Genomic DNA, 144,179 nt, shown 5'->3' with positions numbered 1-144,179 from the left:
AAAACTTCAATATTAAAAAGGGCACAAGGCAGGGGATGCCCACTATCTCCATTACTCTTTATACTAACACTGGAAGTACTAAACAGAAACATCAGACAAGATGTAGAAATTAAAGGACTGGAGATAAAAGATGAAAAACATAAATTACAAGCATTTGCAGATGACTTGGTTTTTATACTGGAGGATCCCCTGGAAGCAAGCACTAAACTTTTGGAGAAAATAGAAAAATTTGGAGAAGGAGCAGGTTAACAATAAACAGAGAAAAGACTAAAGGGCTAACAAAGAATTTAACAGAAAAACAAAAAAATCAACTAACAAAAAAACAAATCTTCAAATAGTTAAAAAAAGTCAAGTACTTGGGAATTTATCTAACAGTAAGATGTGTAACAGTAAAAGAAGATAACTATGTAAGACTGCTAAAACAAATAAAATTGGATTTGGAAAAGTGAAAAAACTTCCAACTTTCAATGTTGGGGAGAATAGCAACAGTGAAAATGAATATCTTACCAAAAATACTCTTTTTATTTCAAACAATTCCTGTAAGGCTTCATTTTTGATGAACTGAATACCATAATATTGAAATTTATCTGGCAAGGGAAAAAAGCTAGAATTAAAGTGAAAATGTTACAAGAAGCAAAAGACAGTGGAGGATTTGGATTCCCGGACTGGAGTTATACTACCAAGCAACCATCCTAACATGGCTTAAGGAATGGATAATGCTTAGAGATAAAAGACTACTGTACCTAGAGGGGATGACCTACAAATCGGCTCGCATGCCTTTCTGTGGAATGGAAAGAATAAAATACATAGATACTTTCAAAATCATTTTATAAGGAATGCACTCTTTTCAGAATAGGAAAAAAATAAAAGAAAAAATTTATATCAAGATACCTGAATGGCTTTCAACAATGGAAGCTTTTGCTTATCCAAATTTAATTAATTACAATAAAGTGAGTTATAAAGACATTTTAGACAATGAAGGAAAATTGAAGGACATACAAGAATTACAAGAAGAAAGTATTGATCTAGCATGGTGGCCATCTCTGCAAATTCAAACGAGATATGAAAAAGATGTTAAAACAATGGGATTTTATAAAGAACAGATAGAATTTGATCAGATACTGTTAAAAACAGATGAAAAGTTGATTAAGAAACTCTATAGATTTCTGTTAAAGATAGAGGAAGAACAAGTAAAAGAAACAATGATAACATGGGCAAAGAATTTTGGATATAATATAGAACTAGAAGATTGGCAAAAGTTATGGGAAAGAAATATTAAATTAACTAAAGCAGTGTCGTATAAAGAAAATTTATATAAAATGTTTTACAGATGGCATATGAGACCAGTGAGAATAGCAAAAATGTTTAAAAATATTTCAAACAACTGTTGGAAATGTAAACAAAGACCAGGTACTTATTATCATATCTGGTGGACATGCCCCAAAACAAAAAGATTTTTGGGTTAAAATACATTTATGGTTGGAGAAAATGACTAAAAAACAAATAGACTTTAAATCAGAATTATCTTTGTTAGGAATAATAGAAGTCAATTATGAGAAAGATTGTAGATATCTAATACTACATATATTAATGACAGCAAAAATGGTATTTGCCCAACATTGGAAAAATGAAAACTTACCAGCTGAAGAAGTATTAATTAAGAAAATTTTAGAGCATGCAGAAATGGATAGATTGACTTTAAAGATTAAAGAGAAAGAAGACTCAGTGTATTTCAGAACATGGGATAATTTCTATCAATGGCTAGAAAAACGAGTCAGAGAGAAAGGAACGTGATATGTAATTTTGAATATATATTAGCATTAATTAACATATTGTTTATGATAATTAACTATATTTATTATCACTAGTTAAATATATGTACCCAGACATTATGCCATTTGCTAAATACTGAAAATGTTATTTGGAAAAACCCCATGCCCATCCCCAACCCCAACCCTAACCCTAACCCAAATCCCAACCCCAATCCCGACCCCACCTTATTCCCATCCCTATAAAAACTAATAAAATCTTTACAAAAAAAGAGACATTTCTCTTCAGCAGCATTTATGTCCATGTGGAATCCCTGAGACATATGTTATAAGGGGTCATATTTGTTGGATAGCTGAAGCAGTATTACTTACTGAAGAGGCTTGCATGCTTGTGATAAATGATAAAATAGCAAAAAATTATCATCAGAAGGAATCAATCTAAAAATAAATGATGAATTAAAATTAACGGTTTTTAAGAGGAGCTAATTATAAGGATTGTAGCCAGGTCTCCATCTTGAATCAAACTTCTTTCTCTATATGGAATCTCAGTAGACATATATCTATCCCATTTTAAAGAACTACCTTGGTAAATAACACAATGTCTGTCTTTCATTGTTTCTGGCTGACCGGGACCCTGACATATCTTTTCAGGTTGGCCAATTTTGTGGTACCATTTGTTGTCTAATTCCTATTTTCAGTGCTTTTTTTGTAAAAGAAAAAGGTGCCGGAACTCACACATGTCATACAACCCACCTTGCCTACCCTACAAAGTTCCATCCAAAAAAGGTGCTGGAACTCTGTTCTGAGCGTTCTATGACAAAAAAAGCCCTGCCTATTTTTGGTTGAAGTTTAGCACAAATTTTTGTGACTGCCACTGCTGCCTGTAATTGTCAGGCGTGAAAGACCAGGTCCACATGTGAAGGTCAAATTAAACAGATTTATTGTTAAAAATCCTATACACAGGAATCTTCTCAACTAATGATTAGCACCTACTTGGAGTTAGATAAGGGCCAAGAGAATTCCAGGGAGGTGATGGCTACATAGGGATTCTAGGCTGAATCCTCTTTTAACTCTGCCATTCTTTCTCCTATAGTAATGAAGTTATCATAGTAATGTATTTTATATCATTGTAAGTCTTTTAAAAGTTTTATTAATAATAATTACAAGTTTAAGCAGCACTTGGGGCTCTCTGAGCTTGGTTATTTTCTTGTAGACATTTCATTACCCGAGCTAGGTAATATTATCAATGTTAATCTTTACAGCTTTATATATTTTATTGTGGTGCTGTCTGTGCTACAGGCTATAATAAAGATTTAACTATGCTTTCTAAAAATTTAAAAAACCCTCAATCTTTATTTTTTATTTTGCTTTGAAAACCAAGATTCTAAAATCAAAGCAACCAACTGCTGAGAACAAGCATTCCCTAAATTTAAGATCTGTTTAGATAAGGTAAAAAAATCTTGGCAACAATATAAGGAGCAAAAAGCCAACCTCTGACCCTCAAAAACTAAAACAACATGTATGCAGAGCTTGCAGAGAAACAGAATATTCTCCCCATGATAGCAATAGAAATAGTATCTTTTGCTTTCATGCTTTATAAGAGCTCAACTATATTTACTCTAAATATAGACATTTTTATTCTTATTTCTGCATTGTATTCTACAACTAAATAGTTCAGGAAAACTATCCTCACCACAGACCTCACCACCCACATATGGGGCAAGAAATCCCATAGTTCTGGTGGAGAAAGAAAATGGATAAGAATAAACCCAAACATACATATGAAACTAACAGTTGAAAATAGTGCTGTGTATTATTATACAAAAGTCATGCAAAGTGTATTTACAAGACATCATGTGTATAAGTGTTTCTATATAAATAGTATATCTACTTATAGTGACTAAGCATAAATATGTACTCTTACACCTAGTTTAAATTAATACTACTACTTTACTTATAATATGCAAATGTTCTGCTTCTAGTTCCCTCCTCCTCCCATACTATCTGCAAGTTTAGGAATGCTAACAACTTTTCTGCTTAAACATTCTTTCCCAGTTGCCCAGGTCCTAACCAAGTGGAGTTAAGCTTGATTTAGACTTGTACACAACTGTGTGTAAGCATTGATTGCTACCTACATTATGAAGGGGTAGTTGGGTAAATGTAGGCTGCAGATGCTTGCAGACAGGCTGATGTGCAAACCTCCCAAATCTCTACATTGTACAGAGATGCATGTCCTGCATGCTTATTGGTTGATCTGATTTCCTGCTTGCACTTTGTTGTTTGAGTGCCTCCTAGTCAGAACATTAACATTCACAGAAATATAAATGCAAAAACTATGCAACTGTCTCTGAATGACAGACACATATGTTTCCTGATGTGCAATGACCCAGAGGTCTAACTTAGCCTTTACTATGCCACCGTCTGCAGTCCAGGGCTATGTCTTCTTTCTGCTACCTCTTTTCTGCAGGTTATTTCTTGGCTGCAGGTGCCACAAGTTCTTTCCCACTTTATTTATTTATTAAATTACTGTGCTGCCCATCTTCCCTACAAGGTGACCCTGGACAATTCTTCTTCCTGACTGTGGATCCTTTGGCTTCTGCCTCTCTCAGCTGTTGCCTCCTCTGCATCATGCTTTATCCATTTGCCTTTCATTCCAACAGCGTCTCCTGCCAAGTAGAAGAAAACCCTCATCCTCCTGTCTATCTATCTACTTTATATTATAGATCTTTCTTTTGAAACCCATAGCTCAGCTTGCAGATCACTCTAAAGAGTTTTAAACTTTCCTTCTTGTTTCTCTGCAAGTGCCTAAGTGCCTGAGTCAGACAGTTGACAATCAGACAACCGCAGACAAAAAGCTATGACCTTGACACTCTTACGTAACATTTTTCTGTTTCAGACAGTTCATCCTTCCATAAATTCCAATCCATCATGGCTGAAGCACAATTCTTGAGTGATGCAGATTGGAGATACACTGAAATTTGCTTATACTTCCAAACCTGGAATTATCTGTTGTGTTAACTCTAAAGTAATGTTGTTGCAATGTACTATTGGAAGCTGGATGATCATTTCAAGGTATTTCTCACTTTATAGCCATTCCTCACCATTATATATTGACGTTTGAGAAACATTTATTAGGTTGCTCTTTCATTAACGGTCTGTTTTCTGAGTTTCCCCAAGGTAATCACAAACTGATATTTTCCAAATTCATTTTTTCTTTTAGAAGGACTAAAGACAGTTTTATTGGGTCTATATATCCAATAAAGATATACTTTGTGAAATTTCCTGCTGTATATCTCAATGGTGGCATTAAGCTCATGAACATCATGCTATATAGCACTTGAGGAGCCCTTGGTGTTCTCTGAGTTTGGTTGTTTTCTTGCAGACACTTCATTACCCAAACAAGCTAACATCATCAGTGTATTTATTGGCATAGTACTTGAGCCTAGTGCTAAGTCAGTCCAAAGAAGAGCCAACAGAACAACAAAGGGTATTGAACAAACATTTTTTCCACCAGCAGCACCTATTTGACTTTGTAAAAATAGAGGAGATTTTAAAAGGGGGAAAATCACAAAGAAATAAGCTGGGTGAAAATGAGCAAGTTTCACAACTATGAGCTAACTATTCTAACTATCCTTGTGAATATAGTTTCCACATACATCTGTTGCAAAAATAATAATTAGTAATATCATTTATAATATTAATATATATCATCAAAAAACCCTAATATTTCAGATGGTAAACAGAAGTAGGATATATAATCTAAAACAGGCATGCCAAACTTGTGACATCGTGTGACATATCACGATTTTTTTCCCATTGCCAGCAATGGGGCAGGCATGGTTTTGTCGTAACATATCCGCCAGTGGGCCAGCAGTTTGACATGCCTTATCTAAAAAATGGTGCAGTTCAGAAAAAGATAAAAGAAGTAATAATTTCAAGGCCTGCATTCTCATAAAGCTGAATCAGTTTAAAATAAATAGGAGGGAGCAACAGGACAAAAATGAATTCTGTCCTTCTAAAGCAGGGGTGTCAAACTCAATTTCATTGAGGGCCGCATCAGCATTGCGGTTGCCCTCAGGGGGCTGGGTGGGTGTGGCCAAGGTGGGTGTGGCCTATTGGGTGGGCGTGGCTAGAGTGCGTATGGCCTACTGGGTGGGCGTGGCCAGCTCGACATTGTTTGCATCAAGGGTGCCTATGGGGGCCTGGGCAGGAGTGGGACAGATCTGAGGGTCTCTGGGCCAGGGCCAAGGCAGTGGGGGCCGTTCCCTCACTGTTTCCAGGATGGTTTCGCGGGCCACATGAAACCACTTCGTGGGCCGGATCCGGCCCCCGGGCCTTGTGTTTGACATGTCTGTTCTAAAGCTTTATTTTCCTTAACAAACAGATCTATTTAAATGTTTTGGCTTTCCAACCATCACCCTTGGACACCTGCCAAGTTCCAGATGAGAGCAAGCCATGACTGACATTCCAATTCTTCTGGCTTTGCTGCGCTTGTTCTTTCTCAGTGCTGCTTACTTGCCATCTGTCTCCGATTATGCAGAAAGTAGCAAGATTAAATCATAGCAGTTGGCAGCACCATCCTAGTAATAATAATTGCTCTGAAGAAATAATTGGTGTGGCAAAAATTGATAAGTTGGTTTTCTGCTTCATTTTGATTTCTTAATCCATATAATCCAATTATATTTTTCTCCTTAACATTTGCAAATTTATTATTCCTATCTCCAGTCACAAGCAGCACATCTTACTTGCATGTTCTTGTCAATTTCAAATTGAACTTGATTATAAATTTCATCTACTTTCTCTTCTTCTATATCTGTGGCTAGAGCACAAATTTTAATGGTTGTTATATAAAAGGATTGTCCATGACGTTTAACTGTATAACCATACTGGAGCCTGCTCATTACGTTCATATGTTGTAACAGTTGTAAAACAGATTGGTCATGTGAGTGATCCAATTTTACAACCTTTCTGCAGTGGTTGTTAAGGAAACACAGTGTTGTTAAACAAATGTGGCAGTCATTAAGCAAATGTGGTAGTCATAAAGTAAGTACGGCAGTTATTAAGCAAATCAATGTTTTGCTATGGGCATGTTTTTGCTGAAAACTGTGAATGTCAGTTTTGGGCAAAAACTGTCTTAAAACATAGATAAATCACGTGACTGCCAGATGCTGCAGGTGTTAGTAAATGTGGCCCTGTTGTCAAATGCCTGAAATTTGATCATATGAGTGTGGAGGAGACCCAAACCATCAGAACTTCGAATTCAGGTTCTAAATCCTCTTTTCCAAGTCAGTCATAAGTCAAGGACTATCTGTAGATATTATTTGGTCACTTATTATTTTGCAGCCAAGATATTTTGAAAAGTGTTTCTTTCCATCATAGACATATATACAGTATATACAGTATATACAGTATATACAGTATATATAGAGAGAGCTTGTGAGCTCTGGTATTTGTACACTTGGAGGGGCTCTGGAGGTTACAGCTACCATATGCATCTAAATATGTACAACAGATGCCCATTAAGGAGGTAGAGCTGCCTAGTGCTCTGGCTCATAAATCATGCTCAGCCACAAGAATTGGATTTCTCTAGTGCTAAAGTATCTAAACCCAGATTACATTATGGCTTTGTTCAGTGTGAGAATCTGGCTGGCTATTGTAGGCCCGACTTCCTTAAGTAGCATGTTGGATCTGGGCAAATACAGACCTTCTTATGACAGCCTCCATTCCATGGAAAGCTCTCATCCCCTGAGTTAAAGATACTCCTATGCACAGAGTGTTTTGTAAACTAGCCAAAGTGGTTTTGTTTCAGCAGGCCCTTAGGATACCTTGGGGTATCTCGGAGGGTTTTTTTTTTAAAAAAAATTCCTTTTTTGTTTATAGACATTGTTGTGCCTTTCCCAGTCTCTCTCTTAATTGGAGCAAGCTTTAAATGTTATAAATAAATAAGCAAGTTAATAAATAAATACTTAATGTCTTATATGCTTCATCTCCAAAAATGGCTTACCAATATTTTGAATTCAGATATAAAGATTAAATTGGAGCAGACCACTTACAAATACAGCACAGTGAATTACTTTCCAGGACTTAATGCACATATGTATTAAAGCAAACCCATAATAATAATAAAGAAGCAATGTTGTTATATTTGAAAGTTATTACTAAGATACTCTGACATTTTAGTAATAGTAATAATAATAAGTTGGAAGGGACCTTGGAGGTCATCTAGTCCAACCCCCTGCTCAGGCAGGAAACCTTATACCATTTCAGGCAAATGGCTGTCCAATCTCTTCTTAAAAACCTCCAGTGTTGGAGCATTCACCACCTCTGGAGGCAGGTTGTTCCACTGGTTAATTGTTCTGTCAGGAAGTTTCTCCTTAGTTCTAGGTTGCGTCTCTCCTTGACTAGTTTCCATCTGTTGCTTCTTGTCCTGCTTTCAGGTGCTTTGGAGAATAGCTTCACTCCCTCTTCTTTGTGGCAACCCCTGAGATATTGGAACACTGCTATCATGTCACCCCTCACTCTTCTCTTCGTTAAACTACACATACCCAATTCCAGCAACCGTTCCCTATATGTTTTGGCCTCCAGCCCCCTAATCATCTTTGTTGCTCTTCTCTGTACCCTTTCAAGAGTCTCGACATCTTTTTTACATCATGGTGACCAAAACTGGATGCAGTATTCCAAGTGTGGCCTTACCAAAGCATTGTAAAGTGGTATTACTACTTCACTTGATCATGATTCTATCTCTCTGTTAATGCAGCCTAGCACTGTGTTGGCTTTTTTGGCAGCTGCAGCACACTGCTGGCTCATATTTAAGTGATTGTCTACTACAGACATGTCAAACACAAGGCCCGGGGGCCGGATCCGGCCCATGAAGTGGTTTCATGTGGCCCGCGAAACCATCCTGGAAACAGTGAGGGAACGGCCCCCACTGCCTTGGCCCTGGCCCAGAGACCCTCAGATCTGTCCCACTCCTGCCCAGGCCCCCATAGGCACCCTTGATGCAAACAATGTCGAGCTGGCCACGCCCACCCAGTAGGCCATACGCACTCTAGCCACGCCCACCCAATAGGCCACACCCACCTTGGCCACACCCACCCAGCCCCCTGAGGGCAACCGCAATGCTGATGCGGCCCTCAATGAAATTGAGTTTGACACCCCTGGTCTACTAGGACTCCGAGATCCCTCTCACAGTTACTACTATTGAGCAAGGTACCACCTATACTATACCTGTGCATTTGTGTGTGTGTAGAACCTTACTTTTTTCACCATTGAATTTCATTTTGTTAGATAGTGCCCAGTGTTCGAGTCTGTCCAGATCCTTCTGTATCTTAAGCCTATCTTCTGGAGTATTGGCTATTCCTGCCAGCTTGGTATCGTCTGCAAATTTGATGAGTTCCCCATCTATCCCCTCATCCAAATCTTTAATGAAGATATTGAAGAGCACTAGACCCAGAACAGAGCCCTGGGGCACCCCACTACACACTTCCTTCCATGTAGATGCGGTTCCATTGAGGACCACACGCTGAGTACGGCCTGTCAGCCAGCTACGAATCCATCTGGTGGTGATGCTGTCTAACCCACATTTTTCTATCTTATCAAGTAGTAGGTTGTGATCTACTTTATCAAATGCCTTACTGAAGTCCAAGTAAATTATATCTACAGCATTCCTCTGGTCCACTAATTTTGTCACTTGGTCAAAGAATGTAATCAGATTTGTCTGGCATGATCTGTTTTTGACAAACCCATGTTGACTTTTAGTGATGACTTTGTTTGCATCAAGGTGTTCGCTGATTTGTTGTTTGATTATCTTTTCCAGAATCTTCCCAGGTATTGAGGTCAGGTTGATAGGTCTGTAGTTTCCTGGATCTATTTTTCCCCCTTTTTTGAACATTTAAAAATTAATATCATCCTTCCTTCCTTCCTTCCTTCCTTCCTTCCTTCCTTCCTTCCTTCCTTCCTTCCTTCCTTCCTTCCTTCCTTCCTTCCTGTGTGCATGATACTCCTGTTTTACCCACAACAATTCTGAGATTCCACGAAGAGAAAGCAACTGTCCCAAAGTCATCTAGCCAGCTTTTACACTTTAGAGAAGACTAGAACTCAGAATTTTCTATTTTTTGATTTAGCACTGAATCTCATAATTTTTATTCCACCATATTTATTTGTAATACAGCAAAAATATATTAGTTATTTTAAAAATTCTCTGATATTTAATAAATAAAATGTGCAATTTTAGAAAGATAATGGAAATCCAGGTTAATACATTTACCTCCACATTTCAAAATCACACCAGTTCCTACAAGTTGAATTTACTAAACAGGGTTATTGGATAACATAATGGAAGCATTAAGTAATTTTAAATATACCATTATCCCATCAATCTTTATTTTTAGAGAGAATACACTTTTTATTATTTATGTTAACATAATGGAAGCATTAAGTAATTTTAAATATACCATTACCCCATCAATCTTTATTTTTAGAGAGAATACACTTTTTATTATTTATGTTAACTACATTTTTTTATTATTCATTTGTTACAAACACACTTATTTTGTTTAAACTGGTGTCTGATCATGACATGGAAGCAACAAAAGTCTACTCCACAGCTTTCATCTGGTGGGTGTTACTTTATTTACCCAGAATGCCCCTGGCATTGTAATTATTGGAAAAATAAAATGTAAAATTCATATCTGGTATGTATTGTGGAATTTTTTTCACCTGCTCTGGCTGAGTACTCTATGTAGGGACAAACATAAAGGATGAGATTACTACAATCTTTTCTGATGCTTCCTAAGACAGGTGCTTTTTAGAGCCTGTCCTCTGATCTGAAAAGTTGGCATATTGGCCATCCCATCATTTAACAGACTTCCAGATTGAGTTGATGTGAGTTGAGCTGAGGCAGATACTGCATGTTGGAGATATGAACTGCAAGAGCAGTTCATGTCCTGCATAAATTCCATCCAGATCTTAAACATTATCTATAAAAGAATTCATATTTCAGGAAGAGTTTTTGTTCTGAAGGAGATTCTTATATAGGTACCATGGACAGATCATTGCCTAGTAAAGGTTGGATTCCTTCAGCAGATGCTGTTCTCTTCTATTGCTATTCTCGTGTCTTCCACAATTTCACACTCCTTCATTAATGAGACGTGTAACTTCATGTTATTAAGTGTTGATTTATTCCAAACCTCCAAATACTTTCTCTTAGCTGATTCCTTCAGAATATACTCAAATTTATCTAAACAAAGCAATAGTAAAGTAACAATTTGTAATAATGAGTACATTAATCAATGATATAAATTACTATGTCAAGATTCTTAACATTGACATCTAAATACTTCTCCAAAGCTACATATATTTTGGACTATCTCTGCTTATGCAAAAATAATCCTTCTGTTAAAGTCCAAACCATAGATTCTTAAAGAAACAATGATTAATTGTACTGCCAACCTTTTAAATAGAGTAACGCTTCAGAGTTAGTTAGGGGAAGCTACAATACCATAATGTTAGTATAACATTAGTAAAGTCAGGGAATGCAACCTCTATAGTTGTAGAATAGAAAACTATACTTTATACAAACGTACATACCTCTGCCTCCTATTGGACCACACACACACACACACACACACACACACACACACACACACAATAAAGTTCATTTTAAAGATCTTACAAATATTTTGTTTCACTTTTATTCAGTTCAGGAATACTTCAGTACAAAAAAAAATTAACCAAAGATTAATTTCAAGAAAATTAACCCTTGAATCAAACTTGACTTATATTGACTTCATAAACATGTCCATGCAATTTTCTTGGCATGCCATTGCTTTTTGTGGGGGATGTTTTCAAACATCTGATCTAATCTAAATCCTACAATTTAGGCTCTCTGGAAATGCAGGGGGGAAAGTGACTTTGTTAAACATGCCAAACATACATCATCTGTAAAAAATATGTTGTTCCTAAGGACATATAATTTGAATATAGCTTACTTCATGAGTATGACATAGAGTTAAAAATAGCACACCAGCAAGCTTATGGTGGACAAAATTTATTTATGTCTATTTTAATCTCCAGAGGCGTTTAAGAACAGCCATATTGTAATTACTGTATGTAACTTTTTACAACAGCCATATTGTAACTATGTAAATTTTTTTGAAAAGAAAATTAAACCAGAAATCAATCTGCTTCTTGGACCTGGGCAAATGGGTGAGGAGCTCATTCTACACAATTAGATTCAAATGTTCTGTGGAGTCCCTTTTCCCCTTATTTTTAAATTTATTTTTATCCCATCTTTATTATTTAAAAAAAAAACAACTCAAGGTGACAAATATCTTCATTTGTCCTCCTATTTTCCCCACAAGCACACTTCTGTAAGGTAGGTTGGCTGGGAGGGAGTGACTGGTCCAAGGCCACTCAGTTGATGTTCATGCTTTAGGCATGACAAGAATGAATAGTCTCCTTGTTTGCAGCCTGGTGCCTTAACCACTATACAAACTGACTCTTATGAGCAAAGTAAATAGGCCAACCAGAGTTACCTTGTAGGAAATGATTCCATTGGTATTCATAAATCTCTACACCCTTTAAAACTTTGTATATTCAAGTCAGAATCTTTCATTGTACTTGGAAATATAGTGTGTCAGTGCAGCAGCCACCCGTCAGCATGTTGGCAGTTGCATTCAGCAGTAATTGCAGTTTCCAGTGGTCTTCAAGGGTAGCTCCAAATACAGCCCATTGAAGTAGTCTAATAGGGAAACAATGAGGGCATGAAGAATTTGTCCCCAACAAATTCTGAAAATTCAAGTCATGGTTTCAACAATACTGAAGGATATCACATTGGGATAGACTACAACAGTGGTCTGGAACCTTGACAACTTTAAGACTTATGGACCTTAGTTCCCATAATTCCTCAGCCAGCTATGCTGGCTGAGGAATTCTGGAAACTAAAGTCCACAAGTCTTAAAGTTGTCAAGGTTGCAGACCCCTGGACTGCAATGTAGTCAAGATGCATTTTAAAGGCAGGTGCATAAGTACCAAATTAACTAACTATAATATTAACATGATTTCTTCAACCTGTCCTGACTTAGTATATCTGTACAGAGATGTAATTTGAAAGCCTGTAGTTAATATCCATGAGACTTCTAAGTCAAATGCAGCCATTGGAGAATAAACAGTAAGTCATAATGGAGTCTGAGCTGCACAGTGCCAAATAACTGCTTATATTTAGAATATTTAGAAATGTTAAACTTAATGATGTACCCAGAGATCAAACTACTATCCTTACTATCATTAACAGGAACCTTACATTTAAAAAAAATATTATTGCTTTGCAAGGTAACTTCACACTGGAAATTAAGAAAACACTATGAGTACACTCTTATGAAAAAAAATGAGAGGTCTTATTGTATTATGCAATTCAAAAAATGAAATAATCCTCTTTCAGGCCTCTGGTTTAAAGAATTCAAATTGTTTGAAACTGAAAATTAATCCATTAAGGGTGAGTTGTGAATGTACTGTAGCTTGTCTGTATTGCAACACAACTAACTTGAGAAGAAAATATATTAGAAATGAGTCATGAGTTTGGGGAAGTACATAAATTATTTTAATAAATAATGCAGGTTGTATTTCCATTTACTTTCTGTGTAGTAAAACTTACTTTAAAAGCTCAGGAACACTCATGCATATATTCCTTGTGTGAATCAAATGGAGGTTGAAACAATAGTTGATAGAAAATATTTTCATTTTATATTTGTATTTACAGCTTCTAAAGTTAGAAATTTTCCAGGTGGACTCACAATGCCACTGAAAGCCCTGTGTCTATTGCAGTCTTTGGCCAACTGGTGAAGGAATCTATTCTCAGATCTTTGAACAAAAAGAAGCTTTAAGGAGATTTCAAACAGGAACATGTTAAGATCTGTCAATAAATTCACTATTCTTTCATAATTAGGAATGAAACATATTTCTTTTTTTAAAAAAGAAAATATTTAGTGGACTTTTAGACATATTGAAATCAGTCAACCAGTTCTTTGTTGCAGCCAATGACCAGAATTCAAATGGAAGTCAAATATGTACTCAAATACATAAGTACTGAAGGCAAATATATATATCCCAGGATAATGTTGCAAGATCCAATATGGGCCAGTCACCAGGACTAGAGGTTTAGTCTTCTGGGCTTCAGATTTGTGCTGAGAACAATCTTCCCATCTTCTGGGAATTTCTCTCTACCTGAACATGTGCTTTGGGCAGTTCTATGCTTCGTATTTATGTGGCACTTTGTGTTGGTTGATTCAAAGTAGACCCCCACTTAACTCTCTGGGTATAAGAGGGAGGGAGGGAGAAGACACAGACATGCAAGATTCTGCTAATGTAGCCTGTTTCAATATTGTGTAGCTCTAGTCTTGTAGAGTCTGTTTCTTGATCCAGTTGTCATGAAGAGTTGACAGAAACAAACTGGCTCTACTTTGTCAAAGTAGTGAAAGAAGGCTACATGCTTTATTTATTATTTATTCAACCTATATGCAGAATATACATTGAAAGAAGATGGGCTGGAATAAATGAAACTGATATTCATATACTATATATTTTAGTAGCATGTAATTAAAGAATTTCAAAATAAGTTAGTAAGAAATACCTTACAGTATCTTAGTTTAGTCTCTGGAGTAGAAATGTTCCTATCTTCTTTCAGTCTGAAGGTGTTTTGATTATAAGTTAATGGTTTAAGTACAACATAATTAACAAGACTGTTACTCTTTTATTAAAATCTGCCTATTGCATACTTTATTTTAAAACTCAAATTAAAAGTTAATTAAGTCAAGTAACTGTTTATAAGTGATTAAAGAGTTGATATTGCTTTGGATACGGGCACATTTTGCAGCATTACTGAATATTACTTTTATTAAAATACTGTAGATACAAAAGAAATTGCATAGATATGTAATAGCAATGCTGTAAAAGAATAACTTTACAATGCTGCCATACTGTACAAGTGACTTATAAATTATCTCTGTCAAATTCAAGGCAATATATTCCTCAGTAAATAACCAAAAAGAATTGCACATGATTACATTGTAAAATGCTTAGTTATGACAAGTAAGCAAAAAAAAAGAAACTAATGAAGTGAAAAATAATATTTAAAAGACCTAATGATAAGCTCATTAACAGATGGCTAAGAATAAAAATATAATTTTTTGTTCATGGTACAGTTGAGTCAATAATTACTTTAAGTGCAGGTATTAATTCTTAACTTTCATGTTACCATATTTAGAAAAGGCAATCAGTTTTAAAAAAGATTATAAATTTATTTTTTCAATATATGTTTGTGTGTGTGTGCACAGACAGAAAACATAAATAAAAATATTTTGGTTTCTATTTGTATTGGAAATATTATAGTGTCTTAAGAAGAAATTTTTCTGAAAGTTGTCTGGCAACAGAGGGAAATATATTTTGGAGCTGAAGATGGATGGAAACCTTGATTTAATCCACTGAAATAATTCTTACTTCTTCCAAGAAGGGCTGTAGAATTAATACTATGCACATCAATAAAGGGGATTGGGTTATTATTTCAGATGCAGCCATAAAGATATGCAAGCGTTTTGCATTTGAGATCTCTGCCTTATTGTTATAAATACAGTACCTGAGAGAGAATTTGCCCTGATATGATTCACATTCACAAATGGTGCACATATTATTTTGTTAGTCTGCACAGTTGAAGAAATAATTTGTTTCTTATTTTCAGAAACAATAATCCTTTATTTAATATTTAGATAGTGCTCATATATATTTTTCAATAATTCTCACAACATTCTAAAGCTTGCTAGAATTATTCTCTCTAGAGATAGAATATCGTATTAAGGCTTCCCTAAAATCAGCCATTGTGCTCATAAACAATCATTTCACTGTTTGCTCCCCGAATTGTTTCTGTTCTCTTTCACTACTGGATACCTCAATACTAGGCTTTAACAAAATCAGTAGTTCAGTCTTCAGAAAAAGCCGCCAGTGATGTTATTCCTTGGGTTGTAAATGGACTAGTGTCAGGCTCACTACCTCAAGATAGCTATCTTTTTAAGTAACATCCCCCAAAGGCTGTTAAGAAGTGATATGACTCACTTTTTCAAGAAAGCAATGTTTTAAAAATCCAGACCAAATGAAGAAGTTATGATTTCTTCAGATGAAAGAAATCTCCTCCTCCCAAGCTACAAGTAAGCTGGAAGGCAGGCAGCAAAGTGGTGACGTGTGCCATATGTGCTGAGGCAAGATAGTTCTCTCTGCCCCAGGCTAAGGAGGACTATCATGACGGCTCAAGAAGTAAGTCAAGGAATGGATCATCTGCTAACCAACTATGATAATAACATGGAATATGAAATAATACAAATGGGGTGGCTGTCACCATCACACACAGAAGCAAAAAGAGCATTTCATGTATCCAAAATAGTTCAACGTTAAACCAACATTTCCCCTCCCCCAAAGGAGCTATTTAAGAAAGGACTTTTATACACAGAGACACAAATAGTGTGACTCCCATTCATCTCATGAATCACTAAGTTAACTAGAATTAAAGAAAATAAATCTTACTATTACAATGGCCAAGGACTTAAATTCATGGGTGGCCAAACTTGAATAGGATCTTTTACTTAGCTCTCCCCTGTCCAAGTCCAAAACGTTAGACTACAGTGGTTCTCTTAAAACAGCAAGATCAGAAGGATACGCAGCCTCGTTTTTCATGTATTGCAGCTTTGTAGGTTACAAATTATATCCTCTTTCCTTATTTAAATATTTTGGAAAATATAAATTAAATCAGTATCCATAATTAAGTGTTATGCTTCATCTACTGCTGTCTTCTCAAATTCCTTGTTTACTTGCATCCATATGTGGCTTAACATTTTATAGTACATGACATCCATAATTACTTTGTACAAATTAGAGCAACAATGTAATTAAATGGATTGGCCTTGTTTTGTTGTCAAGTCATTACTATGAATCCTTTAATTCAAAAAAACAAATCATTTCACAGAAAAACTACAATAAATTTCACCCAAGATTACTTCATATTTGGTAGATTTAAGGTATTATGAAAGATTTGATCATCATTAAATAACCATTTGCAATTTATAGAGGAGTGTAGACCTTTTTTAAGGTAGTTTTCAGTTTTATTTGGAAAAAACATTGATAAGAGGGCCAAAATAAAATTAATTGATGGAGTTAGTTAGCATTAGTGTAAAAGGCTATAAGAACCTAAAACACAAAATGTAATTTTATATTTAAAATAATTAAGAACAGATATTGCTTCTCTACTGAATTAGACTCATTTAAAGGAACAGGATAAATCTCTATTAATGAAGAACTGGGTGGGAGAAATTTACCTCACAGACATTTTATAACAACTGAGGATGTGTCTATTTTAGTTAAAAAAGAATTCTGAAGTGATATTGCTGATGTAAATAGGCACTATTGTAAATAGGCACATATTGCTGATGTAAATAGGCACTATTTAATTCTATGTGCATTGACATTCTTTACATTTGTTAAGAAATCAGGATCTGATGATCTCCAATAGTGAAGTAACCATAAGATATGTCAAGATATGGTTACCTCAATTTTCATTATTTCATAGTTCTGATTTCCTTCCCCAAAGTGTCCATAGCAATAATTACAATATCAAAATGGTGGTTGTAACCAAGTAATTGAAGGCCCAATTACTAGGCTTAGCAAGCATCACATACAAAAAGGATGTGTCCTCTTGTACCCACCACCATTTTATATTATTGACCTTTGTTGTGTTGGTGACTCCTCAAGACTGCCAGTATTGGCTTAAGTATTTGTTGTATATCTTTAATAGCAAAGAACAATGCAAAGAATCCAGCTATTCTGCAGTTTTCATATCATTTTTGAACATTCCTTTCACTCCTTTGTTGTCTTGTTGCCCATCTACTTACCTGGCTGGTTTTCTGCTTTGAATATAGGTTAGGTTCTTGTTGTTCCCTTTCATGTTTTTGTAATCAGAATCCTAGAACAGCATACTTGGCAGTGGATGGCAGATCTTCTAAACCCATAACTTGATTAGTTCTGTCAGAAGTCTCATAGATTGGCTCAACTAGAGAATATTTATTTCACATAATAAAATCAAACATAGAAGCTAATTCTCCAGTGTCCATGAAACTGTCAGTGACTTCTATACCCATGGTTTGATCTTTTCTTTAGACCTTCCCATGAATTCCTGGATTCTTGTTATGGAGCTTGATGGCCTTGAAAATGAGCAGCTGTTGTATGTTTCAGCACTGCCAACTCTGAGAAACTCCAGCTGCCACCTCAGTTCTCACATTTGCCATTTGCACTACATTCCTTAAAGCTTGTGTCTTTTCTCCTGCTTGTTAAGAGAGGCATTCCATTTCCTTCTTAACTTTTGCGGCTTCCTAGACACTGATAGAAAGCCATGCTCACTATTTTCAAATTGGTTTGACCATTTCTCACATTGTGGAATATATTCCAGATGAATCTGAATTATTGTTTTCAGTAACCTCCAGGCACTACAAAGAGTAGCTTTCTTGAATTCTTTTAAATCTCTTTTTGAAGTCTCAATTTTTATAGGCTTCCTCTTTTGTAGTAAAATACCATAGACATAGTAAGAATTGTCCCTCCAATGCACCCTCCATTGCCCTTCCTATAATAATCAGGAATGACTTATAATTCTTATAATAACTAATTATTTCCTCTCTCTAGATTTCTGTCCTTTACAGGAATGCTATTTTACTGTTTTAGGGCATAATAACAGAATCTTGAAAGCCTGCCAGAATTTCCTTCTGCCCTTTCTTATACCAAACAGATTCAATTCAGGGTAATTTTGAATTTCTTTCTCATACCTTCTTTCCTAGGACAGAGTTATCTCTTATTTTGCCTAAACCTTGCCTGCATTCCTTCTACAATGTTAGAAACATACAAAGAGATCCAAGGTCAACCTTCATCTTTGGGAAGAAAGGGAATTGTTTTCAAGAACAAAAATTAGGATCTTTTCTGTATATTGTACATTTTCCATAGAACTTTGGTCTCTAGGTATGTTATATTATTCTCCCATTAACAAATGTTAACTCCCAAACTGAAAATGACAATGCAAGTTGTTTTAGTATGTAAAAAAAAATATTCATTGAGATAAGTGGTGAAGGAGATATGGTGGCAATCAGCTCCTACTGTTAAAAAATTAAAACAATTCTTAAATTTTAGTACATCAAACTTTTCAAAAATTATCAAATGTATCTGTATTTAAAATCTTTGCTTTCCATTCTTTTGGGGAGACAAAGCTATATGGACAACCAATTCTGTTCCAGTCTTATCATTATATGTGCTATTGATAATTTGCCAATTTTGTACAGTGCAGCACCATGGACAGCATAATGTTATATTAAAATACGAATTTATTTAGCCATCCAGGAAATGATATAATATGTTACTCTATTAAAACAGAATGAATGTAAAACAAAATAATATTGTAATTACTGTGCAGAAAAAAATTACTAAAATAGTGCTTTCTGTTTGGAAATTGTTATGATCAGACAAAACATTTAAACCTTACTTTTTGAAATAGGTGGTTTAAAAACAAATGTTTCAGGATTGCAGTAACAACTGTCCAAACTGAAAATACCTTCCAAAGATAAAATGATAACTTAATAGGAGAGTTTTTGTTTTTAATTACAATGTGGAATAAGAAAGTTCTACGTACTGTCTGAATCAAGTACATAATGAATACTGACAGCTGTTGTAGTCTAGTAATTAAACTATAATGTTACCATTAAATAATCATTTAACTATGTAGCTTACTTGAGCCTATCATTATTTTCCATTTTCTCCTACCTTACACCTTAATTGATAAAATAAAATATTTATTTCTTTAATTAAAAAAAGTGTGAACTAAAATTAGTAGCAACTGTAACAATAGTAGTGGAATGGTACAGAGATGAGAAGAGGTATATTTTTGATTGAAAATATTTTTGTTGTATTTATATACATAAAGTTCCCATTGAAAACCTTTGTGTAAATAGATTGTCAGGCCTGAGGAAATGGATTCCCTTAGTCATTTTCAGTCTTTGATTCTACTCTATTTTTCTTCTCTGAACTCTTTTATTGGAGAAAACAGGAGAATGCTTCACAAGCACCAAGATTTATTTAAAGAATCAAACATGAAACTATGGATGACAATTTTAGACCATGCTTTGAGCTGTACAATATTAATGACTGAGATGCATAGTAAAACTCTCCATTTCAGTTGGCTGCATGGTTCAGTTAATCAAATTATCCAAGGGTGATAGCATTCAGCCCAGCATAGTTTAGTCATGGGGATGGATAAAGAAGGCTTGTACTGTAAAAGTCTGCAGCAATTCTTCATCCCCAGATTCAGATTTATTCATTGGATCTGGTGTTAATAAGTTATCAACTTGGATTAAATTGGAGCAAATATAGATCATCATATAAAATCTGAGATTGCTTGATCACAACCGGCTGTCTGAATAAATTTACAAACACATTTAGCATATGGTGCCTACTTAAAAATTCCTCCTTTAGTTGTTTTAATCACATGCAGAAGTAGATGTTTATAGAGTTGGCAGCTACTGCATCATGACCAAAATCAACTGATTTTGATGACTAACATATCACTTTAGAAGAAGCATACTGACACTGTTTAGCATTCACAGTAAAAGTAAATTGCCTGGGGTTTACGAACAATGTTTAAGCTGTGAACATTATAAAATGGTATTTAAAATAGTACTGCTATTTATATTTATCTTAATTAATAGTATTTATAAACTTCACTTTAAGGCTATGAAGGTAATTTTCAATAGTATGACTATAAATAAGCTTATAACCATACCATACAAAAATTAATATAAATATACAATAAACACAGGTGCAGTAATAAGAGCCTTGGTGGAGCAGTGGGCTAATGCCTCCTTAAGTAACACCAGCTGCCTGCAATTAGTGCAGGTTCGCATCCCACCAGGCTCAAGGTTGACTCAGCCTTCCATCCTTCCGAGGTAGGTAAAATGAGGACCCAGATTGTTGGGGGCAATAAGCTGAGTCCTTCGGGAAAGGGCGGTATATAAATCTAAATAAATAAATAATGCCGCTTGGGGGGCCCCGAAAGCCCTAATAAGCAGGCATATACATAGAATGAAGGCTATTGCTAAGCACATTGTGCTTTAGATTGTAAGCCGCCCTGAGTCTTCGGAGAAGGGCGGGATATAAGTGGGATTAAAAAAAATAAGCAAAATAAACTCTGGTAATATTTGGTAATGCTGTAGATCTCAAAGAAATTCCAGATAGAAATTAGTTTTCCTGCAGCTGTCCTCTTCACAGAAAGAAGTATAAGATAATAAGGACAAGAACATTTGAAAACACTGTATTGATTAAAACAGTGCTTAAAAACTCAATGTTCTTTTTTAAACAGATTTGTTGATCATCATCTTCATACTATTGTAACAGCAAAATGCTTGGTCATCTTGACTAGCTGGGTCAAAGTGACAGGTAAATTTGCCACAGATAAATATCTCTCCCCCCCCTCCCCCATGATGCTTGGCTGCAAATTATATATTCCAACTTTAGTCTTGACCCATCCAGTTCTTCTTTTGCCAAGTTCAATTTCAACCAGAAATGTATTCAGGTGATAATGGAATTCTGGAAGTCTATGCCAAGAATTTAATAACAGGTAATAGAAAAATACCAAAAAAGGCACAGTGCATTGAACCGTCCTTTATATTCTTTTTTAACAGAAGATGTTCTAAAAGCTCTCGGCATTTCATTTTTAAGAGATAAGTGAATCTGAATCTAGCAGAGCTAAATTTCTTATTCAAAAGGCTGATATTTTTGCATTAATTGTTCTCTTCAAAATAGACAAAAATATATTGCAAAATGTAATATATTATGTTGGTCCTAGAGAACATCTTACAGTGAACAGGAAGTTTATATTGTATTTAAGGAGGGTCAGTTATTTAAATGATGTTTTCTCTACATTTACAATGCAGACTCTTAACAAGTAAAAGGTTTGTTCAGAAGGCTGAAAAATATGTGATTATTTTTATGTAATCATCATTTGGGTCATCTGCACAACTGGAACTGGAGGATGTCAGGGTGGGTGGCTCTTTACCTAAGGAAAAAATACTTTTAACTATGCTTAGCACATCCCCCATATTCTGATTGTATTTGTGCCTACTTTAAGAATACTTGTATCATGTCAGAAGGACATGATAAAGTCTGGCTATTGCATCTACCAACCCAGAAAATATGTTTTTGCTGTGGTGGCTGCTATTGATGGTCTTCAGCAGCTCACGATGAGGGTTTATTATTTCTGACACCTTCAACGACCTTTTACTGGTAATTGTGGGTGCTGGAAATAAGCAACAGACAATGATTAATATCAGAGATACTGTGTGGTGCAGGTGTAAAAGAGAGATTCAGTGAATAAGCATTCTTTTCTCTTTTATTTGCGCCCTCTTGAACATACCTGCTAGAGGCTGTAATGTGCTGACTGAAGTGAGAATGTTCCCTCATACCTGAATTCAGAAATGTTTTGATCTCCATACCAAATGTTCAGTGTGAAGCTTTAGGCGTTATAGTCTGAGAAATGATGTCATATAAAAAGTAAAACATGGAAAGAGGAACTCTCCTTCCAGCAGGCTGGCCAGGATACAGCTGGTAGGGACTAAGAAGGACCTTCTCCAAGACAGCTTCCTAATGTGACTTGCCCTTATGGGCATATGGTGATACCTACAGTGTCAATGTTTGTCGCCTGTTAAAATATCTTTCATGCTGAGATTCCCAGACACTGGTTTGTCTATTAAATGTTTAACATTTTGTACCTGTCGTTTTTTATAATGTCCAAGCCTGTTCCAGATGATAGGCTTAAAACAAGTTCAGGGGAATCCTTGGTGTAGCTGCTGCCTTTCAGACGTGAAAGAAAAACTTGGGTCTCTGAGGACTTGCGTGAGCAAGCTGCCTTTGCGTGACAGTGCCGGGCCACAGGTACCGTGACGATCTCGCGTTCCCATGACAGCGACCCTCTTTTGCACGGTTGACCCTGGCCCCTGGAGACCTCGCCGCCCGGGGCATCTCCAACCTAAACGCGCACGGCGGAAAACCGGGGCTGTTTTTTTTTTGCGCGCGGGGAGGATGCCGGAAGCGCGGAAGCTTTCTCGCCGAGACGGGGGTCGGCGGCTGACCGCGGGCTTCTCAGAGGACCCCCTCCCCCGTCGATTTCGGGGCGGGCGATAAGGGCGCGGTTCGGCACCGCTTCCCTCCGCCCGTGCGCCTTCAGAGCAGAGCGAGGCAAGGAAGGCGAGGCGAGGCAAGGCGGCAACGGCTTGGGCGGCTGCCACCTAGAGACGGGAGGGCGGGACAAGCGGGGAAGCGCCGGCATTAGCAGCAGCCGCGGCGGCTCCCGCACGTAGCAGCGGCAGCGCTCCCGCTCCTTCCTTCTCCGGCACCCAGCAAGGCGGCGGGCAAAGCGGGAAAGCCGCCAGCCAGCCCTCCTTTCGGCTCCTTTCACCTCTCGTCGGCGGCCAGTTCTCTCTCCGCTCGGCGGCCAAATGATGAACTTTCTGCGGCGCAGGCTCTCGGACAGCAGCTTCATCGCCAACCTGCCCAATGGCTACATGACCGACCTGCAGCGGCCGGAGCCCCAACAGCCTCCCCCTCCGGCGGTTCCGCCTGCCCCTTCGGCCACCTCTGCGTCCTCTTCCCCGGCCTCGGAGCGCAGGCAGCCTCAGCCAGCGGCGCCTCCGTCTCAGCCGCCGCCGCCGCCACAACAGCAGCAGCAGCAGCAGCAGCAGTCGGTGGGCAGCAGCTTCTTCAGCTCCCTTTCCAACGCCGTGAAGCAGACGGCAGCCTCGGCGGGCTTGGTGGATGCCTCCTCGTCTTCCTCAGCGGCGGCCAGAAAGTTCAAGCTGCTCCTGATCATCGACGAGCCTCAAACGGATTGGTAAGGCGCCCCGGTCTCTCTTTCTGCTGGGACCGATACAGAGGCGGGGAACGTCTGTCCTGACCGTCCAGGAGGGATCTAGCAGTGCCAAGAGACGGGGATTATGCCTACCCAGGGGCGAGAAAGGGCTCCTGCCTGTGGCATTACGCCCATTGGGTTTCAAATTGTGAGGCTGGCTTGCCAAGGTGGAAGGGCAGCGGTGATGTAGTGTAAGGGGGGGGCTTCTGGCCTCTGGGGCTTGGGGCCACTTGCAACTTATCTCCTTCCTGCAAAGGACTGCCACAGGAGGGGGGGCAGAAAGAGGAGTCCAACCTGCCTCAGGATGGTCACATGGCCTTGTGGCACATGTGCGTGTCTGGCAAAGGAGTGTGTGCAGTAGGAAGTTGTTGTTGTTTCCAGGTTTGGTACACTTGAGGAATGTTTCATGGCAACAAAGACCTTGAGTTGCAGATGTCACGCTTTTCTTAACCAGGAAAAGGAATATTCAGTAAATGCTGGAAATTAGGCAAAAATTTTGATCTCCATCAAAGGTGAAAACTATGAGACAAAGCATGTGAAGTCACATTTTAGGTTTCATGAACTTTGCCCACATATCTTGCATATTTAACACGATTATTCTTATTTGCTTAACAGAAAGCTTTTAATATTTTTTTTTTGGGGGGTGTTAATCTGTCATATTAAGAACCAGACAGTTTTACATATTTGATCTAGGAAGTAAATTATGAATTATGTTGGAATTATTTTAAGAATATGTTCAATATATACAAAAATAAAATTTGTAAAATAAATTCATAAGCACTAAATATGAAAACTAAGCCTTCTTGGGCTAGATTGTGTTTTTCTGGACCTCTTGAAAATACACAATGAAGTAGTCTCAGCATTATTGGTTAAGTTCCTCTATGCAAGTCAAAATATATTTGTATGTATTTTAAGAAGATGCTATATTGTACAGAATTATTTATGAACTATTATTATTGAAAGGGCATATTTTGCACAACACTATAAATCTATGGTTTTACTGTTTATCAGTCATGTTTATATGTTCCTTTTAGGGCCATTAAGCTTGTTTTACAATGATTTTATTGATAAAGGTGTCACAATAGGATTCTAACAAGGCAGCCCAGTACATAATCCTCAGACATAAAGCCTGCTGTGTTTGCTGTATGCTTACATGGAAGTATTTGTTGGGAGTAAATACGGTACATTTAATCTCATGCAGTATGTTATTAGACAATAACAAAATGGCCATACTGTGTTTGCTGCAACAAGTTAGCAGAGCTGTCCATCTAGATGTTTTTGTGTCAGAGCATAAAAATTAATTAGGTTTTAACAGATATTATACTAGTATTACGTATTATCATTTTCCATTTTCCATTTTTATTTATGCATACATATAGGTGTGTGTGCATGTGTCTATACACACATATTGAATTTTAATGAAAAATTCTTAATGATTTGATTACCCTGAGTTTTGTGGTATTATGTGGTAAAGATAGCAAATAGTAGTAGTACAGTAGTACAAATGTATTTTAACTGTTTAATATCTAACTCAAAATAGCAATAAAAAGGTAAAAGAACCATAGGTTGTAATATTTGATAACTTATGATGAATTCAAGCAGAGATTACTTTGTGGTAGTTTTTCAAACCTAGAGTCTTTCAGATATAATGTGACCCCATAGCTGGGAATTCGTATGTTGTACTCATGACATATGTATAAGACTTGGGAAGGTAAGTTTATGAATTAGTTATGAATGCCTCCATGTTCAAAGGATTTGAATGTTGGATATCATACTCCAGGGACAAATAATTTGAGACAATGAACATGTTCATAATTTGCTTAAGAATTTTCAAAGATATTTGGTACCTGATGTGAAAACAGAATAACTTAGAAGAGCTTGCTCTGATCCAGTAACATAGTACAGTCTAAACCAAAATGGCAACTGTCTAATATTTCCTCAAATTCCATATTTATTTGGCTTCTTGGAGCTACATAATATAAATGTTTTTTTTCCTATTGGTTCAATGATACCTATGACCCTTGGGAATTTTCCTTTATTTTTTACAACAGATTATCCATTTATGGAGCAAACAAATTAATGCATCATTCTTTACATCATTGCAACAGATGATCCATTTATAGAGCAAACAAATTAATGCATCATTCTTTGGTTTTCCAAAGAATTTGGTTTCAAAAATTCCAGTCAACATGAAATTTGTGAATGTCTCTGTTTATTAACTGATAAAATAACAAAGTTAATATGGAAAACAGCTGTTATTTTTTCTCTGCAGACTCTCTTGTATAAAACCAGAAGAGAAAATAAGTCTGCAGAAGATTTGCTATCATTAACAGAGAACTGAAATTATCTATTATGGGATATATTTACTTCTACAGGAAATACACATTTATATTTAGCATAATAATTATATCTATTTGTATGACCATAGGAATTAATTTAGTAGATGTGTACAACTATGGTAAACTGATTACAGTAGCTTGCAGATTATTTAGCAGATTCTGTGGTATGGCATTAACAACAAATAATGTATTTTTGCAAAGTATTCTTTTAATTTGAATTCCAACATAGAATTACAATTTTTTAAATGTGTCTTAATATTGTAGTTATAACTTTCTTTGTTTAGCCAAATTTCCAACTATTTTCCAGTAAACAAGCTGTATGCATTTTATATATATCTGTGAACTGACACTTTCTTGTTTATAAATCAACATACAAACCATAGCTTGCAACAAATTTGGCCAGTCTGCTAGACTTTGATAGAGGGGGATAGATTGCTCCATTCATGGTCTGCAGCAAGAATGTAAGAAAATGTTTCCCTTCTTTAGTATCTGGATTTCATCCCAGTTGCCAACCTCTTACTTACCTAAATCAAATTCCATGTTCTTGTCTGTCTTTAATTTCTTGCTATTTTTGGTTACTGCATTGTGTTTTCCTTAAATACTATACAACACTTGTAGTTCAAGAAAATGAAAGGATAAAATCAAATATCAGTGGCAATTATAAGGCATTAAAAATAATCAATGGAATGCAATACTACACTCAGTTTCCAAGTAAGAGTTCAAAAATAAATGAAGCTTGAAATAATTCTCAAATATTTTAGTCTTCTAAATAATAGGATATGTTAAGAATTTTGGAAAATGCTGTCCTCTCTTTTTATAAATCATATATGTCTTTGCAACTTCTTTGAAAGAACTTTCATACAAGGGAGGGAGGAATCAAACATGCACTTCTAGATACAGTATTATTTCTTGAGAAGGAAGAATATTTTATATAGCAATGGGCCAGTGCCAATTTTGGTTTAAGGCCAGGGACAGCACAATCCAATGCACATAGTTTTTCATTTAGAGTTTAGTTTCATTCAGTTTAGAGATCTTCCATGGATAATAGCATTAATGCTTTCTGATTCTGTGTATCTTTAAAGTGTGTACTCAGGTAAAAAGCTGTAAGTACTGTTATAAAGCCAAAATAATGCTATAACAAATTCAACATAAACTGAATGTGTTGCTTTAAGAATTACATATTTACATATTTAGTGTTTTGATGTCTATGGATCTGGTAATCTTTTTCTACGGCTATGTGCTGTATTGTTTCTGTTTTCGCAACCATTTTATAGAAACAGAAACTCTTTTGCAATTGCTGCAGCATTTCTATAGGGATGGCATCAATACTATACCTTGCATTATGGAAAGCAAGCCACCATGTATCCACCGGTATATGATGATCCCTGGATATGTGCAAGTAGGGCTCTTCCTGAAAATGTTTTATTTGTCTGAAGAGGAAAAATAAAGTCAGGGACCCTAACAACAGCAAAGATCAATTCTTCAAAGAGAACACCTCCATTCCCAAATCTATTGCCCAGTGAACTACAAAAGCAATAATAAAATTCAATGGTCATTCATGTTAAGTGTATTTATGAAAGCATCACTTAAAAACATATAATACATTCTATGTCTGTTCCCATGGCTACTTGCATTATAACCAACACATGACATTTGACAAATGTATGTGCTTATTATTTTAAGTCTGGAAATAGTACTTTGGGAATAGGGGTCCTTTTACCTTCTTTGAATTTTGTATTTTATAATGTATAAGGCAATTGCTCAATTTCATATAATCTGTTGGGAATGACTGCTATAAAAGTATCTGCTTAACTGACAGACTGAATAGATGCAGAAAAAAAACCAAGGATATGCTTTTCTATATGCTATAAAATTGCTACTCCACTACTACCATGGAATGCTATCTATAGAGAATTATTTCTTTTTGGTACATCATAAGTAATTCTGAATATTTCAATGGGTGCTTTTGATCCCAGCCCATTTATTGAACAAATATTTATAACAGGATCCTTGGACTCAAACCTATTCTCTCACTGGCAGTGCTAAATAAGGTAAATGAGTGTCAATAAGGTACATGAAATATGTTTTGGAAATTTGCCACAAATTTATTGGCTCCAGCTAACACCTTTTGGTGTAGCACTGAGCTTAGATTCAGATTCTGTGCTTTGCCTGCTACGCTTTTGCCTGCAAGGCCCAATCCCAGCTGGCAGCTGGGAGCCACTATAAATAGCAAGTGGGCATGGTTCTACATAGACAAATTATAGGTTTACCTACCTACCTACCATACATCATCTGATAGCACCCTGACAATTAATCAAACTAGATTGGTCCATGAGGTCATCTCTGACCTTGGCTCCTTACCAGGGACCTCTCTTCCAATATCATATTATTTTCTTCCAATCTTCTCTTACTGTGGATCTAGTCCACGTCAAAACACCAATTCTGATCTTCAAGCTGTGATGAAAATTATTTATAAATTTCATATGTTAATTAAAAATAAATAAAAGAGAATGAACCATGCTGAATCAGTGAAATAGGCCAACTAGGTTAACTATCCTTTAATTAAATTGAACGTGGACAAAGTACATCAGATTTGGTATTGTCCAGGCGCTGCCTCACTCCTGGCCTTATTTGCAGCATGAAAAACTAGAGTTTATTGCCATCATCTGTGGTCACTGTGACTACACTGGGCAAACTTTGAACATCTTGTAAGTCAGATATGGGTGATTGTTCATCATTATTACTGACTATATGCAGGTCTTAAAAGCATTTTTGAAATAGAAAAATGTCAGATTCCTATCTGAGTGATCAAGTGATCTGAGTTGGAAGGAGTACTGCATATAAAGCTGTTAAGATTAGATATCAAATTACATGTGTTAGTGATGCTAAAGATCTGTCAAGATCTATGGCATTTGACTGCACACCTTTCATGACAGCACCTTTTTTAAAAGATTGATTAGCCTAGGTCTGAAACCAATACATGAAATATAACTTGTTTTTTTATAAAATTTTATTAAATGTACATTTAAAAACAAAAGTGGACATGATTCAACTTCCCTAGCTACAACACTACTATTAGTATTACCTTATGTTACAGAAAGAAATAATAAAAACTTAAAATACATTCTATGACAGGACAGAGTATAACAAACTGTACATATAACATCTGTAAATTTTTTTAATAAACTTTCAGTCATCAGTGTTATATTTACATATCTTTCAGTTGTGTCCTGATATAGGTGCTAATAAGAAATCCTTACATTATCAACTAATCAAACAATAGTCATCTCAGCGATCCTCCTTATCTCTAACCAATTGTACAATTTTTGCCAAATTTCATAATACTCTGTTTCAGTCTTATTTTTGATCTCTAGGGTTAAAATGTTATCTATTATTTCTTCTTCAGTAGGTGTTTCCTTTCTTTTCCATTTTTGGGCATATGCCAATCTTGCTACGGTTAAAATATGCACTAATAAGTAGAAAGATGCTTTGCTGAGTTTATCATTAATAATCCCTAATAAGAAGGTTTCTGGTTTTAAATCAGTTTTTTGTAGTAATATTTCTTCCAACCAATTTTTTATCCGCTGCCAAAAATTTTGCGCTTTTGAACATTCCCACCACATATAACTTGTTAACCAGTTCTACAGAAGAGATTCATTGACATATCTCAGATATGGGAATCTAGTTCAGGAGCCAAGGCCATTCAGCTATGAGATCTTGACAAGACTTTGCCCTTCAAGTGTCCTGTTTTATAACAGGACAGTGATTGTGAACCTTTTAAAGACCAAGTGCCTGAAAACCGGCCCTGCCTGCCCCGCCCCACCCCACCCCCTGCTTGCCCCCGCTCCACCCCTGCCCTGCCCGCCCGCAGGGCCACCCACCCCCTCCATGGCCCACTTCAGATTGCCCAGGCGGCCCATCATTGTCATGGCAGCCAAGCCCTCTGCCCATGCCCTGCAGCATCAACCACATGATGGGGTGAGAGGGCGGAGTCTTGTCCCCGCTACCCAGCTTCCATGTCCTTGGCTGCACTGCTCCACATGGGCTGTACTTGGGGGCGACTCTCCTCCGGGTGGCTACTGGTGAGGAGGGGCCACGGGGGGAAGCAGGGCTAGGGCCACGGCATGTCTGCCCACAGAGTAGGCTCTGAGTGCTGCCTCTGGCAGGCATACCATAGGTTTGCCACCACTGATTTGGCTATCTGAGATAAAGGGATTAACTTGCCCTATCCATGGTGGCTGAAGTGGCATGATATGAACTCTCATCAGCCAGGGAATTTCAGATGGTGGGGTCTAGAAAAAGGGCCTTTTATGCCATAGCCCCCACCTTCTGGAACATCTTCCCCCTGACGTAAGATCTGCCCCACCCCCTTTGGCTTTCCAAAAGGCCTTGACAAGCTGTACCAACTAGCTTGATAATCCAATGGGGATAATTAAATGTCTGTAAGCCTTATAGATGGCCACCATACAGGTTAAATGAACAAATAAATAATAAAATCCTATCATGGCCATACAGTAATAAACACTTGGTAAAACTAATCCTGTAGGTGCAGGACTTAGATCTTGACAGAATATCATCCACTGTTTCCAATGTCTGAACTCAGATTCTGTTACATATCCCATCAAGTCCGTGAGAACATCTGAGAAGTGCCAGACTCCTGAAAAAATAATGCTTGGGACATCCTATAAATTAGGGAACCGGTTGTTCCATCCAGGCAACTCAGCAGCTCCAGTTCAAACTGAGTAGTGCTAGTTGTGCTAGAAAATTGAGCTGCAAAGGATGAAAGCTTTTGCTGTGGCTCGTTCAAAGACTGAAACAGCATCTGTTACATCCTGGCTCAGACAGCTTTATTCCATGAAAACAACCTTTGCATGATGACTTGGATAACCTCTATCAGAATTTTGACAAATATTCATGTCTAATTCTTTGAGTATTTCCTCAAATACTGAACACTTTGCTGAACTGGACTGTTCACTTTTCATAACGGTTTAGTGCTGGATTTTGATAAGGAGTTGTCAGACCATGCCTTTTGTATTGTTGTGTGAGACTTCTTACTCCACACAGGTGTCAGCAGAAGTGGTGGTAAGGGATGATGATGTATCCATCATGTCCTGGCATAATTTGCATATTTGCATCAGACATTAGGACAAGCACTAAGAGATACCCTTTGTGCATTTAGTTTCCTCTTCAGTGGATTTCTTTATGAAGCCAATTGAAACAAAGGCTTAGAGTAGTTTTGTTTGCAGTGATAAGCATTGGAATATTAGTAGGCATTAGAAGGACCACATTCATAATAATATGTAAGGTTAGGAAACAGCAGTAGCAAGAAACTGTAGTAATATTTAGTTAGTTATAGTTATCTAGGACTTTATCATCCATGGGTAAGAGCCAATTGATTTGATTTTGGCATTCAGGCTGCAGGAGTCTAATATTTTTTTAAACAAATTAGTCAAAATATTACCCATAAAACTTAAACCACTAAAGCAATTTCTCTGAAAAACAATAACAACAAAAGCCAGGGAAGTAATTTGTAACATTTTTACTTTTTACTGTTTTTAAAAAAATATTTTATACTTAGTGTTCTGTAGTTGTGTGTATGTGTAAAATTTGATAGATAGATAGATAGATAGATGATAGATAGATAGATAGATAGATAGATAGATAGATAGATGATAGATAGATAGATAGATAGATAGATAGATAGATGATAGATGGATAGATAGATAGATAGATAGATAGATAGATAGATAGATGATAGATAGATAGATGATAGATGGATACATAGACGGATGCATGGATGCATGGATGAATAGCTAGATAGACAGACAGACAGACAGACAGACAGACATGCACACATATATACATACATACACATTCTGACTTGGTCCATAAAACCACAGGATGTAGCTCATTTGTCTTGTTGCCACCTCCTCTGATGAATTCAGCTTCCTCCTGAGTCAAGCATAAGTTTGAGAGTTTAACAAAGAGGGATTTCAGGGTGAAATAAGATGAGACAATTATTTTAAGTATATACAGAAGCATCATATGGAGGATTACTTCAGAGATTAAAATAAAGTTGCCTGTTAATGACAATATTCAAGACAAATAGAAGAGATTTTTTTAACATGGACTACCAAGTACAATAACATTTGGTCGTGTATAATTATACTATTCTTCAATAATTCACAACTACTTTTGTTACACTCTTTTAAAAAATAAGATCTATCACCAAGGTTATCCATTTTCTTGTTTTCAATATTAATAGAATAGAATAGAATAGAATAGAATAGAATAGAATAGAATAGAATAGAATAGAATAGAATAGAGTAGAGTAGAATAGAATAGAATAGAATAGAATAGAATAGAATAGAATAGAATAGAATAGAATAGAATAGAATAGAATAGAATAGAATCGATCTGGAAGGGACCTTGGAGGTCTTCTAGTCCAGCCCCCTGCTCAAGCAGGAGAACCTATACCATTTCAGGCAAGTGACTGGAATGGTATTCCTGACCAGCTGAAACACTCATTCTGAGGCTGTTTTAAGCAGGATCAACTTGGTATTTCATTCCTTCAGCGATACTACTGCTCCAACTGCTATAAGACAAATACAAAGAGGGGAACACTCTTGGCACTTTTCCTCTCAGTTGAAGAAAGAGGGGACTTGGTTATGCAGGGAGGTTAGAAGTAACCTATCAGAACAGTCACAAGAAAAATATATTTTGGAATGGAAAAGATGGATTGATTATATTCAGAACAAATATGGGACTAAAAAGTTTCAAATAGCATATGAACAATTCTTAACAATTATAGAAGTGTTATTATAACTACTTTAGTTTTGTTATAAGGGAGCTAAAGGGTGGAAGGTTTGTTAACGTTGTAATAGATATTTAGCATATGTTAGCATAAGATTGCTATATGTAATACCCTGTATTCTGCTTTGGGAAGTCCCGGGGGGGGAGGGAAGGGGGGAGGGTTGATGGGGAGGGGGGGTTTATTATTAAAATTTTGTAAAACTTTTCAATTAAAAAAAAAGAAGTAACCTATCAGGATCATGCAACCATTTATTGAAATTTTGCTCTTAGAGTACCATGGGAGGAAGCCTAGAAACCTCTGTTAATGTGTAGTAATTGAATACATTTTTATCAAGGAATTTTAGTATTGATACAGATGATTCTAGTAGCTATATTTTGAAGGCAGATTATACAAAGTATACTAAAAATATTCGTTAACAATTTTAGAGGGGCTTTTTTGTAAAGTTATAATTCATTTTTAGGTACATACTGCATCTATAACTGAAAATAAAGGTATATTATTTAGAATGTAGATTAAGTAGAAAAGCTTTTAGTTATTGAGAGTTTGTTTTGCCTTACACATTTTGGGATTCCAAAGTCTCTTAACAGTTGAACTGTAATCCCGTGGTCCCTTGAAAGCTAACATGATTCCTTGATAGATATTTCTGTTTGAGAGAGGAATTCATCCAAGGAGGATGAACTTAAGCATTATATTCACTTCCTGCCTTCTTGCCAGTACCTTTCCAGCACCAAAATAAAATGCAATATTGTAAAGCCCTCCCAGAGGAGATATGATAGGCTTTGGGCAGAGGGGATGATGGAAATCAGTTTTTATTTAAAGCCTTCTGTTATATGTACAAATTGCAGGTGGTTGAATGTGTTGGTAATTCAGGTTTTTACTAGTCATTTTGCATGACTAAATTTAGTCTCGCTCATTCCTTGCAATGGAAGTGAAATGTACACACATGCACACAGAGTGTCCAGGAAGGATAGAATAGAATAGAGTAGAGCTGGAAGGGATCATGGAGGTCTTCTAGTCCAGACCCCTGCTCAAGCTGGAGAACCTATACCATTTCAGACAAGTAACTGTCCAGTCTTTTCTTAAAAACTTCCAGTGATGGAGCACCCACAATTTCTGAAGGCAAGCTGTTCCACTGGTTGATTGTCCTCACTGTTAGGAAGTTTCTCCTTAATTCCAGGTTGCTTCTCTCTTTGGTCATTTTCCAACTATTGTTTCTTGTCCTGCCTTCTGGTGCTTTGGAGAATAATTTTACCCTCTCTTCTTTGTGACAGCCCCTCAAATACTGGAATACTGCTATCATGTCACCTCTATTTCTTCTTTTCTTTAGAATAGCCAAATCCAATTCCTGCAGCCATTCTTCATATGTTTTACTCTCCAGGCCTTTGATCATCTTAGTTGCTCTTCTCTGAATTTTTTTCCTAAGTCTCAACATCTTTTTTGTAGTATGGTGACCAAAATTGGTTGTAGTATTCCAGATGTGGTCTTATAGAGTTTTATAAAGTGATACTAATAAGGAACAAGATAAGTAGATGGAAAAGGTGATGCTCTATCCTTCTGCTCAGAGGTATACTTTTGGAAAACAATTTCCAAGAGATACCTGTGCTTTCAGACATCTTCAGACATCTTGATAAGAGGACAGCCAAAAGTGAATTCAACCATAAGTAAAAGTTATGGTTTAGCAGCCAATTACTTTGCTAGAACCTGTATTCAGTCAGTTAAAGAAGGAATCTCCCATTTGGTCCCAAAACTTTCACAGGATAGACTTGCTAGAGTTTAGAAGAGAGAACCTAAAGTTTTCCAGACACAAAATTAAGGTTGGAAGAACATTACAAGGTAAAAATATTTATGCTTACGTGATAAAGCATCAGGCTTCTCATTGTGCAAGGTAGACATGTAAGGAGAAAATCATGACCTTGTGACACATCGCTGAATAACATTGTGAAATATTTATAAATGTTCTAAATTCTTGTGGCCTGTTTGAATATCTATAAGGTATTCACTATTTCAAGAAAACAGCCAATGCTGCAAAGTTTTCTCAGTTTTATTAAAAACATTATAGTTTCTTTTGAAAAGTAGAACTTGCCAGCAAAGAAATGCAAACATAATTAAGTTACTGTTAGACTTTGAAGCAGATTGTAGACACACAATTTCCAAGACCAAATCAGAATTGTCAGTCTGTAGGAAAATAAAAGGTAGATAAGATCTGGATGATAGAAAATGGGCTGAGAAGTAAGTGCCAGACTGAGTTGCCTTCTGTATTTCACTTAAACCCTCTTCTGACTAAGATGAGAACAGCATAAGGAGGAATAAACTTATAAAAACTGGCAAAGCTTCCCAAATGCTGAATATATCTGATATATGTAGGAGAAGGTCCTGTGACAAAACAAATTCTGTCCTGGCTGAATACTTTTGATGGGAATGTGGTAGGCCGAATAGTTTGACGCAGGAGAATTTAAAGATGTATTTCTCTAATTTATTGTAAAGACTGAAGCCATAAAGTTAATAAAGTACTGTATGAACTTGAACATAAAGTAAGGTGGATAGGTTCCTCAGGATAAATCAGCAAATCATTTAAATGAACAATTAAGGACTCGAGCAGAAAATCATGAAAATCATAAGGCTCTGAAAGATTAATTTGAGGGCATTACTATGTATTCAAACTTTTCACAGCAAGAATCTAAGATAGTGATCTCTAAGTACTAGACCACAGGTCTGCAACCCGCGGCTCCGGAGCCACATGCGGCTCTTTCAGCCATCTCCTGCGGCTCCCAGTCCTCTGCCATGTGCAGTCCAAAAAAAAGTGGGACTAAAAAAGTTCAACCAATCAATTCAAATATGCAGGGTAGGTGCATATCTCGCCTTGGCTCCACTCTTCAGTCAAATCCTGTTCTGCGCATGCGCGCATGTATGCGCATGTGCATACATTTTTTTGCGGCTCCCAGTTTTTCCTTTTGTGAGGGAACCGGTTCTGAGTGGCTCTTTCACTGTTTCAGGTTGCTGACCCCTGTACTAGACACTTAAGGAGTAAGTAATCATGAACTGCACATAGACAGAACCATCCTTTTTGACAAAGATGGGAATATTGTCCAGGTGATAAGGAAGAACAAAAGAACATATGAAGTTTGTCTTTAAAACCTTAGGAAGAAATTTTCAAAAAATTCCTTTAGGCAAGCTAGTTCTGTATTTTACATTGGATAGTGATGGGATAAGATTGAATGTGCAGTCATGGAAGCCACAGAATCTCACAGTCTGCATTTCCTCCATCCATTGTCTATCTTGTCCTGAAGTTCTCTCTTTTCCAATCTGTTATGAACCACTCTGAGAACCTGCCAGACTGTCACCTGCAGGTCAAGAGACAACAAACTGTCATAAGTTATGAGTAATGCATCTGACTCAGTGCAGCTGTTCACTAATTCTGGTAAGGAGCTGGAGCCTGTCCTTGGGAGAATATTTAATTCTAAATCATGCTGCAACTAAAGAAAGCTGATCAGCAGAGGTTGAAAGGAAGGACCAATCACTCCTTAAATTAAATATAGACAGAAACTCTGCCAATATCACTCCAGCCCTACTCTCCTTATTGGAAACAATTCTCTTGGCTTTGATAGATTTTTTTGTTGTTCAAAGCCTGTCTTGAATTATTTTTTCATCAATCCTTATTTGAAATCTTCAAGCATTTTGCTGCACTACCATAATTTATGAGACAAACTCACTAAATTTTCCACATCTTTCTCTAAATTCCTGGCTCTTAGTTTGTCTTGCCTTCTGTCTTACATGATGCAAAATAAATTGAAATTGTCTTATTTTCTTAAGTTTGCATATGTCATAAGCCGTAGTTGGCATTGTTTTTCAAGTCCACGCTGTCTTGAATAAGGGGGGGAGGCCAATTTTATTGTTACCTCAGTTAATAAGCTAGTTATAAATTTTACATGAGTTTTATCAGTGAGAAAAACATCAAGCCCCAGGAAGATACTATGCAAGTGCATATTGAGCAAGTAAGACAGCAAATTTGCTTTGATTCACATTCTACTCTTTGGTTAAGGAGGTGAATACTCACCTCTGTAGCTGCTCCAGTAAAGCCAGGAATAGTATGGGAATCATTGGTTGAGATAGATTCTGTCTTTCTTTCAGGTTATGGAGATTCTGTCTTTCTTTCAGGTTATGGAGCAAGGCATTCAGTTGGTAGATAGTCAGAAGAGTACAGACAAAACTATGGTCTATAGCCATAGTTTGACCTTTGGGCTCTAAATGTAGATTTTCTAATGGGAGTTGGAGACAAATCTAACTATTAGCCTTCTTATTCTGCTTTAATAAATTATTTGTAAGTTATTTCTCAGTTAAAACAGATTTATATCTAATAAGAGGGATATACTCTAACTTCTGCTGTATATTAAATATACAATTCCCTTTTGATAAATATGTCCAGAACTCAATATAATACTATGGGTGCAATCTGGCCAATGCAACATGGAAAGATGCTAGGATTTCTTTTGATCTTCACATGATTGTCAGTTGCATTTGTTTTGGGTTTTTTTTTGAGGGAAATTGATCTTACTCTGGATACAGTTGGATACAGTTGTTCAGTTAGCTCTCTCTTGATCGAATGATAGCATAGTCCAGCCCATATTTTGCCATTTTCTCTACTAGAGCCTCCTGGGAGAGGTTTTTGAATTGTTTTCCTGAAATGAAGAGTCTTTATATCAATCAAAGTAAACCAATCACTTTATCAGAAAAAAAGATTGGATTGGTTCAGTATATTGTATCAGTCCATAATTGTATTTTTTCTAAAAGCTGACAAACTAATTGCTTAATTGAGTCTATCCTTAATTTGACTAATTCTGAAAAACCTATGTTCACCATCATTCTGGAACATGCACTATTTTATCTTCTTCAGGCTTCTTCTTACCAGCACCAACAAGATTCTAGAATGTTCCTCTCTACCTGTATTTAGGTTTCGACTAAGGAGCATGGGTCAAACTCAATTTGGTCATGAAATTTAAAAAGTTATGTTGGGCCAGACACATACTGCTGTATAGCAAAATGATTTGGAGTGGTCTAATTTTTTTAATGACTTAGTGTGATAGCTGAACCCAATCAATATAGGATGAGAACCATGTTTGATGCTTTCAGAAGCCTTAGAGCAGGGGTAGGCAACCTCGGCTCTTTTATGACTCATGAACTTCAACTCCCAGAGTTCCTGGCTGGCTCAGGAATTCTGGGAGTTCAAGTCCATGAGTCATAAAAGAGCCGAGGTTGCCTACCGCTGCCTTAGAGAGACATTTCATCCAAGAAGCTTCTTCAGCTCTGAAGATGAGAAGTAAAATGTCTTCAAAGAAAAACAATAAAGTCCAGTTGCCTCATTAAAAAGCATCTTTGGGATAACTATGACCTGGATGACTTAGAATCTCTGTAGACAAACAAATGATGAGTACTGGGACAAAGTTTTCACATCAAAGTGCATTGAGTAACAAATTTGATGACTTTCAAAGCAGTTGAGTACCAAGGTACCACTGTATAGTAGTAATAGAGATTTGGATGGCATTGCTACATCCAAATCTCTATTACTCTATCATTTTGCTTAGATGTACTATTTAAATGTTATTTATATTAGAAATATCATTTAAGTACATTATATAAATCTTGAGTATCTTTAAAAAATACTTTACATCTTAAGAAAACTAACCACTGTCTGTTTAGTTTTACTATTTGCTGACTTGTGTCAGACCATTTCAGTTAGATTATTATAAATCCTTGGGCTGCACAGACAGAGAACATTTGGATTTGCATTTAGGAGATATTTTTAAAAGGAAATACTATTTTGCTCATGCTTAGAATTTTAAATACTTACAAATGTACGAATTGTGCATACCTAAACACAAAAGGAACCATTTTGCTACAATCCAATGTCAAAAAGGTGTCTGTAATTTTCTGTGTGAGAAACTATAAAGCAAAAGTGGGTCTAAGAAATATAATTGGAGGCATTGATCAGAAAGGAGGGCCAGAGATATTGCTGAATTGTAGCCACCCAAGACATTTTTTTGGCTTGAGTAGTAATTTATTCTGCTACATTCATCCGAAAAGATCGCTCCTTGGAAATATATACAGTATGTATTATTTGTCATTCTGATGCCTGGTGGCACAGTGGTTACAGGCAAACTCTGCTCACAGCCTGGAGTTTGATCCTGACGGATCACTTCTGAGGTCAGTAAAATGAGGACCCAGATTGTTGGGGACCATATGCTCAGAGAGTGCTGTAAAGCACTGTGGAGTGGTATATAGGTCTATTGCTATAATAGAGTTGTATTGCTATAACAGGCTATTGCTATTGCTATAATGTTTTCCCAATATTTAGCTTTAAAATGCTGTGTAGGTGCAATATTTGTGTTTCTGTTCTTTTATACTTCTTTTATACCTAAATTAGTTACGCTTGATGATGACCAATATTATGTAAAATAATAATATGCTATCAGTGGTTATTCACTTTTTATATTTGTCAAAGCTGTTCACTTTATGGTTGCTTAAATGGGGTATTTATCTGCATAATAACAACACATTTCTGTTCCATTAATTTGCATAATAGCTTTTCATTGCTGAATGCATATGATACTATTGTCAGTCCAGGTCCACGCATACAAAGGATCAATTAAACTGATTTATTATACAGCCTATACACAAGAATATTCTCAGCTAATGGTCAGCACCTACTTAGAGTTAGAGTTATGCACTCAAGGAGAGTTGGACTTAGTTAATCTATGACTATGTAAGGGAGTTAAGGCTGATCCCTATTTTCATCCTGCCTCAGGTTCTGCCACTCTTCTCCCACACATAGATCCATTTTCCAATTGTTCTCTATGCTATACAAAGGATATATTGGTTCAAAAAAGCCTATTTGCAGGATAGCTAGTCCACTAACTTTATGCCTTCCTAAAAATGTGATTACTTTCCACACTGAAACCCTTTGGCTCTGCTTGTAGAATTCACTGATTTAATGAGGGTGCACATGAGATCATTATTACCCTCCTGCATATTCTTTGTTAAGCAAGAGTTTGGGCTCATTGTGTCATTCAGATTCAGAACAGACGCCTGTGCTATTGGAAGCAATAATATGCATGCAGATCAACGGAACATAAGGCAACTATTTTTAATTTGAATGTCATCATCAACTCAAATCATTGGATCAAACATAGTGTAGTGGTGTATTTTATAAAAAGATACAATATATATTCTTGTTACCAAAAGTTTCTCTTGAAATTGACTAATATTGTATTTGTTAATCAACTTAATTGAATACCAAGCTTTAAGGAGGTTACTGGAAACCTAGTCTGATAACTGACTAACCTCTGAGAGATTATTTTCATGCCTTTTCCTTTGTTGGAACTGTGTATATTTAACAACAGAATAACACAATCTCCAGATATAGAAAGAATGGTATCTCCAGTATTAGGCAATGTCACCAACTAGAGCTCCTATTCCCATTAACATCTCAGGATATGGAATTCTACTTATTTCTGTATGTTTATTAAAATAACTTTTTAAAACCAAGATAGGCATTTGATAGGCATTCAGCTTTATATTCTATCAAAATGATTCCCTATTTGTTCAAGCACATTGTAGCTTATCACCTTCTTCTGCTTTCCTCAACCTCCTGAAAGGACCATGATTAGAATAATCTGTCTCTCAGCCTATTCATTTATGTATCTGAAAGAACTGCAGCTTGCTTTTGGAAAGCGACAGTCATTTCTTACTTGAGTTCAATTCAGCTTTCTTATTTTCATGTATCTTTTCACTTATTTCTGTTAATATTTCTTGAATCTTTTATTATCTCACAGCATAATTCTCCAGTGTTTATTTTTCTATCTCTTCTCTTTCTCTCTTCCTTTTTCTGAGTCCCCCATTTTGATTCTTCTATCTTTTTCCTCCAAGTGCTTAAGTCCCTGGCTGGTTCTCCCAATAGAAATACACGGGTCATTCTTGTCCAATCCTTGGCTTTCAACTTTGTCCTAACAGCCTCTATATGCTCCCTGCTGTGTGGATCCAGGCCTCAGGGATTTCACACAGTTGCTTTCTGGCACTTTCTTTTCTAGTTACAGGAGCCATTACTTAATCGACTCTGTGTCACAAAGGAGAAAGAAGGAGAAACAACAGGACTGCCGCCTCAGTCTTTCTTTCTCAGGTCAGATTTTGCTCAGAACCCCCGAAGCTTTCATTCTGTTGGAATTACACACACAAACACACACACACACAATTTTATATATTTATTATAATGGTTGTGTTTTATACATCTTTTTAAAACATAACTTTGTTACAATTTTAAAATGAAAAATCTAACAAAAAACTAATATTTAGAATGAAAAAAGGTAAGAAAAATAAGAAAAATAACAGATAAAAGTGCAGAAATCAAAAAGAATATAAAGAATTTTCTTGTAATTTCCTTTTACAACAATTGTAAGTATAAAAATATATGAATTCTTAGGCTATGGTTACACATCGTTTGCATTTTTTATAATCTTTTTTTTTCCTAATCACAACCATGCATCATAAATTCACTTTTTTTCCCATTTCATCCAAAAAGTCAAGAAGAGATTTCAATCAGCATTAAATTTAAACAATGTTCTAAATCTAATTAAAATTGTCAAGTTGAACAGGTCAGCAAGTTCCATCATTTTCACCATCCATTCCTCCATTGTGAGTAAAGTTGAATATCTTTCTGTAATTATCATGTACAAAAATGAAGCCCCCCCAAATTCTTATCCATCAGTCCTAAAAGGAAAGTCTCTAGTGTCAATTGTATATTAATCTTTAAAATTTTCTGGATTATTATATGTAATTGACTCCAAACGTTTCTTGTTTTTTATAATTTTTATAATTTTTCAGGTCATCAGGATGGGGACCTGTGATAGCAGCTTGAATGAAATGAACTGAAACATATTAATCTCCCAGTAGAATGAGTTGCCGTAGGGAATTATGATATGGAGGCAACTTCAAACAGAATGAAAAGAATTGCATTGCAAAGTGACACAGATGAATATAGGGTTAAGCTAATAGGAATCATGAAAAAAGATGCTTGGTAGAATGAAACTGGCTGTGGGTGTTCATATAAGATAATGTTTAGAACAAAAAGAAAAACAATGAATGCAAGACATTTTAAATTAAATTATAGTGAAAATATTTGAAAAGAATATGGTCAAGCAAAAGGTAAGATTAGAAGAGGTAGAGAAAATTCACATCTATTTTCATGGAAATAAAGAAGTGCTTTGGAAAATGGAAAGTCAAGTCAAGAAATCTTCAGTGGAGAAAAAGAGATTCAAAGTTATAAATGCTGTGGAGAATGCCGAAAAATGATAAAGGTATAATTGGAGAAGTATTACAATATAAGGAGTCTTTCCTTAAGAGTGTGACCTGGTTATTATTTGTGTGCAGATTGCATCTCTGCCTGACGCTCGAAGAGTGTTCCTGTTGTCCTACTTTATAACAGGAAGGATAACAAGAGTTATCATACACAGGAGGATTTTTGCATGTAGTAGAATTTTGATTGAAAAGATTCAAAAGGTGACATTTATAAAAATTTGGGAATTGGGGTGCATTTTTATGATGAGTAGGGGGGCGTACAGACCAAGGGTGCAGATCCCTTGAAAATGAATGAATGATTCTACAGTAGAGGTAGTCCTCAACTTATCTCCACAATTGATCCCAAAATTTCCGTACTAAATGAGACAGTTGTTAGGTGAATTTTGCCCCATTTTACAATATTTCCTGCCACAGTTGTTAAGTGAATCACTGCAGTTGCTAAGTTAGTAACACAGTTGTTAAATGAATCTGACTTCCCCATTGACTTTGCTTATCAGAAAGTCCCAAAAGGGATCACATGAGCCCAGGACACTGTCATAAATACAGATCAGATGCCAAGCGTCTGAATTTTGATCACGGGGATGCTGCAACAGTTGTAAGTGTGAAAAATGATATAAGTCACTTTTTTCAGTGCCATTTAATTTCAAACAGTCGCTAATTGACATGTCAGTCGAGAAACACCTGTATATGCTTATTGATGTAGAGAAAGTGCATGATAAAATGAATAGATTTCAACTATGGAACTGTGTGTGACAATGGAGTTAAAAGTGAATTGGAAAATACATTAAGAGTGATATATATGACAAATGTAAAAGATTCATATACTTTTTTAGAGTTAATGGTGTAAGGCGGCCCTTGCTAAGGTTTCCTAGCATAGCTATGAATTCTGTAATAAGAGAATAAGGACTTTACATCGGAAGATACAAATACATTGGCAGTTCTTAAAATGGAAAAATATAATGGGAACAATGATTTGAATTTAAACAAATAGTGGGGGGGATCTATGCAGCTGATAATAAATTACTTAAAATGGTGAGAGTTGAGAGCAGTCTATAAAGATTTCCAGATATAACTTCAAACCACATGATTAATGGATAACAAGGTAGTAAATTATATTCAGTGTAATAAGTGTAAAGTGAAACCAACTTAAACAAAAGAAATCCAAGCTGAAAATATACAGTGATGATAAATGAATTGGTTGTGATAAATTAGAAAAAGGTTATGAGTGTAGCCACTTGAAAATATTAATTATATGTTGACTGATGTGTTGGGTGGGGGGACAATTCCATGTCAGGATGTGCTAGGGAGTCAATTTTTATACCAGGATATGTGAGAGAGGCAAAAGAACTAGGAAAGAAAAATTCTAGAACATTAATACTCTGATAGCTTTTTCAAAGTATAAGTATACTTAGACATGCTATTTCAGTGAATATGGAAGTGTGGGGGGAAGAGTAACTTTAATGCCTGAGCATTTGCAGAAGGAAGTGATAAACAGATCTATACAACTATGAATGCTGCAGAGAGGGATTATTGAGAATTCTCCAAACTAGGCCATTGAGTCTGTTGATATAAAAATAGGTAACAGAATAACAGTTGGAAGGGACCTTGGAGGTCATTAGTCCAACCCCCTGCTCAGGCAGGAAACCCGATACCATTTCAAACAAACAGTTGTCCAATTTCTTCTTTAAAACTTCCAGTGTTGGAGCATTCACTACTTCTGGAGGCAGGTTGTTCCACTGGTTAATTGTTCTAACTGTCAGGAAATTTCTCCTTAGTTCTAGGTTGCTTCTCTCTTTGCTTAGTTTCCATCCATTGCTTCTTGTTCTGCCTCCAGGTCCTTTGGAGAATAGCTTCACTCCCTCTTCTTTGTGGCAACCCCTGAGATATTGGAACACTGCTATCTTGTCATCCCTTAATGATAATCCTTTTCATTAAACTAGACATACCCAATTCCAGCAACCTTTCTCTATATGTTTTAGCCTCCAGTCCCCTGATCATCTTTGTTGCTCTTCTCTGCACTTTTTCTAGAGTCTCAACTTCTTTTTTACATTGTGGTGACCAAAACTGGATGCAGTATTCCAAGTGTGGCCTTACCAAGGCATTGTAAAGTGGTATTAATACTTCACGTGATCTTGATTCTATCTCTCTGTTAATGCAGCCTAGTACTGTGTTGGCTTCTTTTGGCAGCTGCAGCACACCGCTGGCTCATAGTTAAGTGATTGTCCACTAGGACTCTGAGATCCCTCCCACAGTTGCTACTCTTGAGCAAGGTACCACCTATACCAAGGGTAGGCAACCTCGGCTCTTTTATGACTCATGGACATCAACTCCCAGACGTCAACTCCCAGAGTCAGCTATGCTGACTCAGGAATTCTGGGAGTTGACGTCCATGAGTCATAAAAGAGCCGAGGTTGCCTACCCCTGACCTATACTATACCTGTACATTTGGTTTTTCTTGCCTAAATGTAGAATCTTACTTTTTTCACCGTTGAATTTCATTTTGTTTTATAGCGCTCAGTGCTCAAGTCTGCTAAGATCCTTCTGTATTTTAATATGTAATAATAAAATAATGATACGCTTAAGATGCACCAGACTACTATATTTGGCAGTCATAAATTATTCTTAGAAGAAAGTTAATACCAATTGGTCTTTCAGGTTTACACATAGTAAGTTGTATTTTGAAGTCCTGAAATACACAGTGAAGCCCTAAAAACCAGCCTTTGGATTAGTGCTATTTTAACTGGGAAAGTGAGAAGGGCACTTTGGTTTTTAGCAGCAGAAATGGCTAATAGGGAATAGTTTAGTTTCAGTATACCCTTTGAAATTCTCAAGTGTTATTTTTATTTTTACTTTTTATTGCTATTGAGAATAAAAGGAATGCAGGAAAACATTTGTGTGTGGCAAAAATAGGTGAACCTTTGTTTTCAGCAACAGGATGGGAAGGGAGGGTGATGTTCTATAGAGCAAGTGCTGTGGCAGATAAGGCTCTCTTCCTAGGCCCCATCAGATGCCACTTGCTAGCAGATTAGACCTCTTCTATAGGCATTAAAGCAAGAAGAATCTAATTGTTTCATCTTTTCAGGATTACTGTTTCTCAGATTTTAAAAATAGTACCTTTGTATTGTAAATGATAACTCTCAAACCACCTGTTAATTCTGAAATTAATTTACCTATGATTTAGAAAGTTTTGCTATGTATGACAAGGTATTTGTGGAAATCAACAACAACAACAATATAACAATAACAACAACAACAACAACAACAACAACAACAACAACAACAATAATAATAATAATAATAATAATAATAATAATAATAAAGTTGAAAGGGACCTTGGAGGTCATCTAGTCCAACCCCCTGCTCAGGCAAGAGAACCTATACCATTTCAGACAAATGGTTGTCCAGTCTCTTCTTAAAAACTTCCAGTGTTGGAGCATTCACAACTTCTGGAGGCAGGATGTTCGATTGGTTAATTGTTCTAACTGCCAGGAAGTTTCTCCTTAGTTCTAGGTTGCTTTTCTCCTTGGTTAGTTTTCATCCATTGCTTCTTGTCCTGCCTTCAGGCGCTTTGGAGAATAGCTTGACTCCCTCCTGTTTGCAACAACCTTTGAGATATCATGTCACCCCTAGTCCTTATTTGCATTAAACTAGACATACCCAATTCCAGCAACCTATCTTTATATGTTTTAGCCTCCAGTCCTCTGATCATTTTTGTTGCTGTTCTCTGTACTCTTTCTAGAGTCTCAACATCTTTTTTAAAATTGTGGTGACCAAAACTGGATGCAGCATTCCAATTTGTGCCTTTGTTGTTGTTAGCTGCGAAGTCGTGTCCGACCCATCGTGACCCTATGGACAACGTTCCTCCAGGCCTTCCTGTCCTCTACCATCTGCTGGAGTCCATTTAAGCTCACGCCTACTGCTTCAGTGACTCCATCCAGCCACCTCATTCTCTGTCGTCCCCTTCTTCTATTGCCCTCGATCTTTCCCAGCATTAGGCTCTTCTCCAGTGAGTCCTTCCTTCTCATTAGGTGGCCAATTTGTGCCTTACCAAGGTATTATAAAGTGGTATTAACATTTCACGTGATCTTAATTCTATCCCTCTGTTAATCCATCTTAACTTGAATGAATGAACCTTTATTGTCAAAGTACAACCATGTATACATTGAGATTAGCTGAGCCTCCCTTCGTGTTCCCACCCTCCAACTCACAGTGACAACAAACCTCCATCTTATTACACCATGTGAACTGATTGCACCACACACCGGCCTCGCAAGTCAATTCTGCATAAAGTTTAAATGTTGCTATAGGAACTTATCTGACCAAACTAATTTATAGCATATTCTATTCTAGTTCTAAATAAATATTCAGTCATCAGTCACTAGGATGGTGACATTTAACAAATTTCCAGTACAATTTTTTAAAACTGCATACTGTGATATACTATACTGTGATATGGGATTGGGTCTAAATATAGTTTATGAGTCAGCTTAATACATGTCTTTAGTAAGATGCTGCTAACAAAGATAAGCTATGCGAAAAAGCATGCTATCCAGATGCTGTAAATGAATGTTAGCAAGCTATGGAATTAATACAAAATATATCAGTTATATGGTTTTCTTATCACCAAAGAGATATTGTGGCAGCCATAGCACTTTTTAATCTATGGAGTAGCAGAACTGCAATGTTTACATTGGAAGAGCATAGGAGTGCAGGAATATTGTCTCTTAATAACTAGGCAATGTTGCCCAAAACAATTTATTATTTTTATTCTCTAAATGAATAATAATTCAAATATGTCCAAATAAATACTACTTCAGTCCAGCTGAAGCTGCTATTTCTTAGGATAGTGATAAAGGAGTAGTAAGGGATGTCAAAGAATCAAATCATCTAATTACATGTCAATTTTGTACATAGGTAGTCCTTGAGCTCAAAATTTCTGTTATTAAGCAAGAGATTTGTTAAATGAGAATCACTGCAGTTCTTAAATTAGTAATATGATTGTTAAGTGAATTTGGCTCCACATTGAGTTTGCTTGTCAGAAGATTGCAAAATGTAATCACATGATCCTGTCATAAATATGAGTCAATAGCCAAGTGTCTTAATTTGATCATATGGCCATGGGGATGCTGCAATGATCATAAGTGTGAAAAACTGTCATAAGTTACTTTTTTCATTGCTGTTGTAACTTTGGTCACTAAGTGAACTATTGTAAGTCAAGGACTACCTCTATAGATAGTTAATGGCATATATCCATCCATTCAGCAACTGTTTAATTTAGGACAACACTGAAAAAATGCACTTAAAAGGCTCCTCAAAGTTCCAGCCCTTGCAGCACCCTGTAGTCACATGATCAAAACTTGGGCACTTAGTAACTGACCCACATTTATGAGTGCTGCAGCATCCTGTGATCACATTCTCCTACTCCACAGAAAGGATCTTCTTCTCAACTCTCCCATTCTCTTATCCTCCCCTCCCCCACACCTTTGACCCTTTTGGCTTACCTGCACAGCAGGGTCAAAATGAAGACACTGGTGAATTCTGCCTGTTGTCTTCAGTAGTGTCAGCCTGACATCAGCCAGGTGACATGCCTGCCTCTCAGGAAGGCCTTTGTGCCCACCCACCCTGATTCTAACCTGGATCTACTCAGTGTCTGGGTGCAAAAGTTCTGACTTGCTGCCCACACCAGCTTCTGCTTCTCCTCTGGTTTGGCTTCTCCCTGCAAAAGAGTCCTTCTGTTGGGGCTCACTGCTGCTTTCAAGGTGGCTCTATTTAGTGCAGTGGGGACTTGAGAAAAGTAGATTAGTGAAATCTAACTTTTTTGTTTGTCTGAGTGTAGATGTACATCAAGTATTTACCAAAAGTATTCTTGAAATGACATACCATCTGGGCATATATCAAGGCAACCTTAAAAGAATGCTTTCTCTAAGTTAAAACATGATGTAATGGTTATTTTAACCATGGCTTGAATGGTTACAGAGTTGTTCAATCAGACCAGTCCTTCAGAAATTGTTACTCATTATAAAGAGAAATCAAACAGAATAAACTTAAATGTAATTATACACACACATATATATACATACATACACACATATATACATACATACACACACACACACACAAGAATTTACTTTTTGTGAATGAAAGGTAAAAACATGGAAAGAATATGTAATTAACTCTAGCCCTAACTGTAAATGTCACAGCAACTTTCTCCATTTCCTTTTTCAAATTTCAATGTTAATGTTTCCACTTCCTTCTTCTAGATGCAAATGAAATACAGAATGCCCGTTTAGACTATGATGTGCATTGCATCATCAGATGATGTGAATCAATGCCCTCACATTATGTATAATCTTTAATTTTATTTTGATTATATTAAGTTTAAGAGCTGCTTGTTTCTATAAGGAAGAGACTTATGAACAGCAAACAGAGGAGTCATTTTCTATGAGGGGTTGTTGTGGTTGTTGTTGTTTTTTGTACGATGAAGGCATGGTCAAATGTAGGCACACAACAAGTAGGCCTGCACAACATAATGCTCATACATTGCATGGGGCCCAGCAAGCAACCTTGTGATTTGGAAAATCATCAATCCACTCCTTCCAAATGGTGCCATTTTAGGAAGGATTCAGCTCTAGCATCTGCCTAGGATTTGCTGCCACTTCCACCCTGAGGCAGATGCTGCCGAGAGCCTCCATTGCCCCCATACCTCCCAGACACTGTCAGCTTCACCACTGCTGCCACACTGTGACCCACTGAACAGCTGATCAGGTCTCAACCTATTTATTTGAACAGGCCGGCCTGGTTTAAGGGTTTGGGGTTTTTTAATTAATTATTGTTAGGGCTTCATTAATTTAATTTACTTTTAACTTTTGTAACTTTTGTAGTGCTTTTATTGCCCTGTACACTGCCCTGAGTCCTTCGGGAGAAGGGCAGTATAGAAATTCAATTATAAATAAATAAATAAATAAATAAACTATTCCTTTGTGGCTTGCGGTGATTTTTATGGTATTAATTTGTCCTTTTCCCCTCTATCAGTTGCCCAGGACTATATTAAAGTTTTCTCAGGAGTACCTTATATAGATTCATCCAGTGAAATTTGAGAGTACCCCTATCTGATTCTCTTCATATATACTTTTTAACATAAATAATATTTTTATAAATAGTAACAGAAAGTCTTGATGTACCCCAAAGCCTAATAGATTTATTACAGTATACAAATATTTGTGAATTGCATTCCACCTCACCAGAGGCAAGGTTGAAATCCTGTGTGAAGAGTATGATAGCTACATAGCTGTGGGATGGAAAAGAGAAAGAGGTGAATAGTAAAAGAAAGGTGAGAAAATTGCTTTTGATCAAACATGAACATGAAATAATTTTTAGACATTATCTGACTGAATAGTAATTGCACATATAGTGATAAGAAATTTTGGTCTTTTTTTAAATCCACCCAAAATGTTTTACATTTTAAGATGAATTCTACTTTGGATGTTTTGTTATGAAATGGTCACACATAGAGCTTGTACTATTAAAAATTACTATCTTTACAAGAATGTTGTTTTTGGCACAAAATATCATATACCATTTTTAAGAGAAATAATATTTGTCTGAAGATTATGTTTATATATAGTGTCCCCCCCTTGACTGCATTTTATTTATATTGGTGTTTTAAGTTTGATACTTAGCTACTATAAGCCACCCAAGCTAATGCATATACATTAAAAGGAAGAGCTACATGTTTTTATGTACTTTTCTATTAAATTTCTGAAACTCATAACAAATCTCCCTACCTTTTTTCTCTCTCAATGCTACACAATTGACTTATTCCAGGCCCAATACTGTATATTAGCACGGAACATCTTCAGTCATAATTCATAGAGAGGTCAGGTAATAATAGCTATCTCGGACAGCCACTCTGAACTTAATGATGGGTACTAGTCATATTAAAAGGCCCACTGATGAAAACTACTAAAGAGTCTGATCCAGATGCAGAACTCCAACACAGGGCCCAAGTCACAGCTTTTTTTTTCAAGAAAAGTTTGTGTGTCTCTGAGGAGGCAAATTGAATAACTGCCCACTGTTCCATCTAGGTAGAATCACTTGAGAACAGAATCACTTAGGAATCTGATGCTCCCTCTTATTATTGTGCAGATAATAATTGGATTCTTGGATTTTATTGTAAACCTCACTACCTCTGAGATTGTACAGTCTAGAAAATGCCGTTAAAAATTCCTAGAACATTTTTAAGGTCACTTTGTTATAAAAATAACATGAGTTAGGACATATTCCAGCATGACCTAGAAAGCTTTTTGATGAAATGGCATTTCATCAGTCTCATTTTAAGCAATTGAAACAAAATCATAAAATTCAACCTCATAGTTTATAATTCTTTTAGTAATATATATTGCTAATTGTTTATACATAGAATAGTATTGTCTGAAATGTAAGCAGAAATAAAAATAATAGTTTTACCAATATATTCAAATTGTTTCACATTTATTTACTTGAATATCATGTAACTGAATGTTAAATGTTGGTTAACTAGTCATGATTGTTTAAAAATTCAAGGTGTTCATCATCACCTATAAGTCATACATGGCATGGGGCCTTGTCCAGTGGTGGGATTCAAATATGTGAACAACCAATTCTCTGTGTGGATGCCGCTTTTGGAAGTCCATTCTGGGCCTGGGCAACAAAAAATTAGCTACTGGTTCTGCCGAAGTGGTGCAAACTGGCTGAATCCCACCACTGGCTTTGCCCCATAATCTCAACACGTCCCATTTAATCAGGAAGGGAAGGTATGTTCCTGACCATGTCAGTCAAAGAATTCAGACTGACAAGGAGGGCCTTCTGTGCCATTGCCTCCACATTATGAAATATCCTTCCTCCAGAGGTAAGATGTGCCCCTGTTCTCCTGGCCTTCCAAAAGGGGGTTAAAACCTTGCTCTAAGGCCCTGCATGTAAGGGTACAGAGGACATGCAATCGTGGGACTGGTTGCTGCTATGGGAGTCTCTCTCTGCCTTTATTAACCTTGATTAAATAATTTTAATAGGGTTAAATTGCCTTCTTGAATTTCCTGTCTCATTGAAATTGTTATAATTTTATAATCTTATAATTTTAGAATTTTAAATTTTAGATCAATTTTAATATTTTATATATTGCTTTATATGCTGATATTATAAGAGTCTTTCCTTGAAGGAGATGGGCAGTCTAGGAACACAAAATAAAAAATAAATGGAATATTTTGCTGTATAAGAACTACAGATGATTTTGATAGTTTTGCTATTGAGTAAAAGACTAAAACACTAATCAGTGCTTCATTTGTAAAATGTGCTTTTATTTAAATCTTCTGGCAAGCCTTCTTCCAGATGACCTTGATTTTAAAGGGTTACGGTTAGGGTTGATTAAGATTAATCAATAATAATAGGATATTAACATTAATCATAAATTATTAATATGTTTAGTTTCCTAAGACATAACAGAAGAGGCATGCAATAATTAATAACACATTTTGCATGTCTATTAATGCCTGGGTCATCCTTTTGTCATGTGTTATAAAAACTAAATAAATCATTTTAATATTTGAACATTACATAATTGGGCTTACCACCATAGAAAGAACTCTGTATAACATGCTCACCTTGCTCCTCTTCTTATTCTTCCTCCACCAGTATTTGCTGTCTTTTTTTCATGTGCAATATCGCTCTTATTTTCCTCTCTCACCATTACTGTACTTTACTTATTTTCCATCACAGAAATGAGTTAAAGACCGTAGAGGAACCTACAGTTATATCTAATATAGAGCTTGTACTGACTTAAAACTCAAAGGTGTGGTGGCTCAGTGGCTTAAAAGATGCCAGAGAAGATCTGTGCTCCGGCGGTTTGAGTCCTACCACTGCATGACTGAGTGAGTTCCCATTACCTGCCCCAGCTCCTACCCACCTAGCAGTTCAAAAGCATGTAAATGCAAGTAAATAAATAGGTACCACTTCAGTGGGAAGGTAAACAGCATTCCATATTTCACCCTATGCTTTGTGTGGTGGTGTGATGTCATGTTGGCTCCATGACCACAGAAATGTCTTCAGACAGCTCTAGCTCAATGGCTTAAAGAAATGGAGATGAGCACTGCACCCCCTCTCCCCCCCAAAAATTGGCTATGACTAGTGGAATAAAAACCGCAGGGACTCCTTTATCTTTTACTAATTTAAAGATAAACTTCCATTCATTAGTCTACCTCTGATCTGATCTGCTCAACTGATTCCTTAAACAAACCCTTTCCCTACATGGTAACTATTTTCCAGCAAATTCCAAAAAGAAAAAAGAAAAAGCAAGAGAAACTACTGTGTTCTATTGTCCAAACCTTAACCCCTCATAATTATTATCAGTCAAATAAAAAAGCAGAAGAAAGTGAGAAAAAAATTAGCTTATGATTGTTTAGTGTATAAAGACAAATTTGTCCATTAAGCCTAAGAAGACCAGACAAATATAATGCTTGCTCACAATTTTCTATCACCTTTCAGACTGCAGATTAAGATTTGCATGCTAAATGTATTTGGACTTAGAAGTCAATCACAAGTTATTCAGATCAACCATAAAGAAACCTGAGAAATCTAGAAATAATAAGTCTTAAAACATCAGTCTCCTCAGACACAAATAGGAACAGTTTGTTTTTAGTATTTTAATCACTGTTTTTATACAAATAAATATTCATTATTAGTTCCTCTATTCTTTGTTTTTATTACTGTTCTATTGCACTTTGTTTTTTTTAAGTTGTATTGTACTTTTTCCCCTAGTGTTGAAATACTTAGATTCAGAGAGGCCAGGGCAAATCTCAGAAGAGGCATTAGGATGGCAAAACAACAATACAAACAAAAGGTGGAGAACCATTTAGCGAACAACGATCCGAGGCAAGTATGGCAGGGACTGCAGCACTTAACCAACTATAAGGGCAGCACGAGGAGCATGGCAAACACCAATGCCTCGTTGGCTGAGGAGCTGAATATCTTCTTCACCCGCTATGAGGTTAAAAGACCAGACCCTGTAGCCTTTGCTGGCCGGCCTTCTGACTCTCAGCCACTCACCCTGTGTGAACACCAAGTGAGAGCTGTATTGAAGGCTGTGAATCCCAGCAAAGCCGCAGGCCCAGATGGGGTGCTGGGGAGAGTGGTCAGGAATTGTGCCGATCAATTAGCAGGGGTCCTGACAAGGATTTTTAACATCTCCTTGGAAATGGCATGTGTACCATCGTGCTTGAAAGCAGCTACCATTGTCCCAGTCCCCAAGAAAACTGCAGTTGAGTGCCTGAATGACTACAGACCTATTGCACTAACGTCTGTAGTCATGAAATGCTTCGAAAGATTGGTTCTCCAACATCTTAGGACATGCCTCCCACTGGACTTTGATAAACATCAATTTGCCTAAAGGGGAAATAGGTCGACAGACAATGCCATAGCTACTGCTTTACACTCTGTAGCAAGTCATCTCGAGAAGCCTGGAAGTTATGTCAGGATGCTTTTTGTTGACTACAGCTCGGCTTTTAACACCATTTTGCCGAGCATTCTCATCGAGAAGCTGACTGACTTGAAATTCTCCCCCGCCATCTGCGATTGGATTCAAGACTTTCTTAGGGATCGGTTACAAACAGTGAGGGTCAGCTCTGCTTTGTCCACCCCCCTGAAGCTTTGCACCGACACGCCACAGGACTGTGTGCTTAGCCCCTACCTGTACTCTTTATACACTTATGATTGTGTATCATCTGACCCATCCACTGCGATAATCAAGTTCGCAGATGATACAAGTGTGGTGGGTCTTATTACAGGTGGGGATGAGACAGCATATAGGGCGGAGGTACAAAAACTATCCATATGGTGTAGTAACAAGCACTTGCACCTAAACATCGGCAAGACGAAAGAGATGGTGTTAGACTTCCGGAGAAAAAAGGAGGAACCTGCCCCACTTTACATCGGGGAGAACTATGTAGAGAGAGTTTCCTCCTTTAAATTTCTGGGAGTCTACCTCTGAAGATCTGACCTGGAAAGTTAACACAACTCAGGTGGCTAGAAAGGCCCAACAGAGGCTTCACTTTCTTAGGGTCTTGCGGAAGAACAGGGTAGAACAACAGCTAATGACCCTCTTTTACCGGTCTAGTATAGAGAGCATCCTCTTGTATGGTATTGTGGTTTGGTATGCTGGTCTGACAGCCGCGGATAGGAAAGTATTACAGAGGGTAGTGAGCACAGCACAAGACATTGTGGGCTGTTCCCTGACACCACTGGATGACATCGCCAGGGCTTGTTGCCTTGGAAGAGTGAGGAAGATTCTCAGGGATGACTCACACCCTGGACGGTATCTCTTTACTTTCCTACCATCCAGTAGGAGATATAGGAATATAGCCAGCCATACCAATAGGCTGAAAAATAGCTTTTATCCGTGGGCTGTTAGGCTTTTAAAAGGGACATAATCTTATGCAGAATTGACTTGGGAGGCCAGTGTGTGGTGTAGTTGGTTCACATAGTGTGGTGGGATGGAGGGTTTGTTGTCACTGTGTGTTGGGGGGAGAGAGCACGGGGGGGAGGCTCAGCTAATCTCAATGTACACATGTTGTACTTTGACCATAAAGGTTTATTTATTTATTTATTATTTATTCAGAATGCAGAAAAAGTGAAAACACAAGCTATTTAAAAATAATAATTAAAAAATCAAAAGAGTTTGAATGTTAACACAAACGAATCTCTGTGTTATAACTATAACCCATTATTTGCATTTTAATTGCTAGCACGTTAGTGAAGACTGGAAACAACCAGGCTGTGTTTTGTTTGTATGTAATGATTAATGTGGGAAACAGATATGGCCTACAGTAGAGATAGATCACCCACACGCTTTACAGACAACCATAAATAGAATTCTACACCCAGGATGTGTAATTTATTTCAAACATTTCCTTTTCTTGACAAGTTCAGCCCAACCTGAAGAAAGAAAAAGAAACAGACCAAACAAAAGAGGAGGTGGAGTTGCTCTCTATATAAGAAATAACTACATCTCTACAGAAATAGAGCACAACAATGATGAAAACTGTCTTGAATGCATTTGGGTCAATATAAAAAGAAGAAAAAGTGATATTGTGTATAATATAGGCCAGGGCTTTTCAACCGGTGGTACACATACCACCTGTGGTGCTTTGCCACGTGGCAGGTAGTATGTGACCATTCAAGAGAAGTATAGCAGGGGAGGGGAATGAGCTGAAGCTAGCCAAGCCTGAGGGAGAGGCATCTGCATCTGCAGTACTTTCTGGGGTCTGCAGAAGCCCCAGGAGCCTGCAGGGCTCCAGCTAATTGGCTCCAGCTGATTGGCACTTCCAAAGCAGCATGGAGCTGTAGGTGAACTGAAGAAAAAGGGGGAGAGGAAAAGCTATAAAAGGAGGTGGTTTGGGCGAGAAAGGGAAAAAACAGACAAGGGAAGGTTTAACCCCTTTAAACAAATGTAATTAGCTTTACCCCCTTATCTTGAGTCTCTTTATAGATTTTAGAAAGTTTTCTTTGAAGTTAAAGAGGCTTAATTTAAAGCTAAAGCTTTTCGCAATTGCCGGAGCCTTTCAGTCTCACGTTGCAACATTGTGTTTATGTGAGTTTATGTGTTTCTTTATTTTGTGAGCCTTTCTTGCTTTGCACTTGATTCCTGTGTCTTTAAGGGTACAGGGAAGGGATTTTGGAGGGGTGCATTCTCACTACATTGTGGAAAGAGCTCAGAAGGGAGAGAGGAAAAAAGGCCAACCAGCTAGCTCAGGGGTCTACAAACTTAGCAACTTTAAGCTTGTGGATTTCAACTCCCAGAATTCCTCAACCAGCCATGATGGCTGAGGAATTCTGGGAGTTGAAGGCCACAAATCTTAAAAGTGCCAGGTTTGAAGATCCCTGAGCTAGCTAGCCCTGGCCTATATTAATAAACATGGATAAATTAATCATACATTTGTCACTGCAAAGGAAAAGTGATTCAGCAAAGGAACAGCCACTAAAGAAATTAAAATTGGCACTTTTTTCCTTTTTTTCTACAGTTTATACAGTTTAGGGAGGCCACTGCCCCTCAGATAGGCAGATGTGAGTCCCTCCTCTTAAGGTGGGGCCCTGGTGGTCAGTTGGGCCTGTTGCTCACGTACCTTTCTCCCAGCTGCGTGGCAACGGCTCTGCCCAGGCTACTTGACGCTCTCTCGGGATTGGCAGTGGAATTTCCCAGACTTTTGGTGCTGGGGGATTTTAACCTACCTTCCCTGGGGTGGGCGTCGGGGGTGGCCCGAGAGTTCATGGCTTCCATGATGGCCATGGACCTGACCCAGATTATTCAGGGCCCGACCCATGAGGGGGGAAACATGCCCGACCTTATTTTTATCTCCGGGCAGTGGCTTAATGATCTGGGTGGGGTTTCTCCATCTGTACAGCTCCTCTCATGGACAGATCATCATCTCCTGCAGCTGGGCCTCTGTCATGCCACCTCCCACCACTGGGAGGCCGAACCGACCAGGTGGTTCCGCCCCAGGCGCTTGATGGACCCAGAAAGGTTTCAGACAGCGCTTGGTTTGATTCCTGCCTCCCTCTCCCACAGCCCGGTCGAGACCTTGGTTGATGCCTGGCAACGGGCTGCTTCTGAGGCTCTCGACCACGTTGTTCCTTTGCGGCCTCTGACCCGGCGCAGATCCCGGTTGGCCTTATGGTTTTCTGTGGACCTATGGGAGATGAAGCGCCAGAGGAGGGGCCTAGAGAGCATTTGTAGAGCCAGTCGGTCCGAGTCTGACGAAGCACAGTTAAGATCTTTCACTAGATCTTATCTTGTGGAAATGGAGGAGCCGAAGCGTACTTACTTTGCCTCCCTCATTTCGTCTGCAGATAATCACCCGGATGCCCTGTTTAGGGTGACCCGTTCCCTTTTAAATCAAGGGACAGGGGAAGATCCCTTGCGGGGACGCGCTGAGGAGTTTAGTCAGCATCTGCTGGACAAGTTCGCTCAGATTCGGACCGGTCTGGACTCCGATTGGACAGTATCTGACGAGGGGGAAGCGACAGGTCTGGCCAATATTATTTGGGAGGAGTTTGACCCTGTGATTCTGGATGAAGTGGACAGGATCATGGGTAGATTGAGTGCCGCCACGTGCTTATTGGACCCGTGTCCCTCCTGGCTGGTTTATGCAGCTCGGGAGGTTACATGAGGCTGGCTCCAAGCAGTGATCAATGCTTCTTTGAGTGAGGGGTGCTTTCCTGCCGCCTTGAAGGAGGCGGTGGTGAGGCCCCTCCTCAAGAAACCTGCTCTGGACCCAGCTATTTTAAATAATTTTCATCCTGTCTCCAACCTTCGCTTTCTTGCAAAGGTTGTTGAGAGCGTGGTGGCACGGCAGCTCCTGTTGGTCCTGGAGGAAACTGAGTATTTGGATCCGTACCAATCGGGTTTCAGGCCCAGGTACAGCATGGAGATGGCATTGGTCGCGCTGGTGGATGATCTTTGGCGGGCTTGGGATAGGAGTTATTCCCCTGTCCTGGTCCTATTGGACCTCTCAGCGGCTTTTGATACCATCGACCATGGTATCTTGCTGCGACGTCTCCGGGGGTTGGGAGTGGGAGGCACTGTTTTACGATGGTTCTCCTCCTACCTCTCGGGCCGTTCGCAGACGGTGTTGGCAGAAGGACAGAGGTCAACCCTGAGGCCCCTTGACTGTGGGGTGCCTCAGGGGTCGGTCCTCTCTCCCCTCCTGTTCAACATCTATATGAAGCCACTGGGTGAGATAATACGTGGTTTTGGAGTGAGGTATCATCAATATGCTGATGATACCCAGCTTTTCATCTCCACTCTGAACCAACCCAGTGATGCCCTCGACGCGATGTCCCGTTGCCTGGAAGCGGTTCGAATCTGGATGGGGAAGAACAGGCTCCAGCTCAACCTGGCCATGACCGAGTGGCTCTATGTTTTGGCATCTCATGTTGTCCAAGATTTACCATCTTTGGTTATGGGGGGAGAGGTGTTGCCTCCCGTTGATAGGGTGCACAACTTAGGCGTCCTCCTGGATGCACGACTCAACTTAGAACATCATATAGGAGTCGTGGCCAGGGGGGCATTTGCCCAGGTTCGCCTGGTGTGCCAGTTGCGCCCCTATCTGGACTGAGATGCCTTACGTAGGTCACTCATGCACTCGTTACCTCCCGTATAGATTACTGCAACACTTTCTACATGGGGCTGCCCTTGAAGACCACCCGGAGGCTTCAGCTGGTGCAGAATGCGGCCGCGCGGGTTGTGATGGGAGCATCCCGATACTCCCATATTACACCCCTCCTGCTTGGGCTGCATTGGTTGCCGGTTGTCCTTCAGGTGAGGTTCAAGGTGCTGGTTCTTACCTATAAAGCCCTACATGGCTTAGGCCCGGGATATTTACAGGACCGTCTACTGCCAGGAATGACTTCCCATTGCCCTGTGTGCTCACACAGAGAGGGTCTCCTCAGGGTGCCATCGGCCAGACAATGTCAGCTGGCGACCCCCAGGGGGAGGGCCTTCTCTGTAGAGGCGCCTGCCCTTTGGAATCAGCTCCCCCGAGAACTTCGGATGGCCCCAGATCTCCAGTCCTTTCGTCGCAACCTAAAGACATACCTTTTCCAACTGGCTGACCTGGACTGAAGATGGGGTTTTTAATATTGTTCTAATTTTATTGGTTTTAGTAAATAATCAATGGGGCTTTGTAAATTTAATCTTTTTTAATATTTGTATTTACTGTTTTTATTGTTATTTTATTGTTGTTAGCCGCCCTGAGTCCTTCGGGAGATAGGGCGGCATATAAGTCCCATAATTAAATTAAATTAAATTAAATTAGATTATAGAATAAAATACAAAAATACAAAAGCAAATAGTAGGACACATTAGGGAGGAAAAAGCGGGAAAAAGTGAGGGGGAGAAGGGAAAAAGAACAGACTTCCTCTGTTGCAGTAGAAGGAAGCATTAACATTGAACCTCAACTTTTTACTTTTCCATAATATTATAAACTAGCCATTTCTATAACAACAAATTAATCTGATCAATAAAACCCCAAATCCCCACCCTCTTTTTTTAGTCATCAGGTTTTTGATACCTTGCTAAGCACTGGTGGTACTCAAATATTGTCATGTCCTAAAAGCACTGCTATAAGCCATCCAATGAAACAGAGGAAATAGATGAACTTTTTGCTAGTCAGCTAACTAAGGTATATAGGAAGCACATCACAATAGTAATGGGAGACTTTAATTACCCTGACATCAACTGGGAGACAAACTCTGCACCAAGTGGAAGATCAAACAGATTCCTGACAAACCTAGCAGACAACTTTGTCTCTCAAAAAGTAGAGAAGGGAACTAGGGGATTAGCCATGTTGGATCTAATCCTCACTAACAGAGATGAAATGATAGAAGGTGTTGAAGCTACAGGAACCTTGTGGGGGAGTGATCATGCAATATTGGAATTCAACATTATGGAAGCACAAGCAATAGAACACAGTCAAACTAGAGTCTTGGACTTTAAGAGAGCTTATTTCAATAAACTTAGAGAGAACTTGGGAAGAATTCTATGGATGAGAATCCTAAAGGGGAAAACAACTCAAGAAGCTTGGGAAATTTTGCAAAGTGAGATAATAAAGGCCCAGTCTAGCACAATACCAACAAAGAAGAAAAATAACAGCTCTCAAAAGAAACCAGCATGGCTGCATAAAGAACTCTCTGATAAATTGAAAGATAAAAAGGACAAGTATAAAAAGTGGAAAGAGGGGCGCATAACTAAGTCAGAATATCAGCAAACAGCCCGTGCCTACAAAGATGAAGTAAGGAAAGCTAAGGCTCAAAATGAACTAAGGCTTGCGACCAAAGTCAAAAATAACAACAACAAAAAAGGTTCTTTCAACATGAAAAAACAAGAAAAAAGTTAAGGAAATGATTGGTCCATTAGTGGGTGAAAGTGGCAAGAAGGTGACAAGCAACAGGGAGAAAGCAGAACTATTTAACTCGTTTTTGCATCTGTCTTTACACAAAGGGAAAAAAACAGTCCAACCTATCAAAAAACAGTACCATAAAAAACAGATTAGAAACGCAAGTTAAGATAGGCAAGAAAATGGTAAGTGAGCACCTGTCCAGCCTAGACGAGTTCAAATCACCAGGACCAGATGGATTACACCCCAAGGTTCTGAAGGAACTGGCAGATTTGATCTCAAAACCACTGAACTATGTTTTTCAAAGATCCTGGAGCACTGGGGAACTACCAGAGGCCTGGAAAAGAGCTGATGTAGTTCCCATGTTCAAAAAAGGGGGAAAAATGGATCCAGGAAACTACAGACCTAGCAGCCTGACCTCAACAACTGGGAAGATTCTGGAAAAGATAATCAAACAACAAATCAGCAAACACTTAGAGGCAAACAAAGTCATTACTAAAAGCCAACATGGGTTTGTCAAAAGCAGATCATGCCAGACAAATCTTATTGCATTCTTTGACCAAGTGACAAAATTAGTGGACCAGAGGAATGCTGGGGATATAATTTACTTGGACATTTGATAAAGGCATTTTATAAAGTAAATCACAACTTACTACTTAATAAGATAGAAAAATGTGGGTTAGACCGCATCACCACCAGATGGATTCACAACTGGCTGACTGGCTGTACTCAGCGTGTGGTCCTCAATGGAACTTCATCTACCTGGAGGGAACTGTGTAGTGGGGTTCCCTAGGGCTCTGTTCTGGGCCCAGTGCTCTTCAACATCTTCATCAACAATTTGGGCTAGGGGAATAGATGGGGAACTCATCAAATTTGTAGACGACACCAAGCTGGCAGGAATAGCCAATACTCCAGTAGATAGGCTTAAGATACAGGAGGAACTGGACAACTTGAACACTGGGCGCTATCTAACAAAATGAAATTCAATGGTGAAAAAAGTAAGGTTCTACGTTTAGGCAAAAAAACCTAAATGTACAGGTATAGTATAATTGGTACCTTGCTCAATAGTAGTAACTGTGAGAGGGATCTTGGAGTCCTAGTAGACAATCACTTCAATATGAGCCAGCAGTGTGCTGCAGCTGCCAAAAAAGCCAACACAGTGCTAGGTTACATTAACAGAGGGATAGAATCAAGATCACATGAAGTACTAATACCACTTTACAATGCCTTGGTAAGGCCACACTTGGAATACTGCATCCGCTTTTGGTCACCACAATGTAAAAAAGATGTTGGGACACTAGAAAGAGTACAGAGAAGAGCAACAAAGATGATTAGGGGACTGGAGGCTAAAACATGTAAGGAACGGTTGCTGGAATTGGGTATGTCTAATTTAATGAAGAGAAGGATGAGTGGGGGACATGATATCAGTGTTCCAATATCTCAGGGGCTGCCACAAAGAAGAGGGAGTCAAGCTATTCTCCAAAGGACCTGAAGGCAGGGCAAGAAACAACGGATGGAAACTAATGAAGGAGAGAAGGAACCTAGAACTAAGGAGAAACTTCCTGACAGAACAATTAACCAGTGGAACAACCTGCCTCCAGAAGCAGTGAATGCTCCAACACTGGAAGATTTTAAGAAGAGATTGGACAGACGTTTGTCTGAAATGGTATCTGGTTTACTTCCTGAGTAGCGGGTTGTACTAAATGACCTCCAAGGTCCCTTCCAACTTTATTATTATTATGATTGTTGTTGTTGTTGTTGTTATCTATTAGCCATAAGCAAAGCTGGCCTATCAACGGAATTTTTTGTTCATTATTTTGAATGTCAGTTTAAGCAAATATTTTTTAACATTTGGTGTATTCCTCTCAAGGTTGAATATTTTACATGCCATTTCCTACATGGAAAATGATGAGAATTTTATTTAATTTTGAATAAATTGCTTTGATGAGACAATTTGATAGTGAAGTACCGGTACTTTGTATATTTTGCAATGTACAAAGTGTATATTGCACAGGGTTGATTATTAAGCTTGTTGTTCAGTTCACTGCACAGCTCTTTTAAAGTAACAGAATGTACTGATTTTATACCTGTAAGCCTGGCAAAGAAGGGGTAAGATCTATAATTCTGTTTTATAGCTTGCTTAGTAAATATTTTATTTTACTTAAAACAAAAAGTTAATAACAGTTCATAGGATTCTGTTGTAGTTGTGGCAACTTAAGTCTGAAAATCTCCTGAAGATCATTAAGTTGGAAAATGAATAAAACATATTAAAAGTATTGTCTGATAAATACATAACCATCAATAAAATAAAATATTGTTCCATTTTTATACCTACTTGATAATAATCAAAAGTAGTGCCTGGTTGCCAATCTTAAAAATAATTTTTAATAGACAACAATTTGTAGATTGGCTCATTTGGTCTAGTATTTGATAAAAAAACATTTTCAAACTCTTGTACAACAAAACCGAAGTACTATGCAGGTTAAAAAGAAATGATACGTATTCAATTTGAGACTTTTTTATATTCAATCTGCAAATTACAGGGCATGTATTCCTGCCAAGGTGGGTAAATTACATAAAGGCTGTATGTTTCATTATTTCATAATTATTTCTTAGTTTGGCTTCAACTCTAAACAATATTCTACATGTAGAAGCAATGTTCGATATGCGTTTTGATGCAATTTTATATATTATTTAATCTATAGTCAGAATCATTTAGTTGAAAACAACAAAACCACCAAATCTGTAGCACTATACATGTCACTTATCTAACTGCATCCAGAGCAAAACTCTGCTCTGAAACCAGTGTAGTATATTTGGCTCATATTCATGATTACAGTGATAGATCCAAAAGATAGACATAACTTCTTCTTTTGTCATCACAGACGTTATAATTCTTAGTTTTGGTGGGTGAGGTAGATGTCGTTTCCCTCAACATGACAGGAATGAAACCTTAACCTACCACTCTTCTGAGCTTGAGTAACATAAGGTTCTTGTGCTGAGTTATCTGAAATTTAGATTAAGAGTACCTTGTAGATATATACAGTGCACTGCAGAATTGTTGCCCCTGTGGTAATCTAGTCAAGAAGCGCAACCAGGAGTACTAGCACTTTATTTGTTGTAAGGTTACATTAACCAGATCTTGGAGGACTGAAAGTATTTCTCTCCTCTTTTCCTTTTACTCTCTAGAAAACTAGTGTGGGTCTCTTCTGAAACATTCTCCACATCATCTCTCCTGCAGTCGGCAAAGACATATTTTACATGCTGGTTGTCCCATCTGCAGCCCTCCCTCCATTCTCCCAAGGTCATTCCACTTAAGTATTGAATTGCAGACTCTGTTTTTTTTCTAGCTATCTTCTGAATTGTATAAATTTTCATAAATACATTTTATGCTAATATATATTAAGCCTGCAGCTAAATAATCTGCTATTCTTTTAAATCAATGACTAATATTATAGAAAGAAAAGACATACACAATAGCAAAACAGCAGGACTTGGATTAGAATTGAGTATCTAAGCCATTAGTCTGAATGTCAGTAATTCTGAATATCATTTGCTCCCTCCCTATATGTTTTAATACAATCTTATTCATATATATGATCTATTTGCAGCTAGCGCATTTTCACAGATATAACTGAGTCATTTGATTTTCTAACTATTTCTTCCTACTATAGAATCAATCAGTTATTTTATAGAGTGCATCTGTGTCACTTTATAAATATCTAGTCATTTCAAAATGAATATTGTTGTGTAGCTGGTTCTTTGCAGGCAATAAGCAAGACGGAAGGTTGCAAACAGCAATATGCTTTATTGAGGCAAATAGGAACAGAACTGAAACAGTGGCTGCTGTGCAGCTACTTATACAGTTGGCCACTAGGTGGCAACCAATAGGTTTAATTCCCGCCCCAAATCAACCAATGATCTTCTTGGAGACGACAAGTCTGGCTTAGTCAGTAACCGTTACACACACACACACCATTGAGCAACCTTAAGCAGCATTCAAACAGACACGTGAATCAGTACAAGTAAAAATCCCAATACATTACACCCCTTCCCCCTAGATTATGTTATTTAATAACATAATCTTGAACATATTTTGGTGGTCTATGTGACCACTCAGAATGCCTGGGGGCCGGGCAACTCCCGGTCTACCAGCTTGCCCGTCGGGCTGGGTAGACCAGGACTCTTGGATTCACGGGAGTTGAATTGACTCAAGTCCCTTTGGCTGGCCATTCCTGGTCAGCCCAAACCAAAGTCCAATGTGGTTGCTGGGTCAGCGGAGCTGCTGCCTTGTTCAGGTTGTCCTTCCCTGCCTGGAGACCCATGTTGCACTCCTGGACTGTGTCCCTCCTCGAGTACCTTCCCATTGTAATGACTGAATGAGTCCTCAGAACATGTGAACTGCTCTGTTAGGCTGCCGGCTGCCAGCTCTTGTTGCGGACCCACTGAGAGGTCCTTGTTTAGTGGACGTTCCGCAAGATGCCTTCACAGCTGATCAATATGTCAGCGAATGACTCGCCCCCCATCCAGGACCACCTCGTAGGAGAGGGGTCCTGAGACCTTAACAATTTTACCCAGCACCCACAAGTTCCCATGCCCATAATTCTGGGCCCACACCCCATCACCCACTTGCAACCCCTTTGGTGCCCTTGGGCGTGCAGTGTCTCCTGCTACCCAATCAGGATGCAACCTGTCCAGTTTTGTGATTAATCTCCTTCCCCAGAGAAGCTCTGCTGGGCTTCTGGCCATTGCTGTGCAAGGTGTAGTGTGATGGCAAAGCAAGAAATCAGCCAGCTTATGGCGCCAATCCCATGAAACAATGCACCTGAATGACTCTTTCATCATATGCACCATGCATTCAGCCTACCTGTTAGTCGAGGGGTGAAAGGGAGCTGAGCTTGCATACCTTATGAGATTAGCCCTCAAGAAGGGCTGAAATTCTGACGCTGTGAACTGGGCCCCATTGTCCGAGACTAAGACGTCCGGCAGCCCATGTGTAGCAAAAAGCTTCCTAAGCACCTGGATGGTCCTAGCAGTAGTCATAGTAGATATAGGAATTACTTCCAACCATTTAGAGTGGCTGTCGAACACTATCAAAAACAGCTGTCGCTGAAAGGGCCCAGTAAAGTCAATGTGAATCCTTGACCACAGTGTATGAGTCTCCTCCCATTGGTGGACAGGGGCCTGTGGCATCTGGTCTGCACTGTTGGCACGTGTAACACCCATGTACTTGGGCCTCAATAGCCTTACCCTGGCCACCAAAGGTAGCTCCGTGCCAGTGCCTTCATCCAGACTATGCCCGGATGGCCCTCATGCAGAAACTGGAGCACCCAGTGCCTTAATGAACTAGGGACAATAACCCTACTTCCCCATAGAATGCAGCCTTTGTGAGCTGAAAGCTCATGTCTACATGTGAAATAGCTTTGGAACTTTGGTCCCAAGCTATTTTCCAGCCAACCTGTGTGAACCCATGACAACACCCTGCTTAAAATTCTATCTGCGGCAGTTTCTGCAGCTACATCCCCAGCATGGAGGGCAAGTTCAGGCAAATCTTGAATTGACAAGATCCGTGCTGCTGGATCTGGATCTGGCTCCACATGTGGCAATGGCAATCTGCTAAGGCCATCTGTGTGGCCCATGTCTTTGCCGGGTTTGTGAACCAGCCTGTAGCTATAGGCTGACATAAAAATGAACCACCTTAATATTCTGGGAGAAAGTGTTTGAGGTGTCTGCCTTGTTGTTGTTGTTGTTAGCTGCGAAGTCGTGTCCGACCCATCGCGACCCTATGGACAACATTCCTCCAGGCCTTCCTGTCCTCTACCATCTTCTGGAGTCCATTTAAGCTCACGCCTACTGCTTCAGTGACTCCATCCAGCCACCTCATTCTCTGTCGTCCCCTTCTTCTATTGCCCTCGATCTTTCCCAGCATTAGGCTCTTCTCCAGTGAGTCCTTCCTTCTCATTAGGTGGCCAAAGTATTTGAGTTTTAGCTTCAGGATCTGGCCTTCTAAAGAGCAGTCAGGATTGATCTCCTCTAGGACTGACCGGTTTGATCGCCTTGCAGTCCAAGGGACTCGCAGGAGTCTTCTCCAGCACCATAGTTCAAAGGCCTCAATTCTTTGGCGCTCAGCCTTTCTTATGGTCCAACTTTCACTGCCATACATTGCAACTGGGAAGCCCATAGCCTTGACTATACGCACTTTCTGCCTATCTGTAGTAAATAACCCCAACAAAGGCTTGTGGAAAGTGAAGACCGTGAATTTCCGGCTATACAAATAATCATGGAATTTTGTAACCCCGGCCACAATGGCCAGAGCGTCTTTGTCAATCTGAGCATAATTACGCTCAGCCGAGGACAATGTTCTTGAATAATAAGCAATGGGGAATTGAGTCCCATCATCTGACAAGTGGCTTAGTACAGCCCCCACCCCATCACATGCAATGCAGACTGGCAAGTTTTCATTAAAGTGTGTAAGCACTGAATTGAAGGACAGTAGTGATTTTACTGCCTTAAAACTATTTTCCTGAACCTTGGTCCACTTCAACGGGGTTTTCTTGTCTAAGAGCCAGTGGAACGGCTCTTCCACTGTGGCCTTGTTAAGAAGGAACGCATGGTAAAAATTCAGGAGAGCCAGGAATGCCTGGAGCTCTTCTTTAGATATGGGGCTTGGTGCCAACTGAATTGCCTTCAGCTTGGACTCTGCAGGATGCATGCCTTCAGTATCGATACGAAACCCCAGAAATTCAGTGGAAGGAACTCCAATTTGACACTTGTCCATCTTCAGCTTGAGTCCCGCTGTGCGGAACCGCTGAAGGATGGCTTTGGGCCACCTTGCTAGCACCTCCGTGGACTCATTGGTGAAATAGGAGCAGACCTCTGGAATACCCTTGAGTGTGCGCTCCATGACTCCCTGGAAGATTCCCGGGGCTACACTAACCCCAAATTGGAGGCTCTTGACCCTAAAAGCCCCCCTGTGTGTCACAATTGTTTGTGCGGCTGCTGTGGTCTCATCCACTGGTAACTGCTGATAGGTCTGTGCCAAATCTAACTTAGCAAACACAGTACCCCCTTGCAGCGATGCCAAAATGTAACTAACGACTGGCACTGGGTATGCATGCTTCTGCAGTGCCTGGTTAATGGTGCACTTGTAATCAGTGCAAATCCTAATCTCCCCATTGGCCTTAAGTGGCATGACCATGGGAGTTTCCCACTCACCCCTATCTATGGGCTGTAGTACCCCCTGACTGACTAGCTTGTCCAGCTCTGCATCAATTTTGTGTTTTAGTGCAAAAGGCACTCGACGGGGCTTAATCCTAATGGGTGTTAAAGAAGATCAAGCTTAAGGGCTATTGGAGGGCCCTTGTACTCTCTCAGGCTTGTGTCAAAAACATCTGCGAATTCCTCGCATACTGATGCCAAGTTTGCTGCTTGTATCCAGTAGATCCCGGTTACTTGAATGCCCAGTGCATCAAACCAATCAAGCCCAATTAGACTTGTTCTCTGGCCCTCCACCACAATTATGTCTAGGGCCCCTGAAAACCCCTTGAATTTTACGGCTGAAGTGGCCTTGCCCTTGACGGCCACTTGGGAATTCTGGAAATCAGTTAGAATGATGTTGGACAGCCTAAGCTTGGCCCATCTCTTGCTGCGGTTGCACACGAACCAGAAAGTCTCAAGTGAAATAATGGATACAGCTGAACCAGTTTCCAGTTCCATCCTGCAAGGAATGTCTTGCAGCTTGACTTGAAGCCAAAGTTTTTGTTTAAGGGGACGGCGAGCTCCCGTGCAGCAGACACTCCTGCAGCTGGAGCAGAAACCTACTCTATGCTGCCCCGGGGCCCCGGAACCTCTCCTGAATGGCTCATCCAGTTGACAGTCCTTTTAGCGACCTCTACAGATGGCTGCGATGTGGCCAGATTTTCCACAGGCCCAACACGTGGCTGTCCTGAATCTGTAGTCTGCTCGTTGGTGGTGGTCACCACAGCCCAAACACCGAAGGAATGGAACTGCCTTGTAAGGGGGCCTCTGCTCCTTGTCGTGGTGTCATTGTATCTTGTCAACTTCTTGGTCAGAGTCGTCATCTTCTTGTAGTTCAGCATCCTCATGGTGGACAGCTTCTTCGTGTGGAGTGCTTTTGGCGGGCTGCAACGACTTTACGGTCCCGACGGCGGCTTCGGCCGCCATAACTTCTTTTAAAGCTTCTTGTAGCGAGAGAGTCTCTTTCGTGAAAAGTTTTTGTTGGAGCTCTCTACTCCTGAATCTACAGAGGAGACAATCTCGAAGCCTTTCTTTCAAGTCCGTGAACTGGCAAAGACACGATGCTTGTCTCAACGCCGCAATGAACTCTGTGGCCATCTTGCTGGGTTGTTGTTCTCGCTGTTTGAAAGCATGTCTCCACGCGATCACTGACAGCTTCAGTTGAAAATGGTTATCGAGCCGTTTCTTCAGGTCTGCGTAAGTGATGGACTGCAGCTGTGCTGGTGCAACTAAGTTCTCGGTGATGTCAAACGTTGCAGGCCTGCACACAGAGAAGAATGTTGCAGCCTTTAGGCCATCTTCAGTGACTTGATTTGCTCAGAGGTAGTTCTCCAGTCTTGAGATGTAGGATGACATCTTTCTGGGTGCATGACATCAAATTCTTCGAGCTTTCTGACCTTCGACATGGTGAGAAGTCTTCACGGCTGGTGTCTTGCGTTGCCTCATGCTGCTTGCTTCTTCGTAGGCCGTGGGACTGGTCCTCAGGGTGGGGTGGTCTCCAGTGTGGCTTGCTAGGCAGACCAAGAGGGGGAACGCTGTCCCTACCAGGCGCCGTGCTGGTCTCACCCCCTAGTTACTTCAGGCTCTTACGAATAAGCAGCATCCAGTCCTCATCGCCAGTGTTGTGTAGCCGGTTCTTTGCAGGCAATAAGCCAGATGGAAGTTTGCAAACAGGAACATGCTTTATTGAGGCAAACAGGAACAGAACTGAAACAGTTGCTGCTGCACAGCTACTTATACGGTTGGCCACTAGGCAGCGACCAATAGGTTTAAAGGAACCCATTCCTGGCCCAAATCAACCAATGATCTTCTTGAAGACAGCAAGTCTGGGTTAGTCATTGACCATTACACAGACACACCATTGAAAAACCTTTAAGCAGCATTCAAACAGACACATGAATCAGTACAAGTAAAAATCCCAATACATTACAAATATGTTTCATAAACATTTGTTTACATAGTCTATATCTCATCGGCCTTGATTGGGCTCACATATTTTATTCTGAAGTTCAACCATAATTACATATGTTTGCAAAATAGGCTAGACCATGGGTGTCAAACTTGCCACATCACATGACCTGCTGGGATGTATCGTGACTTTTTTTGCGTTGATGGAGCTGGGGTGGGTGCAGCCTCCACATGATGCAACTGGGCCACAAGCCGGCCATTTGACACCCCTGGGGTAGACTAAGTCAAAGAGTTCATTTTCTGAATGTCTTTCCTGCCTTCTAGATGTTGGCTTGGTTTTTACATCCCAGGTCAGAAAAAATGAAAAGCATTAATTCTAACAAAAAAAGTATAATACGATAATAAGAAAGATTTCAAAAGGGAAGTCAACTAAGTGTATAGCAACTATGGAAAAGATAAATTCCATGGTTGGGATCACCAGGAAATAAACTGAAAGTTAAACTGCCCATACTGTAGTGCTGTTGTACAATTTTTTTTATTTAAAAAGTTTTACAATACATTTTGACTTTAATCCCCCCTCCCCCACCCCTATCCAACCCTCCCTATCCCTCTCCCCCACTCCCTCCCCCCCACTTCCCAGAGCTAAATACAGGGCATAAAATCAAAAAACAAACATAAACACCCCTATGTTATCAACAATAAACTATAAATTCTATCTCTCTCTAGCTCATATAAAATGAATACAAACAATATTAACATTACAAATAAAGTAGAGAGAAAAAAAGAGGAAAACAGAAAAAGAGCTTTACTCAAAATAAATTTTCTTAATCCCAGTCCTTATTCATATTAATTTCAAAAAAAGAAAAAAGAAAAGAAAAAAAAAGAAAAAAACTTTCACCTGCTATTTCCATTCTCCCACCTTTCTCTAATTTCCAAACAAATTCTCAGTTACATGCCAAAAGCGCCTATATCTGTTAATCTTAATAATCTCCAACCAAACTAAACTACGATCAAAAATAGTTCTTGCATGTATCACGCCAAATGTCTCGCAGTTCCGAATCATCCTTAAGTTCAAATAAAAGTTCAAATACAAAGAATATATAAAAAAAGATTTAGGCAATCTCTAAGACAACTTGTTGTTAATTAGGAGCTTACATACCAATTCTTAGTTCAACACATACTTTAAGTCCATAACCCTAATATACTTTTCTAGCAAGCAATCTTAAATTGTGTAAAACATTAACAAAAAGAAAAAAAAGGGAAAAAAAACCTTCTTTCTCCTCTATAATAATTTTACTCCATTGACATTCTAATCTAAAAATTAATCAGCAATCTTTTGGAGCACCTCTGTCATGACCCCCAAAACTTCTTTAGACCGCTCTCCTCCCAAATCTTCACTGTAAGCACACTTTGAAGATTCCATAACTTTCTGCTGGTCTTGCTCTTGCTCTCGTCTCGCTCTTCTTAGGGCGGCACGCGTCATCTTCTGGCCTCCTGCAGCAACCGATGAAACTGTGACTTGATCCCCTCCAACACCATTGTCCTCTGTCTGTCTATCTGTAACGTCTTGAGGCTTTCCCCCACCGTATCCTTTTGCAGCTTCCAAAAATGATAGGGGGGTTGCTTTTAACACATTACTATAAAAATCACGTGCCTGAGCCACAGTAACCAAACGATGTCTTTTACCTTCATGCATCGCCACCAATCCAACTGGAATCTCCCATCTAAACTTAATATCACGTTTCTTAAGTTCCTGTACCAGAAATGCAAAATCTTTCCTTCTCCTTAGGATCTTCGGAGGGATCTCTTTTAAAACCAAAACTTCTTGCTCAGCCACTACCAAATTAGTATCATAAGCAGCTTGAATGACTTCATCTCTCATTACTCTCTTTGTAAAATAGACCACCACATCTCTGGGTAACTTCCTCTGTCTTGCAATCCATGAATTTACACGAAAAACCTTGTCCATATTTCCCTCAATTTCAGATGCTGACTGGCCCAGTACCCCTTCCAGAGCCTCAGAAATCAGCTGCTTTAATTCTTCTTTACCATTCTCCTTTAAACCCCTAATTCTAATAGCTTACTGCATCTGATTATACTGAACAAGGCTCAATTTTTCGTCCATTTTATCCCTTATATTTTCATTTTCTAATACCTTTGCTTCTAATATAGAGTTCTTTTGACTGAGATCCTCCACTTTTATATCCAGCTGTAGCACACATTCAGCTACAGATTCAACCTTAAACAAAATGTCCACCCTCATTGCTCTCAGCTTCTCTTCTATCTTCTTCTCCAATTTCTCCATTTTCTCCTCCATTTTCTCCTCCAGCTTTTTCAACTTTTCATCCATCATATCAGACATCAATTGTGCATGCTTTCCAAGAGCGTCTTGTAAATCCTTAAGCGTCAATGCCGGGGGAGATGCAGGAGGAAGCAAAGCTTGCAATGAGGTCTCTTGCACCAGGGAAGACCCCGCATTCCGGAGAGCTTTAGAAGTTTTAGCCGCCATCTTCCCCCACTTTCACTTATTACTCACTTTCACTTTGAAGCTATAAAATCCATTGAGCTAGAGAGTAAAAATAAAGAGTCCACTTCACCTTGACCTCCTGTACCGCTCTGCCTGCATCTTGATAATCAAAAGTATTTCCTTTTGGCAGGGGTGGTTGCTAACGCCTGGCTCTGCTCCAATAATCCCAGAGCAGAGGCGCTGTGCCGCTCGGAGCAACCCAGGCTTCGGGGGGGCTCATCCTTCAGCCGCCCAAGCTCTCAGCTCAGGCGGCCCCAGAGAGCTCAACCCCTACCTGGGGCCTCACCCCCTCCTCTTCTCCCGAGGAGGGGGCTTCAAATCCATCTAAACAGCTGATCGGCGCTGTTTACGATGGAAAAACACAGCTGCGGAGCGGGCAGCCCGAAAACGGCTGTCTTCGGCGTCGCGTCGCCACCGGAAGTCTACAAATTTTTGATATAGTTGTGATGGGATGCCTTAAATAATCAGTCACAGGAAGTCTTCACAGTGACACAGGCCCTTCACTAACTGTCTATAGAACCTATTTTAGAAGATGAGACGTGGATTCAAATCGCTTAAAGGGAGACATGGCGTTAGGAGTTTTTAAACTGTTGTTTAGAAGTGTGGAATATAGAGGAGCAGGGGGGAATGGGCTACCTACAGATTTTAGTTAAGCCATATGACTTCCACAGGCTGGGTTTTATTTTATAGATATTAACAGTGCTTTTTTTGTAAAAGAAAAAGGTGCCAGAACTCACGCATGTCATACAACCCACCTTGCCTACCCTACAATGTTCCATCCCAAAAAGGTGCCGGAACTCCGTTCTGAGCGTTCTATGAGAAAAAAAGCCCTGGATATTAATGACACCCACTTTGCAAAATACTTATAATCTGGGGTTTTAAGAAAAGAAATAATAAATACAGATAGCAACTTGAAGGAATTTCCCTCCTTTCCCCCGCTGGAATATATTCAGTTCAATAAAATCCCACAATAGCTATTCTTAAAACCTCCTTGCAACTTGGTCTGGGTTTAGAAATAAAAAATGCATTGATGGGGTACAGATAGTCTTCGAGTTACATCCGTTTGTTTAATGAGTATTCAAAGTTACAACGGCACTGAAAAAAAAGCTTAAAGACCAGGTCTCACGCTTATGACAGTTGCAGCATTCCTAAGGTCACATGATCAAACATCAGATGCCTGTATGTATTTACAATGGTTACAGCATCCCAGGGCCGTGGGAATGTCGTCTGCAACCTTCCTAGGGAGCTTCTGACAAGCAAAGTCAAGAATCTGGGGAAGCCAGATTCCTTAAAAACAGATGATTCACTTAACAACTTATAGTGATTGGCTTAACCACAATGTCATAGAAGGTCATAAAATGAGGCCATGGCTCACTTAATAACTGCCTTCCTCAGCAATGGAATTATTGCGCTCAGTTGTGGTTTGAAGTCAAGGAGTCCCTGTACAAAATCCAAAGGATTTATTGATTAAAGGCCTAGTTGGATTTTATTATTGTATGTATGCAGGCATTTACTTACTTTACTGGGCTTATCTTGGTGCTTAAAAGAGGACTGAGCAGGGACTACTGTTGCTCTTAGATCCTGCTGCTCAGTAGAGATGGATGGAAATCGCTCTGATTTGAAGATTGCCAACAGATGCTTCTGGGCATTCAAGCTCCTCTTATTCTTGCTCCATGTCTAAATCTGTACTATGTATTATAGCATTTATATGTTCTTTTTTTTAATTCCCAAAGAGGAAAGCAAAATCAACAGAGCTTAGCGAACCATAAATATTTATTATGGCATAAGCTTTTATGAACTCAAACCAAAAACATCTCATGCTCTAATGTTTTTTTAAATTGTATATAATTTTTGTTTGAAAAACAAAACTATTGCTGCCTGCCATAATAAACATTTCATTCCAGCCAAGGATATATATATATTTTAAATTACTATTAGATATATGTGACTTACCCCAATTTTTAATCTGTTTACTAATATTCTTATAAGGATTCCCTGTTCCCCTTTGATTCCCAAAATGATCAGTTCTCAATTTATTATTCATTTTTAGCTTTCATTCCAATCTTGCTTTAATTAACAGTTATTCTGAAGAATGGGTTTATACTTTCACATGCAATCTGGAGGGTAAGTATTACAAGATAAATATTTCAGTGTTCAGAATTCAAGAACTGAATCTGAACCCCTCAGTGCTAGGGTAGAAGATTAAATCTAAAATTACATAAGCTTCCCTCCACACCGTCTAAATCTGCTTCAGATGAAAAATTATTGTATGCTATATATAGTTTTCTTGGCAGCTGCTTCTGGGAATTTTTTGAGTCAAAATGTAACACATTTACAATAGTAATTAGCATAACTAGCCATTTGATTTCTTTATATTGTTTTTTCATTCTCTAATTGATTTCCTGCTTGTAAAATACAATTCTAAACATTTATTTTGAAGTAAAATTATTTTTAAAAACATTAAACTGAAAAAACCTACACTTTTAAAGTATGTGGGTAGAAGAAGCTAAATTTATTTAACTCCCATGTAAGGACTTGTGTATACAAGCCACAGTCTACTAAAGAAAACTTCAGTCATTCTCTGATTTATAATTTATTTTCCTATTTCAAATAGGATGGGAGAAAGTTTCTGAGCTAGGATACTAATCAGTTCTGCTTTCATAGGTGTAATCTGAGATACTGCATTGGTTTTTCTGAGATGCAATTTATGATAATAAAAAAAGAAGAAAATATACAATGATGTCTGCAAAGCAGATTGATTTTGAAATGTTTTTTAAATGAAGTGGCAATGTCTGATTGTAGCCTGTTGTAGTTATTTGGCATCTTGCATTAAAAATTCTTTGATAATTTTGCATATTAAATAACAAGCATTGCTTCTAAATGTTACACTGGGATGATGGATTCTTTAAACAAATTTGGAATTAAGTACTGCTATCTTGCAATTAACCATTTCTTACTAAACAGGAAATGATTTACTTTCCAAATAATGTTTGGCCTACTGTACACATATATATAAGCAGGTCAACAAAGAGAGGCAGGAATGGCAAAAATGTATCCTATCTTTATAGATCTATAAATCTATACATAGATTTTATATGTTTTAACTCTTCTATAATATATTATTTAAAACTACTAAATCATTCTGTGCAGGACAATAAAATAAGAAAATATTGTCAGTGTACTAACTGGAGCAAATTTAGTTGGCAGTATTGTATCCACATATATTCACAGCATTTTAAACACCAAAAAACATTTTGTCACCAAAATTACTTTCCAAAAGCTTTTTAAAAAATGGTCCCAATAATACAAATCTGTTAAATCTCAAAAAATATTATGTTCTTACTTAGAAGATGGATAATGAATAAGTTGGATGAATTGGGTGAGTTGGGTGAAAAAAAGCAAGTTACTGGGATTTCCATGAAACTGCAGAAGACTGGTCAATATCCGAGCATTAATCTATGCAGTTACCAAAGTTGTGACATCTAGCTTACAAATAGTTTTAATCTCTGATTTAAATCCCCTTTTTTGTTGGTTTATATTTATTGTTTAATGATATTTTGGTAGATGTAAGCTGGTGAAAGAAAACTCTTCATCAGGGTCCAGTCCAAGCTGGGAATAAACAAAATGGAGACTGCTTTAGAAAGAAGGTTGGAGTTTATTGAAGAGCAAAGCCAGACAGAAAGATGGCTCTGGGAAAGCTGAACACCTGTAATAGGGAATGGTGGGTTTTTATAACTTCTTGAGCTTTTGTTTGGAGTTGTTCCTGTGGCATGAACTCTGATCTGAATCTGAGTGTGCCTTTCTGGTATTCTGAAGGTGGTGGGTTAATCCTGTTATGTCCCCAAAATCATATCCCGCTTCCCTGGGGGTGTGGCTGATGACTACGTCCTGTGTTGGATTTTTGGGTGTGAGGGATTGTTGATTCTAGGGATCTTTGTCTTTCTAATCCCATCAGCTCCAAGCTTCCAGGAGCCAGGCTTTCTGAAAGGATTATGATATCTGCATTTCTACAGAGCTGGTTTCTGGTTGGGGGAGGAAGACTTGTGGCTATTAAGAAAAATGTCATGCTTTTCTACCTTTTTAAAGATCCTTTGAGGAAATATAATATTCTGCCCCTTTAATATTTCCTTCTCTGAGAGGGGCTGATTTCCCACAAAGCTAATTTGAATGTGTTTACAAAAGAGAGCAGGGTAGAATATTTAAAATACATGAGCAAGGTGCTTTAAAAATAAAATAAAATATACTTATCTAATCTGGTTCCTGAATGGCAGGCACAAAGCTACCCTTTCTAGTTATTGCCATCATTACATTTATAATCATATTTATCATTCAGTGTTCTGGAAAAACTCAAGGAATGTAATACACAACATCAATGTTTGTTCTTATTCTGTCCCAGAGTGGATGAATACTAATGAATGTGAATTTGCTCTCTGCATGTTATGACTTAATTTTATGTTTTAGTAATATGACCATGGAAATTTATTTTATTCCTGGGGGCGTAGGGGGAAAAAAGAACAATGATGGTTGCCTCAATAATAAAGCACAGATTTTGAATGTAAAAGACTCAGTGCCTGGGGTATCCAGAAGCAGGTAATAAAATCTTATGTCTGAATTCCCAGAGCACAACTACCAATCATCCATTACACGTAATAGCAAAACTGGCTTGGTGTCTATTTTTTTTTACACAAGAGGGCAGCAGAAACTATCTCTGAGCATTTCAAGTTGTGCTTTACAAATGCCATAGGAATAATTCTAACAAAGAAACAAACAAAAGCTTTCTTCTGAATTTACATTAGGACATAAAAATGGAATATCCTAAGTAAGAAGAAAAACTGTATATAATATTTGCTAATCAGTACACTACAGAAACATATATTTTAATTCTTAACAAAATATGAATTCTATTTTTAGGAAATTCTGATAGAGAAGGGATAATGTTTCTTATTTAAATCATCACCCCTTTCATGCATTCTTTGTTTTAGAACTGTTCAGATTCAGTGAAAAAATACAAAAATGACAAATTCAACTTTGTTTGAAAAATAGCATATAGTATGTATATAGGATACTTTGAACCTATATAATAGGTACAGAAGAATAGTGTGATATTGTAAGAATGGAAGAATTTTTACTGATAATTTGATGAGTAATATTTAGTAAACAGAACATTTTAAAAATATATTTCCTTGTAGGGTTTATGCTTTCTTTGAAGGGAGTAATCCAGAAAAAAATTTGGAATAGCAGTAGTAGCTTGGGTTCCATATCTTTGTTGTTTAGTGATCCATTTGTTAAATGTAAAAAAAAATAGTTATTATAATAACTTTTTAATATAGTTTCTTACACAAGAGGCTTACTTTCAACATTACATTTAACAAGTCTTTTGTTGTAATTCATTAATAAAATCATGTGGTACTAGCAGATTACCGTACTAAAAATCAAGACAGGTAGCAGATAATTCTGTTGTTTATAAGATTATTATTACACTTTATTATATTATAACATTGTCTTTAGACTGCCATATAAGAAATTTGTATACATACACACACACACACACACACACACACACACACACACACATATATGCCAGAGAACATATTGCAATAATAATAACAAGGGAGTCCAGTTATTTATAGGGAATAAATGCACTCTAGTAAAATATATTCTTGTCATAATTCCATTTGTAGCTTCCTGTCCTGTAGCTTCAACCTTGAAGAAAACAGAGTGATTAGTTTTGTACTGTATAGCTTCTTCTTTACAAGTTTTGCTTAGTTTGTACAGAAGAGTAGCAAATTTTTATTATTTGAGTGGCCATGAGGATTTAAAATGGATATTAAAATAGATATTTGCACACACATATACAGTGTATCTGTGTGTATCTATGGTATATCTTTCTGTGAAATACAAATAATGCATCTAGCCATATCACAGAAAAGTTCTGATATATTTATGTTTTCAGTAGATTATGCTTTGCATGCTTTGAAAATTGTTCGAAACTTTGAATACAGCTCTTTCTGTTGTTCATTAAAACAGCCTAGCTATTTTCAAATTCCAATTGCTCCAAGGAATCCCTCCATTAAAGTTAAATGTGACCCTTAGAATATATTTGAGATTTGTAATTAAATACTTCTAAATAAATCTTAAATACCTTCCACTGAAACAGGATTTGGAATATTATAAACTGTTCTATACGTTAGGTGTAAAAACTGTATTTGTTTCAATTAATAAATGTATTTTTCAGAAAAATAATTGAATTTTCTGTTCCACATAGCAAAATGTAGAGGATCAAAGTCAGAAAAAAGAACATTTTGTATTTCCATCTATTGTAGTTTATAGTTCTATAGCCAGACATCTAAAATAACTAATTTGAAGAACTACAAAAACTTGGGTTGGTTTGCAATCCTGAAGCCATGAAATTTCTGCTCATATGCTAGGCTTTGAAGCTGTAGTTCTTAATATGCTCATTGTTTTCAAAAATTAAGGGTGAAAAGAATTCCTAGCCTCTGATTTGACAACTTTTAAATTTATTTATCAGATTTATATGCTCCTCCGAACTCATACACTCCGGTGTTGTAGGAGATGACCAGGCTGAATTTAAGGGTGTGGTCAAACACATCATCCTTTTGGAGTCTGTGCTCCAATAAGAGACCTAATTGAAGTCCATTGACTCTAACCTGGCACCAATTTGCTTTGACCATTAGCAGTTCAGATTCTTGCATACAGGTAGCATTAAATAAACTTAGTACTTTTGAACTTCATCCTGGTTTCTGGCTTCTTGCGCTAGTTTGAATACATACTTGCTTTTTATTATATTCATTTTGTATATATTATAATATGTTATTACTACAATATTTAATTATATATGATATAATTTGGTTATATACTTCTAAATATTTCATTAAAAAGAAACATTGCTATTTGTTGTTTAATTCTGAATAAGTAAGTAGATAGGCAGATGATAGGATGGATAAATGGATGATGTGATGTAATGTGATGTGATATACATCCTTTGCTCCGTTGTTGAATGTAGTGATGTTGTGACTTACTGGCAAAAGGGAATTTCTATCTTATTTATGAAATAGGGTCAGGCTATTCATAAAGCATGAATCATTTAATCATACGTAAATGAGTTATGTAGATATATATGATGGGGGGTGAGGTGTTACCCCCCGTCGATAGGGCTTGTAACTTGGGCGTCCTCCTGGATTCACGGCTCAGTTTGGAAGATCATATAGGAGCCGTGACCAGGGGGGCTTTTGCCCAGGTTCACCTGGTGCGCCAGTTGCGGCCCTATCTGGACCGGGATTCCCTACGTACGGTCACTCATGCGCTCGTGACCTCCCGGTTAGACTACTGCAATGCTCTCTACATGGGACTGCCCTTGAGGACCACTTGGAGGCTTCAGCTGATGCAGAATGCAGCCGCGCGAGTAGTAATGGGAGTGTCCCGATACTCCCATGTAACACCTCTTCTCCGTGAGCTGCATTGGCTTCCAGTTGCCCTCCGGGTGAGATTCAAAGTGCTGGTGATGACCTATAAAGCCCTAAATGGCATGGGTCCAGATTACCTTAGGGAGCACCTGCTACCAGCATCAGCTTCCCATCGTCCTGTGCGCGCCCACAGGGAGGGCCTCCTTAGGGTTCTGACGTTTAGAAATTGCCGGCGTGTGATTCCCAGGGGGAGGGCGTTCTCTGTGAGTGTGCCCGCCCTTTGGAACGAACTGCCGATGGAGCTTCGGACTGCCCCCGACCTTCGCTCGTTTCGCCGGGACTTAAAAACCTGGTTGTTCAAATTGTCTGGCCTGGACTGAGGGATTTTAAATTTTAAAGTATTTTAATTAAATCATATTAAATTATATTAAATTAATTTTAAAATTTTAATTTTATTGTTATTATGAATTGTGGGCTTGTACTAATTTAATTCCATTTTATTCTCTTTTTGTACTCTTTTAACTGCCCTGTGAACCGCCCTGAGTCCTTCGGGAATAGGGCGGTATATAAATTCAACTAATAAATAATAAAATAAATAAATAAATAAGGCTGCATTTTTAAAATTATGTCACTTTTTGCATTTAAATTTTGAATCATCAAAAAAGTAGCATGGGCTGTGAGAACTCTATTTCTTATACACACCATGTTAGATTTCCTCTAAAAGATAGTGTCAGCCCTTTGAGGTAGGCCAGGCCAGGAAACAGTAGAACATCTACTTTATTAATATAGGCTATAAGAATAGAATTTCTCCTTCCACCCCTCTTAAACACAATAAAGTCAAGGCAGGCCAGTCTTGACTTTCTTCTTCATTTCTTCCTGTCTCTCCAAGCTAAGCATATGTTGTTGTCAGGGCTATCTCATATTTATATCATGGATATTCTTGTACACATAAAAGTAGGAAGCAATATGCTATGTCAAGGCAGCAGATTGAATCAGGATGCAAAGGGCTTCTGGAAAAGGAAATTTGAGAATTCAAATATGCTAGCCTTTGGGCTCCATGGTTTCACTATAAGTCCATAATCTAAAGTATAATAGATTGTTAATAATAGTAAGAGTCAAATTTTCATAATAGACAGATGGATAGAAACATGTCAAACTCATTCAATAAATTCAGTGAGATTATATAAGGAAAGGAACAGTTGGTTGCTTAGTGACTATTCAAAGTTACAATAGATCCTTCCAGAAGCTAGTTACAACCTGTTTCCAAAGTTCCAATAGTATTTTCAACACTTGGCAGCTGGCTCATTTTTGTGGTTGGTTGCAGAATTCTGCTGTCATGTAAATGGTTTTTTTTTGCTGATTTCTGGCCTTTTGTGGCCTGTTTTTGGCAAAAAAATGCTGATAAGAATGAATGGATTTGCTTAATGATTGCTTCAAAAAAAAGTTATAAATCAAGTCGGTCATATGGTGCTTTGATTTATGACCATCATGATTTACAATGAAAATTCTAGGCTCCAAATATGGTAGTAAGTCAAGAATTATGTGTATTACATTGCTAAAAGACAACCCTTAAATTCCAATGTGATTTTGTTTATTTACTTACAACTTATTTTTTTGTTTTAATGAGAATTCTTGTATTTCAGGACCAAAAGTTTTCGTGGGAAAAAAGTCCATGGAGAATATGACATCAAAGTGGAGCAGGTATTCAGTTTTTCTTAGTGTTAAGTATGTTAAGGAGTGTTAAGAGTGTTAAGAATGGAATAAGTCGGCATCATATGAAACTATTTTTACCCAATGTAAATAATGAAATTATATAATACAATTAATAATATATGAAACATTTGAGGTTACCAAGGCAGCTGTAAGAAAATGTTTTAAGAACACTTAAAGACAAAGATGTCCCCTAGTATTTATTAAGGCAGTAAAATCTTTAATAAATTCATACACCTTCCTGTCACTTCTAGATAATTCAGAGGATTTGCAAGAAAAATGTTATGTTTGATAATAACATATGGACAAAACTGATGGGGAATAAGTGATAAAACAGATCTTAGAAATGAACATGATTAGTTGGCCAGTGAGTTTTTATTAATTCTACTCACTCTTCTTATGATTTAATTTGTTCAGATTTGATTGTAGGAGAAGAGAAAGATAAACTTTTTAATTTTTTTAAAATCTTGCTCTTTCTTCACTTCCACAGTTTGTTTTTCATGTAAATAGGGTCAAAATCATATTTCTGTTCCAACATCTAACAGCTTTTAATGCAAATATTAGAAGAGTGATAATTTTTTATTGTGCTTATACAGTAGCTACTTTTTTCATTTGATTACTTTTGCTACACAGATAAATTTTAATTAAAAGATTATGCCTAATGATTAAAAACTCCATTACATTTACTTCGAAGTATAATCATATTTGCTTGCGGAAAAAATAAAGATAATTGTAATGACTTTTATATTGCCTTTAATGAAGTGAAGTATGTTGGATTTGCAAGAGAAAGTAAATGGAACAGATGGGTTAAGAGGTATGAAGGAAACATGTAGGACAGGAAGAATAGAAGATGCATAGAGAGAAGACCTGAAGCTGAAGTCAGGGACAGTCATGCTGGCTGAACACTCACAAAACTAGCAAATTGCTGGGGAAACAGTGAATGTGGAAACCTCCAAAAGTGGGATCAACAAAAGGAACAGCTGGAAGAACAATATATGAATCCACCAGTGACCCATAGGAAAAAGCCTTGAACATCTGTAACTGTTGTGGCCCCACATATTCTGTGAAAGTTGTTGCCAGGCTGGTAGTTACAGAGAGAGGCAGCAAGAAAGTAATTTCCATTATTGGCACTCCCTCTATGTAAACAGACTCAAGCATAGAATTAGCTGAGGTGGAGTGAGTTGAATCATCCAAGAATAGGTGGAAATGTTCTACTGAAGACAAATGAATGTAAAAATGTTTCTTTAAGAGTGCCTCTTTTAAGAGGGGCAGGAATTATGAGGAGTGTGGGTGAACATTGGAAGGTGGTTTTAGAGGACAGTTATAAATGTTGGCTGAAGATTGTTTGACACTGCAGAAATTCGGGAAATATGGACCGGAAGAGTAAGTTCATTAGAGTCATGCAGAATCCAAAAATGAATGAATGAATGAATGAATGAATGAATGAATGAATGAATGAATTCATTCTTCTCTGGGTAAGAGTTGGAGTTTGGCTGCAGAATTGTTCTACCTGGAGTGAAAGGATTGAAACAAGGAAGTTGCAGAGTGAAAAATGGACAAGGGAAAGGATAGTGAGTTCAAAGAGGATCATTATAGACAGCTGGTGGAAGAATGGGGCTGACTGCTTTGGAGAACTGTAGCCTCTAAATCACAGGTGTCAAACTCACAACGTCACATGATGTGTCACAACATATCACAACTTTTTTCCCTTTGCCAGCAATGGGATGGGTGCAGTTTTAGCGTGACACATCCAGCCCGTGGGCCAGCAGTTTGACACCTCTGCTCTAAATGTTCCTTTTGAATGGCAGTTCTGCCTGTAGCAAATCTGCTCTCATCCACAACATGATCATGAATGTATGGGCAGATCTACCAAGAGATTTGAATTTTTTAAAGTTAGTGATGATAATTTCACAATACATTTTATGTAAATTTTTCTTTTGTTCCTGGCAACATCCCAGAAATGTTTATTATTTATTGAAGATATTTCCATTTATATATTGCTTCTACTTTTCATATGGAAAATAGTTCCAACATTATTCTCTAAATATGTAACTTCTTCTGTAATAATAATAATATTTTCTAGCACACTTTGCTAGATACTATTTGTTCAAATTTCATATGTCCACAGAGGTTGCATGTGGGCTAGCAGTTTAAAACAAGTTGGTTTATTTATACATTTTTTTTATCTTTCAGGCACAATTTTCAGAGGTCAATTTGATAGCTCATGCTGGTGGGAATTATTCTGTAAATGTGCAAGCTTTTCGAAATGGCACTAAAGTTGTCAAGTAAGTTATTTTACTTTTTTGACTTTCAGAATTAAGGTTAGGGTCACGATGGGTCGGACACGACTTTGCAACTAACAACAACAACAAATAAATACAAAACATGATCATGAATAGCATTCTTTATTAGAAATAGAATTTGTTCAGGGTACATTCTCATTTTACAGCCAAGGTACATTGTTCAATGCATGATGTAATTAAGGTGTTTATTCATCTTCTTGATAAATTGATAAGTAGCAAAGAGTAAAAACCGCTCAGTATCTAAGAGCATCTCATTTTGTTCTAATTCATGGGAGGTTTAGGCTAACAGATTTATCTACTGTACAGTATATGATCCAAGAACTGGCACAAGTTGATGACACAAAACCAATCAGTTAAAGAGTTATTGGTTTTCTCTTTGATGAGCACTAATGGGTCATTGAAGGCCTATATGAACAGAAGTAGATATGATGTGTAAAGCAAAGAGTGATAAAGCAGAAAGATTGAAACATAAAGCATTTCTAAATTAGTATCCAGTGTTAAAATTTTTTCCAGATATCACAGATGGCAAAAAATTCAGTGTTAATATTTTTTTGCTTCTAGGAGAGGAAAATTAGGGAAGAGAATAAGCTTTACAACAAACAGGCCTTTCAATTATGACTTTAACTTCACTCTCTATCATTGCATCTTCATTTTTGTTTTACCCTCAACTAGGGATAAAATTTATCGGTTGCTGGTTTGGTTTTGTTCCATCAGAAGGATAGGTATGTGTCTGCATAGATTACTGTGTCAAAACATTCTGACTTAGATAACCCTCACCCTCTAATCATCTATAAAATGATAGCCTTCAAAAAAAAGTCTGCATTCCTCTTTTTAACCAGTATAATGACATTCCTTTCTTTACCAATCTCCATCATCACCATTATAACCAATAACAACAGGTGAAGTTCAATAATTGTTTGCTTTCTCTTAGCCTTTTTTTCCTTTTCTTTGAGAGGAATTTTTCATTGCACTGAAGCTTATGGCTCAACAAAATGCAAACATATAGAAAGACACTAATCACCACAAGAGAAATTCTAAGAGCCCCCTATTTGGACATTATTCCAGAACCATAAACCTCTACAAGCCCTTGGAATATAGTTCTGTTGGAATATCGTTCTACTCTAGGGGTGTCAAACTGCTGGCTAGTTGCATCATATGGAGCCTGTACCCAAACCAGCTCCGGCAATGAAAAAAAGTCACAATACATCATGACATGTCATGTGACATGGCGAGTTAACACTCGTGTTCTAGTTATAATAACAACTCTTGTCATTTTCCCCTCTAACTAAAATCTTGGAGAGATCTTTCAAGGATTCTCAAACTTGCCAATCCATTTTTAATTTATTCCTGGAATAAGAGTTCTATCTTTACAATGTCTTGTTGAACACATTAAGAATGGCTTTCATATTACACTATTATGACAACCAGTGCTTTTTTATATAAGAAAAAGGTGCCGGAACTCACACGTGTCATACAACCCGCGTTGTCTATCCTACAAGGTTCCATCCAAAAAAGGTGCCGGAACTCCGTTCTGAGCGTTCTATGAGAAAAAAGGCCCTGATGACAACTACAGTACCCTTACCACCCATATCTAATATTTGAGCAATATTGGAGGTATATCGTACACATAGACCTCTCCCACTTTGAATTATGAAACTAATTTGAAGGCAAACCATTTCCAAAATCTTGTCTAGAAAAATATAAGGATTTGTCTAGGCTGTAATCAGAAGTCAACGCTGACTTGAAGATGCATAGACACAAACAAAAAGGTTTCAGTTTAATGTTTTTTCCTCTAGATGTAATTTTAATCAGCCTGTTCTAATTCAGTAGCTCCCATAGCTCTAGTAAGTTTCTAATATATTTGTTTGCTTGCTGATAAACTCAATTCTCTTTAGGTCATTCAAGCCTGACTTTGTTCTTGTCCGGCAACACTCATTCAGCATGGCTGAAAATGAAGATTTTCGTAACTTAATTATTGGAATGCATTATGCAAGCATCCCAAGTGTTAACTCTCTAGAGTCAATCTTCAACTTCTGTGACAAGCCCTGGGTAGTAAGTAACAAATTCTAATTTAATAATAATATATTTCATTGTATAATTGAAGAATAACATTTTTTAAATCCCATTTATATCCCGCCCTTCTCCGAAGACTCAGGGTAGCTTACAATCTAAGAAGCACAAATCAATGTGCTTAGCAATAGCCTTCATTCTATGTATATTTATTTTTTTATTTATTTTTATTTTAATTCCATTTATATCCCGCCCTTCTCCGAAGACTCAGGGCGGCTTACAAGCTTAGCAGTAGCCTTCATTCTATGTATATGCCTGCTTATTAGGGCTTTCGCGCCCCCCCCAGCAGCATTTTTACAAAGTCAGCTTATTGCCCCCAACAATCTGGGTCCTCATTTAAATGCCGAATTGGGGAGGGGAAAGGAAAATGAGTAGCATTTAGCCCAATGTCTGTTCCTGTACACATGCAAAACTTTATTAAAACATTTATATTTGGATTATGTCTCAAAGTCTTACATAATATAAATATATTCCTTGACGCTTTTTAAATACTATGAATATTTAATGCTTAATACTTAAATATTTAATATTCGTAATCTTTGCCTCATTTCCTTGTGGCTTTTGTTTATCACTAAGGTTCTCAAAATTTTACAGGTAAAAGAACTGTAATCAGTCTTGTACAAAGTTAGTAAAGTAACTATTATTAGTAAAAAGTGTCTATTCAGAAGTTAGGATGAAATTACAGTGGGTAAGGGAGCTGAACAAAAGTGCCTAAAAATGGTAATACTGCCTAGCAAGAATGCACCTCTCACATTTCAATATTTTTTCTCATTCTGGATGATAATAGTATAAACACAAATATGAGCATCTGTATGAAAAACTTTATGCATAGTAATTGTGACTCATCTTTCCATTGCTTTTCCGTGCAGTCTCTGTTTGTATGTTGCAATGCAAATAAAATCACTCCTGCATGTAGAAAATTAATATGAGATTATAATTTTTTGCCTGCTGGTATTCAAGACAAAACCAGCCAGTTCTCTACCATAAGATGTTTAATGTGTTATTCCTGCAATTGTTAAACAGGCTGCAGGCATTTGCAATAACTTTGTACATTTTATCTTTTAAAATCAAAATGCTTTTATCTTTCACCCAATCCTTTGCATAAGAACTGGTTTTCCAATTTTTAGAGTAAAAAGAACCCAAAGTTCTAAAATATTCTAACATGACAGATTAAAATTATGATTTTAAAAATTTAAAATTAACAAGAGATACTTGTTAAGCCTGAATGACAATTATATCCAAAGGCTCACTCTATCCCCCCTCTTTTTTTTTACCTCTGAGTAGTTGTCTCACAGCCCTTACCCAAAAGCCTATTAAACGAGTCCGTTATAGATTCCAGACTAAGGACCATTTTAAGGATTTTAAGAACTGCTCTGTCAGCTAGGAAGCGTTACTTGAGGAAAGAGCCAAAGTGGAAACAAATTCCTAAATTCTTAGCTTGAATCAAAGTGGGATCTTATCCAAGCCTTCTTCTGTGCTGCCCCAAACATTTCAAGGACCTTTATCCAGTGCAATGTATTGGTTATTATTTGCATTGTGCTTCTATAGCCAATGTTTATTCACTTGCCAGTGATGAGAGACAGATTATTAAAATATGTCAAAATATTAATACAGCCAGGCACTCTGGAGATTATACCTGGAGTTTTCCTTGTTCATCCCATGAGGCTGCTGTCTGTATCTGTATCTGTATCTAATTTTTATTTATTTATTTTTTTACAAATTAAAAGATAAACACAAAATAATATGGAAGAAAAGTAGGAAAGGAAGCAAGACAAATCTCAATCTCTCTCTCTCTCTCTCTCTCTCTCTCTCTCTCTCTCTCTCTCTCTCTCTCTCTCTCTCTCTCTCTTTCATCTTTCTACTTTATATGCCATCCATCTCACTGTATTTTCTTGTTGGAGAAGTTGAAACCAAAATAGTAACGCACACACACACACACACACAAATGCGCACACACTTCTCTCTCTCTATCTCTCTCTCTCTCTCTCTTTCTCCCTCCCTCTCTCTCTCATCTATCTACCGTACTTTATGTGCCGCCCATCTCACTGTATTTTCTTGTTGGAGAAGTTGAAACCAAAATAGTAACGCACAGACAAATGTGCACACATTTCTTTCTCTCTCTCTCTCTCTCTCTCTCTCTCTCTCTCTCTCTCTCTCTCTCTCTCCTTTTTAAAGAGCAGAATACACAAGATTTTCAATAAAGAAATTAACTTGTTTTCTTTAACGTTGCAAAAATAATTCACAAATTTGCTTCAGTAATCGGAAGGTTCATAACGGAACAAAGACACTGGAAATAATTAGTTTTTTCCAAATGCAAATACCAGATGTTGGCAATGAATTAAATCTCCCCAGCCGTATATTAACCTAATAAACTAGGTAGTGGACCGAGGCAAAGAACAGGAAAATCAAATGCCCAATCATGAGTAGGAAAACTGCTTTTTCAGGTGTACTTTTAGATAGAAAAAAGAATTAACTCCATGTTGTCATTTTAATCTCTTTTCTCATGAGAGGGCCTGTTGATCCCCCACCCCACCATAGGCTTGCAATTTACCTTTTAAAAATATTTCATGCTTTTAAATGAATGATGCCCTGTTTATTTATTTGATCATAAATGTATAATTACAACTTATTGCAAACTGTACGCTATACGTTTACTATAGTTATGTAAACTTGGGAAGAAATAATGTAATTATAGATATCTCATTCAGTTATTAGTGGTAACTACGAAGTATATTGCATTTGCAAGACTGAATAAAAAGAAGGGAACATGGAATAAATTACCTCATCATAAATGTGGCATGAGAGTTGTTTATTAATGTAAGGCTTTTTGTGCAACTTTTTACTTCCTTTTTCTATAGACAATAACAATCTGGCAAGTACTAATGCATTTTGGAATTTAGATCTTGAGATTTTGATAGATAATGATTTAGAGGATTGCAGAGGAATGCTGAGATGATTTTTATATTAACTGTCTTTGGAATTTAATGTTTAATTTAATTTCATGTTTTATTTTTCTGTAGTTTGCCCAATTGGTGTCCATCTATAGAACCTTGGGAGCAGAAAAATTTCCTCTGATAGAGCAAACCTTTTATCCAAATCACAAGGAAATGGTAAGAGCAAATCATAAATATAAATTTCCATTTCTTCTGCAGCTATAATAAACCATGAGTTCATTTTATCTATGTATCATCCTCTTGTTTTATCTTTAGTGCCACTGATTTTATGAAACAAAGATGTTTACTCATATAAAATACTTGAGTTCCTAACAATGGGGAAAATATTCCTGGTGTTTTTAAGGTGGCAAAGATTAAAATGAGATATATATTTTTTTTTGAAATACATTAATTTTAGGCAGCTCAGATTAAGACACAAATTGTACTCTATTTTTCTTGTAAATTGCATAATTTGTGTGAAATTTTGACTTTAAAATGCATTTCATGTATATGTTATTAATGAAAGGTTTCTGTACTATCTTATTTAATTCTGAAAAACTTGAAAATTCTGTAAACAATTTTGACAATATTTGTTTTTCTCTTACCACCATTTCTGTTTCACTTTCAAATATGCCATATATTATTTAATATACTAGTTTAATACTGAAAGGCAAGTATTAGTTAACTGTCTTTCTTTCTTCAAACCAAAGCCCAAATAGTGATTGAATGTATTGTTCCTGTAATAATATATGATGATGAAAGTATAATGTATTCATTTGATTTAAAAAAATAAACATGTCCAATTTTTATTGTGAGAAAAAGAGAACCCAATGAAAACAAAGTATTGGTATGAAAGTTGAATTAATTAATCACTCATCAAACTGCCACACAAAGTGCTGTGTCAAAAATAATTATCTATAGTGAATGGAGAGAAAACTAATCCCAAAATTTGAGACATGAAAAAAATGAAAGGAAAACTCAAAACTGATCTGTCAATTAAATCTAATCTGACAATCTAGGTAGTGGATGGAGATAGTTAAAGCTTTAGAAAAGCAGTTATTTCTGTAAAAGCGTGTATTCCAATGAAAATCGGAATTAGCTTATTTCTTTCTTTTTCTGTGTACTGCTAGGTAAGGTCAATGTTCTCATTCCTGTATGCAAATTAGAAAAGTGAGTGTAATCCTTAACTTTGTGTCCTACCCTTCTGGTTGGGCAGGAAGATATTGTTTATAATATATGTGTATGTACACAAACCCACACACGCATTGTGGTCAGTTTGGAACATTTGTTTTTCATGTTCTCATGGGTTTTCTGTTTAGTTGATAACCCTGATCAAGGAACTTTGTAATTATACTTCACTAAGTATGGCTGTGTGCTTTTCAAGTTTCAAGTGAAAAAGCATGATATAATTTATTTCTGCTTAAAAAAAGTAAATTGGATTCTGTTTTATCTCATCAGAGGAGTGGTATAAATAAAACCCTGTCTATATATTCTAGAATATATAGACAGAAAATAGCATTATTGGAATCATTTCAACATTTACATTTTTGACCTTTCAATTGTGAACAAAAGGGACACTGGTTTCCCACTGTTTTCTTTCAGGTTGTTTTTATCCACTAGGACTAGTTTATAGTCCTGGGATTTCCTGGTAGTCTCTTAACAAGATACAAACAAGGTTCAGTTCAGCTTATCTTTTCAAGGTCACCTAGACGGAACGGGACAACTTAGCATGGCCAACTCACCACAACCAACTTGCTACGGGACAACTCGCCATGGCCAACTCACTGTGGGACAATTCATTGCAGGACAATTCAATTTAAATATTTAAAATAATTTTAAAAATATTTTAATTTTTGTCATTCATATTTTGTTTTGTCCTTTTGCATCTTTTTTAATGATTCTATTCCATCATTTCTTCAATATTAACCCTTTTCCCATGAAAAGATGGCCTGTGGCAAGTTGGCTGCACCCAGTTGTCCTAAACCCCATCTCATTTGCTCATCATAGTGGGTATCCTTTGACATGATTTCTTCTTTGGTCTCTTCATCCTGGCCTGCAGCTTGCAACTATGCTAGCAAATCAAGGATTGGGAATTAGATGCTCCTGTAGCACTAGCACTAGGCCTTAGACTTATTTATATTGCCCCACAGTTCTCTTAAGTCCCCTTTTAGTGTTTTACAAGAGTCAGCATATTGCCCCCAACAATCTGGGTCCTCATTTTACTGACCTTGGATGGATGGATCGATGACCTTGGAAGGATGGAAGGCTCAGTCAACCTGCTAGTATCCTAGCAGTGAGCAGAGTCAGCCTGACATACTGCATTCTTAGAGCTGTGCCACCAAGACTCTTTGATATATAATAATAATAAAAATAGTTATTCTGCTTGTTCTGATGTTTACTAATTAAAAAATTAGACATAGATTTTGAGTGTGAAAGCAGCTTTCAGTTGTGTTGGAAAGAAGACTAACTACTGGTTGTGTTTTTAAGATATATTTCATAGTCACACAAGCAAATAAGGCTATAGCTAGTAATTTCTAGTCAACAGCAAAATACCGTATGTCCTAAAAATCACATACACAGCCTCATCTATCCATTCTTTTTAATGGATGGATGGAAATAAGTTAGCTATTATTCTCTGTGGTAATTGCTGAAAGATTTTGAGTTGTCCATACATTGCACTAAGGGGAAATTATTTTCATGTTTTAACATTTCACTGTGCAAATTAGTAGTTCCCAGCTTTTGTATACATGTGTATTCAGGCTTAACTCCTGGCCATTCAGCAATGATTTCTACTTGCAATGGTGCATGAATTAAAGATCACAATGGAAAAGATTATATCAAAAACAAATTATATCATAAAATTAGCATTCTTTTATGAGTACCTTTTCAACATTAAAATTAGAACACAAAGTTCTGGCTACAAACCTTTACTAATAGTGCATGAAGTGAAATACTGACCATGCCATTTCTTCAAGATATTCTTAAATATATTATAATTTGAAAATGCGCCGGTATATGAAATGTCTGGAAGCAGCATATTTTGTCTTATTCTGATGTTCATCTAAAATGGTATCTGATTGCATTAAACAACCACCTTTTAATTCAAACCTTAACACTAATAAAGGAGAATATTTGTAGCTCATGGCTGATCACTCAACTTTAACACTTTAATATAATAGTGCTATTAGATAGGTGGCTTGTCACTGCATTTTTTTCTGTTTCTCAGCAAAACACGTTATAGTCTGTTTTTTGCAAGCTGTATCATTATCTTATCATTGTAACCATGGTGAGTGTCACATGTTCAGCCAGTTTTATATTTACTACTGTGTGCACATGTCAAAAACAAAAGCTAAAAGCTTTCTTTCTCTTTCCTTTTCTTTGTTCTTTGTTCTGTTCTGATGAAAGGATGTAATCAGTTAAGTTCTTTGTTTTTCTGATTAAAAGTTTTATAGTAGAATATATGCTTCGTGGTTTCTTTATTTTACCTGATGTTTATCATGCATCAAATGAGCCACGGTTCATCGCCCTCTGATAGGGAATTTTTGATTTATTTCCCTGACATGGTAGCAGAGGATGGTTTGTTTATTTTTGATGCTGATAAGTGTATAGGCTTATCAGTCACTTAGTCCAGCGACTAAAAAACGCTGTCCTTAAGTACTGAAATATGCCTATGAAAGGAAGAAAGAGTCTGATGAAAAACAAACTTCATTTGCTTCTGCCACATGTCTTTGAAAAGAAAATGCAGCCTCTGATTTAAGGTCAGTTACACCGTCTTCTGATTTTACTAGTTTTCAAGCAGTCACCCCAGAAGGAGTTCACACTCAAGGGGCCCATGCAGATTTTGAGAGGCTCGGTGCCAGTTCTAAAGTTTCACTAGGGAAGGAAGTGATTTATTATCCTCCTAGCCCTGAATAAAATCTGCGTGAGAAGGCCGTGCACAGTTATTTTGAACAAATAGAGGCATTTGAACAGAAGCTGCAACAGGCAAAAGCATATGCCTCATTGATTAAACAGACTGAGAGGGACTCTGCTGTGATTCAAATCCCAGATTCCACCACTCAAATGACACACAAAGATATCAAGGCTACATTGATGCCTGAATCTAATGTTATAACATCTGCTGGTGAATCTGTTTTACAAGATAGAAACGAATTATTATATGGAATGCAGGAGCAAATACAAAGAATGCAATATGCCTTTTCACAGATTTCTATTCATCAATCATTGCTCCAAGCTGATGGTGCTAGAATTCCTATTAATATTGCTACTAGCCAAGTTCCTGTCCCAGATGGAGCCCAAGTGCAGCTACCACTGGGTCCTCAAATACAAAGGCCAGTGCCATCTGCAGGACAACTTAATGTTGCAGCTCAAGCGCCATCATCTCCTGCTGGCCAGGGTGGAATTGCAGCTCAAATACAACCACACCCAGCACCAGTACCTGCGGCAGCTCCAATTCAACTGCCGCAAGTCCAGGCACAGGCACAGGCGCCTCCGGCAGGTTAAATGTGATTTGCACAACCTGCACAGCCAGCACCTCCTGCAGGTCAGGTCTGATTTGCACAACCTGCACAGCCAGCACCTCAAATGTATGTTCCCCAACAGGCATCTCCTATTGTACCACTGGCTGGTGAAGTGGTCAGGACAAAATTACAGGGCATGGGTCAGTGAAGTTGGACTTTTGCTCCTCAGAGAAGGTACCCATAGCATAGTATTTAATCATCCTGCTCAGCCATGGACTCCTGATATATGGGACTTGAATAATAAAGCATGCACAACATAATTGATGTCAATGGACACTGAATTGCAGCTCACATTTTCACAAGATGCAACTGAACTGCTCAACAAATATGGACTCAATTAGAAGCATGTTATTAGCCTACATCAATTGAGTCTACTCTACATGTATGCTTTTGTCCGAGTTCCATGGCTCTAGATTAAAACCTGGTGAACATATTGGAGAACACTTAACTAAAATGAAAGGAATAAGAAAAGAATTGGGTGAAAAAGGTTATCCTATTGATGATTTTCAAATGATCAGCATTATTATTAACTCATTGAACTATGAATGGAAAGATGCTATTTCCAAGATTAATCAAGTGCCCATTGCTCAACACACAGTGGATCATGTATGCAGAATTTTAACCGAAGAAGAGGCACTTATGCAAGCCGTGCCACATTTAAGAAGATTACTTGCATCAAGAGCTCCAGCGAGGCATCCCTTTCATGAAAGAGTCTACATTCCAAGGATGCCAAAATGCTACATCTGCAATCATGTGGAACATGACACCCGGGATTGTCCCCAACGATTTCCAGCGCCTGCCATGTACCAGCCCAGAGGAACAGATTCCAGAGGAGGCAGAGGAAGAGGCGGACAACAAGGTCATGGTTGTGGTCCCAGGCGTGATCCGCAAGCTCCACTTGCCACATTGGCCTTAACCAACGATCCACAACCTCAATCAGAGTATGACAGACAACTTTTTTGGACTTTGGACAGTGGAGCAGCATTACATGTTACCTATAGAAAAGAGCTTTATACAGAGATGCACGAGCCTGAACCTGAACTTCGTGAGCTTTACTCTTTTTCAAATCATCCTGTTCAGGTCATGGGAAAAGGAACTGTTTATCTTGAAGAGCTCGATGCATTTATTCCTGATGTTTATTATGTACCATCAGCTAATAGTAATTTGCTTAGTCAGAGTCACTTGTCTAAGGTATCAAAATTCCAGGTCCATCATCTTGAAAAAGCAAATAATAATAATAATAATAATAATAATAATAATAATAATAATAATAATAATAATAATAATAATAAGTATAAGTATAAGTATAAGTATAAGTATAATAAGTATAATAATAATAAGTTATGTAGTTAAAGATGGAGATATTGTTGCTGAAACCATATTGATTGGTGGTGTTTATTACATAAAGCCAAAATCTATGCACCAAGAGCAGGCAAGTATACAAGCTCCAAAAAGGGAGAGTGCAGGCCCAGTGAGAGATGTCCCAGAGAGAGATCCTGTTGCTATTTCAAAAGCTCCTAAAGCTAACAAGACGACAAATAAGACACAGGTTACTCACGGCAAGCCTGAGGTTCCTAATAAACATGCTAATGTTGAGAATTCACTAACAGGTAAACCTTTGCATTACAGGTGTATTCATAACTGGCATAGAAGATTGGGTCATGCCAGTTTCCGTGTTCTGAAGAAGATGCCAGAGTTCGCAAGAGGTTTGGATCTAAAGGGGTGTAAGGTGTTCTTGGATTGTGCTGTCTGCAAAAAATCCAAATCCAAAGCAGCAGCAATTCCAAAGCACGCTACACGCCTGTCAACACGCATTTTTTATTTGGTACACACTGACATAGTGGGTCCTTTTACACCAACAATTGGTGGTAAAAAATATTTCTTGACAATTGTTGATAATTACTCTAGATATGGATATGTATTTCCTATGAGAGAAAAATCTGAGACCTTTCAGATCTTTAAAGACTTTGCCACTCTTGTCTATACCCAACACGAAGTCAACATCACCAGAATTCAGAGTGATCGCAGTGCTGAACTCATATCTCAGCGTTTTCAGGACTGGATGCGTAAGAATGGCATACTACACCAGACCTCAGCTCCTTACACTCTGGCTGAAAATGGAGTGGCAGAACGCAGAAATGGGGTACTGCAAACAATGATGCGTTGCCTACTTGAAAACGCTAACTTTAGTCTCCCATACTGGGGTGAAGCTATTAAATATGCTAACCATATCATTAACCATACTTGGAGTAGTGTAATAAATCAGACCCCTTATTTCATGTTATATGGACACAAGCCTGACCTCTCACATCTCCATATTTTTGGTTCATATGCTATGGTGAATATTCCTTTAGCTCAAAGACAGAAAGGAGGTCCTGCAGCAAAAAGAATGAGATTTATGGGTATTGATGATAATTCAAAATGGAGCAAATACATCGACTCTTCTCATGTAATAGTGATTTCACAATCTGCTTTTGAGGAAGATGCTGACTGGTCCAGGATTTATTCTAACAATCCTGGAGTTTATTTTCCTAGAGATGATGATGCTAATGCCACACAGCCTGATGATCAAGATTCACAGGCAAATGTTCCTTCCACGAGTTCTTCTCAACCTACTGTTCCGTCTTCGCAAGCTGCTGATGCTGCCGCTGGTAACGATGATGAAGATGAGGACGAAACGGAAGAAGAATGGACGGTTGTTCCGAGACGTTCCAAGAGGACCACAAAGGGAATCCCCCAAAATGGTATTCGTGGCAAGTAACGAAAGTACCTTTACCTTTTATTTGTAATGTCACACTTCCTCCTGATAAGTTCACACAAATCAAACACCTTCCTGAATCAGAGCAAGATAAATGGCTTGAGGCAATGCAGGCTGAACTGGACAGTCTAAAGAAACTTCAGGTGTTTACGCCTGCAAGCCCTCCAGCAAACAAGAAAGATATTGGCACTCAATGGGTTTACAGAATTAAAAAGAAGCCAAATAGTGAGTTGTTGTATAAGGCCACACTTGTAGCTCAGGGTTTCGCTCAACGTTATCCTGAGGACTATACAAATACTTATTCACCCACATTGCGAACTGAGAGTGTGAAAATCGCCTTAGCTACTGCAACTATTCTTGGTTTAGAGGTTTTCCAGTTCAATGTTGAAATGGCTTATTTACACACTAATCTAGATGAAGAAATCTATGTGAAAGGTCCTCCAGGGTTCTGACAGCAAGAAGGGGATACTTGGTTTCTACATAAAAGTCTTTATGGTCTGAAACAGTCTGGTTTAATGTGGTACTTATGTCTTTCTGACAAACTAAATTCAATGGGCTTTATTAAGTCCGAAACAGACGAATGCGTGTTTACTAAAAGATCTGATAATGGGTATGAGATAGTTCTTGTTTATGTTGATGATATTGTTTATATTGGTCCAAATAAGCAGATTAGTGAGATTTTTGCTAAAGCTTTACAAAAGTACTTCACATTGAAGTCTTTAGGATATATTAATACTTATTTGGGTGTTCAGGTTGTCAAAACTCAGAAGGGGTTTAGTCTTACACAAGAAGATAAAATTGAACAACTATTGCATCACTGCAACATGAAGGATGCTAAGACACTGAGTATACCCATGCAAACCGATTTTCACAACTTGGCACATGAACCAAGTCCTGAGTTCGAAGATCAAACACTTTATCGCTTAGTCATTGGGTCGCTGCTGTATATTAGTAGTTGCACTAGACCCGACATTGCACTTAGTGTTAATCTCTTATCATGACATATAGGCAAGGCAAAACAGTTTCATTGGACATGTGTTAAAAAATTATTGAGATACCTAAAACACACCAAAAACATGAAGTTATTGTTAGAACCGACACATACTAACTATGCAGAGTTATGTTGTTATGCAGATTCAGATTGGGCAAGTGATAAGAAATCACGTAAAAGTACTTCAGGTTATATGATGCTTTTAAATGGCATGTGCGCAAACAGAATTTTGTTTCTTGTTCATCTACTGAGGCTGAATATGTTTGTGTGTCAGATGTATGTAATTCTTTAACATGGTTTGATGCTTTAATCACAGATATCTGGACACAGCTGATTCGACCAATCACTGTGATGGAAGATAACAAATCTGGTTTACATATCTGAAACACGATTTACAGGTTCAAGTTCTAGATATATTGACATCCGTTATCAAAATATAAGACAAGTAGTTAAACAAAGTTTTGTAAAATTGCAGTATGTGCCTACACATGATCAGATTGCTGATATGCTGAACAAGCCACTTCCTGCAACCCAGCATGAGTATCTGTGTAAGAAAATGTGTCTTATCTGAGTTCTGCTTTACTGACAAAAGAAGGGGATGTCACTGCGTTTTTTTCTGTTTCTCAGCAAAGCATGTTATAGTTTGTTCTTTGCAAGCTGTATCATTATCTTATCATTGTAACCATGGTGAGTGTCACATGTTCAGCCAGTTTTATATTTACTACTGTGTGCACATGTCAAAAACAAAAGCTAAAAGCTTACTTTCTCTTTCCTTTTCTTTGTTCTTTGTTCTGTTCTGATGAGAGGATGTAGTCAGTTAAGTTGTTCTTTGTTTTTCTGATTAAAAGTTTTATAGTAGAATATATGCTTCAGGGTTTCTTTATTTTACCTGATGTTTATCATGCATCAAATGAACCATGGTTCATCGCCCTCTGATAGGGAATTTTTGATTTATTTCCCTGACATGGCTCTTAGTGTCTTCCCCATTTTATTTAGGCTGTTCATTGATATTTTCTATACATATACAGAGCAACAGGAAAAAAATGCTCTAATAACTGCATACAGTAGGGCAGACTTTTTTCTTATAGTACAAAAGTAACAAAAAGCCAGTACAAAGATAAAGATTTTAATAAGTTCCAAATTTATTTTAAGATCAACTTATTCATTAAAGCTTTGAAAATTAACAAAAGAAATAAGGAAAGAAACTCAACTTACTGCTGCCAGCTCTTCCCTGATACTTATGAATTAAAAGTTTAATTTATAATAATTCCGCTTTCAAGATCATTCAAAGATCAAGATCATTCAGCTTTTTCAAGTATTAACAAGGAACTCAATAAGGTTTGATATGAACTGGAAAATAATCACCAATTTCTAATGTATTCATACTGCCCCTAATCTGTCTCTGATGTATATTAATCTGCCTGGAAGGTTCTGGATGCAAGTAATGAGTAACAAAAAAATGTTCCAGTGTTAATGTTTCAAAATTTCCAAAATACGCTGTCTAGGAATTAACCAGGTTTCTACACTTTTGTAGTTGAGGGGAAAAAGGAAAAAAAACTAGCCTATTCTGCACTGATTATTACTTTCCATTTTTGGCCCATGTTTTCTTCTATCACATTACTTTATTTACTTTTATTAAGTGGCAAGACTTGGTAACCATTTCAAATTAGAAAATATTCTTTTTTTCACAAAAGTATGTATTTCTATGGTTTGTATATAGTAGTCATATCTCCCTTCCAGCAGCTCAGTGTCATAATTATTATGTAACAGAATTGTCAGTTTTAATTTACAGTATATCCCAATTGATTGGAGTATTTGATTATGATAGTTGTTATAGTCATAAACAAATCTTTCAATAACATGATGAGATACATTGAGCCATAAAAAGCAAAATACAGAAAAATAAAATCAAGCATTTCAGATGATATATATGAAAAGAAAAATTACCATCTGTGATCTTGGAAGGCAAAATTTATCTTTAATTTTTTTTACAACTGGCTATTATATCTTATTTTTTAATGACTTTAGAAATAAGCAAGTCTTTTTTTCATTCAAAGGTAGTGTTTCGGATTAAAATAGTATTATTTTAATCATTTCAAATTTTGCAATATATTAACAGGAGTAGAAATTACAATTTTAATAAACCTTACTTTCTTTTTTTTAAAAAAGCATTCTTTTTTAGAAAACAGGGATGTTTCCATGAAAATTTACTGAAATGACTGTAGAAAACAGCTACTTCCAGGAATGTCATTTTTACATTAATCTGAATGCCAGTTCTATGTATTCTGTGTTTTAATTACACTGCACAGTTTGCTTTTGATTCTAAGCAAGACACAATTATTGAAAGTTCAAAGGACCATTAAACAGGCAATATGGATAAACATAACCTCTCAGGTTTCCCCCAAAATTTATATTATTTATGCTTCACAGCTAACTTTCACAATGAAGGACCGTGATGCCAACTGCAAGTTCCATCACTGCCCTTGAAACAGACATAATTATCTGCTTGTTGTCCGTACAACTTCTTCTCTTTCAGCCAATCCGTCCACAGGCATTCATAGGGTGATGTGATGGGGCAAGGTTCTATAGGGCAGCTAGTAATCTAAGTGCAGAAAATTACATGAGTTCTCCATTTTTCTGCTCTGAAATCATATTTTATAATGTGTAAACATTTATTTATCATTTATCTGTGTAAAGATGTAGTGACAATTCATAAATTGTTTCTAAAATTGACATGTGCCTTGACATGAGACAAGGATAGAACTTTGGAGAATTATAAATACGTAATGCATAATGAATTATGTCATATAGAAATGTATATCAATACAAAATATTATTTCAAGGTTTTTTTTCTTGAATTAGTTAAACAAACTATAGTTTTGTATCAAAGTGCTCTTGTGCATCTAAAAGACTGTTATGCATCACCTTGAGGTCTACAGTGTGCACATTAACTGCAGAAAACCATCTTGGAAGTATGCAGTACGAATATTTTGGTGCTAGTCCTTATTTTGATATTAAGGGAAGTGATGATGTTGATGATACAGTTGAACAGTACCAATAGAAGAGTGATCTCTGAGCATGGTTATTTTCTTGCAGACATTTCATTACCCAGAGAGCAACATGGAATGCACAAGTACAGTACAGTGATCTAGTGAAAGGTTTTTTTTAAAAAAACACAAACACCAGAAATTATTTGGCAGCATACAAGCTAATTAGGATAAGGCTAAGATTGATTCTTAAATGATTAATGTAAACAAATTATCTTAAAACAATAGATATCACTTGAATTGAATTATACTTTATGTAACCATTTAAATATATCCAGGTAGTGTTACAGGTTAAAGATTTATTTATCCATTCTGCATTGATTAGGAAAGTTTCAAGAGAGATCGAATTCAAATATGCACAATTGAGGACATACTTTATTAAATATCAGTGCAGATATATCTGGATCATAAAAATAAGTTGGTGGTCATAGAAGACATTATGGACAGAATCTAAAAAATATATATTAATGACCACATGATCCAACAAATCTATTTGAAAAGTTAAGTGGTAACATAAATAGTAACAATAAGTTCTGAATATGATCATTATAAGGTATTAATTTTATACACTTATAATCAGTGATATGCAAAATGTCTAGAGATTGAAAAGTTCTGACTTCAGAACATCCTATTAGAACTTCTTTTCCTGGCAGTTTTGTAAGCTCTGTCAACCTTAATTTTAACAAAAAGTCATCTTTTGAATCACTTTTGCTACATATGTGGTTAGTGAAGTTTGCAGGAACATATTGATTTTCTAATAGTAAATACCTACTAAAGGGACATATGGCACAGTTAAGAAAATTGTACCAGAGCTCATGAGATGTATAGAATATATGAAAAATCTCATTTTTATACTTACTTTACAGTTACAGCCCATTCCATAGTTCTTATTTAGATTTATCTTTTGAAAGGGGGTAAGATCTTTCCATGGTTTAATAAAATCACATATATTAATAAAAAATTTTCCATCATACGAAATTGTACCTGAAGTAAAGAAAATGTTGAAACAAGGGACTCAGACATTGTCAATGCCAAAGACATAATCCACAGGCACTAAATCAATCAAATTTTCTGGTAGAATATATAACCTGTTAGAGGCCCAGCAATTACGATTTAACTTATATGTGACCAACACTTAAAAATCTTGTCCAATTCCCCCCCCCGGGGTTTGAAATTTTGGGGGGAAAGTGGATGTTGAAGGAAAAAATCTTCATCAAGGTTCAGTCCAAACTGGGAATAAACAAAATGGACACTACTTTAGAAAGAAGGTTGGAGTTTATTGAAGAGAAGAGCCAGACAGAAAGATGGCTCCGGGAAAGCTGATCACATGTAGTAGGGAGTGGTGGGTTTTTATACCTTCTTGGGCTTTTGTTTGGAGTTTTTCCTGTGGCATGAACTTTGACCTGAGTCTGAGTGTGCCTTTCTGGTATTCTGATAGTGGTAGTTTAATCCTGTTATGTCCCAAAGGTCATATCCTGCTTCCCTGGGGTGTGGCTGATGGCTATGTCCTATGTTGGATTTTTTTTGGTGTGAGGGATTGTTGATTCTAGGGATCTTTATCTTTCTTTTTTTATTAAAGAGTTTTACAAAAACAAGATTTTACAATATATCCCCAAATCCCCCCCACCCCAAACCCGCCCACTTCCCCCCCCACTTCCCAGAGCTAAATACAGGATTATAGTTATAATAATCATATTCTAAATAAAAAATTATACATAATATACAATTAACCAAATTCATAATGTGCTTTAACTCCCCTTTAACATAAATACATACAAAGTACCAACAACCAATAACAATATCCCTTTAAAATCTACTCATAAGCTAAATGGAACTTTTTAGTCCCATATTTATTCTGAATATAATCTATCCATCTCCTCCAAACTGAAATATATCTTTCCTGTGAATGATCTTTCAAGTAAGCAGAAATCTTAGACATTTCTGAAAGATTCGAAACTTTAAGCACCCATTCTTCTATAGTAGGCAAACTATCCTTCTTCCAATATTGTCCCACCAGTAACCGTGCTGCTGTTATCATATTCAACATCAAATTGGTTTCTTTAACATCACAATCTACAACAATACCCAATATAAACAATTGCGGAGAAAACTTTATCTTTCTCTTAAAAATTTTTTGAATGTTCCACCAAATTTTAATCCAAAAAGCTTTTATATTTCTACAAGTCCACCACATATGAAAATAGGTGGCTTCTAAACTACCACATCTCCAACATTTAGACTGTAAGTTAGGATATTTATCTTTCTAATCCTAGCTTCCTGACTCCAATCTTTCTGAGAAGATTATCACATCTGCATTTTTGCAGATCTAGTTTCTATCTGGGGCAGAGAGACTTGGGGAAAGGATTTGGTTTCTGCCTTTAAAATCCTTTGGGGAAATATGTTCTGCCTTTTTAATATTTTCCAAAATATTTCTTTCTCTGGATTCTTCCCACAGGGAAATAAAAATTATTGATTTATTTTAATTTATTTCAGGAGGTAGGTCCAGTTTATTTCTAAATGCTACCTACACACACACACACACACACACACACACACAGAGAGAGAGAGAGAGAGAGAGAGAGAGAGAGAGAGAGAGAGAGAGAGAGAGAGAGTTTTCTAGAAATGTTTACATTTTTAACAGAAATGTCACTGATGGCTATAAGACTCAAATGTTGATTTTGTATGGACTTTAACAATTGGCTTTAATATACTATACCTGAAAGGAGATACTGTTTCTTCTTCTTCTTGCTGACTTTTAATTTTACCCCACAGCTTGCTGGTGAGTGTGGTGTAAAAACATACTGAACATCTTTCACCATTTCAAAACCTTTAAACATCTATTAGGAAATAAAATTCTATGTAAGCCTGTATAAAACAGTTTAACATTATGCTGTGTTATTGTAGTATTAACTTTTATACTACTTAGCTTCCCACTTTTTCTATTGTGCTTTCTAAATCTCTGTACAAGACAACATAGGAACAGTGACTTGTTTGATTGCTTGTTGTTGCCAGGGGGTTATTGTTTTTACAGTGGACATCCACACATGAATTAGATTAGTACTTTAATTGTAATACCATGGACAGCCAAGAAAACAGAAAATGGATAATTGAACAAACCCGCGCAAGTTCTCACTCGTTTATCAAACGATAAAGCTGAAGTTACCCTACTATGGACCCATCATGTGAAAATCTAGTCTCGTGGACAAGGCTCTAATGCTGGGAAAGATGGAAGGAAAAAGAAGAGGATAATCAGTAGAAAAGTAGATAGAGTCACTTACAATGGTGATGGGAAAATTCTGGCTTTTCCCAATGACTTTGCTTATCAGAAGCTAACTAGAAAAGTTGCAAATGTGACCCCTGGACACTGCAACCATTGTAAAATACATTCCAGTTGCCAAGTACCCAAATTTTGAACACATGACAGTGGGGACTTTGCTAAGATCATTAGTGCAAGGATTAATCATAAGTCACTATTTTTTCAATGCCATTGTATCTTTGAAAGGTCACTAAATTAATGGTCAGAAGTCAAGGACTATTATGCAAAGCTTCCTTCCCCCTTTGTAGAGTAGGAAAAGCTGAATGGTCAGTATAAGGACAGATCTTAATGGAAAAAATCTAAGTGGTCACTAAGAGTCAAGAATGACTTGGTGGTACATAATCAAACAGTAACTGGCCGTTAGAGAAAACTCTACAAAGGAGAAAATCATTGTAAAGGAAGGGGTATAGTATACAGGGATCACATTTGCAACTTTCCTAGCCAGCATCTGACCAAGCAAAATCAATGTGAAAAGTCAGATCCCTTAATGACTATGGAGATTCCCTTAACGACTATGGCAAAAAGATGATAAAATTGGGCATGACTCGCTTAGGAACCATATCACTTAGTAATGAAATTTCCATTCTGAGTTGTGCCAATTAGTCAAAGACTACCTGTCACCTCTTGGTGAGATGGGCGGTATATAAATTTTAAAAAATAAATAATAGTCACTGTCTTGATTTAAATTAATTTTATTATTCAAAATAGTAATTCCCAACTAGGCATGGTAAATCATAATACTAAATATTTTCTCACTAGAATCTTGCTTATAGGATTATTTAGTTCTCTTAAATTACAAATATATGCCATTCATGTTAATTTCTAAAGTTAAAACCAAAGTTTTAACTTTGGTTAAGTTCCCTTAAACACTGCCATTTTGTGGGTCCTTGTAAGTATACCTTCTCCATTACACCCCCTGCCCTATGGAACACCGTCCCTCTGGAGAACCAAGAAGCCCCCCTACCCTTTTATCCTTTCAGAGGGCACTCAAAACATGGCTCTTCCCTTCTCCCCAGGCTGTAAGATAAGACAAGGTGAAGCTGAGATGAGAGTTGTGGCTCTAGGTTTTCCTGCTTTTTAGTTTTATCATTGTTGGTTGTATGATTCCCTAACTATTTTGTTGATTGTAAGCCACCTGGGGTTGCTTTTAAGATGGGTGATTATGCAAATGTTATAAATAAATATATAAATAAAATCATTTGCAAATTGTATGGGAAAAGGAAAAACGTCAAATAAAAATGTTTTTAAAAACACAGGGACAGGGACAAAATCCTTTCTAAAGATAATTAAAATCAGTACTTTGAATTGGGAACTGAAATGAAATGATAGGGCAGGTGTTTCAAAACAGATAATTAGTACATAGAAATCCATTTTAGGTAAGCTGCTGCTTCCTATAGCACATTACGTATTTTTATTATATTTATTTAATTTGGAAATAATAAACCATGAATAGAGGTGGCTATGTTTCCGTCTTCCAGAAGCAAACATAGAGCTCATGCTGCCAAACTAATAAAAGAAAGTATGAATTCCAGCTACTACCACTTAGGAATACAGCTTGGGTAGCCTTGTTGGGGAAAATAATCTTTCTTCCAATAAGGAAACTCTATACAAACAGGAATAACCAGTTTGGCTTTTGGTTTGCTGCAAATCAGAGTTGCACTTGGAGTAAGAAAAAAAGTAACCAATAGTTGCAGTAAACAGTAATATAAACAGAGGGGAAATGTATTACTCCTGTTTTTTGTCTCTTTGGAATCATGTGACATGATTTATACTTTGGTCCCTGACCTGCAGCGCTGCAACTATGCTGGTAGATCAAGGATTGGGAATTAGATGCTCCTGTACAGTTGTCCTGTAGAAATTATTGGAACAAAATGCACCTCCGCATGATGCAACCGGCCCGCGGGCTGGCAGTTTGACACCCCTGTTTTACAGTATCTAAAGATGGTCAGGAGCCTCGAGATTTAATTACAGCCGATTGAGAGATTCTGAATTAGAATTGCATTTTTTATGCTAAAAAGCCCATACTTTTTTTGCTTATTCTTTGCTGTATATAAAAGGATTTTTCCCTCTTGGGGAAAATCATGTGCTAGAAACTACACTGAAGACAGATGTAACTTTTTTTATTTTGACATTAAGCTGTACAAAGTATTTCACAAAACATATACTGCTATCTGTCCTGCACATCTTTGCTAGAGAAAGGATCCTGTTTTTCCCCATTTAGTAACTACTGTTGATTCGCCTACTATTGACTATATTGGCTGTTACATTTTTTTTGCACTGCTTTTTGGAATGAGAACTTGGGTATAGTATAGTGAATAGTTTTGGTCCTTTGTAGAGATGTTATATAAAGCACAATCTTTCTCAGCTGTCTAGAAATGTTAAAACAAATTCAATAGATATCAATGTTATTTCAAGTAGGAACTAAGAGATTATGACATCAACAAATATACTAAATTTTTACACTATAATAACCATTTACTCCCAAGGGGATTAATGCATGCATAAATGATTTTTTTTCCTAAATGCATGTCTTTTTCTATCATTTATGCCTCAAAACAGAAAAAGGGTTTTAGATACCTCTATTTGTTTGATTTCATACTGGATGATTTTCGAAGAATATGAATCTTTAATCACGGTTTTACTCTGTATGTTTGCACGAATCACTGAAATAAAATTAAACATTATTGATAAAAATTGACTGAAAACAAATACCTGTTTCCCCCCCCCAAAAAAGTCATAATAATGTGAAAGTAATTATTTATTTTATTAAAATGAGTTACATCCTGTCTTTTAAGATACAAATTAGCTTATGTGCTATGGTGATAAACAGACATAAATCAAGAATAGTTTTCAAACACTAAATAGAACTTCTCTCTATGTCACAGGGCAACTGTATATTGTCCTGCTGAAAGAGGGAAGGAAAGAACTGCTACGGCAGGGGACTGTGATGGTCTGGGCCAGCTTCCTTTCCTCTATTTTCAGGGATTCTTCCCACCAGCTGTAGCTTTCTCAATCTTAGCATCTCTAAGGTGGATGAATTTTGACTTCCAGGATTCCCAGCATTCCTGGCCAGGGAATTCTGAAAGTTGAAGTCCACTCATCTTAAGGTTGCTAATATTGAAAAACAGAGTACCGATTTTCCTCAAAGGTAGGTTAAGAAAAATGATGTAATATGCAGGCACAGGGAGTCCTTGACTTACAATCACAATTGTGACCAGAATTTCTGTAGCTAAGGAAGACAGTTAGTAAGTGAGTCATGCCTGACTTCCTGAGCTATAACTGCCGTAGTTGTTAAATGAATCACTGCATTTTTTTAAGTGACTCACACAGTTGTTAACTGAGTCCCGCTTGTCCTCTTGATTTTGCTTGTCAGAAACCAGCTGGGAAACTTACAAACAGCAATCCCATGACCCCAGGATGCGGCAGCTATCATAAATACATTGCAGTACCCAAAGAACCAGATTTTATTTTATCACTTTTGACCAAGGGGATGTAGCAGTGCTAGTAGGTGCAAGAACTGGTCATAGATCACTTTCCTCAGTGCCATTGTGACTTTGAATGTTCACTAAATGTTCACTTGAAGGATGTAAGTTGAGGACTACCTCTCAGCATAAAGTGGCTGAAGCAACAACTATTTAACTTTCCTTAATGTCAACTTTTAAAACATAAATGTACATTATTTCACAAATGCTATTTGCCTAGTTGTAGTTATATTAGCTATACAAATAGTTCTTGGCTTACAACAGTTCATTTAGCAATAGTTCAAACTTACAATAGCACTGCAAAAAGTGACATGACTGTTTTTCACACTTGCAGCAACAGGAATGTTGGGCTCAGTTGTGGTCATCGAGGACCAGGGCTTTTTTTCTCATAGAACGCTCAGAACGGAGTTCCGGCACCTTTTTTGGATGGAACCTTGTAGGGTAGGCATGGCGGGTTGTATGACATGTGTGAGTTCCGGCACCTTTTTCTTTTACAAAAAAAGCACTGTTGAGGACTACCTGTGCCATACCATGCCATGCCATATACCATGCCGTACTATTAGTATAACTGTATAACTTACATAGCTTATACTAATATAGGTTATATTACTTGTATTAAATGTTATCCCATGTCACAGGATCCTTCAGCGTTCAGGCAAGCCTTTTCATTGTATACTAACTGGAACAAATTTCTACAGTATATGCACAGATTCAGGTTGCCAGTGCCTTAAGAAATATCAAATTGCTAATTGGATATGCAGTAAGGAAGGAAGAGGGAAGTTAATCTCTCACAAGAATTATTAAATCTTGGAAGATTCTTTATTACTCATTCACTTGACAAGAAAGGGAAATATATCAACTTTTTAGTCCTGTTATCATATCTATGGTTTATTAGTCATTTGGTTTCCAACGTTCTTTCTGTTCTTTCTGCTGCAATATGGATGCAAGTCCTTGTTAGATGCTGTGTAAATGATGAAACATCTTTTAGGAAAAGTAGCCACTTTTTAAATATCTGAGTTCCTATAAGAGCCTATTCAAGTTGTTCCTGCCAACCTTTGTTACCTTGCCTAAGCCCACTGATGGCTGGACATTTTATAACACCACTGTTTCAATTCCTTTTTTAAAAAATGTCATTTTGAAAATGTTGGCCTAAATATGAAACAGTCTCTTCTGATTGTTGCTGGAAGAGTTTTGAAGTCTTGCTGAAAAAGCCAATTGAAAAAAAGCATTTTGAATTTTAATCTGAAACATTCCATTTTGAAATATTTTGAGTTTGATATTTTGGTACAACCATAAGAGATATGCTAAAGATGCTTTTTCACGAGACAACTGGACTTTCTTGTTTTTCTTTGAAGACGTTTGGCTGAAGAAGCTTCTTAGATAAGAAGCGAAGCGTCTTCAAAGAAAAACAAGAAAGTCCCGTTGCCTCGTGAAAAAGTATCTTTGGGATAACTATGACCTGGGTGACTGAGAGTCTCCATAGACATAAGTGATATTTATTTTTATTTTTTATTTTAATTCCATTTATATCCCGCCCTTCTCCGAAGACTCAGGGCGGCTTACAAGCTTAGCAGTATGTTTCACTGTAAACTGGAGAATCAAGCTTATTTGTTCTCAGATCAAAAGTTTTATGATACAGGAAGAGGAATCATAAATGGTTTAGGAATTATTAATGAATTAATGGATTGTGCATGAATTAAATTTTCTCTGAAAGTAGTTAGCAAGGGAAATGAGAACTTAGTGCCCCATGAAATGCTTCATTTGCTGCTGTTGAAGTATGGTAAATTTCCTTGACTTCCAGTTCTTCCATGCTCTAGAGATCACGTTTTTGCAATGATATGGAGCACAGCTGGAGGTTTTTTTCTTCTTCTTGTTTTTCTTCACTCAAGATCTACCTAAAAGCAACCTTATTATATAACAACTATAGAATATCCATTTGTAAACAGCTTCAGTAGATAGCATATCATTTTTTCCTTCTGCCATTATTATTTCTCAGTTCTTTTTTTAAAGAATCCATTGGAGTTGGGCAGCCAATACATTTAAATAAACAAATACCAATAAAGGAGAATATTTGTAGCTCAGGATTAAAATAAGGAATCCGTAGTGCTCAGAGGGCTCAGAGAGCACCAAGAATCCTTCAAGTAAATAAATGAAAGTTAAATTATAGAAAATAATCACAATTCAATGAGTAAATATTCAAGCACTTAGTAGAATTGACTTTTATGAATAATATCCTGAAGTTCTATTTAATAGAGCTACAATAAATAAATATATTTAGATGGGAGCAGGATTAATGTATTAAAGACTAAATATTCACGTCTTCCTGCCATGTTCTGTCCCAGAATATTTCATTCCTGTCTATTTTATGATGAATATTTTGCATGTATCATTGGAGGACATTCTACTATGGATGTGTTTTTTTAAAAAATTATTCTTCCTTAAATATTATTTACATTTCTGTAGCCTTGCTTCCCCTTTCATTCTTGAAGTCCCCAACCATTTTAGCATCAACCACTGAGTTCACTATTAGTACCTGCTATATATTTGTTTTGTATGATTACAAGTATAAAATACTTGCACTGTGTAATATGATTTTTTGTTATGTATAATAAACAAATACTGACATGCTTTTTCTTTTCACAAGTGCTCGACAGATTAAAAGCCAAGAGCCCTGAATAAACAATTCTGCAGCTAAAATAATGTATTTTTAGTTTAAATTTTCCATCTAAAGTAATATTTAGTGATTTGTAATTAAGCTACCTAGAAACTAGTCATTTCATCTTAAGCTATCAAAACTATGGAGCTGTGGATTTTAAAGAAATATAAATATAAACAAATCAGAAATTAATTTTCTATAATTATTTTATCTCAACTGATCGCAATTACATGCCGTGTTAATATGTTTCATATTTCAGAAAAGTGATACATATCATAAGAATGCATAGCATCAAACACATACATTTTGTGAATTGTTTTTTGAATTTTATATTAAATAGAATTATTTTTCTCCTACATTTTATACTGCTTGTCTAGTTTAGGTAATTTTCTTGATGGATTTAGACAGGTTAGAGCTTGCCATGGATACAAAGATTTTATCAACAGAGGAAAGCAATTAATCAGTATGCAAAAGGGTCTGCCTCTTCCATACAAATGCTAATTTTGTGACATTTTTAAAATTAATGTTTTGCATTTGCTCTTCAATTCTGAATAGAAGCTATATCTTGAATTGATAAAATGACAAAATGTCACATATTCTTTGGATTATCCCATTATAAATTTTTTATATATTCATAATGGTAAACTTTAGGCAGATTATATACTTGGCAGGAGAGAGAGTGAGACTATATATATGTTTCATATATAGCAACATGAATTAACAAACTCTGGTACCTAAACAGAGAGAGATAAATTATTAAAGATAAACTAATCACTTTTACATGCTTTTGAAATTCATTTTATCCTGGGAACCCAGTGTGGTAGCATTTAACCTTTTTCTTTTACAGTACTGATTTTCATTCTTAGATAGGATCCCTAGAGCATTCCAGAGATGTGAGCATACAGCTAATCTTGTCTCTAAACTTCTCTGCTAGTCTGTCCAGTAAAAAGCATAGATGATTCATGACTCACCAATATCAGAATGACACATTTGTTCTTGTGGATGAACTGGCATACAGCTGCAAGCTTCAGTTGGATCCCGAATATTGAAGGTTAGAAGGAGCAGTGGTGAAAATAGCACTGTGTTGAGTAGAGGATTCATGCTGCTTGAAACACAACTGGATTACTGGCCAGCTTGAAGAAAATGTTCTTTTACTGTTCAGTTTCCCTCCCCTTAATTTGCTAATGATAATCTAGTTCCTCTTAGACCAAGCAGCAATTTAATTTCAGCAGACCAAACTTTTTCTATTGGGGGCGGAAGAGCTCTGACAATCCAGCCTTATCTTAAGTAACTTTTAAGGTTCCTGACATGGGGACTGTTTTTCCTTTGTTTAAGCCAAAAAGCACGTTATTGGTGACAACGTGAGAGGTTTCTTTTATCAGAAGAAACACCACACAGAACACACAGTAGATTCTAGTCAATTTTGGAATATTTAGCAAAATTGCACGTGTGTGGTACACTCAGTGGTGGGATTCAAATATGTGAACAACCGGTTCTCTGTGTGGATGCTGCTTCCGGAAGTCCATTCTGGGCCTCGGCAACAAAAAATTAGCTACCGGTTTTGCCGAAGTGGTGTCAACTGGTTGAATCCCACCACTGTATACTGTAAATAAGATTTTCCATTTCACATGTTATCTGAGTAAATAATGAGCTAAAACCCAATGTTTTAACACTAAGGTTTACTTTTAGTTCTAGTTTGTAATCTTTTGCTGTTTGCATATTTTTCATGACATCACTATGCTGATTATACAGACGATATTGTTTGTGAAGAGCAGGGTTTCTGCTATATTTATCATGGCTGCATAATTGGTAATTACAGCAAGTACAGCAAGATCATTCAGCAAGCAGCAGTAGTTTAGTCCCAGTTTAAGATTGTATGTCCCTGTGTGTGTGTGTTATGGGCCAAAAGAAAGAAAAGAAATCACATTTTCTCTGTAATAAACATAACATACACACATAAAATCCATTTCATATTCTACAAATTATTAACATTTCATTCATTACATTTAAAAATAAATAAAATTGAGAAAATAAACATATAGATTACTAACTCAAATATCTTAAGTCTCCCAAATCGGACTATTGTCAGTAAAATGCTTGTTGAAGTTCAAAAGAAAGATAAGATGACCTTTACTCTCTTTTTTTTTTTACTGTGGGCACAACAGCACACATCAAAAATGAAATTTAGTTGCCTGCTCTCAAAGTGAACACACACATAACACACACCTAAACATATACAACATATGTATAGACCCACACCCCTACATATACATAACAAATAAATATTAAACACTGGTGAATCATTCAGACACTTCTGGAAAATAAATATAACTTCTTGTCCTGCCCTCAGGTGCTTTGGAGATTACGTGGCGTTTCAAAAGGCTTCTAATGCAATCTTTTTATCTACAAAGAAACATGATCTTGATAATGAATTATCCATTGGTTATGTAACTATTTTAAATCTCTTTCTTTCTTTCTTTCTTTCTTTCTTTCTTTCTTTCTTTCTTTCTTTCTTTCTTTCTTTCTTTCTTTCTTTCTTTCTTTCTCCCAGCTGACATTGCCAACATTTCCTGTTGTTGTGAAAATTGGACATGCTCATTCAGGCATGGGAAAGGTGATCATGCTTTATTTATATATCTTGGAGACAGATAAATTATTTTTTAGAAGTTGGTTATGTAAATATTGCTCAGTTCAAATTAACAAAAAAGATTAAAACTTCAAGCAGTTATTAGGGAAATTTTTTACCTATGTACTATGGAATCTGTCACTTAGTAGTTGCTTAATGTTAGGTATATACAGTATGTTAGTCTCTTGAGCACAAGTTTAAAAACTCATAAAACTCAAATCATTTTAAGCTGAAAGACACCTTAAAGAGTAAAAATTCTTTGAAGAAAATGCTTTGTTTCGAAAGTAGAAAGATTTCATCTATTGTATGTTAGTTCTATAATTTGCCACATCCCAGTCCATTGATTTTACTTTGGGGCAAACTTATCAAATTGTTTTTCAGGGTAATTTTATTTATGGAATATTGTGAAGTCTTCATTTTTTGTAGAATATTAAATCTGCCTGAAAAATTATATGTAAAAGACTTTTCCAACCTGCTGGTCTCTACATGGGTTGCATTGTATTATCTGTCCCTCAGACAATCAATTCCTGTCTATGGATGATTGTAGTACAACAATTGTGGAAGTTGGAGGGGACTAATGCAGAGAGATGATCAACAATCCTCACTATCAAGTCTCAACTATTATGTTCAGAAATACCGAGAAATTTAATTCCTGCTTATTCTTTTTTTCTTTTTTGTTTCCATATGTGAAATAACTCTGGATGTTGAAAACAGGTCAAAGTAGACAACCATTATGATTTTCAGGATATAGCTAGTGTGGTAGCACTTACCCAAACCTATGCTACCACTGAACCCTACATAGACTCCAAATATGACATCAGGATCCAAAAGATTGGAAACAACTATAAAGCCTACATGTGAGCAAATAGATTCTGGGATTGTATGATATTGTTGTTCTTCTATATTGAAATTGAATGAACATTATTTACTCTGTTTTGGGAAAGGTAGGTAATCTGTTTTCTTTAGCAGTAAGGACAATCATCAGTTCTAATAATGGATCTTAATTATTCAGAAAAATGAACTGAATCTTTCCTTTTTTCAAACATATATATTAAAATAGAGTGAGAACAAGACACATTCTGAATAAATACGAAAACTAATATCATTTACTATAATTTATGTATTCCATATTCATCAAATTCGTGTTGCAGTTCATTTAAAACAATCCAAATGAACTTCAGTATTACTCAACAGAGAAAATAACATGTCATAAAGTTATTGCAAAAGAACAATGTATTTATTTATTTGATTTCTGTAGCTGCCCATGTTAACAAGTGACTCTGGATGGCATACATCAGGAAACCAATCAATCAACAATAAAATAAATTGTCTATAAATATAATATAAATCCAAATAAATCATCACATTCTCCAAAGGAGTAGACTGAGGGCATGATAGTTCTCTTTCACTATCTGAAAAGTTGCCATGTAGTGAATGGAACAGAATTGTTCAGTGTTGCTTTAGAACACAAGATAAGAAGAAATAGGTATACATTCAAAGAAAATAGATTTCTGTTGCATATCAGAGAAAAGATCCTTGTGTTAATTGCAACTGCAACAATAGTACAGACTACCACAAGAGATGGCAGATTTGCCGGAGGAGGTGTTTAAGCAAAAGCTAGATGTCCATCTGTGAGGGATGTGATAGTAAAGTAGTTTTGTACTGTGTGAGTAGTCTATTTCTCTAGTTTTTTTTATTTCATATTTATACATAGAATGAATCTTGGCACTGTTATTTTTCAAACAGAAATATGAATACATTTAATTTAACTTAAATTTCATTTTTATTTTTAGGACGTCTTCTCAAGGGATGGAATATTAGAACCTTTGAGACAAAAGCCTTTAGCTTTTGCAGTTAAATCATATTAAATACTTGAGTCATAGCTATCAACATTATTTTGATATGTTTAGTCAGGAGCTAAATATTCCATAATAGATTTTAACCTGCTTTTGTATACTTGTGATTTTAGCACAAAGACCAATTACTTTAAGAGGTGGAAATAAAAGCTACCTTGACAGTTTCAATGCTGTTTTCAAAATCTCTGGTATTGCAATCTTCTGTTGCTTATGTGATAATTAATTTATGTACAGTTAACTTAACTACAGGTAGTTGGAAATTCCCAATTTCAGAGTTGTTGTAATGCTTAAAGATTTATATATGTGGGCATTGCATTATTAGTACATTTCAAACAAGTGACACAGTGTAGTTTTTATGCAATTATATAATTATTAACACAATTCATAATCAGATATCTATTTAAGTTCAGCAGAAATGCTTTCTCTTTTAACATGGCTTCACTGAACTTAAATTCTTAAGTTTATCCTTTGTGTTGTTAAAATGACTGCAAGCTGATTCAGTGAAGAATCAGTATCTACTTTCTTGATCAAATCAAATTGCATGCTTTTGTTTATTCAGGATCTTTTTATTATTTTTTATTTTATATTTCACATTTGTGCTGGGAAGACTTTTTTTTCCTAATAAATGAACAGTTAATAACAAAATTAAATTGAAAAGACCCGTGTGCTTCTTTAGCATTTCTATTTCTCATAGGAGAACTTCTATATCTGGAAATTGGAAGACAAACACTGGATCGGCAATGTTAGAACAAATTGCTATGACAGACAGGTAAATAGGTCTTTCTGTAAATTATTTACTCAAGACTTTTTATTTTTATTTTCTCTGTTTTTAGCTTTTTCTTGTCAGAACCCAGGGAAACTTCAGAGATAGTAGGGCCACTTGAGAAGCACTTACATGCAAAAATTGCCAGGAGCATCTTCTGAAACAACTACTTGAATATGAAATAGTTGTGGCAGCTTTAGCAATTCAGAAAGAGCTGTTTTGGGGCTAGATGTTTCAAAGCCCCTCTTCTGGAGAAGTTTCATGGCATTAAAATAGATACGATTTATTTTTTTAACTGATACCTTGTTGTTATTTTTTAAAAAAATCTCAGCATGCATTCTACCAAATCACTTGGTGTTTTTTTTCTACTGAAGCATAAAATTATGCTTAGCCTAATGAGGCCAGAATATTATCTGAACATAAAAACTCGATAAATTCTGTGAAGGAAGAATGGCAGTTCTAATCCAAAACAGCATTCAGGCAATTATGAGCCCAGTAATATTCTGCAGTTAGCCATTCCGTGCAGATGTGTAGTCCTGCTTAAAGAAGCCTCACCTAATCAATTCTCCAAAAAGATAATGAAAAAAAGCAATAGCTCATTACATACTATTACTATTACTATTTCTGCCTAGTTATCTCAGAACACATTTCCAAAATATTTGATTGGTTTTATTTTCCAAACAATAACACTATGACCAGAAGAGTCAAGCTGTTTGAAGACAGTCCTCTTACAAACTCTTATGTACAGGCATGAATCCAACAGTAAAACAACTCTCAGTATAGTGTCACTTTCTCTGATTCATAAATTCTATTCTGAAGATAGATTCAGACGAATTGAGAACCACAAAGCAGGAGCAGGTGTATTCCTCTGGGATCATAATCAGCAAACGTCAGGCTCACTTGGGGAAAATGCAGTTTTTAATTTGTGCTGGAACTTTCCATTACACTTCAACAACTTGTAGGAATGGGAACACAGATCTTCACAGGTGAGATACAGATACTGGTTCCATTCCTACAAGTTTTGTCCCAAACATCTCTTTATCTCCAACCATCTTATGATTATTTGGCATCAATTCTTTTCCTTCACACAGCAGACACCCCCCCCAAATTGACTCCATGCCATCCTACAAAGGAGCCCACCACCCTGTTCTTCTCTCAATTCCAAATCTTACAGGGCACCTTGACTAATTTGTGGTATACTCCATCTATCCTCATCCAGTGCCCATTTTCCATATCATAGGGGAAAATGTATCAGAATCTGGAGCCATGAGATACTGTCTACTGTATCACGTTCCTCAACCTAGGTTTACATGAAAAAGTATTAACAAAAACCTGAAATATCATGTCCAGCCCATTCACACTTTTATTAGGAATCCTCCAATCCTTAACAGCTGTTTGGGAGGTACAGTATATGCAGGACTACATGGAAAACTGATTTTATATGGCTGACAAAAGGAATCCTTGATAAAATTCTTTCACTAGTTGAAGTTAATCCATTTGATTATCTCCTCCCTTGGATTGTTGTTTTTTTATACTACAGTGTAAAATATTAAATTCCTCCATGAGTCTGTTTTCTCATTTAAGTAACTAATGAAGATATGAGATTGATTACATCTAACTTTGCTTTAGAATATGGAGAAAAAAGACACAATAGTGAATAGTATACACAATAATGGAACCTGTTCTTTGTGTATGAAAGAGTGAAAGAAACAAGTCTGTCTTGAGTTCAGCTCAGCTTCCGTTGATTTATTGGCAAAGTGGTTTACCATTGCCTTTTCCTAGGATGTTTTCTGGAATTCAAAGTTTAGTCTGTATTCCTATGGCCCCATCTCAGTGCTAACCAGGATCAAATCCTTTTAATGCTTTTGAGATTATCCAAGTGACCAACTTTGGAAAATTCATATTAGGAATATGTATTGTATTGAATCAGATACATAAAGGTTTTTGTATAGATATGCTTTTCCTTGGCAAATTGTCCAAGACAAGCCTACTCTGTTCAATATCATTTATCATAGGTTTTGCAAATATGAACCATAAAACATTCTTAACGTTTTTTATTTTATAATGAGGGTTTTTAAAAACCAGGTTTATTTTATTTTAGTTTTATTTTTTCCCAGGTTCACAATGAAATACTTAAATTCAATTGCTATACATAGAAGTGGCTGTTAGCTAAAGAAACCCAATCACATCAGTCAGCACTTTTACAGATGTTGAATTTGACATATATCCAAAAAAACCCTGTTAGAAATGAAGATGGCAAAAAAATGAAAATATCAATTATACTATCCTCAATGCATTTTCATAAGATTTTTTTCAATATCTATGGAGCGGGGTCTTCCTCAGAAACTTTCTACTGTAAGGTCATATTGCAGCACAGAGAATGAATATGACACCTTAAGCATTTTTAATTCAGAATAATCATGTATTTGGTGACTTTAAGCAAGATTTATGTAAGAGATATATTGTTATGCATCCTTAGCAGATACCTCTGACTATATAAACAAACACCAGGAGCTTCTATATATTATCTTTGTATATCATTTGTATGTAAAGCTAAGAAAATAACATGTATTGATGATATTAACAGAAGTGTAGTTTAAAAATGAAAAATGGATAATAAGAAACATAGCATAACATACATTTTTCTCAGATCTGATTCACTTATATTAAACCCTCTTGTATATTCTGTCTGGAAATCTCAGAATTTTATGGTCTTTTTAAACTTTCAGGTAATGTATATTGATGCCTAAAATAGATATATTGTAGCTGCTTTACTGGACCATTTGTATATTATAAAAATATGACAGCTTAGATATAAAATATTCCAACTGTTGCTCTATGTGATTTTTTAAGAATGAGATACAAACAAAATATTCTGAATGGAGTCTAAACCCAAGCCATTCAGCTGAATCTCTCTTAGGACAACATTGTCTTTTTAAACTAATGGGAACTTATCTTCAAATTCCAGATACAAGCTCTGGATTGATAGCTGCTCTGAGATGTTTGGTGGCTTGGATATATGTGCTGTCAAAGCAGTCCATGGGAAGGATGGAAAGGATTATATTTTTGAGGTACAATAAGTGTGTCACTGCAGGTTATTTTTTAATTATGTATTTATATCTTGGATTTTGAGGTCTCCTTATTCCAAAAGGCTCTGAGCAGCTTGCAATTTTTAAATAATATATCATTTTAAAAAAGAATTGTTGTTGTTGTTAGTTGCGAAGTAGTGTCCAACCCATCGCAACTGCATGGACAACGTTCCTCCAGGCCTTCCTGTCCTCTACCATCTTCTGGAGGCCATTTAAGCTCACGCCTACTGCTTCAGAGACTCCATCCAGCCACCTCATTCTCTGTCGTCCCCTTCTTCTATTGCCCTCAACCTTTCCCAGCATTAGGCTCTTCTCCAGTGAGTCCTTCCTTCTCATTAGGTGGCTAAAGTATTTGAGTTTCAACTCCAGGATCTGGCCTTTTAAAGAGCAATCAGGGTTGTTCTCCTCTAGGACTGACCGGTTTGATCACCTTGCAGTCCAAGGAACTCGCAGGAGTCTTTTCCAACACCATAGTTCAAAGGCCTCAATTCTTTGGCACTCAGCCTTTCTTATGGTCCAATAAAAATAATTGTGGGAAAGCACAGTCATACTACGAGTTAGTTCTGAACATATAGTCTTAGGCCAAATATCAAAATATTTGCATAGTTCTCAGCAACTCTCCCTGAGATCTTTGGGTACAAGATTTATGGGTAACCCTTTCCTAAAAACAACCCAAAAAAATTACGCTTTACATGAAATGGGAAATTAAGAATACAGACATAAACTATACTTTCCCAGGCTAAATATTAATGTAGGCTACTGAACAATTAAATGTCTGCCTCTAGTATTTATAGAATAAATATTATTTAATTCATAGAAAACAGTAATCTTTGAGGGTTGTTTAACAAATAAACTAGGATACATGTGGGCTTAATAAATCTATGTGGAAAATAGAGATAAAATTGACAAAAGTATCCAAAAGCTGTTAGCAGATAAAAAAAGATAATAACATAATTAAATAATTAAATAATTATTTAATTAAAATAACATTTTAATCTTCTGGGAAGAGAAGGCACATGAGAAAGAGACCCAAAATACCTGCCCTAGGTTCCATGTGGCATAAAAGTCACTTAGCTGAAATGAGCAGTATAGAAATACGATAATGAATGAACAAATGAACGCAGAAGGAAATTCTTGCAGACTGTCAAATATCTGTTATTATATCCTGCAACAATAAAATTAAATCCTAATAGTTGTTGTGATGTCTGTTTCCTGAGCTGGCCTTCCTCAAAATGCTGACACCTGTTTAGCAAAGGCAAATCCGACTTAATTTGATCAGACTCTTGATTTTGAGAAAATGAGAATATACTTTTTCTAACTTTAAACTTTGTCCTTTCTAGGCAGAAATCAGTACCCAAGCCACATATATAGGTTTCTTGAGAAAATGCATAGAAATAAAAAAAGTAAAGTAAAAAGAAAATATTTCCCATTTTTTATTTTACTACTTTGTTTTGTTTTGAGGGGATTAAAATAGAAAACCCTGTCCAAAAAAAGCACATAAACTGCAAACCTGAAAAAAAATCATATCCAATGCATTTTATAACTATTAATTTTATAATTTTAAAATATAGACATATGTATAATTTTCTGAAAAGGCAATATTGAATGCTTTCTTAATAGTAAATGTAATGCTAATCAAATCCATAACACTCATCATATGTAATATTGTGAAATTGGTTTTTAAAATAAAAGCTTCTCAGTAAAACTTGGAAAATACTCATGTATCACTACTTGTTAAAAAGGATTTTAAATGAGAGGAAGGTGACAAATCTGTTGACCTAAAGTTGTCCAAGGCCAATTGATAGCATCAACATTATGATTTTGCTACAAAGTTCGATCCTGCTTCTCTAGATGTGAAAAATTCTTTCACAGTTTATCAAGCATATGGATAGGGATTATAATTGCTATTATATATTTAGGTTACTAAACTTAAAAAATATTCTTCAAGAGCTTTGTTGGTTTTTGTCACCTCTGATTATGAGAAAAAAAGTAAAAATAAATAAACTCTATTCAATTTTTTTTGTTTTAAAAAAATTTATGTAGTAAATGTATAGTTCAATACACTAATATATTTACACTACAATATTATGTAATATGGTTTTTATCAACGATGTAGCCCATTAACAAAACATGTGGCTTTTTTCTTTGTTAATGTGTTTGAGTGTATGTATGTGTCTGTGTATATGTATACTTTTTTTAAAAAAAAATGAAACGTGGTTCATGTCATTCAGCTCTGTTTTTCATTTGTGGTTGAGACAACAAAGTATATAGTAGACTCCTGATCTGGTGGTTGGCTTGATAGTTCATTACTACCAGTTCTATCATTCAAGTATGACTAATCACTGAATTGATGAATCTTGTACTAGTTCCCATGAGGCGTATTTGCCACATTAAGGTGCATTACAGAAGGATGATTTCATCAGTCATGATCATTTATCCAACATGTTTTTAGTTTTTACAAATTGCACAGAAGGGATACATATTACAGAACAAAGGGAGATATTTTGGTTGGCAAGAGAAACATTAATTCATAGAAATTAGTAAACTTTCCTCCATTAACCATTGCTTGATTCCAGCTTGTACGGATCTTCCATCTAATACCTAACACATATGTCTTTCACAAGCATTTGTTTATTAAATTCATCTTGGAAATACCAGAGTAGTTTCAGAGGGCAAATATAATTAAATATAATAAAACAGATTATCTCTGTCAAATATTTTTGAGCAAATAAAGCTTTTTCATACTTGATTAGTTAAAGAAACCTTTTCTATATATCCAGCATGAAACTGGTTCTACAGTAAATAGAAATAATGTTGCAAGGAAATACCTTGCATTATTAAAAATACAAACTTGATAGTGAGAAAAGATAATTTTATGGAGAATATTTCTAGGAAGCCAAAGAGCTAAAAAAGTAATATTCCACATGAGGTGGAAACAGAAAAGCTGTTTCTCATGGCCACTGAATAAATCTCAGTTTGTCTGAATGAATAAGAAGTCTGCATGAATAAGGAATCTTGATATTTTTAATACAGTTCACTGTGCAGATAAAGCTACTGTGCCAGTGTAGTTCAGACAGACTCGTAGAATTAATAAACTAAGGTATGTTTTGCAAATGTTTTCTAAAAACTGTATTTAAAGTTTTAGATGTTTATTTCCTAGGTTGTTTTTTACTAAGTGTTTTGCAGGAATGTAAAACTTTGATTTGACCATGCCTGGGATTATGGGCTTTCTTTCTCCAGAACTCCTCAAGCACACAATGGTAACCATTGATCAATGTATGGAGCTATATTAGTGCAAAGCCATCCGTTATGTATGTCGGATGGGTAGCTAATGCATATGATTTGCATTTCAAAGAGGACCTGGTTTTGGAGCGTGGTAGTATTGGTTCTGCAAACTTTCTGCAAGTCTTGATGCAGCAATCAAGCCACTGCAATATCCGTACTATAAATAGGTATATTTACCAAACTAGAATTATCCACTTTTAATGTATTCCAGTTCAGGTTTCTTCTCATAAAAAATAAAACAAAGCATTCCTTTTCATCATTTCTAATAACCCTAAATGCCCAAGTCTTGGCTAAGGAGAATTTTAAAAAAATCTACAATATTTTGCAGTCCTTTATTTTTAACTCTCTTTTCCATGCAGTTCAAAATAAATGATAATCACAGTGGTGTGGGTCACAGCATTAAAAATTACTACCTTTCTTTAGCTAACCAGTTTCTATATCTTCTAGGTTATGGGCTCTGCAATGCCTTTGATTGGTGAGCACCAGGCTGAAGACAAACAGCTTATAACTGAGCTTGTTGTAAGCAGAATGAACCAACTTTTATCTAAAACACCTATACCATCTCCTCAGAAACCAACTGCTACTCAGCAACCTCAGGTAAGGAATGCTGACTCATAATTAGGTATAGAAAAAGAATTAAAAACATGCTGTTTTTAAAATATCCAAATAGAGATCAATAGAAAGTAAAGCAGTAAAACAGTAAAAATAAACTTTTAGGATACAGTAAATATCTATTATTTGTTAATTAACTGAGACAATATAGCCTATAATCATCTCTTATTTGCTTCTGCTCATTTTCTTCTCAAGGTAAACATAAACAGCTCCATAAATAATATTTTAGGTGATTGTAGTAATATGTGTGTTTGTGTCTATATATTTTTCTATTTATTTAAAAATAAATGTTTACCAGCTATGCTTGTTGTCTTCTCCAGGCCCAAAATGGTTTTAGATAAAAGCATGATCAAATTGTAATTAAATATACAATGGTATCTCAGTACGTTTGTACCTTCAAGTCAGTCTTCAAAATAGTTAAACATTCCTAGCTGTTGATGATTTTCATTCATGACACAAAACCTAACCAGAAGATCATAATTGACCATGTTGACTGGTCATTTATTCCGAAGTTCAAAAAGAAGGAACTGCTTATCCGTAAGTAATAAACATGTCTAACTTACTATAGTGAGGAGATATTAGATCATGAACATGAATTCAGTTTGTTGGTAGGTGATACTATTTTCTTTAGTATTTGGTTTTAAGTAACATAAATTCCCTGGCACCTTACTTGAGTAATAGGCTCATTCATTCATTCATCCATCCATCAAATGTATATGACTGCGCATCTCATGAAAAGACGGTGTGGATGGCGTGCAATAAAATTATAAAACAGTTAACATATAAAAACTAACAGAAAAAAAATAAAAATCACAATTAAAACTTAAGAAAGGGCAGCAGTTGTCAATAATAATGGAGCTACCCAGGGCTTTTTTTCTCATAGAACACTCAGAATGGCATTCCGGCACCTATTTTTTTGCAAAAAAAAAAAAAAAAGCTCCCTCTATTGGCTTTCCTAAGCCTATTGCAGGGGTAGGCAATCTTGGCTCTTTTTTATGACTCGTGGACTTTAACTCCCAGAAATCCTGAGCCAGCCATGCTGAGGGGAAAGGGAGAGGTTTCCAAGCTGAGCCATGCTGGCTCAGGAATTCTGGGAGTTGAAGTCCTTGAGTCATAAAAGAGCCAAGGTTGCCTACCCCTGCACTAGAGGAGGACATTAAAATTATTTACAGGGTTACTTCTTTAGGAACTAAACTTTTAGAATCTAAAACAGCTAATTCAAAAAAGCCAACAGGAAAGAACCTCAGATTTTTCATCTGCTTCTGTCTTTTGAAAGGTAAAATTAGATAACAAAATAATCTATTTCCTATGTTAACATCTCTGCAATGATGATTTCATAAAGGTAACAGGAAAGAAATGAGAAACATTTTTCTCAATATAGTATATCTAATTTAGCTGATGCTTGGAAAAAAATAGTATCCTTTGTACATACTCTTGAAAACAATTTTGAATCTAACCATCTATTACAACTAAACCACTTTAAATTAAACAATTCTTAAGAATGAAATATTCTTAATTTGGACTTTACTTTTACTGTTTGGACTGTTTGAAAAATAGATTATTTAGAATCTAGTTATGTTGCACTTCAGTCTTTAAATAATTAACATAGTATATACATAACAATATATGATGTTTTCCATGGTTAGCTTAACATCAATAACAACATTTATTAAAAATGCTAAAATAATTTCTGGTAGTATTATCTGTACATTAAAATTTTGCTTAGTCACAATCTTTCACTTTTCACATTCTGGACAAGCAGTGGTCATGTATTCTAGCAAAAGATGTTACATATGTGCATAAGCGTAGTCAGTAGCATATGCCTTTTTAAAAATATCAAACATGCAAAAAACAAAACTAAGTCCAAAATATCTGTATTACATCCAGAAATGCCAACTTTGCAACCAATATTTCTCATCCATAACTATGGCACCCTAAGGATACCTGCATACATGCAAATGCTTCTCTGGGATCAGTAACGCAAAAAGGATTGCTTTTTCCTTCCAGTAACATATACCTAAAACCAGTTTATTGCATTTGGCAATTGTACTAAAAAAAATCTCATTGTCAACCAATATAATTCATTTACTTTGAAATCAAGTGAAAAATTGATTTAAATTATTTTATTAAAACAAATTAATGGCAATTCTTTTATAAGAAGTTGTCTCAAACAAAATGAGTTTGACATGCCTGCTCTAGATAGTTGATTGCTCCAAAATAAATTCTAGACCAGGCCTGTATATGCAGTCTGCCAAGCACCCTTGAACAGAGCACAGACTTTTTTTTAAAAAAAAGTAATAAAAACACCACCACTGCCCTGAAAGTCATGTTGCCTAGTGCCTCCATGGCTTACCATGACCACGAGCTCCAACACTGTAGATGCTCCTCTAGTCACCAAATCATTGATTAGCCCACCAGCATTTCTTTGCAGACCACAAAGATTTTAAATTTATCAGTGTGGGCCTTTCCCTTCTACAAGTTGCACATACCTCTTCTAGATTTTATTTATTTATTTATTTTATTAAATTTATATGCCGCCCTTCTCCCTGAGGACTCAGGGTGGCTCACAACAATAAAAATTAAAAAACATAGAGTAAAAAATTTAAAAGAGAATTAAACAATAAATACAAATTACAAAACAATTTAACCCAGTAAAAGCCTAATTAAAAATCGTAGTCAGTCCAGGCCCGCTTGTTGGAACAACCACGTCTTCAGGTCACGGCAGCAGGACTGAAGGTCAGGGGCTGTCCGCAGCTCCGGAGGCAACTCATTCCAGAGTGTTGGCATGCCCACAGAGAAGGCATGCTTGCTAGCATGCTTGCTAGCCAGCATTGCCTGGCCGACGGAACCCTGAGGAGGCCGACTCTGTGGGAGCGAACCGGGCGATGGGAGGTTGACAATGGCAGCAGGTGGTCTCGCAAGTACCCCGGGCCTAAGCCATGCAGGGCTTTAAAGGTTATTACCAGCACCTTGAATCGCACTCGGAGGGTAACCAGAAGCCAATGCAGCTCACGCAGGAGTGGTGTAACATGGGAGTACCGAGATACAGTAAAACAGTGCCTCCCACTCCCAACCCCTTGAGCCGTTGCAGCAGGATACCATGGTCGATGGTATCAAAAGCCGCTGAGAGGTCAAGTAGGACAGAGGAACAGCCCCTGTCCCAGGCCCGCCAGAGATCATCCACCAGTGCGACCAGTGCCGTTTCCGTGCTGTAGCCGGGTCTGAAACCAGACTGGTATGGGTCCAGATAGTCCGCTTCATCCAGGAATTGCGGGAGCTGACGCGCCACAACACTCTCAACAACCTTCGCTACAAAGTGAAAATTGGAGACAGGATGGTAGTTATTCAATGAGGCTGGGTCCAGAGCAGGCTTCTTGAGGAGGGGCCTCACCACCGCCTCTTTTAAGGCAGAGGGGAAGACACCCTCCTTCAAAGAAACCAGCCAGGAGGGACATGGGTCCAGTAAACAAGTTGTAGTGCTCAGTCTACGCATGATCCTGTCCATATCATCCAGAGTCATAGGGTCAAACTCACCCCAAATGGTATGATCAAGACCTGCCCTTTCCACTCCACCGGATTCCGCCCAGTCGGAGTCCAAGCCAGTCCGGATCTGAGTGATTTTGTCCTGCTGTACAAGTTCCTCAGCCCTACCATTTTCCTCTTGCCTTTCCGAGTTAACTCCTTGGTCTGTCATTGAGCAAGAATTGACTTTGTAGGGAAGCATATTATCATTTGATGTATATTTAACATATGTTCTACCTTTATTTACCGATTATATAATATTTGTATGCAATCCACATGGTGAGGTTTGGGGCAACTTACAATAGAAAAAACTATATTTTTAAAATCATAAGATTAAAACATAAAAGCAGGGCTTTTTTTCTCATTGAATGCTCTGAATGGCGTTTGGGCACCTTTTTTACACAAAAAAAGCTTTTGCACAAGTTATGCTACTCCCTCTATTGGCTTTCAAAAGCCTATTGGCTTTTGAAAGCCAATAGGAATTGCTGCTGAGTGTGCCAAAAGACCCGGCCGGCAAACATTGCATCGGCAAGTTGTCTGCAGCGAAGGTGAGTTGGCAGGAACTTTGCATCCCTCCCTGCTGCCCAACTACACCATCTCAACTAGGTAAGTAAGAGAGGACAAGGAGTGGGAGGTGGGTTCTGCAGAGTTCATGTGCACTCCTTCCTTGTGCTCCCCCATGTCAGCCAGGCTGGTGGCCTACCCAGTGCTGGACCTGCACGCCTAAGTGGCCGCCCTGCATCGCCTGGCCTGCACCACCTGTGCTGCCCACCCCGTGCAGCCTTGCCATATAGAGTGTGCCCCACTGCTCCCACAGCACCAGCCGCACCGGCTCCGGCCCCGGGGGACAGCCCGCCAACACCCCTCACACCCCTGACTGCAACAGCGCCACTCCCCTGCCCTCCCCACCTCCTGTGCCTGCCAAGATGAGAGTTCTGGCACCTTTTCTTTTCTTTTTGTTTTAAGAAAAAAAGCCCTGGAGCTACCTAAGTACCTCACCTGTCCCCTGGGATCCTAAAGCCTAACAGCATAACCAGATTTTGCAGGACTTTCAGAAAATTAACAGGGATGGGGTCAAACTCATTTTGGGGGAGAGGGGGTGTTCCATAAGACTGGTACCACAGCAGAAAAGGCCTATAGCATGTCTCTTCTTCCAGGTCAGATGGGATGGATATAACCAGGGAGAAGCAATTCCTCAAATAATATTAGGATATTACTGAATGCTAATGATGCAGTAATGTTGCTCTTAATCACAGTGGATCTTAGAAGAGAAACACCACAATTATTACAATGAGCAAATATTAACAATTAACGTTACCAACACCAGGACCATTACCTTCCCCTAACAGCCAAAACAATGAATCTGAAAATTAGATGGAGACACCATTGAGGAGGTAAAGACTTTCAGAATTGTTTTTCAAGCTTCTAGAAGTTGAAGTGCAAACTTAGATTATGTATCACAAAAAACTGACATTGGGATAGTTATTGAAATACATACAGACCAGAAAAAGTGGGTAAAAATATTAAATCAGTCTATGCTAAAAGCCTTGTTTGCAGCAAGAAGTTAAAATCTGAATAATATGAACTTAGAATAGTACTATATAATGCAAATACTTATATGCATATACACAAATATTCTCTCTCATATACAGACTCAAATGCACATATATTCATAAATAAAACAATAAAAATGATCCAAAAGGGATTTAAAAATTATAAATATTTTATAGATCATTTGGAACTGTCAAAGGGTACAGAATAAAGTTTTTAAAATATATGAAGAACTACAAATAATGAATTTTAAGATCATGCTCAAATTTTGTATTTTTTCATCTATGTCTCTACATATATACTAATATGTTTATGTTCACATACATTCATTAGGAGATTTCACAGTACAAAAATATAAGAGCAAAAAGGCATTATGACTTTTTATTTTATTCAGTCTGTTTTTCTGTCCAAAATATATCAGGTCAGCATAATTTACCTCTCTTCTCCCACCTCCCCATTAAGAGTGTAGCACCATCTTGTGGAAACTGCTCGCCTCTACTGAAAGCAAGTCCATTCCTATTTTTAATGAGATTGAACAAAGACTTTAAGATAAATTTTAATAATGCAGCCAAAATGCAGCTAGAAATATATGATTTTAAATATATCCAAAATATCAATAGTTTTGCATTATGAATTTGTTATATGAAGAATTTAGACAGTTGTTTGGGTAATGTATTTGTTACAAGTAAAGAATAAGTCATGTAAGCCTCCGCTGCAGGACTTCAGCATCTACTGCCCAGTCACCAAAACATCATCTCTGGTAGTTCTACAGCGAGTTTAGCTATTCCTCCTCCATCTTTGCTGCTTCAGCATTTGCATGCTAGAGCTGCAGTATGTGAATCAAGGACTAGTTTATCCTTTTGATTTTTTATCATAGAAGGCCCGCAGGCTACCCCAAAGCATTGAAAAAGCAGATTCAATCAGAACTAAAAAAAAACAGTATAGGGACTACGAGCATCACTCAATTTTTTTCTTGGTTACCTTTCCTATACTGGGAATGTGCAAACCACTTTTTAACGGCCCAGTAGCTTTTGCATTCATGTGGAAAAATGATACCGGGCAGAATCCTTTTCTTGTGACGTTCTCATCCTTATGGAAAACTGCTTAGTTAGAGGAGGTGATAACAACATTGAAATAATTTTATCAAATTTCCCCAACAGAGAGAAGCATCACTAAAATAAAAGTGAAGATCACACAGATGCACCAGATTATGCAGACACAATTATGCTCCTTTCTCTGAAAAGCAAAAACTGTAGTGACTATGAGAAAGAAAAAAAATCCAAATTAAATTAATATTTTTGTTAAGCGAGCTAAAAGATTATCAAATTTTGTAAGGTTTTGAACTTTTAAGGACTGTTCTCATAGAATATCCAGAAAGAGAAGCTATTTAAGCCATATATTTCATCAATCTTAGATGGGATGTGGGAATAATTTGCAGATGGTTCCTATCAAATGTAGAACTGGCAATACATTGAAAAAGTACTCTTCCAAAGCTTGCTGGCAAAACAAAGAAGAAATTTGCACAGGGTGTATGCCACAGATTTCTTGCTGGATGGAAAATTCAGAGAGGCGGTGTTTATATCGGGAATCCCCCAAACTTGTAGCTAAAATGAAAAGAATCTTCAAGAAGGGGGAGCATATATGTAAAATGGAAGTATATGCCAATTTTGAATTGGGCAGCAAGCCATGAGCAGTGGTAGCTGCCCTAGGAAAGTCTACTAAAAAATTGTCTACAAAAGTCTACAAAATGTCAGGTGAGCAGTGAACCATGAGGGCACAAGAGAAACTTCTCTGGGCACACTGGTGCCCTTAGGCTTAATATTGTGGATCCCAGTTTTATACTTACAAAGGTGGAGATTTTTGTATTCGATAAAAAACATTATCAGAAGCCAAAACACATTGGAAGAATTACACCATCAAAGAATACAAGGAAAAACTATTGTTGAATACTTAACATGTGGCAACTCAGTGTTTATTGGTTTCTGCACCAGCAGATGGAGATATTGTTATGTAGTAATACTTCAATGTTAGTTACTGTGGAACTTTGTATAAAAGCACTTTTTTAAGATGTTTTTAACTTTTCACTTTTATATATGAAATTACACAACAATGGTCATCTCATACAGTAGTATGCGTTTCAACCGATACATGATTATTTGTGTATGATCTCTGAACACCTGAGAAATGTCTAAAGGCAGTACTTTTCTTATGCAGAGATGGTTATGATTACTGAATATTTTTGTGGGTAGTGTGAGGGCTGCTGTAATTTAGTAATTTAAATGAAGTAATAATAAATGCATAGGCCCTTATGACATATGTAGATAAGGTTAGAACTCTTCGTTTTGTTTTCTCTCAGCTTTGGGGATAAACTTTGTAGGGGATGTTTTGATTTTTTTAAGTACAATTAAGTCTACTTTAGGACCTAAAACTTTTAGAAGTTTTTTTAAAAATGTTTTCTGCCTCAACATTGCAATAAGCTATACTGCAGACTTTCAGAATTTATGTTTAGAGAGGCATTGGAGAACACTAAAAAAAACATTTGAGAGACTTTTGTGATTCTAGAGCTTCAGATCTACCCCTTCTAACATAACATAACTTCTGCTTGCTCAGTATCAGAAGCAAACAAAAAAAGGATCGAAGAAATCTCTTTGAATTTCCTCTACCTCAAGTCAAAGCAAACGTCTAATGAAAAATATCTGAGGAACACAGATGACTAGAAGAGAGCTATATAGCTTTAGTGTAGTAGTTCCTACATTCAAAAATTCAAATCTAAAAGTTAGAAAAAGGTGCTACAGTTTATCTACATTAGGTCAACAATTAAAAAAGAAAAAGATCTTGAAATATTCATGGTAGCTAGGGATAGCCATTAGACAGTTACTTTAAGATGGTATATTGTTCCAAATGTTTATAGTTATAGTTATATTTATAGTTTCAAATTCCTAAAATACCAAGAACCAGTTTCTGGAAACCTGAGGAAAATACTGCACAGAAAGTTCTTTTTGCCTAAGAATTTACACTTGTGCAGTTACAGTCCTATTAAATTCCACCTAAAGAATTCTCTCAAGTTATTTCTATTATACTAACATTCTGGGGTGAATCAGTATAAGGAGCATATGTGGTGCTATTCTCACTGAAACTCGATCCTCATATGATCCAATGGAATCAGTGCTGGCTGGGTCTGTCTTGATTGCAAGCAGTTCCTTTCTCTCCCGGATAATTTATGGCATTTGGGAAGCATGTTTTACATTGATCTCCTTCAGGCCTATGGAATGCTGTGCTATATAGCAGCAAATTCTATATGCTCAGAAGGATAATCTTGCTCATTTCAGTCTTGGCATGCAGGCACATTATTCAGAGGCAGATATAACATCATCTACAAATATTCCACACTAACATTTTCATGTAAGTTCTTTGAAGGTATTTGGGGCAACTGCTGGATCTTCCATGTAATACAGGGGGGAAAAATCATAAGAATGTTTGGAGCACTCAGTAATAGTTTTAGCAGGGATCTACCTAATGCCTGATTAGATACCTTTTTAAGTCCATCTTTATTTTTTATCTGAAGATGTGCTTTGAAGATCTGTAACTCAAAACCATAATGCTTCCTGTTCCTCAAACTGAATAAAAGCTTCACTACAAGAACTTTTACTCAGAGGTATTTTGGCCATCCAAGATTCTTCATAGGTGGCCGGAACCTTCTATCATGTAACTAACTAATAACTAATAACTAATCAGCAACAAAGTACAAAGGTTTTGTCTTAATTTATATTTTTTGTACTCCAAAGGTGCTCTTTTTTGAACCCTTAGAACTCTGTATATCCTATAGGATCCAAATACAGGTAGTCCTTGCTTAATGACTGCTCTATTTAGTGAGTGTTCAAAGTTACCATGCTGCTGAAAAAGTAACTTTACAACTTGTCCTCACAATGTTCATCACATGCCATGTCCCCACGTTCATGTATTCAATATTTGGGTGCTTCTCAACCAGCAGCCATTTGCAAACATTGCTGTGTCCTATGGACACGTAATTGCCATTTGTAACTCAAGGTGACAATCATTTCCAACACACCTCCTCTCATTTTCCCCACAATAACAACCCGGTGAGGTGGGTCAAGCGGAGAGCGTGACTTGGTCAAAGTCACTCAGCTGGCTTTCGTGGCTAAGGCAGGACTGGATGCCTTAACCACTAGAATAAATTGGCTCTTGCCTAACAACTGCAGGCGATTCACTTAATGACCATGGTGGAAGTGAGGTCCTAAATTCATTGAAGTCATGTGATGTCTCACTTAACAACCACAATATGTACTAACAGCATTGCCAGTACAAATTGTAATCATTAAATGAGGACTACTGTATGTCACAGTAACATATAATAAATTTGTGGTATTAATGAGAGGATAAATTAAACTTTCTTAGATGTCTCAGATGATCTACAGCAGAGGTCCCTAACCTTTTGGGCACCAGGGACCAGTTCTGTGGAGAAAAGTGTGTGGCTTTGTGTGCTGCCTGCATCACACGAATGGGGCTGTCCGGACCGGTTGGTGGCATGTTGCGGCCTGGTACCAGTCCACAGATCAGGGGTTGGGGACCCCTGATCTAACAGAAAACATTTCAAATTGTTGAAATATCACTTTAAAAATTCATTTAATACTTATGGTTTTAAGACCCATTCCTGTAAGAAAAATGATATTTTCTCTCCTTGGATAAGAGATATTGTCATTAGAAAATGTCATTTTGATTCATCTCTTTTGAGTCACCATAAATCTTGACATGGAGGGATCATGGTATCTGATAAGCTTGAACTGTATATGCATCTTAATGGACTTGTGGTAGGAACAGAATATTGATACAAGCAGAGAACTGCAGGTAGTGTTCAATGAGCAACAAGTGCATCCATAGGAAAGTGCAAGAGTTATTAAGATTACAAAATGCTTAAACAAAGATATATTTTAGGAAATGGAATGAACAGGAAATATGAGTGGTCACACTGGGAACCCTAATTTAAGGCAAAGACCTTTCCTTTGAGATAGACTATCATAAGCATAGACCATAGATTTCTTGGGTTGGTACAGATTTAACCAGTACCTTTTAATCGCAGTCCATGATATTTTATGAAATATTATAATCTTTCCGTCAAAGTCAGAATCTCCATAACCAACAAATGATTAGTTTCTTTAACTGAAAAAAAATCTGTTCACTTAAACTAAGAGATAAGGTCAAGTCCATCATTATCCATGATGCAGCAATAAAGATCAAGCTCTGCTCTCAACATTCACCAGACAAAAGTAATAAATTTTCCACCCTTCTGTTTACTGCTCCACTGGTAGAGTACTATTTACAAATATGGCAGACCCTTGTTGATTTTTATTGGTCTGAGGACAGCATCATCAATCTTCTGTACCTAATCAATTAAAAAAATACCCAGTTTCTGTAGAAATGGTTCTGAAAGTGAGAATAATCTGTCTCCTTTGTATTATCAACTTTGCTTTTCATATTATATAAGCTATAAATGTATTGAAGTTGCTGTGCCTTTTTAGTGGGACATTTCCAAACTATATTAAAATATTTTTTTGTTGAATGTTCTTACCCCCAAATATATACAGTATTAAATTTGTCGGTGCAACAACTTTTCCATTCTGCCCTTGTTGTTTCCCTCTTCACTCCCTTGAGCTACCTGGAATCCATTAGTTAAGAAAGGAGCCGAGGAAAGAATTCCCACTTACTCTAGAAAAGATCTTCTTTGTGCCAATAGGAGCTTTTTTGGGGTGGAATGGTTACCATGAGGTTGTGTTAGGACCACTGCAGGAGAGAAAAGGATAATTTCCCCTTTCTGTGTCCTGCAGTTTCAGTGAAATCTCTGCCTTTTTGCATTCCCTTCACTGTGCTTCCTAATGATACACCAAGAGTCATTTCTATTCTGGCCCTCAGAGAAATTTTTAATGTGGTAAAAGAGATCAATTCTAACAAACAAAGCTATATTTCCCAGTGTACTCTCATTGCCTTCTAGCCTTCTTACACTCTCATCTCTGTGGTTTTTTTCTTTTTCTTCTTCTATCTTGCAGAGTGGATCAGTTAAGGAGTCCGAATCAAATAAAGTCCCATCCCAGCGACCACCTCCTCAAGGTTGTTTACAATACATTCTCGACTGTAATGGCATTGCAGTAGGACCAAAACAAGTCCAGGCGACTTAGATTTTTGAAATTTAAAACAGGGGTTAAAGCCAAAAGAAAGAAATCAACAATACCAATTGTTTGTGCAGTTTTTTTCATTGTTTCACAGCTGACCTGGATTGTGTTTTTTCTATGCAGTGTCAAATATATTGTCTGGTTGTTTATATGTTTGTGTTGTAATGCTTACTTATGTTTCTCTGTATAACTTGTGATTCAGGGCTGTTGTCCACAGTGTACAGTGTACAAGAATTGTGCCTCTACTAAGTCAGTGAGACTGTATATTATGGATGGTTAGACAGTATTTTTGAAGTATTCTATATTGTGGGTAAAAAAAAGGCTAACCAACCCTGGCTGAGATATAATACTTTTGCTTAACTCTGTGAGTATGTATGCTATATTTGATTTTGGGTTTTTTTAATGTGCATGATTATTGAAAAGTGATTATAATATTTGAAAAGTCTCATTTATTAATATGTTAAATGAGGCATTTTCTTTTTATAATTTTATAAAGATTGCTTAATTTTGAGTTAAGACATATACATAAATTGAAAAACCAGTATTTTTATTTTAATTTTTACATACAAAATATAAAAGAATTATTTCCAGAAATGCATAAATATCTTCTATTTTCAGTGCAGAATTTTTAGGGAAAAATCTGTATCTACTAGCTTCAGTGCTACAAAAATGGGCCACATATGTGCAATATTGATTCAGATTTGATATTGAATGTATCTAAGTTCAATAGGGGAATTTCTTTGTTGGTTATGAAGTAGCCATCTGGTTTTCTACCAAACTAAAAAAAATGTTTACTAGAATTACCTTATCTACATAATTCAGGTAAGCTATGGTTCTTTAGCTAAGATAGTTAGCAAAAAAAGAAAAGCTTTCTGCAATTAATCAGCACCTTTCTAAATATTATGCTATCCAACATTTTCAGGGTTTTTTTAAATGTAATTCATGAACTTAATGTGTTGCTATATCATTCTGTATTTATTATGATTATGGCCAAGCAGTTAGGGTACATTAAAATGCCACTATGATCCAATCTAGCATTTAAATAGTAAGTACAGTAGGAAAAGAATGTTAGTGGATCTTGAATGCCCATAAGAGTCAAAAGCTTAGCCATAGAATGTAGTACATGGGACTCAAGTATATGTAAATAATAAAACAAGGGTACCTGACCCAGGTGGGAAGGGGTGTACTTTTGCTAAACTTTCTTATAGCCATAATTGCTTATGACTGTCACAACACCAGGGGCTGTGTGCATAACCTTACAAGCAATATCCAGGCAGGCAGTTAAGTTGTTATTGTAGTCATTCAAATGCACCTCTTAAGCATTCTGTAGAAGTGAGGGAATGAATTATGTTGTCAATTGAAGATAAATAATAAGGTCAATAATAGTCCCTAGGTTAATTTAAACAAGTATGTTTTCTTTTGACATAATGCTGAGGTCTGATTTTTTTTTCCTTTGCAAACTCTAGTGAGAATTGCAAAAAAAAATTAAAAAAATTCAAGATGTGAGAATTACACATTGTTTTAATGGTGGGTTTGATGTTTATTGTGCATGCTGTTGTTCCCTGCTCATTTTTAGTCTATGAACAAGTATATTCTGTTTGTGTGACCATTGTTTCTGATAATGATCTTTTGATAACCACACTGAGGAGATTGGTTATACGTGAGTGTATTCCCTTCACATCAGGTTCATTGTCTTCCTCACCTCCAGATCTTAATCCAAGAGAATAAAAACAGCATTCCATTCTGGAGTGGAAAAAAAATGAACCTGCCAAATGAATGCCATTAATATCAAGCCATGGATGTTCTTTTGCATGTGGGTAGTTTGAGTAATTAAAGATGCTATTGTGCATTGTTTATGGGCTCTCTCTGTGTGTATGAAGTGTGTATGTGTACTGACCACAGATAAAAGATTTGCATCTTAGCAAAATATCAGTGCATTTGGTCATGCAGATGGTCATAGAAGGACATGCACTAGTCTACTGGCTCAACAGTAAAGAAGCAAGCCAATATGTTTACCTGCATGCTCGCATGCTCAAGTGCAATATTGTGGGGAGTTGGGAAACGGTATTTTAAAATGTAGGATTAATGTCTGGGGGAGGGGGGATGATTTGCTTTATTTTATTTTTTTTTATTTATTTCTGTCAAAGCTGCTATTATTATTATTATTATTGCTACCTTTTTGTACCAAACTAATGCAAGAAAGCGAGCAAATGCTGAAGTGTGACTGCAGTATATATTTTGTGAAATACTTTGTACAGCTTAATGTCAAAATAAAAAAGTTACATCTGTCTTCAGTGTAGTTTCTAGCACATGATTTTCCCCAAGAGGGAAAAATCCTTTTATATACAGCAAAGAATAAGCAAAAAAAAAGTATGGGCTTTTTAGCATAAAAAATGCAATTCTAATTCAGAATCTCTCAATCGGCTGTAATTAAATCTCAAGGCTCCTGACCATCTTTAGATACTGTAAACGAGGGGTGTCAAACTGCCGGCCCGCGGGCCGGTTGCATCATGCGGAGGCCGCGCCCACCCCAGCAAAAAAAAGTTGCGATACGTCGCAACACATCATGTGACATGGCGAGTTTGACACCCGTGCCGTAAACACATCAACCCTGTTCACATAGCTTGCAGTTAGTAACATGATGGACTGGGATCACTTCTGCATCTACCTGTGACTTGCATAAATTCAGTGAAAGTAGTGAACAGACATTTATGCATATAACCTTTTGGCAGGTTTCCAGGTCACACATACTTCTATTGAAAAAAATGTAAATTAGGGACAGGAATAGATAATTCTTCTTCTTCTACACAATTTGCTAATGCAAACAGTGAACAAGATTATATAACTATCGGTGGTATTTTAAGAAATGCACGAAAAAGGAATTGTTGCCAAATTTCTAACGTGTGCAAAATTATCTTAAAAAAACTATTTTATTATTGTGAAGAATGTAAATATCATTAGAACTTTTCTGAAATAAGTGCATCTATGCATCCAGGGTTTGGAAGAGAAAATACAAATTCCTTCACAGCAATTTGCTTTAAAAATTGATGTTTCTGTATTTTTTATTTTTAAATGTTGAAAGTATGGTATCAATTTTACTTCATCTGCATAATCCTGCCTCATTCTCTTAATTAGCTAAATAGGCCTAATTTGTCTTTGGCCTTTTATTCAGAGGCTTGGGGGTTTGGGACAGTTTGGCATGATATATATATATATATATATATATATATATATATTTGCAAAGCCTCCAAATTAATCCTAGACCTAGTTAAAAGTACACATGTAGAGGTTCCCTGATATTAACAAAGGCATAGTGTTCTGAAGGAGTGTTTTGGGATGTATTTTTCATCTTGAAAGTATCATCATTGAGTGATGATGCAAAATCATTCTAACACACTGATAAATCAGCTGAGTTGATTTCACAAATTAAAGTGTGTGACATTTTCCCACATTGTACAAAGTGGGAAAACATGTTATATATATTAATGTCTGTGATATGCAAAAATAGTAACCTTTTCCTATCCAGAGTATTGTGTGCAATCTGCAGCATGCATGGATTTTTTTCCATGAATGTGCCTAGCCATCACTTCATTAAAAATGTCAGTTCTTGCCTTGCATCTTTCTGGAAGCCCAGACCTCTCTCCATCCTTGAAAGCTAAATGAAAAAGAGATCATTTAGAGATCTCTAAAGTAGCTTTGTGTAAGGCCTGGGAGAATGTTTTCAGATATCATAGATTTGATATTTTTATGTGGTGGGGGAAGCCCTCAAGAAAAACAATTCTAAATCTATTGGACCCACATAATTCATTTCAAGAGATCAGGGCTAAAGAAAATTGGGCTAAAAAACTCTGTGATGGCTATGCTGGTATAGTTTTGTGTTTTGGTACAATTCTGAAGTTATCTAAATGAAGCATTGTTGGAATGAAACATTTTAAGATCTGGTATCAAAGATTCAACTACCTCAGACCCCTCAATCTCCACCAAGACTCCATAGGTCCTGATCAAAGTTAACTGCCTTAAATTGGATGTGTATTTTACAGTAGTGAAATCCACTGTCTTCACTGTTTATAGAAGCAGAACAACCATACACTAAGGAGAATGGGGGGAGGGGGGCTGTTGCACTGGAAAAAAACTACATCAACTGCAGCTGAATCTACAACTCAGTTTTGATTAGCTATTGCTTACAAAATATGGAACTGCTTTAGGGTTAATGTTGCAAGGTCTGAGTATGTTAATTGCTTAGTGGTTGGCTCAAGTAGATGCCTGTTTTGTTTTTCACAGAAGGGCTTATTGAAAATCCACTGCAAATATATGAGACATTTTAAAAACATAACATCATTCCCTTCCCATTTAAGGCAAAACAAAAAGGCAACTAATTTGAATCAATATTATTTGTAAACCAACAGTGCTGTGATATATAGATGTTCAAATCAAACAGATTCCTTCTAGCTGTTAACTTCCATTGTGTTTGGTCTGTAATGGAGCAATCTGGGAAAATGTTTTACTTATCAGGAACCTGAGAACTTAAATGGAGAAATACTATAATTAATGCAGCTTAATCTGGCCCAGCCTTATCCAACCTGATACCTTCCAGGTGCTTTAGACTTCAGGTCCCATCATTCCTCGCAATGTGATAGGTTCCCCAGGGATGATGGGAATGATAGTTCAGTACATTTGTCTGGCATTAGCTTAAGTGTGTAAATTTCCTGCCAGCCACTCTTGCTATCAGCCATAAAGGTTTCTGCTGTCACATCCAGCATTATTAAGGATACTTAAGCTGTCCCTCTCCAACCAAATAAGCATTACAGGTAATCCTCATTTACCTACTTCTTGTTTAACGACCATTTACAGTCTCAACACTGATTAAAAAATAACTTTGCAACCAATCTTTACATCTATGGCCTTTCCAGATTTGTAAAGCAAAGGAAAACTGAAATAAGTTCATAAGCAGAGTTGTGATGTCACTTAGCAATTGCTTTGCTTCATGATCAGGTTGGTGGTCCCAACTGTCATTGCTAAAGGAAAACTATCTGTATGTTGTTGATTTCCTTAAAAAAAAACACTAGGTCCAATTACTAAAGCAGTGAATTTTCAAAGGCTGTTTTAGTGTGGATATGAAGGTTAGCAATTTATATTTATGTTGAGTTGTAATTCATGAACATGATAACTAAGGCCTTCTAACCCCACCAAACTTTTCTAGTAACAGACTGATATTAAGTGTTGGTTGTAAGAGCTTTTTACAAAATTACTGATGCATTATGAAGTTTTTCTTGTGCTGAACCTAGGGGGCCCAGTGCAACCCCAAGGAATGCAATCACAAAGCCAGGAGCCATCCCAAAGTTTCCCTCCGGGGCATTCAACAAAGCCCTCCAGTTCTGTGCCTCCACGTCCACCTGGCCCTGCGATTCAGCCACGTGCCCAGGCCTCAGGTCCTTCAAGTGCTGGGCCTCCAGTAGACATGAAGACTGAGCCCTCTACAGACTCGTCCCAGAAGCCTCAGTCACATCCTCAGCTAAAGTAAGGCATTCTTGTCGTTTTCTCCTCTTGTTTTGTAATGCTTCTCTAGCCAAGAGGTTGGAGTGCAGATTAAAAAAGTACAAAATTCCTTTCTTTTTGTAACAGTTTTGTTCCTGCTTCACCTGGAGTAGGCACATTTCCATCAGACATTTCCAAATCTGCTGAAAAAAGCAAATTTCATGTAATATGTATAGATTTGCATTTGAGTCATCCTCTTTTTTTTCTCAGGGTCTCAGAAGATGTTGATTCATCTTTGGTTGTGCTGTTTATGAGACAGCTGGTGAGAAAGAAAGAGAGAGAGAGAGAGAGAGAGAGAGAGAGAGAGAGAGAGAGAGAGAGAGAGAGAGAGCCTTATCTGCTTAAACTTTTAACCTCGCCGCCACTCAGACAAGAAAGATCGGAAAACCCAGGAAATGTTTTCCTTGTCAAAAGATGTTTACCATTAAAACTAGAGATGGGCAGAACATTCATTAACTATCTATTACATTCTGTGCATAACACTTCTTGTAGGACCACTTCTATACAGTAGAACTCATTTTCATATTCTACATTTGGTTTATTAGTATCTTTGACTGTAATTTTTGTCAAATTCATCATATTAAAATAAGGATGAATATGGCCATTTACTCTATATATCTTCTTAGTGTATTGGAAACTGCTTTGAAGTTTAATGTACCACATTCCATTTCTATTTCACATATTCAAATTTAAATATTCAAATACCCAAGGTAGATTGCTTAACAATTTAGAGATAGAAAGATTTCCTGCTGCCTTCATTATCAAAATGCATGACTGTTGCAAGGAATAGTAAAGCGCCAAGAGACATTAGTTGCCAAAATTTTGCCTGATAGTTTACAGACTTAATTTTCATAACAAGGCTTACATAATTCACTTTTGCTGTGAAGGTGAAAGAAGGTAATCACAAAAACAATCTTTAAAAAATCAGAAGGCAGACAAATATGATAAATCAATAAATGGCCTTAAATGTATTCCATTTAGTTGTGCATATAAAAGAAAAAATCAATTCACTATTCATTTTTATTATTTCCACCATATACTTTTTTCCCAGAAGAGATAAAAATTTAAAACTCATTTAATTTAAAACAAACTAAATTGATAGTGTAGGGTAGTGGTGAAGGGTTTGGATTAGAACTCTGTTGAGTGGGTTCAAAACCACTCTTAGCCACAGCAGCTCACCAACTGACTCTGGGCCAATCATTTTTGCTCGGCCCAACCTACCTCACCAGACAATTAGAAAGAGGCAGCGTGATGTGTGGCACCTTAAACTCATGTACAAAGGTGGGATATAAAACTAGTAAATAAACTAGAAAATATCAGAGGAAAAAAATATTGCCTCCTGCAGCCCTCATGGAGGTTTCCACCTCCAGTTTTTTTAAAAAAATTGACAAATAATCAGGGATAACATTTCTCTCCCTGTTAATGACTGTAGACAAAAATGGCTTAGATGCCTAGATATGTTAATTTTTAGAGGTATGTGAAAAGCTTGTGGACTACCCCAGATTTCACCCCACACAGTTTTGGGGTATGTGAAAAATAACACAGATAAGGAAGACTACAATAAATATATGTTTACGTGTGTTTCAATAAATTCATCTTCTCCATCATGGTGTTTCAGATATTTTAAATTTCAAAGGCAATTCACTTGTGTAATGTTTTTTTGGGCAGCCCTAATATTTTGTTTCCTTCTTTTGTGGTATTCTTATTAAGAAGTATAAGAAGCAAACCTTGGTTTGTCTCAAAAAAAGGTTTAGCAAGTGTGAACCTATTTACTACTTAGACAGAAGACCATAAAAATCTTTCAGTCCCATGGACCAGAGCAGAAAGTTGAAAAACATATTTTGAAAGAATTTAATAATGAATTACTTCCATATCATTGGTTAAAAAACAATATGGATACCTGTATGTAGTCACCTGCAGTTGAGCTCAACTTGAAGGAGATTTTGCCTTTCCTTTTATTTAAATTTAAACTTTTTTCCCAATTTGCTCTTTATTCCAGTCGTAAACAATTTTTTTTCAAGCTCAGGATTCTTATGGGCTATGCCTTAATATTTGAAGGCTCTATGTACATAGTTTTAAAGCATCCTTGATAGCTCCTATCCCAAGTTATAGATTTATTCCAATGCACATTTCAATCCCCCACTTCCAAACCTTACAAAGAAAAAAAAACATAACCAAATTGCTAATGGGATTAACTCTGCTCAGTGACAGTATTCTCACCCACATCTGATTTAACATGTGCATGCAAGTTACTATGCATAAATACTTCATTAAGCCATTTATGTTTAAGTTCCTAATCAAGTAAAGAACTGTTTTATATTTCTACCCCTCTCTTCTCAATGACTATTAAACCCCAAAATATTATAACCGAAAGACTTTACATCCTTATATTGCTTGCTCTGATTTTCTAGAAAAGGTGTACACTGCAAATGATTGGTTTGTCATAAAACATAATTATAAAAAGCACAAACAGATGGAATTTTCCCCTTTTTAAAAAAATATACTTAAAAATTATAGGGTTAAAAAATGAATGGTATCTGCTACCATTCAACTATTCAGCCCACTCCAACTTACCCTGTCTTTATGTATTAGTAATTCAATTTATATGGCTGCCCATTTTGACCACATGTCTCTAGGCAGCTAACAGGGAGTAACTTCAAGATCAAAGTTTCATAAGAAAAGAATAATAATTATGGGAGCCGAGATAAAGCCAAACAACACAATCAATGTAACCACAATACAGGCTTAATCACTTACCTCAGGCTCTGCAACAGAACCAGGTTTTAATGCTTTACAGAAAGATTATAATCTGAGGCAAGTCTAATCTCCAGTGGGCAACGCGACAGAAAAGGCTTTCCTCCAGAAGTGGAGAGTTTTGATGTGACTCAGATAATTGTTTCTCAAGTCAAAACAGTTGTGCTCATCTATTTCAAGAGTGTGATCTGGATATTGCCGGTTGTATCTCCTACTCCTATTATATGTAATACAAATTTTGAAAGGTAGGGGGCTACATCAGTCATGAATAAGAAAAAAAACCTGTATGTAAGCTTCAGGTGTATGTAACATTCACCTGTGAGTTTTTATCTCTGTCTTGCAGCAAATCACAATCTCTGACAAATGCCTTCAACTTCACGGAGTCATCCTTCTTCCGGTCATCTGTGAATGAGGATGAAGCAAAAGCTGAGACCATCCGAAACTTAAGAAAATCTTTTGCCAGCCTGTTTTCAGATTAACCATGGCTAGTTTGGTTTTGCATATCCATCAAATGTTTGAAAGTTTGTGAATATCATTTCACAAACACTGTTCCTTTACGAATGATCCTCCTTTGCTGTTTCAACCGTTGTATTAAGCAATATGTTATGCTCTTTTTAAAAAGAGGACTATAATGTGTTAACACTTCAGGTATCTTTTAAAAAGCCACTTTAAAAAAAAGCCAAGAGGAAAAGCTATTACAGCCGAATGCTTACAGTGCTCCTTAACTGTGATTCTGTGGCCTTACCGTTAAATGCACTCCATCATCCCACTGGACACTCTGTTGTGAAGTCTTTTAGAGCAGCACACTATTAAGTTGCAAGTCTTCCCTTTCCTACAGTTTTCTCCAGTACTCCGCTGCATGTTTGTTTCTTCAAGATACTTTCTTCTGCAAAGCTATTTTTTTGAGACTTAAGTTTCTTGCCCTTGGATCTTTAGGGTATAGTTTCATAATAGTATTTGTGTTGTCTTTCACCTTGTGAGAAACTTTAGAAAGCTTTCCATCAGCTAAATGTAGTTTTCCAATATGCTTTAAGAGCAAATTCTAGAACGAACCAATGTTAGAGCCCCTATGTCTGTCTATAATATGATTCTATTCTATGCTTCGTATGTTTGTTGTGAAACTATTTGCAGCCTGTTAATAGTGCCTTTTGGTTTGTAAAATGTCATGCATGGCCTCATGTCACCATAGTTCCATATTACATCCCAATAAATGCAAAGCTCTGTACCTAACAGGAAGTCTGCTTCTCCTGACTTCTCCGCAGCGTGGCAATGATAGCAGAGGGAGATCTGAAGCTTTATTTTTCTAATTTATTTTAGTCAAAATGCATTTCCAATAAACAGAGAAGAACAATATCTCATAAACACAGTTTTAAAGAGATCAGTCACTTCATTAATACACTTATTCTGATGAAATTTGTCTATAAATCTTGGCTTGTATCTTTTCGAATGATTTATGCCAAGTTATATTTTGAATTCACATTTCCTCATTTAATCTTTGCTCATGGAAGATAGGCTATCTGTTCCTTTCTGATCTTTATGGTCTGCTATGCAGGACAAAAATATTTTCATTTTATCTGATGTTGAAAGCATAGTTATTTCACACACATACATAGATAATGATATAGTTATAGATGATATAGATAGATATGGGTGTTTTGTATAATGTTTGTGCCTCATTAAGCCAAATACAACCCATTCATTTATCGTACAGTGGCCATGTAGAATTTGCAGTGGTTTAAAAACAAAGGTACATCTGTAGCTTTATCACATTACAGTGGGGATTCGAACTTGGATGGGAACCTTTTCTCTAGCACATTTATCCTTAGAGTTAGGATGTGCTTGCCTTTTTTCAAGGCCACATAGTCTGCAATAGCATAAAGAATGGTCTTGAAATTCCAAGGTAGACTGCAAAGCAAAAAGAACACAGCAGCTTTGAATGTTGGCATATATTGACAAACTCAACCATTTGGGCTTTGAACATTATCATTGAGCTACAAGCTGCACCAGATATTTATTGACATTCTTATGCAGTGTTCTGTCCCAGCCTACTACGTCCTTGTTACTTCACAAGACAACTCCTAATTTAGCAGTAGACTGGATTAAAAAAAACCCTTTTATTGAAGTTACAGACCTTGTCCACAAACAAAACAGAGCAGGAGCCAACAGGAAATAACTCACTGGTAGCATAAACAGATCATCATCTCTTGAAACAGAAGTTCTTTGCAATCGGTTGCCTCCAGAAACCAGTCCTGCCCACACATTTCCTTTTTGTTAAGGAGCCCCCAAGACGTGGCTTCTCACTGCTTTCTCCTTTTCCCCTGGAGTCACCCTATTGCTTCCCTCTGATTTACTCGTGTGACCTGTCTACGTTTCCAAGCATCTCTGAGGTCTTCCAGCTGTGCTTCCTCTAAGTCTGACTCCGCCTCCCAGCCCAGCTGGCTTTCAGCTTGACCACTAGTGGAGGGGCCAGGTTCTTCCTCACTCTGTAAGTCTGGTAACTCATCAGAGCCTTCCTCCGACTCTGATGGCTCCCCAGGCCCCTTCTCCTCCTCCTCTGATTCCCTGGACTCAGCTGCCGGGATCACAGGCTGGCACGGAATCACAACATGGAGGTTTTTTAAAAAAAAATAAATGAAATAGTTTCATGACATCAATCTAGCTATTCCATTTTTGCATTAGGACAGACTTCCTAGTATTTTTAAGGGCAGTTTCCCACACACTGTGTGTTACAGTAATTTAATTTGGACATTGGCATTCCAATATGTGTCCTTTGTGATAGTATTTGTTTATTCAGGTAAGCATATAACAGTGTAAGAGAACATATATGACTCAGGGCTGAACTGTGAAGTTTTTGGTGATCCCTGAGCTTGATAGTTTGCATGCAGGCATTTTATTACCTGGCCAGGTAATATCATCAGTGCAAGTGAGTGTTGGGTTAGTTTCTTATGTATATATAACAATCTCTGTGACACTGGACATTCCATGATACCCCACAACATTCCATTATCCAAATGTATAATAATCTCCAAGGCACTCAAGGTAATTAGCATAACAATGCAAAATAATATAAAACTGCAAAAAATAAATTTAAGCATATATGATGAAAGAAGGCATAAAATCACAACACAACTGACTGAAAAGTTAGATCTAGACCATTTTCACACATGAGATCATCAATCTGAGACTAGCACTGCCCTTATATGTCTACAAAAAAAATCACCTAGGAAAGCCCAACAGTTTTATTCTGCAAGTTAATCAGCTTAGTGATTAAGGGCAAACAATGTAATAAATGTTTCACAACTGTTACTCCGGAGCTTTAGGGTGGAATGATATTCCTCTTG

The 144,179-nt window shown here is 36.9% G+C and overlaps 2 protein-coding genes across 2 annotated transcripts; one reads left to right on the top strand and one right to left on the bottom strand.

The window, feature by feature from the left end:
* Positions 1 to 23,332: 23,332 nt before the first annotated feature.
* SYN2 (synapsin II) lies at positions 23,333 to 142,050 on the top strand (the record flags this gene model as incomplete). The annotated part of the gene is made up of 13 exons (XM_083353871.1): positions 23,333 to 23,724; positions 80,918 to 80,975; positions 83,178 to 83,269; positions 85,183 to 85,339; positions 88,378 to 88,467; positions 111,612 to 111,674; positions 112,401 to 112,543; positions 114,237 to 114,311; positions 117,274 to 117,376; positions 121,127 to 121,276; positions 132,427 to 132,487; positions 137,835 to 138,066; positions 141,182 to 142,050. The coding sequence occupies 13 exons, from the start codon at positions 23,333 to 23,335 to the stop codon at positions 141,315 to 141,317; spliced, it is 1,752 nt and encodes a 583-aa protein (XP_083209997.1). The 3' UTR covers positions 141,318 to 142,050.
* Positions 98,997 to 110,161, bottom strand: TIMP4 (TIMP metallopeptidase inhibitor 4; the record flags this gene model as incomplete). Its single annotated transcript, XM_083351083.1, has 5 exons — positions 98,997 to 99,161; positions 100,466 to 100,590; positions 102,323 to 102,443; positions 105,500 to 105,585; positions 110,032 to 110,161. 5 exons carry the CDS (start codon positions 110,159 to 110,161, stop codon positions 98,997 to 98,999), a joined length of 627 nt encoding a protein of 208 aa, XP_083207209.1.
* Positions 142,051 to 144,179: the final 2,129 nt, after the last annotated feature.

Source organism: Vipera ursinii, assembly GCF_947247035.1.
Source record: "Vipera ursinii genome assembly, chromosome: 2".
NCBI lineage: Eukaryota > Metazoa > Chordata > Lepidosauria > Squamata > Viperidae > Vipera > Vipera ursinii.
This window is presented reverse-complemented; position numbering and strand designations above follow the sequence as displayed.